Source organism: Hyla sarda, chromosome 12 (genome assembly GCF_029499605.1).
Source record: "Hyla sarda isolate aHylSar1 chromosome 12, aHylSar1.hap1, whole genome shotgun sequence".
In the NCBI taxonomy this organism is placed as follows: domain Eukaryota; kingdom Metazoa; phylum Chordata; class Amphibia; order Anura; family Hylidae; genus Hyla; species Hyla sarda.
In genome coordinates, this window is record NC_079200.1 from 39,772,385 (window position 1) to 39,905,221 (window position 132,837).

Here is a 132,837-nt window from a genome sequence, read left to right on the forward strand (position 1 = left end):
TCTTATTTTTGAAGAGGACCTTGGTTATTTTTAAAAATGCATTTTACTGGTATGTATAGATTCCTCAGGGGCTGCTGATCACATACCTTTTTGTGTGTGTCTATTACCGTACTCCACTATGCAATGAGTCTGTCTATGGGGAGAACCAAAATGTTTACAGTTAAAGGGATTATCCACCATAAGGTGATTTTAGTATGTACCTGGCAGACAGTAATGGACAGGCTTAGGAAGGATCTGCGCTTGTCTTGGGGCTAAATGGCTATGCTGTGAGATTACCATAAAACAGTGGCTAGCTTTCTGTGAACTTGTATTTCCTGTTTTCAGTTTTCTTGTTTGCCTACAAATCCCATAATACCAGCTTCCTCTTTCCCACACATCAGCCACCCCACCCATTGAAACATAAATGAGCTGCAGACCTGTGGTCTTCAATCAGGGTGCCTCCAGCTATTGCATTACTTGCAGATTGCTCTCTCCACCCATTGAAGCAGACCGGCTCCCTGTCATCAGCTGACTAGTGAATCAGGTCTCGACCGCATTGCAAGCTGGGAAAAATCCGAGACAGCAGTCATTTTGTATGCTGTTAAAAATAAATATTGGGGTGAAAATCACATAAGAATTGTGAGAAAACCATCACATACAGGTAAAGATGCTATATTATGATCTACACTAACTTAACAGTCCCTGTAGCATAGTCAAATAAAAAAAAAAATCCTGGAATACCCCTTTAAAAGTGCTCAGCGCTCAGATAACCATTTCTGTCCCTTTATTTCTGTGATCACTGGGGGTTCTCGGCTCCCGCAACCCACCAACCAAAACTTCTTACATGTGACTGTGATGTGTTAATTTTTTATGACATGATATTTACACTTAACCTACTGCTGGGAGCAGCACGCAGCAACATAACAGGAGGTACCCTTTTATAGACAATAAATCGAATACATAAAAGTAAGAGTCATGGGCAGGGTATGTTTGTATTGCAATATACATAGTGATATTAAATAGAGATTCACAACTGATGACACTAAACCAGTCAGAATCCTTTCTTCTATGACAAATGGCTTCTCCTGACCATTAGCTCAGAAAATAGGATGTCACCTCTTGCATGGTAATGATTTACACTGCACTGAAATTATGCGGTATATATTACTGCAGATGATATCAGATCACATTACTTTAGTCTGTCATAGGTTCAAAAATTGAAAAAACTTACTTACCTTTCAAGGATCACTGTAACCTTTCAGAATCAGGACAAAGTTTTCATAGGAAGTTACTGAAAACAAACATAAAAGCAATGCTGTGGCTCACCGCAGAACTACAACACCCAGGATCCTGACAGCCACAGGCTGTATTTATCCTTTAATTTTGTATTGCCATTTGTCTCATCTCCAGCAGGATCCATCCGCCTACAGCATTGTGGACCACTTGCAATGCAACGGCTGCCGAAATTCTCAGCTGTCAAACTGTTGTATATTCTGACACTGTTATGCAACAGCTGCATTAGAAGTCAATGGAGCTTACAAGCTAAGCCAACAATTGCTTTGTAAAAAGGTAGGGGGCAGGTGTAGAGACAATGGTAAAGAAAAGTAAAATTTAAATTTAGACCTACTGTATGCCTGGTGGATAGTTTTTTTTTCCATTTGCCTGTAAAATACAAAAATAAGACTTTATTGATGTTCTGCCATAAAGTTCTTGTATAGTGGCCATTGAGGGGAGCAAGTTGTACATGAAGTATGGTAGACCTTATTGTGTCAGATAACCAGAACCCAAAGAAATGATAACATAGCACTCCACTTGCGGTGAAAATAGTAGTAAATTTTATTCTTGCAATCCAAAAATATATAGGTGACGTTTCGGTCAAAAATGACCTTCCTCAGACCGGATTGCTGCGGAGGAGAGATGAAGTTAAGGAAGAACGGTATCCAATGACCGTGTAGCAGGTGAGTAGGTATGGCGACAGTAGTTGCATGCGCCATACCTACTCACCTGCTACACGGTCATTGGATACCGTTCTTCCTTAAAGGAGTAGTCCAGTGGTGATTCAGTGGTTTACAACTTATCCCCTATCTTAAGGATAGGGGATAAGTTGCAGATCGCGGGGGGTCCGACCCCTGGGGCCTCCCGCGATCTCCTGTACGGAGCCCCGACAGCCCGCGGGAAGGGGGCGTGTCGACCTCCGCACGAAGCGGCGGCCGACACGCCCCCTCAATACAACTCTATGGCAGAGCCGAAGCGCTGCCTTCGGCAATCTCCGGCTCTGCCATTGAGATGTATTGAGGGGGCGTGTCGGCCGCCGCCTCGTGCGGGGGTCGACACCCGCTATCTCGGCGGAGAGCCGGGGCCCCGTACAGAGAGATCGCAGGGGGCCCCAGAGGTCGGACCCCCCGCGATCTCAAACTTATCCCCTATCCTTAGGATAGGGGATAAGTTTTTCACCACTGGACTACCCCTTTAACTTCATCTCTCCTCCGCAGCAATCAGGTCTGAGGAAGGTCATTTTTGACCGAAACGTCACCTATATATTTTTGGATTGCAAGAATAAAATTTACTACTATTTTCACCGCAAGTGGAGTGCTATGTTATCATTTCTTTGAATACTACATGGGTTGGGACCCTAATTGTGCACCCACGCCCTCACAGAGAGTGCCGTATCTTCTAACAAGATAATTAGAACCCTTCATTTATAGAAGGGTTCCCCAGATCTGAGGCTCTCCAGCTGTTACAGAAATACAACTCTCCGCCAGGGTATGATGGGAATATATTTGCAACAGCTGGAGAGTCATAGTTTGGAAAACACTGACTTATTCCATCCTTCATGTTGGATTTTGGAAAGGCAATGTAAAAGCCCCATTGGTTTTTAGCTGTTCTGCTCCACTCGTCATTATGTCCATTAACAATAATGCATTTCCAAACGTATATATCTGAAAACAATTTCCATTTTCTTGGAATCACTTTTCGCAGTAGTATCTGCAGAACATATATTAAATGTGGAGGTGGTTTTTTTCTATAGCTGTGGTAATTGACAAGCCTGACATTATACAGGAGATTGAATGTAGCAATAAATTCTTCTTCTGCCGATTACCTATACTTGTGCTGATATTTTTGTCATTCAACCACGTCACTTGCGTAGCTGGCATTGTGGGTTCTCAGATATATCAGCTTCTGATGGTTCGTTACTGTATAAATGAATAATAATTGCACAGGAAATCACATATACAGAATATCAAGCGAAAAGAGGGTAGCGTAGCGGAGCACTCACCAGGTCAGTAAAAGGCTTCATTATTGATCATATCGACCAGTCGGGATACATGCAGGGGACTATGGAAAAGACACGGGGTTACACAAGACGGCGACGGACCGTTTACGCGCCGAAGCGATTCGTCAGGCCGATACGGCCTGACGAAGCGCTTCGGCGCGTAAACGGTCCAGCGCCGTCTTGTGTATCCCCACGTCTTTTCCTCCTTCCCTGCATGTATCCCGACTGGTCGATATGATCAATAAAGAAGCCTTTTACTGACCTGGTGAGTGCTCCGCTATCCTCTTTTCGCTTGATATCATTTGTTGTTGTTGCTTGGCGTGGTAGCACTGAAGAGGTTGAATATACTAGTTTCCATGGACTGTGTGGATCAGGTGTCCATCCATTTGGGTTCCATGCAACGTAAGGGAAGGTGCTAAGACCAGTCCTCCATGTGTATGCGAATATACAGAATGCTTTGGCCGATCCACAGCTTTCTTTCAGTAGACAGAGGCCGGGAACAGTGCAGGTGAAGGCCGGGGGGGGGGGGGGGGGGGGTTACGGACGGGCACAGCACAGATGAAGGCCGGTGCCCCTATCCAAAAGATAGGGGATAAGATCTCAGATCTCCGCCACTGGGGACCCCTGGGATCTCGGCTGCAGCACCCACCTGTTGCAGCTTCCGGAAACACTGGAGGCTTCGGCTCCCGACCACGGTTACGTGAGATCGTGACGTCACGACTCCCCCCCGTGTGACGTCACGCCCCGCCCCTCAATGCAAGTCAATGGGAGGGGGCGTGACAGCCGTGAGTGCCCCTTTAATAGCTCTACCCTTCAACCCGTACACATACAGTTGTTCTCAAAAGTTTGCATAATCTAGCAGAAATTTAGAAATTTTGGCATTAGTTTAGATAATATGACAGAGCATAGAAAACAAATAAAACATTTTTTATTTAAGCATAGCGATTATATAAGGCCATTTATTATCACATAATTGTTTGGCATGTTTTTAAATTATAATGATAAGAGAAATCACCCAAATAACCCTGATCAAAAGTTTACGTACCCTTGAATGTTTAGCCTTGTTACAGACACACAACGTGACACAGAGGATAAAATGGCAATGAAAGGTTAATTTCCTACACCTGTGGCTTTTTAAAGTGCAAGTAGTGTCTGTGAATAAATAGTTAATGTGTTTGTTAGCTGTCACATGGATGCACTGAGCAGGCTAGATACTGAGCAATGAGGAGCAGAAAAGACCTGCGTAACAAGGTAATGGAACTTTATAAAAACGGAGGAAGATAAAAAAAAATATATCCAAAGAATTGATAATGCCAGTCAGTACTGTAATCACTAATTAAGAAGTGGAAAATTCGGGCATCTCTTGCTACCAAATCCAAAGTCAGGAAGACCAAAAAAGAAGAATTCTTCAGGATACACAAAAAAACTCATAAGCTGCCCTAGAAAAAGATAATGCGGTTGTTTTAAGTAGCACTATACAACAATACTTGAACAAAAATTTGCTGCATGGTTGAGTTGCCAAAAAGAGGCCTTTACTGCACCATTTCCACATAACAGCCGATTTCAATATGTTCTACCCACCTTGACACACTTTACTGCTTCTGACACCCTGTTATTTGGAGTGACTAGGCCAAAATTTAGATTTATTAAGCATGTGGAGTGGCAATCACAGTCTTCTGACCTTAACCCCCTTAACGATCAAGGACGTAAATTTACATCCTGGTGCTGCGGTACTTAGCGCACCAGGATGTATATTTACATCCTGTACATGACCGCGAGCATCGGAGTGATGCTCGGATCATGCTTGGCTGGTCCCGGCTGCTGATCGCAACCAGAGACCCACCGGTAATGGCTGACATCCGCGATCACGCGGATGTCAGCCATTAACCCCTCAGATGCCATGATCAATACAGATTATGGCATCTGCGGGAGTGCGGTCAGAAATATGGATGATCGGATCGCCCACAACATTGCCACGGCGATCCAATCATCCAGAATGGCGCACAGATGTCCCCTCACCTGTCTCCACCACCTTCCACGGGTCTTCTGCTCTGGTTTGAGAGTGAGCAGACCAGAGCAGAAGATGACCGATAACACTTATCAGTGCTATGCCCTATTTATAGCACTGAACAGTATTAGCAATCAAATGATTGCTACAAAAAGTCCCCTATGGGGAATATTAAAGTGTAAAAATAAAAGTAAAAAAAAGTTTTAAAAAAAGTGAAAAATCCCCTCCCCCAATAAAAATGTAAAATGTCCTTTTTTTCCCCATTTTACCCCCATAAAGTGTAAAAAAAATTCTTGATACACATATTTGGTATCGCCGCATGCGTAAATGTTTGAACTATTAAAATATAATGTTATTGATCCCGTACAATGAACAACATAAATAAAGGTCGTGAAAATAGGAATAGGTCGTCAAAATAGGAGGATTTTAAACATCCTAATTTGCTTAAAAAGATTTAAATTTTTTTTAAGCGCAACAATAATAGAAAAGTATGTAATCATGGGTATCATTTTAATCGTATTGACCAAAAAAATAAAGAACACATGTCATTTTCACCGTAAATTGTACGGCGTGAATACGAAAACTTTCAAAATTTGCAAAATTTTGGTTTTCTTTTTAATTTTCCCACACAAATAGTCTTTTTTTGGTTGCGCCATACATTTTATGGTAAAATGAAAGACGTAATTATGCTGGTCTGTGGATGAAAATATAAAAGAGTTATGATTTTTAAAGTACAAGGAGGAAAAAACGAAAATGCAAAAATAAAATTGGCCTGGTCCTTGAGGTCAAAAGGGGTTTGGTCCTTAAGGGTTTAATGTAATCAACACAACCAAAATCTTTGCAGAAACATAGAAGGTGTCGGCAAATAAGAACCATTCAGCCCATCTAGTCTGCCAAATTTTCTGAATACTATGAATAGTCCCTGGCCCTATCTTATATGGAGAATAGCCTTTTGCCTATCACATGCATTCTTAAACTCCTCATTAGTGATGTCGCGAACATAACATTTTTGGTTCGCGAACGGCGAACGCGAACTTCCGCAAATGTTCGCGAATCGGCGAACCGGGCGAACCGCCATTGACTTCAATGGGCAGGCGAATTTTAAAACCCACAGGGACTCTTTCTGGCCACAATAGTGATTTAAAAGTTGTTTCAAGGGGACTAATACCTGGACTGTGGCGAGCTGGAGGGGGATCCATGGCAAAACTCCCATGGAAAATTACATAGTTGATGCAGAGTCTGGTTTTAATCCATAAAGGGCATAAATCACCTATTATTCCTAAATTCTTTGGAATAATGTGCTTTAGCCCCCTTTAGGCAGCACATAGAGCCCCCTTTAGGCATCACATAGTTAGATCCCCCCTTTAGGCAGCACATAGATTCCCCCATATTAGGCAGCACATAGTTAGAGCCCCCCTTTAGGCAGCACATAGGTAGAGCCTCCCTTTAGACAGCACATAGAGCCCCCTTTAGGCAGCACATAGTTAGATTCCCCCTTTAGGCAGCACATAGATTAACCCATGTTAGGCAGCACATAGTTAGAGCCCCCCTTTAGGCAGCACATAGAGCCCCCCTTTAGGCAGCACATAGTTAGAGACTCCCTTTAGGCAGCACATAGAGCCCCCTTTAGGCAGCACATATTTAGATCCCCCTTTAGGCAGCACATAGATTCCCCCATATTAGGCAGCACATAGTTAGAGCCCCCCTTTAGGCAGCACATAGGTAGAGCCTCCCTTTAGACAGCACATAGAGCCCCCTTTAGGCAGCACATAGTTAGATTCCCCCTTTAGGCAGCACATAGATTCCCCCATGTTAGGCAGCACATAGTTAGAGCCCCCCTTTAGGCAGCACATAGAGCCCCCCTTTAGGCAGCACATAGTTAGAGCCTCCCTTTAGGCAGCACATAGAGCCCCCTTTAGGCAGCACATATTTAGATCCCCCCTTTAGGCAGCACATAGATTCCCCCATATTAGGCAGCACATAGTTAGAGCCTCCCTTTAGGCAGCACTGGTTTTATTTCACAGCCAAAAAAGGTATTTTTTATTTTATTTGAACAACTGTCACACCAAATGTGATTTGCACTAGTATGACAATGAAACAACAACCTACAAGTGTGGAGAACCACATGACAAAATTGTGAATATACCCCAATTAGAAATAACTTGTAACAAGTTTAATCATGTATAAAAATAATTTTATTATAATATATATGTTTAAAAAAATACATATATATATATATAGAAACCACAGAATCAATTCATAAAAAGGTAATATCAGAATAAAAATACATATATATAAAAAAGAATAAAATGTAAGGTGGATACTGGGGTGAGAAAGCCTGTATGCCAATAGAAAAAATGAAGGATAAAAATAAATATAAATATAAAAAATGCTTAGAGAGTCACAGTGCTGATAGTAAGCTGCAATTCATACATATAAATAAGTTAATATACACAGGGTTTGCATGCACAAGGCAAAGGAAGAGGGAAGGGGCTTCTTTCCTTGTGTATACCCTGCACAACGCCCCTCACCTTCCCTCTTCCTTTGCCTGGTGCATGCAAACCCCGTGTATATTAACTTATTTATATGTATGAATTGCAGCTTACTATCAGCACTGTGACTCTCTAAGCATTTTTTATATTTATATTTATTTTTATCCTTCATTTTTTCTATTGGCATACAGGCTTTCTCACCCCAGTATCCACCTTAAATTTTATTCTTTTTTATATACCGTATATACTCGAGTATAAGCCGACCCGAGTATAAGCCGAGACCCCTAATTTCAACCCAAAATCCCAGGAAAAGTTATTGACTCGAGTATAAGCCTAGGGTGGGAAATACATCATCCCCACCCTGTCATCATCCAGACCCGTCATTAACATCCTCATCATCATCACCACCTGTCATCATCCAGACCCTCATCATCACCTGTCATCATCCCCTTGTCCTCACCCCACGCATCCCCCCTTCATCATCCCCTTGTCATCATCCCCACCCCCCTTCATCATCCCCTTGTCATCATCCCCACCCCCCTTCATCATCCCCTTGTCATCATCCCCACCCCCCTTCATCATCCCCTTGTCATCATCCCCACCCCCCTTCATCATCCCCTTGTAATCATCCCACACCCCCCCTTCATCATCCTCTTCTCATCATCCGCCCTCAGTGGTCTTCAACCTGCGGACCTCCAGAGGTTTCAAAACTACAACTCCCAGCAAGCCCGGGCAGCCATCGGCTGGGAGTTGTAGTTTTCAAACCTCCGGAGGTCCGCAGGTTGAAGACCACTGCGGCCTTCAACATCATCCAGCCCCCTCTCACCCCCCTTTAGTTCTGTACAGTACTCACCTCCGCTCGGCGCTGGTCCGGTGCTGCAGGACTGTCAGGTGGGGAGGTCGTCCGGTGGGATAGTGGTTCCGGGCTGCTATCTTCACAGGGGGCGCCTCTTCTCCGCGCTTCCGGCCCGGAATAGAAGCGTTGCCTTGACAATGACGCAGAAGTACGTTGGCAATGAACGTACCTCTGCGTCGTTGTCAAGGCAACGTGACTATTCTGGGGCCGGGCCCGAAGCGCTTAGAAGAGGCCTCCCCGGTGAAGATAGCAGCCCGGAACCACTACCCCACCGGACCACCTCCTCTCCGGACAGTCCTGCAGCACCAGACCAGCGCCGAGCGGAGGTGAGTACTGTACAGAACTAAAGGGGGGTGAGAGGGGGCTGGATGATGTCGAAGGCCACAGTGGTCTTCAACCTGCGGACCTCCGGAGGTTTCAAAACTACAACTCACAGCAAGCCCGGATAGCCGATGGCTGCCCGGGCTTGCTGGGAGTTGTAGTTTTGAAACCTCTGGAGGTCCGCAGGTTGAAGACCACTGCGGGTGGAGAGTTCACTCGAGTATAAGCCGAGGGGGGTGTTTTCAAAAAAAAACTCGGCTTATACTCGAGTATATACGGTATATGTATTTTTATTCTGATATCACCTTTTTATAAATTGATTCTGTGGTTTCTACATATATATATATATATATATATATATATATATATATATACATGTATTTTTTTTAAACATATATTATAATAAAATTATTTTTATACATGATTAAACTTGTTACAAATTATTTCTAATTGGGGTATATTCACAATTTTGTAGTGTGGTTCTCCACACTTGTAGGTTGTTGTTTCAGTCGCTCTTTCAGTGAATAATTAAACCCCCCCCCCCCCCCTTACTTATGAATTATTCTATTTGAGCCCTTGAGGAAAGTTTTTTCGGTTACATAGTGTGACAATGAGCAAAAAAGATTGCCAGCAGAGTTCCCCTTTTAAGCAGAGGTCCCCAACCAGGGTGCCTCCAGCAGTTGCAAGACACTGACTGAACTTATAGCCCTTTTAATATTGTAGTTAGTTGCTTGAAGGAAATTAAGTTTTACACCGGAGTACCCCTTTTAACCAGCGGTTCCCTTCCAACCAGGGTGCCTCCAGCTGTTGCAAGACACCCGGACTGATATTTGAGCCCTAAAAAGGGCTTTTTTGGGTGCTGTCCTTAAAGCAGATGTTAGACTAGTGCTTTAGGAGTAAAGTGGACCCTGAATACACCACCTAGCAGCAACCTAGCTATCGCTTTCCCTATTACAGCAGGAGCAGCTTCTCTGTCCCTCCACTTCCTAAGCCTGCAGCATGCCGAATGAAGGTAAAATGGCGTCCGTGCAGGAGGTAGGAGGGTCTGGAAGCTGACTCTGACTCACAGGGTCAAAGTTTACCGCAATGTTAAAGTATAGGGGGCGAATCGAACTTCACATATGTTCGCCCGGCGATGCGAACGCGAACATGCTAAGTTCGCTGGGAACTGTTCGCCGGCGAACAATTTGCCACATCTCTACTCCTCATTGTATTTGCAGCGACCATTTCTGCAGAAAGGCTATTCCATGCATACACTACTCTCTCAGTAAAGTAATACCTTCTGATATTACTGCAGAAACCTTTTCTCCTCTAATTTGAAACTATGTCCTTTTGCAGTAGTTTTTCTTTTTCTTTTTTATTTATAGGAAAACTGATAGGCTTCTGCATATTCATAATTCTTTACTCTCACATCACAATAACCTTTAAGTAATACATTAATGGTCTGGGTTTAGCTTAGCCACTCTTTATTAAAAGAGATCATTGTGACCCCCAACCCGCATAACATCCAGATGACCTTGAGAAAAGGGTCTTCTTCTTGAGACAGTCCCTGAAGAGGGACAGTTTTTTATGAAGGGATGCCAATACATGAAATTAATAAGTGTATCTCACAAGATGAAATGTGAACACTCCAAAACTTGGCAAATAAGAAGAGACAGCGATTAAGGCTAGTCCCAGAAGAAAACAATAAAAGGGGGAAATGTGCAAACTCTTACCGGAAATGAAGATGATGACATAAACGCAAAACAGCTACTTTTCCCAGGTTGGAAATAAGTAAAACATCACACGCCGGAGCATTACAGACATGCATATTTCATAGAGATGTTACATAATAGTGGAATTTAAAACATGATGAATTAAACCCCATATCTTTTGAACCCCATACAAGACTCCCTCTGATTAGAATTTCAGACACATATCTCATCCATGTATTATTAATATTTTCAATGGTTAGGAGAAAATGCTGACGACTTAAAGATTTTGTTGGAAATCCAATGCTAGTGCACTTTTACTATCTCCATTGCAAAGCAGTAAGGAATAGGTTCTGTGATTGGCCAGACAAGTAAGAGATAGTAATTGTGTAGAAAAGAGCACGCTTGCACTCACCGTCCTTGTAGTAGGTAGATTCATGGATCCTCTGTGTGGCAAGGAGACATTAGATTCGAGCGCTCAGAGGCTAACAGCTGTTTTCGCACGCAGCCGTGTGCTTCTTCCGCCCTCACTGTGCTCATCCAACATATCCAGTATGTAGCTATCGTTATCTGAGTAACATGAAAAAAAGAATAAAAGTGTTATTTAGTAATATATATAGAATAATGAAAAAATATTTAAAAGATAAAAAGACAATATCAAGCTGGGTCTGTAAGGACAGGAGCGTTATAAAAAAAGGCATAAGGTCAATCCTATCGTTGAGACCTGCTGGGCCCAGTGCATCCACCTGTAGGATCCAGCGCGCCTCCCGTTCTAACAGGAGACTGTGCCGATCACCACTAGGGGGAACTCTAACTCTCTCCAAACCACAGAACTTCATAATTCCTGTGTTACCTCCATGTTCTTTTCGAATGTAAAACGGCAGAAATTACAGTGACCACATTTTTTATTTCCTTTTGGAAAATCCTTAGTTAACCAGTTCTCTTTTTGGTTTCTTTTGTTAAATAACCTTTTCTTATTATTCATGAAGTCCTTAATTGTTTTATTCCTCCTATAAGTAACTATAGGCTTTCGATCTGCTACTTCTTTTAATTCGGGATCCTGCTCAATCATATACCAGTGTGTTCTGATGGCTGAATTCACACAAGCATTCATTTGCGTATTTTTAAACGAGAAGATAAACTTTTTTTTTTATTCTGCTTTTTCTTGGACCCTTTTAATAAGTGGAATCTTGATATTTTATCAACTTTACAGTTATCATATGCAATGTCTATCACAGGCGAAGGATAACCTCTTTGTTTTAAATGTTCAGCTCGAATTAAATACTGTTCATTGCTACTTTTGTTCATTTTTAGGCGGATAAACTGACTAAGAGGAATTCCATTACGAACATGTAAGGGATGTGAACTCGAGTAATGTAATAGCGAATTTTTTCGCTATAGGTTTTCTATATCCCTGGATCTCTGTATTATTTTCTTCTTTCTTCGGCCACAAATTTTAAGTCAAGGAACTCTAATTCTTTGTTACTGTACACATAGGTAAAAACCATGTTCACATTATTTTCTCTTAAGGTAATCAACGAAAAGGGCGAAGTCCTGCTGTAATCCTTCCCAGACGACCAACACGTCGTCTACATAACGATGATATGTTTTAATTCTGCTCACAAAGGGATTCTTGATAGAATAAATACATTATTTTTCCATAATCACTAGGAATAGGTTCGCGTAAGTGCACGACATAGGAGTACCCATTGCACAGCCTGATTTTTGCCAGTACCATTGGTCTTCAAAGCAAAAGAAGTTATTGTTAAGAATTTACAATAGAAAAAAGTACTCCTGCACTCACCACATGGGTAGCGAATTTCCAGCTCCTCTTAACGGTTCTCCGTCAGCTCGGCAGACATGTGTGGCGTGGGGCGCTCAGAGGCGACTGTCGGCGGTTTCACGCACAATGATGATGCGCTTATTCTGGCCGGAAGAAGCGCATCATCATTGTGCGCGAAACCGCCGGCAGTCGCCACACATGTCTGCCGAGCTGACGGGGAAACACTAAGAGGAGCTGGACATTCGCTACCCATGTGGTGAGTGCAGGAGTACTTTTTTCTATTGATATTGCATACCTTGATTCTATAAATCGTTTATCCTAGCACCGCTGAGGGACCCACTTCTTTACCTGCAGACCCACAGATGGTATCCTTTGTCCGTCGTAAATGGTAGCTGTACATACACTGAATCTTTTGTGAAGTTATTTACATTGTTAATTAACATTATAGCTTCACAGATGAAGTCGATACAGTCCGGGGACTTAATCGGTGGAGAAGAGTAGAGTTCTGATCGCCTGTACAGACTCTCTATGTCGATGGAGGCAAGTGAAAAAGAACTTTGCCATAAAAAAATCTTCAAGTAGATTAACCACATCTCCTGTATCCTTAACATAGGACGGCATGATTTTTAATAAAGGATGAAGCATCCAATCTATATACCTGGACAGGTGCACAGTCACAGAGTCAACCACCGCCACAATAGGTGGCCAGGGGGGTGAGTCTGCGACTTGTGCACCTTGGGGAGCAGGTACCACTTAGGTTTAGCGGGATTAGTTGGCAGAAGATGTTCCTTTTTCAACGTTCTTTCTAAGAAAGGTACAGAGTTGTGACAGCACCTTACTAGTGGGGTTTTTCTAGATTTTTACATATACTGTGGCATCATTAAGTTGCCGTTCTGCTTCCATTTTATATTGGGAGGTGTGCCAGACAACTATGCTGCCTCCTTTATCTGCACGGCTGACGAGAAGATTTTCTACGGTAACAAAGAATTAGAATTCCTTGACTTAAAATTAGTGGCCGAAGAAAAGAGATCCAGGGCTATAGAAAACCTATAGCGAAGAATTCGCTATTACATTACTCGAGTTCATTCTAAATGTTCGTAATGGAATTCCTCTTAGTCAGTTTATCCGCCTAAAAAGGAACAACAGTAGCAATGAACAGTATTTAATTCAAGCTGAAGATCTAAAAGAACATTTAAAACAAAGAGGTTATCCCTCGCCTGTGATAGACACTGCATATGATAACTGTAAAGTTGATAAAATATCAAGATTCGACTTATAAAAAGGGTCCAAGAAAAAGCAGAATAAATTTGAAAAAAAAGTTTAACTTCTCGTTTAAAAATACGCAAATGAATGCTTGTGTGAATTCAGCCATCAGAAAACAGTGGTATAGGATTGAGCAGGATCCCGAATTAAAAGAAGTAGCAGATCGAAAGCCTATAGTTACTTATAGGAGGAATAAAACAATTAAGGACTTCATGAATATTAAGAAAAGGTTATTTAACAAAAGAAACCAAAAAGAGAACTGGTTAACTGAGGGTTTTCCGAAAGGAAATAAAAAATGTGGTCACTGTAATTTCTGCCGTTTTAATGTGAACGAGAGCACGAAATCCATGAACTTATCACATGCAAGTCTACTTACATTGTGTACTACATCATATGCCCCTGCCAAAGATATTACATCGGAAAAACGAAAAGTCAATTAGCAGTCCGGTTCAGGGAACATGTGTATTCAGTAAAAACAGGCATCGGTGCAGTAAGACTTAACGATCACATTCGAAAAGAACATGGAGGTAACACAGATATTATGAAGTTCTGTGGCTTGGAGAGAGTTAGAGTTCCCCCTAGTGGTGATCGGCACAGTCTAATGTTAGAACGGGAGGCTCGCTGGATCCTACAGGTGGATGCACAGGGCCCAGCAGTTCTCAATGATAGAATTGACCTTATGCCTTTTTATAACTCTCCTGTCCTTACAGACCCAGCTTGATATTGTCTTTTTATCTTTTTTTTTATTTATTATTTTTTCATTATTCCATATATATTACTAAATACAAATTTTCTTCCATTTTTTTCACGTTCCCCAGATGACGATAGCTCCATACTGGATATATTGGATGAGCGCAGTGACGCAAGTGAGGCCGGAAGAAGCACACGTCTGTGTGCGAAAACGGCTGTTAGCCTCTGAGCGCTCGCATCTAATGTCTCCTTGCCACACAGAGGATCCATGAATCTACCTACTACAAGGACGGTGAGTGCGAGGGTGCTCTTTTCTATATATTGGATTCTAGCCTGGTCTCTTTTACCACTTAGCACCCCGTCAGTATTATATTTTCAGCTACGGCCACTGGAGATTACTGGGAAGGTTCAGCTGTTATAGGTTTGCTTTTTAGTGACTGTGCCCTCTGGTTTTCTCCCCTTTTTTTGTGTATAAGTAATTGTGTGTTTACTACTGTCAAAACCTAGGGGTTTACGCTCTTAAGAGGACTAATGCCCACAAGCTAAGGACCCCTATGTATAATATTACTTTGTTAATATACTTTAAACAATAGACATATATTTTTTGTACTGCTGGCAAACAACCCAGATCTGGTTTTAACCCCTGAAATAAAGAGAATGAAAAATAGCTGTACACCATGTGGATTCTCAGGGGTTAAATGACAGCAGTGAGAGCACCTTGTCACCACTCTTAAAGGAGTACTCTGGTGGAAATTTTTTTTTTTTAATCAATTGGTACCAAAAAGTTATGCAGATTTGTAAATTACTTCTATTTAAAATATAAATCCTTCCAGTACCTATCAGCTGCTGTTTGCTCTAGAGGAAGTTATGTAGTTCTTTTCTGTCTGACCACAGTGCTCTCTACTGACACCTCTGTCCATGTCAGGAACTGTACAGAGCAGGAACAAATCCCCACAGCAAACCTCATGTATTGCATAACAACCAGCAAGAGGTCGGTACACTCCCAGCTTCAAAAGTATATAAAAAAAATAGCACTCTAAAAATGTATAAAAGTACAGTGTGGGGGGGGGGGGGGGGTGCCTAATTTTGATACTTTACAATACACCAATATAGTGCTCAAGTGAAAAATATCCCAGAATAACCAAAACTAGTTATAAAACTGACCGGGTTACTGTTATCAATTGGTGATCAAGCTATTTCACTGCATGATATAACCCATAGTAACCAGTGGAACCACTTCTACAACATACATTTGTCATAAGGGCAATAGCAACCAATTATACCACGTGTATATTAGAGATACGGTTATTGCATTATATCACCACTAGCAACCAAATCTCAATGCCCCTCATTCATCAAGTTATATCTCAATTGCTCTCAACGCGTTTCTACCACAATCACATGGCGTCCTCAGGAGAGACCACTTGGCTAATCAAAATGGATGTATAGCATAGAAATGTATCACTCAAGGTAATGAATAGATATATGAATAGATAATATGGGTAAGTATATTTGAGCACCCCACAGAATCAATGCCTGTAAAACAGGGTAGGAATCGTTGCTCCAGGCATCCTAAAAAGAAAAGACAAAAAATAGCTACTATGGGGGAGATTTATCAAAACGTGTGCAAAGGAAAAGTGTCCCAGTTGCCCATAGCAACCAATCAGATCGCTTCTTTCATTTTGCTGAGGCCTTGTTAATAATGAAAGAAGCGATCTGATTGGTTGCTATGGGCAACTGGGCATCTTTTCCTCTGGACAGGTTTTGATAAATCTCCCCCTATAAGTCTACGGCTTCTTATAATGTAATTATACAGTGCTGTGGACTAAGTTAATGCTCACTCACAGGTCCCCCGTGCATCCAGTAGTGTCCTAAAGAAAAACATATAAACAGACCTGTGAGTTACTTTGCAAATGTCCGTATACCTGCAAACAAGTCCTCCGCTATGCGGTACTTACGATTCCTTTGCCCGGTCAGGATCTCACGGATGGAGCATCATATCTGGTTGCCGAGCCGTTGGGTCATAGTGCTATGCCCCTACTGTGATGTCTCAGTCAGGCTGGACTAAGTGTATGACACTACCGCACGTATCGGCCGGTATATAGTCTCAAACACTTATAGGGAATATTTGCATATATAGGTTTAGTTATCAGGTGAATACTGATGCGGTTACATACATAGTTTGAATTCTTCCTATTGCCTATTTATAGCAGTAAGTATTTCAGTGACACTACATGCTAGATAAAAAATATATAAAATATATACTCCAATCAGACTCCTCCCTAAAAAAATGTGGTAACCTAAAAATGGACAGATGCTATCCCACGTGCACTTTTGAACTCAGATGGGCACTGGGTCCGTGGATGTAGGAGGGATGTCAACATCTATCCGTTATTAGTATCTCACTATTCATATGATAGATAATTAAAGGGAGAGGGGGGATGTAAGTTTTAGAAATGAAGGAAGGGACAATTGCAGCAGAGGCATCAAAACATCGGACACATGATAATATTAGTGGCACCCTCCCAGGGCATAAACTAATAATAGATTAGAGGGGTAGGGGTTGGCATGGGCCTAGGGAACCTATCACCAACCTATTATTCCTGAGAAACCCTAACACCTGAAAAGGGTGGTCCCGCTCTCATACCTCCTACTTGCCTAACAGTCCCTTTTCTAGCCAGTGATACTTACTCAAGACTAGCTACAGTCTCCACTGTCTGCCTTACATCACCATCACCATTGTAAAAGGGGGAGTGCTACTATATATTAAAAAGTCCACTGAGCGTGTCACACATGCACACTCTCTAGGGGAGACTGTGTCTAACCTATGGATCCATCGGCATTCTTTTTGTAGCAATAGCCGGTCGATATCCCCTCCCCTAGGAGAGGGCCAGATTTTGTCTATACCCATAAACTTCAAATTGCTGATATTTTCTCAATGGATTTCGTTCATGTGTTGTGTCAATGGTTTGTCCCGGCTGTGTCTTATGTCCCCCAAATGCTCTAAGACCCGGATTTTTAAGGGTGTTTTAGTTTTCCCAATGTACTTCAAGGAACATGAACAGGTGGCTAGATAGATTACACACTGCGTTGTACAGTTAATAAATTGAAGTAGAATATAATCTTCACCAGTAGTGTTTTAAAAGGTTTTTGATTTAATAACAATAGGGCCGGCTTTGGAGTGACCGCAGGGGTGGCATCCAGGGTTTCTCCGGGCTCTCTCCAACCAGGTTTCTCCTTCCACCTTAGAGGGGCGCAAGTGACTCTGCGTAAGGATATCCACTAGATTTTGTCCCCTTCTAAACGTCAATAGAGGAATCTCAGAGATTTTTTATCGAAAATCAGGATCCGTTTGGAGTATAGCCCAATGTTTACGTAGGATCTCACGCATGGCTGTTGAGACATGATCGTAAGTAGCTACTATTCGTATAACATTAGTTTCTTGGGTTCTTGGTTTTGGTATAAGAAGTGATTCCCTGGGTCTAGAAAGGGCATACTTATAAGCAGAAGATAATACATGTGATGGATACCCTCTTTCCTCAAACCGCGTACACATGTCCCTTGCCTCTGCCACAAAGTCCCCCCTCTCCGAACAGTTTCTCCTGAGGCGGATATATTGTCCACGCAGGATACTATTTTTCAGGGGCCCCGAATGGCAACTATCCCACCTCAAGAGACTGTTCGTTGCGGTGGTTTTCCTATGGATGGTAGTTCGTAGAGTACCATCTTGGTTTTTATGTATGTTAATGTCTAAAAATGGTAGACAACACTCCTGAATTTCAAAGGTAAAATAAAGTCCCAAATAATTTTCATTCAGGGATTTATTAAAGTCCGTAAATTGCCCAGACGATCCCTGCCATAATATCATGATGTCATCATAAACCTTGCCCAAATAAAGGCACATTCACTGAACTGTTCCCTTGGGCGTGGGTTAGCCTGCCGTCCGTGAGATCCTGACCGGGCAAAGGAATCGTAAGTACCGCATAGCGGAGGACTTGTTTGCAGGTAACCGGACATTTGGAAAGTAACTCACAGGTCCGTTTATATGTGTTTTCTTTAGGTCACCACTGGATGCACTGGGGACCTGTGAGTGAGCACTAACTTAGTCCACAGCACTGTACAATTACACTATAAGAAGCTTTTTGGTAGGTATTTTTGTCTTTTGTTTTTAGGATACCTGAAGCAACGATTCCTGCCCTGTTTTACAGGTATTGATTCTGTGTGGTGCTCAAATATACTTACCCATATTATCTATTCATTACCTTGAGTGATACATTTCTATGCAATACATGCATTTTGATTACCAAAGTGGTCTCTCCTGAGGACGCCATGTGATTGTGGTAGAAACGCGTTGAGAGCAATTGAGATATAACTTGATGAATGAGGGGCATTGAGATTTGGTTGCTAATGGTGATATAATGCAATAACCGTATCTCTAATATACATGTGGCATACGTGGTATAATTGGTTGCTATTGCCCTTATGACAAATGTATGTTGTGGAAGTGGTTCCACTGGTTACTATGGGTGATATCATGCAGTGAAATAGCTTGATCACCAATTGATAACAGTAACCCGATCAGTTTTATAACTAGTTTTGGTTATTTTGGGATATTTTTCACTGCACTATATTGGTGTATTTTAAAATTAAACGCTAATATCAAAATTAAATGCTAGGTTTTAGGCACCTCCCCACTGTACTTTATCTGTAATTTTTTGGAGTACTATTTTTTGATGGACAGAGGTATCAGCAGAGAACACTGTGGTCAGACAGAAAAGAACTATAAAACTTCCTCTGCAGTATACAGCAGCTGATAAGTACTGGAAGGATAAAGATTTTTATATTGAAGTAAATTACAAATCACACACACGCATACAGCTAAAAGCTTTCTCTCGGTGTGAGCTACAGGACCTGTGGCCTACACTGAGAGGACACCTGTGACCTCAGCCCCCATGCAGTGCAGGCACCAGGTAGGAGTGAGATCGGCAGGTTCTGGAAGCTCCTCCTCGTTCAGCTGGAGAGCTTGAGCAGGACGTCGCCATCTTGGACCGCGACCCGCTCCGGAATAAATCAGGTATTGACTGGGACAAACGCTGGGATAATTGCTTTTTCCTCTTCTGTTGTGAGCGGGACATATTCCCCCAGGGGCGGGAGAGGTCTCCGGTGCGAAGGAGCCAAGAATTGGCACTAAGAGAGGCTAAAAGGCTGCGGCCAGCATGGAGCTCACATCAAAGGAGTCCTCCTTTGTTATTTTTAATAGGGGACTTACTATTCTACCCACTTTTACCTTGCAGGACACCAAGGGGGTCATTATTACAGTTTGGGGTCTAAAGATGAGGAGATTGTATATAGGTGGGGAGGGCACTGGAAAAATGGGGAGTCTACGATATTTGTCCTGAAGAGAAGAGTTTTGGCTGGAGGAAAGCGTCATGAGTGTTCTGAGCAGGATGGTAAAGAAAAGGAGGGAAATTGGAGGGCTGCTGAGATCTAAAAGTGATAATTTTTGGTGCCAAACTCTTGCCTGGTGGCTCTGCCTTAAAGGGGTACTCTACCCCTAGCATCTTATCCCCTATCCAAAGGATAGGGGTTAAGATGTCAGATCGTGGGGGTCCTGCCGCTGAGGACACCGGGATCTCCGCTGCAGCGCCCCGCTATCATTACTGCACCGAGCAAACTCGCTCTGTGCGTAATGACTGGCGATACAGGGGCCAGAGCATCGTGACATCATTACCCTGTATTGCCAGTCTGACATTTTATCCCCTATCCTTTGGATTATCTGACATTTAGCAAAAATTCCCATCCTGCTGGGAATACATTTTTTTTAAAACCTATACTTACCTAACCCTGTTCCCCCACAGTTTCCGTTCAGCTTTGACTGATCCCCCGATCTTTTCTCTTCTTTCTGCTTCCAAGAGAACTGCTCAGAGCAGGACCAATCACTGGCCACGGCTGTGCCCTATCTAATCCAATAATTGACTGAGCCAGCAAGTCCAGCACTCATCTTGGAAGCGGAAGCGAAAGAAGAGAGAAGATCATGGACCAGACAAAGCCAAACTAGAGCTCCATGGGATCACAGCTAATGGAGCAGGATATGAATTTTTTGCAAAACTTTGAAATACCCTTTTTAAGGGAAACTGTCATCTCTATGTCATATACACAGTTGCAAAGATAGGCTGATAGATAATAGATATATCTTTGTCTTATCTGATAGCTGTTTGAAAGGTTATAATATCATACTTTATTTATAAGCTCAAGAGTCATAGATGCTGTGCTGAGCTTCACCTCCCTCTATCCCCTGCAAGATTGATATAATCTTCTAATTCAAAAGAAGACAAGTGATGGCATGTCCTGGGTGTCAAAATGTCTCTGCTTTGTTATCTGCCTCAAGTTGCAGCATTTATGAAAGAAGAAAATCTTTTTCAACAGTTTATCGGTCCCAATACAATTAGAAAAGCTGCAAAAGATTCTATACAGTATAGGGGATAAGTAGCTGATCTCGGGGAGGGTCCATTTCCAATAGTCCCCGTCTCTGAGTGAGGAGCATGTGCGGTAGACGGCACCCGATCCATTGATTTCAATGGGAGTTCCGAAGAGACCCGAGTCCAGCACTCGGCAATCATCGCTGCTCCCATAGAGATGAATGGAGCCCGTGCCGTCAAGTGGTAGACAGCACACACTCCTCACAGAGTGAAACAGGGTCCTGTCCCGGAGATCACAGGAGGTCCCAGCGATCTCCGGGACAGGAATATCGCTGGGACCCCCTGATTGCAAGAAAAAAGGTGACCTTCCGAAACACAAACTTCATTTCGGCTTCCAGTAAAGGCTTTAAAAAAAATTTCACCATCGCATTACCAGAGAAACAGCCTTGTACAGCAGAAATAATGGAAAATTCCAGAATGTAGTTCAAGGACAAAACATCTACTTCTTAGGCTAGGTTCACACTACGGAATTTCCGCCTGCAATTCCACTTTGAAATTGCATGCAGAAATTCCGCTTGCTAAAAAGTGTAGTGTAGTGAATGGGTTTCCGTTCACAAATTCACACTTTGGAATTTGTGAAGCGGAATTTGTGAATGGAAAATCCGCTTGGAAATTTCCGCCTGAAGAATGGTGTTGCTCGTTCTTCAGGCAGAAATACTCGCGGAACACATTGCAGTCTATTGGAGACTGCATTGTCCGCACGGTCCTGATTCAGTCGGCGCTGGCCGCACTCAGAATCTCCGGGTGGAAATTTTCTGCCTGGAGTTTCCGCAGTGTGAACCTAGCCTTAGAGGTTAAACCAATCCTGGAACTTCATAATGATGCAGTCTTACACCTTGGTGGTTTATGGTTTGCAAGATGCTAGTAAGACCTCAGTGAGTTTATCCGATAAGCCTAGACTTTTCAGATTTTCCTATTCAGTTTCCATGCTGTGAGGTTAAGCCTGTCTGGAGTCGGATGGACCAGGTTATTCTGAAGAAGGATGTTTGGGCATAGCAGAATCTTCCAACAATACAAGTGGATGCCATGCCCTCTTGGGTAAGAAATGCAGAATGGTTATTTCTGTATCTTGGTTTTTCATCTTGATCTTCTAGAAGATTCTCAAAATAAGTGGAAAAAAAAGGAAAGATGTAAATCAGTCTCTTCCATGCAGTAGTTTCGGTATCAGTATGTGCTGGCCAACTTATCCTTGTTTGTGTTGTACATATGGGGGAGTGGCTGCCTCCATGTTGGCTCTTGCATCCCACCCACCTCTATTAGGTGCTGTATAAGGTGCTGGATGTCTCAGATCTTGCAAGCCTGTTAAAGGAGTACTCCGGCGCGCACTTTTTTCTGAACTTCTTACTTCCTGTTAGCCCGGCACGTCACACAGAGCTTCAGCCTATCACCGGCCACAGCTATGTCCCGCCTCTGCCGGTGATAGGCTGAAGCTCCGTGTGACGTGCCGGGCTAACAGGAAGTAAGAAGAATACAGTCTGGGGACCGAACACCTGTACCGGAGTGTACCGGAGCTCCGGGGGCTCGTTGGCAGGTAAGAGAAAGTGTGTTTTCTTTTATTTTGCAGCCCGGACGGGATAAAAGGAAAAAAGTGCGCACCGGAGTACTCCTTTAAACTGATTACACAGAGGCATATTCACAGTGTAGGGTCAGTCCCAATGAGGTCACCTTATCGTGGTGGGATGGTCCAAATTATTTGGCCGCCAAATTGTGAGCTAAGTACCTCATTTAGCATTTTTTGCATTGTAGCAATACAGCATTTCATGTTTTATCTGTATCTTTGTGCTAGCAGTGTGCTGCTGTATTCTCCTGTTTATGTTCCTCCACAATATAGAGAGACCGTCCAGGAAATCTGGATGAGCTTGCTTGAATATAAGGCAGAAGTGTTCCACTTGTCTGTTATGACTAGTTGCCACTACATACAACCTTAGGTACTTGAACTTCTCTGTCACTAGATGGAATATGTCCAGATGCAGACTCCACTCTGGGAGGTTCACCTAATTTCTGCTGAACCAATCTGCTTTGTTGTTCACTAGATCTCTGAAGTGGACTGCTCGAAGATCTAGGATATGCTTTCATGCCCAGACATGAGCAAGTGACATTCTTCTGACAGGTGAACCAACCTGGTACCTCCCTGTTTGTTGATTAGTGTTGAGCGGCATAGGCCATATTCGAATTCGCGAATATTCGCGAATATATGGACGAATATTCGTCATATTCGCGAATATTGGCATATTCGTAATGTTCTCGTTTTATTTTCGCATACGTGAATATTCGCGTGTGCGAAAATTTGCACATACAAAAATTAACATAAGCTAAAATTCGCATATGCGAATATGCGAAAATTATCATATGCAAATTTTCGCATATGCGAAAATATGCACACCAGTCTCACACAGTAGTATTAGAGCCTTCTTACACCACATAAGCTGGAAGCAGAGAGGGATGATCACTGTGATGTGTACTGTGAAAAAAAAAAAAAAAAAAAAGAATATTCGTAATTACGAATATATAGCGCTATATTCGCGAATATTCGCGAATATGCGATATTCGCGAATAAAATTCGAATTGCGAATATTCGCGAGCAACACTATTGTTGATGTATAATACTGTTGGGAGATTGTCCAACTGGACCAGTATCTTGTGTGTTGGACTAGTCAGCTGAAGTGCAACACAGGCAGGGAACTGCTCTCAATTATTTTTTCCGGGACGAGAGATAAGTGTTAGAACTCAACCTAAGTTGGACACATCATTGGTCAGTAGGATTTGCGGTTGCCAAGCAAGATCTTTCCCTTGTTGTAAAGTACTAGGGATCAGCCACCACCATTCCATTTTCGTCAACAACAATAGGTGCATGGTCTTGGACAGACCCCCAAGGACAATGATTCCAAGAATAGAGAATATCAGCATGAAGGGGCCTGATGTGCACTCTGGCCCACAGCACCACATCGAGAAAGGAGTTCATGAGGCTCAGAACAGACATAGCTGATCTGATGAAGACTGACCGACAACCCGGGATGGTGCAGATTTCTCGGATTGTGATGATTCTCTCATCTAACAGATTTTATTATTTGTTATTTATTATATACTGGTGTGGTGCTGTGCGGTGTCCGTTGCTGCCGTGGCGCCGTGTCTGCGGGGGGGGGGGGGGGTGCGGCCCATGGACTGGTTTGAGTGGCATTGGGGCCGCTCTGCCGGTGGGTCGTTCCCCCCCCCTGTGGGCATTGGCGTTGCGGCGGTGGTGGTCGCCGCCCGGTGCTGCGCCATTTTATGCTAGGGACGTTAGGGACCCACTCTGGATAGGTGGCCTTGACGTGGCGAGTGGGCTTGTACTTTTTGATCAAAAATGTATACTAACAACCTGTTAGTTTTTGATATTATGCTGAGAAGCAATCAGATCATTATACAAGATTGTAGATGTGCACCATGTCTGTTTTTCTACCCGAATTCACACTGTGATTTCTATCCCCTCCTTTTTCTTTGTTTTAACATGTGCTGCACTCTTCCCCACCCCCTCAGCCCAACCCTATATAAGCAGTAGTTAGCTGCACATGGGCCATTTCTTTCCTAGCTGCCTCTCAGTCTGACTGTGAGAGTATGGTAAGTGAGCTATTACATCCCTGTTCACACTGGTGTGGTGCTGTGCGGTGTCCGTTGCTGCCGTGGCGCCGTGTCTGCGGGGGGGTGCGGCCCATGGACTGGTTTGAGTGGCATTGGGGTGCTCTGCCGGTGGGTCGTTCCCCCCCCTGTGGGCATTGGCGTCGCGGCGGTGGTGGTCGCTGCGCCATTTTATGCTAGGGACGTTAGGGACCCACTCTGGATAGGTGGCCTTGACGTGGCGAGTGGGCTTGTACTTTTTGATCAAAAATGTATACTAGCAACCTGTTAGTTTTTTATATTATGCTGAGAAGCAATCAGATCATTATACAAGATTGTAGATGTGCACCATGTCTGTTTTTCTACCCGAATTCAGATTTTATTATTTGCTGAGACTCTATGGTGAACCCAAGAAACAAGTACTGTGTTGATTTTGGGTGATTTATAATGAACCTGTGACTTCCTAGCACTGTGAAAGTTAAGGTTATATGCTATAGAAGGATCTGTCTGGATGCTACTTTGATCGGGCAGTCGTCTAAGTAAAGCATAAAGAAGATGCCCTGGGTTCTGAAATGGCCGCCAGGGTTACCAGGACTTTTGTAAATACACATGGTGCAGAGGAAAGCCCAAGATTAGACAGGTGAACAAAGGTGCCAGAAAGTTAAACAGATTTGTAAATTACTTTTATCTAAAAATCTTAATCCTATCAGTACTTATCAGCCACTGTATACTACAAAGGAAATTGTGTAGTTGTTTTCTGTCTGACCACAGTGCTCTCTGCTGACACCTCTGTCAATTTAAACAACTGTCCAGGGCAGGAGAGGTTTGCTATGGGGATTTTCTCCTGCTCTGGACAGTTCCTGAAATGGGCAGAGGTGTCAGCGAGCACTGTAGTCAGACAGAAAATAAATTAAAGAAAAGAGCTTCCTCTGTAGTATACAGCAGCTGATAAGTACTGGAAGAATTAAGATTTAAAATTGAAGTAATTTGGAATCCTGTTTAACTTTCTGGCACAAGTTGATGTAAAAAAAAATTTTTTCCACTTGAGTACCCCATTGAGGACCCACTAGTAATGCACAAAATGATGTGCGCCGAGCCGCCAATCACCTCCAGAGAATTTCTCCCAAAGGAGCACACCGAAGGGTAAACTCATCAGACAAGAGAGGAGCATACTGGAAGGTGAGCAAGCTCATCAGCCAGGAAAAAACATTCCTGTTTCTTTAGGGGTTGTTAAGGAGAGGCCTATTAAGTATGCAATTAATTATGTAATTAATTCTGCAGATTAATTAGGCAGTGTCTTGTTTTGTCCTAGTAGGAAAAGTGGATCAGATAATCCTTGTGTGTGCGGCTAAGGGGCAAAATGGAAGATTGAGTTTTCTGATGTCTATTTAGCCCATGTCCGTGCTTGTTCTCAACAGTGATCAGAATCTAATTTCCTCAGAAACACAATGCGGCCCATTAACCTTTTGCAGGGCTTGAAAAATTTGTTACATAAAAACAAAAATTAGAAGTCAATTTTCATTTTAATCTACAGGACAATTTTTGAGAAGTGATTGTTTAAACATGTTTTGTTCACTATTTTCCAAGTTATATTTTGCACAGCTAGTACAACGCTAACTCTAACCCACTCATCCCAAGTATTAAAAATAAAAACCTTAGACCAGAGCTAGTTACTAGTTAGAGACATCATATCTACACTATGGGCATGCAGGGGTTAACTGTAGTTAAATATACTATAATATAGTTAATAAAAAAAAACAATAAATTTAATTGCAACATAAAAAAGGACAACATTGTGTGAAGGCTTACAGGTATGTTTTTGTTAGTGGTACAATTTTATGGGTATGATATTTTGATAACTTTTTATTGCATTTTTACAGAGGAGAGATTAACAAAAAAAAAAGTGCTCTTCTTTCTTTTTTTTTTTTTTTTTTAAAGGTTTCAGAAGTTGTAGCCAGGCCAGGAAAACAGAGGCCATGTTCAGAGGCTGCCATCGGCACCCCGTGATCTTGTCATGGGGTGAAGATAAAGGACGGAGAGGGCGTCCCTCCCTCTGTCACCCTTCTAGATGCTGTGATCGCACTAACCACAACATCTGAAGGGTCAACTGTCAGGATCAGAAGGCTGTTCCACTCCTGACAGTTCCCATGGATGGCTATGTATGACAGCTGGCCCCAGCCATGGATCGGTAGGGCTCCTGAGTCAGTGCTATCGTCCTGCTGCACCAGTTACGTTGGTTGTAATGAGTCACTTGAAATTACAATGAAACAGGTTTGCAGGAAAGGGCTAACAAAATCCAAGATGTCAAGAAGAAATTCTCAATCACAATGGGGACCTGGCGACTGGGATTTGTCTAGAAATATTTATTTAAATTTTTTTTTTTAAATGTTGGAGAAACCCCACAAAAACACAAGTAAGGAAAAAAGGTATATACCTAAAAATAGTACACTGCATAATTATTCAACATGAATGTAAAAGAGGAATGGTTTATTTATTTAGAATTTTATGATCACAAAAAGTTATTTTAAACCGCAAAGACATTAACATCACAATGAAGTGAAAGATCATCCATTATTGCCCCTCGGTTAAACTGTCCTCATCATCAGAAGGTGGTCGGTTCCTTCTAAAGAATCCAAGCTACAAAAATCCGAGAAGTAGATTAGATTCCATAACTCCATTTTTAGAACAGGTGTTATTGAAACTAAACACAGTATATAACGGAAGCCATTTTTCCTACTCACCTTCCACATGACAAATATAAAGATTGCAAGGATGAGTAGTCCCCCAAGGACTCCAAGGATTATCCACCATAAGGGAATTTCTTTCTGTCCATCAGGAGTTACCCATTGGACCACCAGGTCAGCCTACAAGCAGAAATGTAGATCAAAGACAGGACAGACTTTGCAGAGGACAAGAGATAATTTTTTAGTTAACATGAGCAGATCCCAGGACCTTTTTTAATATGTCATGTGGTTATTAGTACATTGTTACTTCTTCATTTATAAGCTTACATTTTTATAGCACTACAAGTATGACTTAAAGGAAATCTGTCACCAGTGTCATCTGCACTAACCAGAAGGTACCGACAAGTAGTGCAGGTGACACTGATGACAACGGTACTTGTCCCGTTCCGTGGCAGGGATCTCTGGTAATCTTGTCCGTTAGCTCCAGTCCTAGCACCCAGCTTGGGGCACGGGTGGAGCTTAGTGACGTCACCGTTTCTGCGAGACACAGCAGATAGCAGGAGCGGCTTGAGGCATGGGCGGAGCTTAGTGATGTCACCGCTGCTGCTCCCTGCAGGGTCATGCTGCTTGTGGCCCAAGCCGGGTGCCGGGACTAGATTACCGAAGATCCCTGCCATGGAACGGGACAAGGTAAGTACTGTTGTCATCAGTGTCACCTGCACTACCTGTTGGTACCGACAGGTTAGTGCCGGTGACACGGGTGACAGATTTCCTTTAAAGCTTATAGACCATTGGCCATATACTGTATCGGTACCCATCTAATGTCATGTGCAACCATTTATGGTCTTATACAACACAACGAAGCGTACACCCGATAGTAAATATATTTCTGTGTAACCTGTAGGTCCCAAATGTATCTTTAAAGGGGTATTTCAGGATTCAGTTGGTAAGATGGTCTTGCAGCTGTTTGTCTACTAGTCATACGTCACACAATTGACTAACACTTATTTAGGCCCCACCACACTGCCAACTTATATCATCAATGTGTTACATCTATTCAACTTTGCCAACCTGGAAATACAATGATTCCAATTCACATTTCATTTTTTTTCTGGTCCCACTAGAGAAACTAGCCCAGGACAGTGGAGCATGTATGGTCCCCAAGCTATATACAAACCAAAAGTCAAAAAACTTACAGATGTATCATTGAATATGTAGGCCGTAGGCTTGATTCTGTAAGGAACATCTGTCACCTCAAAGTAACCATTGGAACGCAACATGAACTTCTGCTGTGGTCTCTGTACAATAGGAAAGGACAAGATTTAGGACAGGAGATAATGTTCTAGATGTTAAGGATGCTTTTCTAGGTATCACTGGTACTACGATCCACCCTATACAAGTATTAGAAGTATCACCAGCCAGTCATAGGCTGCATTGCTATTCATGACCAGTGATGAACGGCATTACCCATATTCGAATTAGCGATATTTCGTGAATATATAGATGAATATTCGTCCCATATTCATGAATTTCGCGTATTCGTTATATTCGCATATTCGAGGAAGAAAACAGTGAGGGGGTGGGCAACTTTACTATTGGTTGCTAGGGATGTTGTTGATAACCTCTGACAAGTGTATTTGCATAATTTTAGTTGGCCCACAAGTGAAAAGAAGCAATATGCGAATATTTGAAAATTTGAATATGCGCATATATGGAAAAAAGTGAATATTCGTAATTTCAAATATATAGAGAATATATTCGCAATATTCGCGAATTTGCGATATTTGCCACAAAAATTTGAAATGCGAAAATTCGCGCCCAACACTATTCATGACATCGAAGTCTATAGAGAGAGAGGAGAGGTCTACAATCTGGAGGTCTTTCATTATAATTGATCTGGGGATAGAGTTTGAAAGATTTTTTTTCTTACTATATGAGACAACTAGAAACTGCCCCAAAGCAGTATTTTTTACTTGTTCTGGATGAACTCTGCATTACAGTAGGTTCTTGTAGATGTACTTCAGTGGTGTACCTATAATAGAGGCATAGTACACCACTGCTATGGTTCGCAGGGAACAGAGGGGCCAAGTCAGAGAATTTGGGACCGATGCCCCGGATCCCTGGCGAGTGTGGCTTTTAGCTGGGTATGAGTTTTAAAAACGCACACACAACTGAATGTATGTTGTGCCGACAACAGGGCAGAGCCAGCAACTCCATCTTGTCACTATAAGGAGCTTAAGGGAAACTTTGGAAAGGGGTATTTTTTTATGGGCCTACTACTATATCGTGGCAGCATGGGGTCCTTATAATATATGAGGCTTAACTCCTATATAGGACAGTCTGGGGGCCTAACCACTATATGGGAGCACAGGGGCATAACTATTATATGGGGGCACTGAGGGAGCCTAGGTACTATATGGGGTCACAAAATGGGCACTATTACTGAGTTAAGGATTAGGCTAGACAATTAGACAATGAGCTGTACTACTGTAGCCCCTGTTTTATGGCCAGTGTGCACCACACATGACTAATGGCCGCTGCTGATGGGAACAATTTCGATTTTTGCTATGGGGCCCCATAAATTCTATTTACACCCCTGCTTATGTTTATTTTTTCATACTTTTTCATACAGAACACAGAACTACTGAACAATTGCACTATATTATAGAAGTAAACCAAAGTTATTTATATATTCCCTACCTTGAGGAAGCTGGAGACCCACAGAACAGAGTCAAGTTTCAGCGTCGCTCTGTGCCCTTTTTCCATGTTCTTAATGACACATGTTATCTCCCAACAAGTCGAATTAGCACAATTCTTTATTAAAAAGAAATAAATAAAAGCTCCTGAATAGTTTACATTTTACAGTTTCATAAAATAAATATTATGCTTTCAATAACAAAAATTTCCTGGAATAAAACTTTTTTTTTTTTTGTAGTGGGAGCGCTTTTAAAATAAAATAAAAACAAGACATACTTTGCCCCGACCCCCAAAGTTTTTTTTCGTTTTTTTGTATACGGATGACATTTTGCTTGTGCAGGAAATGCCAACTTAGCCAATTACAAACCAGACGCAGAGAGCAGCGATGTGCAGTGGGGACCAGGGAATGTTGGAACAGCAACTGTGAGGGATCAGGCAGGTGAGTAACGCCTTTTTTATTTTTAAAGTGCACCCTCAACACTTAAAAATATAATGTCTGGAAAACCCATCTAAGCAGTATTACTAAATATTTTTCTGTATCAATTCCTCACTATGTTAAGATCTCTGCTTGCTGTCATTTATTGAGATTATTCATTGTTCACTTTCAGGGGATAAAAGTATGTCCTTTTTCATGTAATGATCACACAAGTTCTTCACAGTTTACCTGTTAGACCTTTTATTGAATAACAGCAGAGATCTTAAAAACCATTAGGATTTAATACAGAAAATATATTGAAAGATTGAATTACTGTTCATTATACAAACAAGGACCTTTATTTCATTATATCTAATGCCTCTTTAATATTTTATACCTACTGAGTAGACCTGAGTTAAGTCATTTATTCATCTAATGCAGAGACAACAAATGTTTGGTGACAACTATTAATGATTTCCATTACAATGTCCCCAAGGGTTGTCACTAAACTTTCCACAGACTTTGAGGTCACTTTCGGCCAGCACTGTTACGTCTTATTACAACCTTTCTGATACTTCTCTTTAGCGCTGCCTGTCTACAGGGTTATTCCAATGTTACAGCTGGGGCTGACATATCAAATATCCAATCTATGCAGCTGCACTTAAACCGTGAAGATAAGGGGGCTCATCGCTACCCTAAAAGTTACTACAAGGTGCAGTACCTTCTGTTTATGATAATCCATTTAAGGGACTAATAAGTTTCATGACAGTTACTGGTGGATTGTGAAAAAGATATGATATAAACCAACATAATAGCTCTCTATCATGAGCTACTGAAGAACCAGGGGCCTATATACTATTTTCTCACAGGGATTGTCGGCTGTCTTAGTTTGACTCCTGCATTGTGGTATTTTTGCTGCAGTTTTGAAAGAAAATGCATCATGACCCCAATGTGTAAATAAACCCCAAAAGTTTGGCAGGACTAGGGCAAAGCTAGGGGGAGGCCATCATGACAGGGTTTGACAGGACTGGGACCTAAAGGGTTAATGAAAGTTGGATGAAGAAGTGAGGGCTAGGGTCATGGAAGGGACAAGAGAGGGTTGAGTAGGGAACTAGTGGCCGGAAGGAGGTGATTGGTTAGGGGGATGAAGGGGGGCTAGGGAACAGAAGGGAGGGGGAGTAAATGGTGGTGGCAATTAGGGGGATATATAAGGCAGTGAGGGTCAGGGCAACCCCTTTTTGTTGTTTCCTGCTAAATTTAAATTAATCCCCCACCCTCCTGCCCTTGTGTTTGTCCTTTCTGGGGTGGCTGTCTCTTTTTTTGGGGAGCCAGGAATGGGGGGGGGGGGGGGGGTTGTCAGCCATGGGGTCATTCTTTCTTTTGTTGCAGCAGTTGGGAGGGGCAGGGGGTCCTCAAAGTCAATAGTAATAAGAGGTGGCTTAAAAGGTGGATGGAGGGAACCAGGTCAGTTCTGGGCAAAACCTTGGCAGCTGGCAATTCCAGGGAATTGAAGAAGAGATGGGAAGCTTAGGACTCAGGGGGTCCCAGCAGGTTATTAGTTTCCTGCCTCCGAGCCAGTGGGATTGGCTGGAGGTAAAGAGCCTGCCCGTGATTGGAGTGGGGGGACCGGTAGTAGAGTGGCTACGCTTCGAGGACCACCTTTTTCTGGGTCAATTTTGGGCAGGACATTGTGTGATTCGAGGTTAGGTTGGGGTTTGTTATTTCCATGTCATTTTACATATTGTTAATTTATAATAAAGTGGCTGCTGTGGCCAATTCCTTCCATTCCAGGTGTCTGTCGTTATTATGGGTAAGAAGGACTTGGCATACCCCTTTTATGTCAAACATCACTGAACTGTAGTTCTAACATTTTACTCATGAACCAGGAGGACCAGGATAAATCTATCAAATGTCTATATCTGTCTCTATCGATCACGAGAATGGGGGCCCGAGTACCCCTGTTTAAATTAAACAGCAGTCGAGTATGCACACGGTTGCTTTATTCAAACTCTTTGGGACCTCCGAAGAAAACCTAATGCTGTATTCAACTATCTATTCAACTATTTGGCAATGGAGTGGCAGTGCACTTACCTAACCACTGCCCAGATCAAACGGCAGCATAAAGAGGTCTTAACAAAAAACAATACCTAGTGTTATATTAAAATGATAAACCTCTGTACTCACTAGAAGAAGGGGTAGTTTAGAATGGAGAATGTCTTCTGTGGGGGTTTGGCTTCCATTTTCTGTCCTCATATCATCATCATAATCTCCTCGCAATTCTCTCCTATTCATTCTATGACTATCTGCCTTGCTGAGAGGGGCCACAGTTGGCTTCATAAGCTAATAAAAAATAAAAAAAATGTTAAAAATAATATTTATTATCAACATGCTATTTTGCTTCAGAAGAAGTTAGTGAATTTACTGAAGCAGCAGCGAACTGGACAGATAATATAGTTACAGATGCAGGGCAGGAGAGAGGCCGCCCCTTTACAAATCCCTACTGTAAGAAAAGACAGCAAAATCCAGGAGCGGAAAAGACAGGCTATCCTTTGGGAAAGAAATGTAAAGCTTAGACACTTGGCATGAGATAAGATGGAGCGGATCCACTGACCTGTAGAGTGTTTATGGGTGACCTCTGAGAACAATTCATGTTGTCATCTATCATCAGATTGAATGGGTACAGGAAAAGTTCCCCTTCATAGTATTCAGGGCTCTGAATGACTAACTGAACATGGACAGTGCCAGGTCCACCGTTATGGAGCTATGAAAGAACACAAACTTAATATTAGTCAAGATTAGACAAGATATCTTGAAACCAAGTGTTCTATAAGGGGGCATGGATGATTTGGGAGTAGATGTCATATTATGTTTGTAGTGTACGGGAACAGGATACGGCCGTGGTATACCACGGTTTTAGGTCCGGTATATGGGGCAAAAATAAGCTGACCGGAGTCAGCGTTTGACTCTGGTCGGCTCATTGAAATAAATGGGGTTCGGGCTGGATGCGGCTGGGATATGGGAGCGGCCGTTTTTTGCTCACCCCTGCTATATCCTGTTCCCGTACACTACAAACGTAGTGTAAACACAGGGTCCCTCATTGAAACCCCAATCTATAAGCCAGAACAGAGGAAACACAGAGACGCCAGAGGTACTTAGCTCATCCATATATAATATGTACATTAATTTTAATGGTTACTATGTAATGCAACATTTTCCCTGCAGTGGAAATATCTAGCCAAACATGGCTTTGCCAGATTAGGTGAACTGCCAAAAGTTGGACAAGGGAAAGCAAGCACATATAGGTAGGATAAGCTGAGATGAGCAGGACATGAAAAGTTGCAGAACTGTCACTTGCAGCAGCCCAGATGGAGCACAAATGGTACAAGTGAGGAAAGCCTGTGGGTTGGCTGATGCTTAACAGCCCCTGAGGAGGCCACAACCAATAAAAGAACACATAGGGACCTGGCTATGTTGATCCTTCCACCTTAAAAATGTGATACACATTCCTGCTGCTTTTTAGTATTGTGTATTATTGGTAAATGGCGGTTGCACTTGATTGGGTCCAGAACGTAGAGCACCTTATCACCATTTAGAACTTAAGGTAGCAGGCAGAATCCCAGTATTGTAAAAGGTTTAGTTCTCTATGTTCATTAATAAAGCTTATGCTTTTTAATAATTTTTTTATGACTGGTTTTCTGTGTGTATCTTTCTAATTTAGTTTTATACATTTTGTTGATTGTGGATAAGAGGCGTGTACTCCTCACACCAGTAATGGTTGGTTTCTTATTGGTCACAATGGCATGAGGGTTTCCAGAGAGACCCCTTACATTTCATAGACTGGCACGGCGACGGAGCATTCCACTAAAGACGATGGTACCAATGTTTCCCAGAGGCACATTCTGTGTAGTGTTTGGGCTGGTGGCATTTTGGGGTGCTTTTGAAGGTCAGGTGCAAGGATGAGGTGAGACATGATGATAGCTAAAACAAACTTACAACTCCTTACGCCATCAGGTTCATCCAAAAGGTACATGCAGTTTTTGAACAAATAGAAAGACTTTTGGCTGGTAACCTACAATGTTGGTGTATCCATGGTGCCAGAAGCTGGTCCTCTTTATTATAGCTCCTGATGATGTTGCTTTTCCCTTTTGTCCTTGTCTCAGGAGCAGATGGTAACAGGTTCTGGTAGAGCTCAGAGGTGGCAAATCTTCACTTGTCTCCCCAATAACATTTAGTCTAACAGATTGTATTTTGTAAACTCCTCCACTACTCTCCAGCCCACTCTCAGAATAGGACTAATTAGGGGAACGCCTTGGACAGGAATTCTTAGGGTTCATTTACACTGCCGATGTTCAGCCGGCGTAATTTCACCGGTTGAATGCCTGCTTGCAGCAGGTCCTGCCATAGTCATTTGCAGAGGAAGCATGCCGACATACACCTTCTTATGTTCATTTTTAAGGTGGGCGTCCATTTTGCCAGCAAAATTCCACTACAGCATTTCTACAGTGTGCACAGAGCGACGTCTAAAGGTACGTTTAACTGCTCCCTGGTGGTCCAGTGGGGTACCACTTCTGAGGTAGCCAGAGGGCTTACATCTGTTCCTGTGTATTGTGTCGGCTGCTGCGTTGTGAATGATAAAGCCTGGCAAGGCTTTATCAATCGAGCGCAGAACACACAGATCGATGTGGTTCTATGGAACCACATTGATCTGTATCAGGAATCAAATGATTCCTCCTAAATGTCCCCTAAGGGGACTAAAAGTGTAAAAAAAAAAAGTTTTAAAAAGTTTAAAACACACACATTAACCCCCTTTTCCCAAATTCCATATAAAAAATATATAAACATAATAAAAATAAACATATGTGGTATCGTCGCGTGTGTAAATGTAAACTTTGTATAACCTAAAAAAAATGTATAAAAAGTGATCAAAAAGTCAGATCAAAACAATCTTGTTACTGATAAAAACTTCAGAGCAAAAAATGAGCCCTCATACAACCCCGTATACGGAAAAATAAAAAAGTTATAGGGGTCAGAAGAGGACAATTTTAAACATACTAATTTTGGTGCATGTAGTAATAATTTTTTTAAGTAGTTAAATATAGAAAACCTATATAAATTGGGTATCCTTGTAACCGTATGGACCTATAGAATAAATATATGGTGTCATTTTTACCGGAAAGTGCACTGCGTAGAATCTGAAGCCCCGGAAAGTTACAAAATGGGATTTTTTTTTCCAATTTTGCCCCACAAATATTTTTTTTTCTGGGTTCGCCATAAATTCTGTGGTGAAATGATTGATGTCATTACAAAGTACAATTGGTGACGCAAAAAATAAGCCCTAATATGAGTCTGTAGGTGCAAAATTGAAAGCGTTATGATTTTTTAGAAGGTGATCAAGAAAAAATGAAAGTGCAAAAACGGAAAAGCCTGTGGTCCTTAAGGGGTTATTGTGTGGTTGTTTGAACAACAATCAAGAGAAGTTGCTATAGTCACACAATAGTACAGCAACTTTTCACATTGTCTTCTACATACAGTAAGTCACAAAAACTATATATATATATTTATATATATACACACACACACACACAGTCATGGCCGTAAATTTTGGCACCCCTGAATTTTTTTATGAAAATGAAGTATTTCTCACAGAAAAGGATTGCAGTAACACATGTTTTGCTATACACATGTTTATTCCCTTTGTGTGTATTGGAACTAAACCAAAAAAGGGAGGAAAGAAAGCAAATTGAACATAATGTCACCAAACTCCAAAAATGGGCTGGACAAAATTATTGCCACCCTTTCAAAATTGTGGAAAAATATGATTGTTTCAAGCATGTGATGCTCCTTTAAACTCACCTGGGGCAAGTAACAGGTGTGGGCAATATAAAAATCACATCTGAAAGCAGAGAAAAAGGAGAGGAGTTCACTTAGTCTTTACTTTGTGTGTCTGTGTGTCCCACACTAAGCATGGACAACAGAAAGAGAAAAAGAGAACTGTCTGAGGACTTGAGAACCAAAATTGTGGAAAAATATCAACAATCTCAAGGTTACAAGTCCATCTCCAGATATCTAGATTTGGCCTTCTCCACAGTGTGGAACATTATCTATAAGTTTGCAACCCATGGCACTGTAGCTAATCTCCCTTATGAAAGATGTCAATGAAGAATAGTCCGGATGGTGGATAAGCAGCCCCAAACTAGTTCCAAAGATATTCAAGCTGTCCTGCAGGCTCAGGGAGCATCACTATCAGCTCGAACTTTCCGTCAACATTTAAATGAAATGAAACGCTATGGCAGGAGACCCAAAAGGATCCCACTGCTGCCAAAATGAACTTGAGTAAGCCAAAATCCCTCTGGGAAAACATCTTGTGGACAGATGGGACCAAGATAGAGCTTTTTGGTAAAGCACATCATTCTACTGTTTACCAAAAACGGAATGAGACCTACAAAGAAAAGAACACAGGGGGACATTTATCATTAAAAGTGTACCCTACTCTTTTTTTACCGATCTTTTTCCTTCTAACTTTTTGCTTAGCAGCGTGTAATTTATCATCTGTGTCTACCATAGATAATAAATTCCCCGCTGCTGTGCACGTTTGTTTGTTTTGCGCAGGGTAGAGAGGTTTTGTACGTGTGCTTTTGGTATGCGTAGTTTTGCGCCTAGAAATCGGGGTTAGCGCAATATTTTGCGACTTATTACAAATGTCGCATATGATAAATAAGGGTGCAGTGCATGTCTAAATCAGAAAACAGTGTACTGCCAGACAAAACACTATGAAACTTCAAAAAGTCGCATATAAGTCGCTAAATTTACATAACTGTGACATTCAAGCGCCAAAGATAGATGGAAAAAAACGTCTATATTGAATGATAAATGTCCCCCAAAGTAACTACAGTGAAATATGGTGGAGGTTCAATGATGTTTTGGGCTTGTTTTGCTGCCTCTGGCACTGGGTGCCTTAAATGTGAAGGCATCATGAAATCTGAGGATTACCAACGGATTTTGGGTCGCACTGTACAGCCCAGTGTCAGAAAGCTTGAGATCTTGGGTCTTCAAGCAGGACAATGACCCCAAACATACATACACAGAAATGGATGGCAACAAAGCGCCGGAGAGTTCTGAAGTGGCAGCAATGAGTCCAGATCTAAATCCCATTGAACACCTGTGGAGAGATCTTAAAATTGCTGTTGGGAAAAGGCGCCTTCCAATAAGAGAGACCTGGAGCAGTTTTCAAAGGAAGAGTGGTCCAACATTCCGGCTGAGAGGTGTAAGAAGCTCATTGATGGTTATAGGAAGTGACTGATTTCATTTATTTTTTCCAAAGGGTGTGTAACCAAATATTAAGTTATGGGTGCCAATAATTTTGTCCAGCACATTTTTGGAGTTTGGTGTGACATAATGTCAAATTTGCTTTTTTTCCTCCCCTTTTTGGTTCAGTTCCAATACACACAAAGGGAATAAACATGTGTATAGCAAAGCATGTGTTACTGCAATCCTTTACTGTGAGAAATACTTTATTCTCTTGAAAAATTTCAGGGGTGCCAAAATTTACAGCCATGACTATAACTGTGTGTGTGTATATATATATATATATATATATATATTATGTAGGGATCTGGCTAAACATGTAAATTCACTTCTAAATAACAGGAAGAGGTTTACCTCATAAATTTGAGTCACCATTTCTCCTCTATCACTGGGGTTCTTTGAATCCTCATTTAATTCCCAGTTGGGTAAAGGAAGAATAACTTCTGCCGGGTGAATACTCCTATTTCATGGAAGGAATAAAACCCCATCAATCAATGCATAATGGGTAATTATGAACCCTAGTCAGGGAGGCCCTCTTGCACATTAGATGGTCGATGGGTTTAGCCAACTTTTTACTAATGTGTATTGGTAATTTAAGGCTAAGCTACAATGTCATAGTGGCACAATCTCCAGTAGAGCCATTCTTCTTATCCAATGCACGGTCATGTTTTGTATTAAAGGGAAACTGACAACAGGGTCGCGCGCACTAATCTGAATATACAAGTAGATCAAGCGGGTGACCCTGTTTCTAATGCTTCATTCTGGGTGAAAACTGGTGCAGCCGTCCAGGAGATATTGGACTTGTTGCTAATGTGGTATTTTCTCCTAAGTGCACTGGAAACAGCTTCTGCTGTATGAGCAACACATTCTCTCGCCCACTCGGCCAATAGCCACACCCTTTCTGTTGATAAATCCGCCTCCTCCATAAATATTTATCCCTCTTCCTCAGTAGGTCTGTAAAGGGGCCGAAGTTAGCGGCCAAAAGGGGTTGGGTTATGGCTGGAGTTGGCAGGAAAAAGCTTTGCTCATACAGCAGCAGCCACCTCTAGTACAGTTAAGAAGAAAATACCATACGAGCAACAAGATTAATATTTCCTGAATGGCTGCACAGATCTTCACCGGTACAAAGCGCCAACTAACTGTATATTCAGGTTAGTGTGGTCAAAATTGCTGCTAGCTTCACCTTTAAATACATTAGATATTTATTTTTTAACCAAATATTCATTTCGTATCCATAAGTTTATCAGCTACTGTATTTTTTATGAGATCACTTATCCGCATTGGATTTAGTCTATACTGACCTGGCTCTTATCAGTAGGCATATCCAACTATAAAAAAAAATTCTTATAAAACATACTCACCCTCGGAGATCGAGTGACATTTTCACTATGATGTCCATGTGCACCCAAACCATTGGGCTACTTGAGTTCTGACTGTTTCGGCTGCAAAAAAATATATATATACATTTTCATGACTAAATGCAATTGTTTGGCACAATGTTATCGTTTAACTGCATCCTTTACTTTAAAGTGAGGCGCACTAAGCTGCCATGCCAGACACTGCCAATGGGTGTGTTGCTTTCCCTTGGGAAAAAGGCAGCCATTTTTTTTCCTATTCTAATGCAGACCTTTAACTTCTCATGTACATCCTTAATAAAGAAGCAGAACTTTTGCTAACAAAATAGCTAATTCTGGCTTACCTTGAAGAAGGTTAAAAACATTAGGAATAAAAATATGCAAAGACTTAAGCCTGAGAACTGAAACAACTTTATAATATATCATGCAAGAAAACCTATCCCCTATTTAAAGGAGAGGGGATAAGTTTTAGATTGTGGTTGGTTCGACCGCAAACTCCTGCACAGGGCCCTGGCTCTCCATGGGAAGGGAGTTTGTGTTTACCCCCTTTATGTATCTCTATGGAAGAGCCATAAGGCTATCTTATAGAGATATGTGTGTGGTGCCACAGGTGGTATCTGGTTGAGAAGCAAAATTTGTGACGCCAGGACTATGTTAACCTACATGTTCCAAGGTTGAGACAGTTCTCCTGGGTCAGGGGTGGGGACAATGATGACCACAATGCAAGGTTATGGAAAACTATCTTTACTGAGGCAGAGATGTTGTTACAGTCTTCACAGTACAGGCTTATGCAGAAGGAAGTGCAGAGTGAGCCTAGGAAACCTGTCAACCTGCTGGGACTTGTAGTTGCTGAAACTGCAGACTTGAGATTATTGACAGCCCATGCCTAATTAGACACTTAAGACTGACTGACAACTATTTTCCCCCTAGAGCGTTGCTTACCGCCAGGCTTGAACTTCACCTGAGCGATGGGGTTTTCCTGAGATTTGCGTGGCTGTAGATTTAAAGGTTTTCCTTTTCTTTAGGCCTCCTCAAACTTCTTCACACTACACCTCAGCTCACAACTGAACTTGAGCTGGACAAAGACGCCTCTCTCCTCATATGCTTGGAGAAGGATAAAAAAACACAGGGGGTGCTCCCTGATGCGGGGTATCTGCTGGTGTGTGCCCTTCACCACACCACAGTGAGATACCCACCTTGTATAGCCGTGGAATGGTTGGTGCGGCGATAAGCACGGGCTGGGTCAATGGTGTTAGTTGGCTGCTGCGCTCCTACTGGCATCGGGCCCCAATAATACACTATGTCTGTATTTTTCTAGCACTGTAAGTGGACCTGAGTTGTCCCCGTTATACCAATAAAAGCATTTTATTGTCCTGTGCTGCTCGAGTCCCTGCTTCATGTTCTTGTTGTGCAGCGCCTCCGCCAAACCGGCTTTTTCCGCCTTATCTGTCTACCTCTCTCCTCTTAACAACTCCTGACAAGACTTAGACCAAGACGAGACTGAGCAGTTACCCCCCCTCCTCACACTACATAAAAAACCGACTCCCATTGGGGCGTCAGGGTCCCCTCTTAAAAAGTAACACTCTTAAAAAGACAGTAACATAATTAATTATAACTTAGCACAGGATTACACTTAAGTATAACAGACTACACTATGGAGCAGTGGGCATAGAACAGAGACACATAGGATGCCTAAGGCAAGCTTTATCACACAAGACAACATTTTGTACTGGGAAACCACACCTGGAGGGGGCGCATCGGCCGCCGCTTCAGCGGCATTTAGGTCTGGAGAATACATATGCATTTATATGGAGGGTTTAAAGCACTATAAGGAAGAAGCCTAAGCCTCACCTCTTTATCTGCATAGGGATAGAGATGTTGCTCCCACTCTCTTCCAGATTACTGATGGTCAGCTGTAGGGCAGCAGGTATCTACAGTATGGGGAGGGAGCAGAAAAGTTAGAACCATTTAAAAAAAACAATGTTGATTATGTAAATCAGGGGTCTCTCCAGGATTTTGATGCATACATTCACACACATATACATTCCATTATACACATACAGACAGGCTAGTATATGTCTAAAACTCAATGTGTGTGTGTGTGTGTGTGTGTATGTATGTGTGTGTATGTATGTGTGTGTATGTGTGTATGTATGTATGTGTGTATGTATGTATGTGTGTATGTATGTATGTGTGTATGTATGTATGTGTGTATGTATGTGTGTATGTATGTATGTGTGTATGTATGTATGTGTGTATGTGTGTATGTATGTGTGTATGTATGTGTGTATGTATGTGTGTGTATGTATGTGTGTATGTATGTATGTGTGTATGTATGTATGTGTGTATGTATGTATGTATGTATGTATGTATGTATGTATGTGTGTATGTTCCAGCATCACGTCCAAACCGCTAAATATATTAACATGAAACTTGGCACACATGTTACTTATATGTCAACAACAAACATAGGATAGGTGATTTAACCCTTACCCACCCCCATTTGCGAGAGTCAGGGTTTTTATTTAAAGTCCCATACAAGTCTATGGGAAATATATGTTACTGCATAACCTCCAAACAGCTGGAGATATTTCGATAATACTCGGTCACATGTTACTTATATAAAGCTTCCTCCTTTGCTGCTTTTCCTCCCCCACAAGGATAAGGTAGGGAAAACCGGGCAGCACCAGGTACTCCACTAGTTTAATATAAAATCACAGTTTAGATCTGTCCGTCCTGGTCATGTAATGAGAAAGGCAAAATACGGCACTCTCGCTTTGTACGGTGCTCAAGTAGGATCCCACTTCTTAAAAGAAATGTATAGAAAAACTAGGCACTCAATTGTTGGGTGATAACTTAAAGGGTAGCTCCCACCATCCTCTTTTTTTTTTTTTCTGTCCCTGCCTTTTGCCCATCTATCCCTAACCCCCTCCCTGCCTTTATTTATTTTTTTTATTATCTTAAAAATGGCATTTTGTCTGCCTGGTAGTGTGCTCACTACCAGGCAGACTTCCCCAGCAGGCACCACGTCACTGATGCCTGCTGGGGGCCGAGTTCCGCCCATAGTTCTCCTGACAGGGTGCCTCCAGCTGTTTCACCACTACAACTCCCAGCATGCCCTGACATCTATTTGCTGTCAGGGCATGCTGGGAGTTGTAGTGGGGAAACAACTGGAGGCACCCTGTGTTGGAAGACACCCAGCCCCCGACCAATATCGCCCCCCTCCCCCTCACCTGTGCCGGACCATGAGCGGGGGTCCGTAGCAAGCAACAAGTGTATGCCCGGCTTCCTGTCATGCCCGTACACTCTGGAAACTGTCTCTATGTTTCTGGAGGATTGAAAGTCCTCCAGAACCATAGAGAGAGTTACCAGAGTGTAGGAGCATGACAGGAAGCCGGGCATACACTTGTTGCTCAGTGTGTGATGGGCCCTCCTGTAAATGGCGCCCCCCTCTCTTTATAACGCGCTCCCGGTAATGACAGGACACAGCAGTGAGGAGGCGGCGTATCCCCACTGGAGCCGTGGCTGTAAGCAGAGGTAAGAGCCATGTGCCTCCCTGCTGCAGGGAGAATATGCAGCAGGGAGGCGGCCAGTGTGAGAGTCCAGGGAGCCAATGCGCAGCCCTGGATTTCACTGTGCTCGCTCTCGCCTGTTTGATTGACAGGCGGGAGCGAGCACCGCAGTGACTGGAATTTCGACTCATTTGCCAGGCTCAAATGAGACGAAATTCTGTAGTGACGTCACTGCCGAATGCATTCGGCCACTAGGAGGGCGACCCCTAGTGGCCGAATTTAAAAGTGATTTTAAACTGGTTTAAAATCACTTTTTTTAATTAAACTATATTAGAGATATGTTGTAGTACTTAAGTACTACAACATATCAATTTTTTTATTTCATGACAGTGCCCATTTAAATATTTGTTTTGCAATCCACAATATTAATGCTGACGTTTCGGTCCTACAAGGACCTTCCTCAGTCTCTGCGGAGACTGGGGGAGAAACCTGCCCTAAGCCGGGGAAGAATGAGCTGTGATAGAGCGAACTGCGTCGCTGTAATGGAAATGGAGATGACCAGTTAGTTACAAGACAGAGCTCTGATAACTTTACTCTAACCTTTACACATCAGAAAACATTTGATAGAACTCACCTCTGCCCCTTGTTTCATGGGATTCCCCAGCTCACAAATAACAAGTTCAGTCCCATTTGTTTTTCTAGGACCACAAATAATTTTTTCCTAGAAACACAAAAAAAACTATGTTTTATTAAGTTTTCCATAATTCACCTTCAGATCCTGGCTCAAGTTTCTGTAATTCGTACACAACGTACCTTAGCTTTACTTAAGACCTGTATGTAGTGTGCCCCGGAAGGAAGCCAGATGTAGAGTTCAGCTTCATAGGCCCCTTCTCCTTGGTTTCTGGTATGGAATTCAATTTGTGCAAGATTATCCACCCCGATTACCAGAGGTTTTTCATCCCTTGGAAGAGACATAGAAAGCAATAAGACAAATATATTGACTCCCAGTAAAGTGAATGTGCTCAATCTGATGGATTCACCTCAACTCATGTCACATCATTTCAGGTTCTGGATGCTATATCATGGTTTTAAAGCATTTGAACCCATTTCAATCCCAAACACGTTACTTGTAGCTTAAAGGGGTATTCCGGGCAAAAACATGGAGGGTAAGATGTCTGATCGCGGGGGGGGGGGGCTGCTGAGACCCCCCGCGATCTCGCTGCAGCACCCGCATTCTATGCGATTGCTGAATCTCCAGTTCCGGAAACCTACAGGTTTCTTGGACTGTGGATGTGACGTCACGCCACGCCCCCTCCATTCATGTCTAAGGGAGGGGGCGTGACGGCCGTCACGCCCCCTCCCATAGACATGAATGGAGGGGGCATGGCGTGACGTCACGTCCCCAGTCCCGGAAACCCCCCTCCCATAGACATGAATGGAGGGGGCATGGCGTGACGTCACGTCCCCAGTCCCGGAAACCCCCCTCCCATAGACATGAATGGAGGGGGCATGGCGTAACGTCACGTCCCCAGTCCCGGAAACCACCCTCACATAGACTTGATTGGAGGGGGCATGGCGTGTTGTCACGTCCCCAGTCCCGGAAACCCCCCTCCCATAGACATGAATGGAGGGGGCATGGCGTGACGTCACGTCCCCAGTCCCGGAAACCCCCCTCCCATAGACATGAATGGAGGGGGCATGGCGTGAGGTCACGTACCCAGTCCCAGAAACCCTGAGGTTTCCGAAACTGAAGATTCAGCACCCGCATAGAATGCGGGTGCTGCAGGGAGATCACGGTGGGGTCTCAGCAGCGGGCCCCCCGCGATCAGTCATCTTATCCCCTATCCTTTCGATAGGGGATAAAATGTTTTTGCCCGGAATACCCTTTTAAGTTTCAAATATGAATGAATCTAGCCCTGCAACCAAAGCACAGCCCTGCCTGTCCCAAAACAACCATATTTACTTCTATACTCAAAGCCCTATTCTACATTAGACATGTGTTGTCTGATTCAGCCATTAGGAAGGAAGGTACCACCATCTAATGTGTATATTGCAGCCTCCTGACAGAGAGGCCGGGCAGCAGACTTCATATGAAGACACAGCAGAGTTGAGTGTTCAGATATATGGTGGGATCAAGAAACATAGTTGTTGGCTAATTGTCGATTTAGGGGACAGCTATCTTAAAATAGGTCTTCCCCTATCCGTACATGGATTGGGGTGAATTAGCCTAAAACAGACATATACACCAGACAGAATCAAGACTTAAAGGGGTACTCCCGTGGAAAACTTTTTTTTTTAATCAACTAGTGCCAGAAAGCTAAACAGATTTGTAAATGACTTCTATTAAAAAATCTTAATCCTTCCAGTACTTTTTAGGGTCTTTATACTACAGAGGAATGGTTTTCTTTTTGGGACACAGAGCTCTCTGCTGACATCATGACCACAGTGCTCTCTGCTGACATCTATGTCCATTTTAGGAACTGTCAAGAGCAGCATTTGTTCGCTATGGGGATTTTCTCCTACTCCGGACAGTACCTAAAATGGACAGACATGTCAGCAGAGAGCTGTGGATTATCTCCACACATGTGAAATTGCCTTTACGATACAAAAAATCTACAAGTTAGTTCCAAAGAACCAGTAAAGAAATAGAAATGGGGCTTCTAAGAACTGACCAGCTTGCTATCAGACGAAGGTCAGGTATGCAGATGTTGTCATCACCACAGTCCAAAAGGATATGAATCTAGAATACAAAGGGTAAGAGTTATAAGAAGTTGTAAAATTATAAAAGTAAAAAATCATATTTCAGCCAGAGTAGGAGGACAGATGAGGAGACTACAGACTATTGGGCAAAAAGTCTGAAGCGGATCGTATTAAAGGGGTTATCCAGGAAAAAAACTTTTTTTTATACATCAACTGGCTCCAGAAAGTTAAACAGATTTGTAAATTACTTCTATTAAAAAATCTTAATCCTTTCAGTACTTATGAGCTGCTGAAGTTGAGTTGTTCTTTTCTGTCTAAGTGCTCTCTGATGACACGTGTCTCGGGAACCGCCCAGTTTAGAAGAGGTTTGCTATGGGGATTTGCTTCTAAACTGGGCGGTTCCAGTTTAGATTTTTTAATAGAAGTAATTTACAAATCTGTTTAATTTTCTGAAGCCAGTTGATATATATATAAAAAAAAAAAGTTTTTTCCTGGATAACCCCTTTAAGACTGATTTAGCATTAATTGGTGTTTAAGGAGTACCTCTCACCAAACTAAACTTTTAATATATTGTTCCTTTTGTAATTATGAGACACTTTGCTATTTACTTGCTGTTAAAATTCTCAACTTTTTAATGTTTTTTAATGTGATTAAAAAAACGGCCACTAGGTGTCTCTGTTCTGTTCCCTGCGCAAATCAAACAGTTAGTTTAGTCTCCTCCCGGCCTAGCAGGAGACCAAACTCAGGAAGGGGTATGGCGAGGCACAGCTCTCACAGGCTTTGGGGATGTCACGCCTGCTGGGGAACGCCCACTTTCTCCTGCCGGGAGCCCACACAATGTGAGCAAGGGGAAAAGTATGATACAGAGCTTTTTAAATCTTGGAACATTTTTTAAGGGCAAGAGGGGTGTTAGTAGTTAGGGAATATAATCTGAGTTAGTTTAGAAAATATGATTTGATAACAGGTACTTAAAAGAAGAAACAAGCATATCTAGATCAAGCAATAACAGTTAATTGTGAGATGTATGCAAATAAACACACTACATTAAAGGGGTACTCCACTGGAAAGCATTTTTTTTTATATCAACTGGTGCCAGAACGTTAAACAGATTTTTTAATTAAATGTAAAAAAAATCTTAATCCTTCCAGTACTTATCAGCTGCTATATGCTCCACAGGAATGTATTTTCTTTCTGAATTTCTTTATTGTCGGACCACAGGGCTCACTGCTGACACCTCTGTCCATTTTAGGAACTGGATAGGTTTACTGTGGGGATTTGCTTGTACTCTGGACAGTTCCTGACATGGGCAAAGCTGTCAGCAGAGAGCACTGTGGTAAGACTGAAAAGAAATTCAAAAAGAAAATAAATTTCCTCTGTAGTATACAGCAGCTGATAAGTCCTAGAAGGATTAACATTTTTAAATAGAAGTAATTTTCAAATATGTTTAACTTTCTGACACCAGTTGATTTAAAAAAATATTTCCAGTGGAGTACCCCTTTTAAAATCACATAAAAATGAAAGCAACATACTGTATAGTTCAAAGAGATTACTCCACCGCAGAGCAGACTAAATAGTGGGGGCTCATATATACTAAATATAGTGCATAAGGGCTTACAGGATTATTGATAAGATTCAAAGTTATGAGAGTGATACAATTAAAACCCTTAGCTGAAAGCGTAAAGAATACAGGCTGAGGTAGGTGCTGGTTATAAAACATGTGCAAATTGTAAACACGTAATAGTAAACACTTATGCAGCAAAACACAGTAATGAAAATTAATATTAAAGCAGTTATACCTAGTGTTAAACGTAACGCCAGAAGCCACCCGAGGTTTTGCCCTCTAAGGCTTCATCCGGGGTGGTGGTGGCTCCTGGCGTTACCTTTACCACTTTGTATTACTGCTTTACTATTAATTTTGGCTACATAAGATACGCTTGTTTCATCTTTTGTTGATGTAACGTGCTTAGGATCATTTACTTTTGAGGCTTTTGTATATATTTATGTTTTTGCCATGGTTTGTACTTGCTGAAGTGATAATGGCTCTGTGCTTTACATGTGGGTATGAGGTCTTGGGGTCAACAGTGAAAAAGTCATCATGCTGTGGCAGGGCATACATAAGAGACTTGAAGGGGTACTCCCGTGGAAAACTTTTTTTTTTTTTTATCAACTGGTGGCAGAAATGTAAACAGATTTGTAAATTACTTGTATTAAAAAATCTTAATCCTTTCAGTACTTATTAGCTGCTGAATACTACAGAGGAAATGGTTTTTGGAAACACAGAGCTCTCTGCTGACATCATGACCACAGTGCTCTCTGCTGACATCTCTGTCCATTTTAGGAACTGTCCAGAGTAGGAGAAAATCCCCATAGCGAACACATGCTGCTCTAGAGAGTTCCTTAAATGGACAGAGATGTCAGCAGAGAGCACTGTGGTCATGATGTCAGCAGAGAGCTCTGTGTTCCAAAAAGAAATGAATTTCCTTAGTAGTATTCAGCAGCTAATAAGTACTGGAAAGATTAAGATTTTTTAATAGAAGTAATTTACAAATCTGTTTAACTTTCTGGCACCAGTTGATTAAAAAAAAAAAGTATTCCACAGGAGAACCCCTTTAAAGGGGTACTCTGCCCACAGACATCTTATCCCCAAAGGATAGGAGATAAGATGTCTGATCGCGGGGGTCTTGCAATCTCCATGCAGCACCTGTGCCGCGCCAGGCATCCTAAACAGTATGTTTAGAACACTGGGTTTGGGCGGCCGGAGACATGACATCACCCCATGCCCCCTCGTGATGCCACGCCCCTTCCATTCATTCATGTGTTTAGAATTCCAGGTACAGCACGGGTGCTGCACGGAGATCCATTGGATGGGGGATAAGATGTCTGTGAGCGGAGTACCTCTTTAAGATAGCCTTACATTAGGACTTGCTGTAGTGTCATTCTTAGCGATAGAATGTCACTTTTGTTTGTCTTGCTTGCAAACAAAATCAAAATCAATAGTCAAGGTATTCCCTAATTTACAGGCAATCTGAGTTTTACCTATCATTTATAGTCTAGAATGGTGTGATGTGTAGGTAAGAATCATAAAGCACTGCTTAGATCGTGTCATCTCCATATCTTACCTGCTCTTGAAGAAAGGAGTTTCCTTGTATTACTGGAGATAAGACACCTGCGGGGGGCACGGCCAAAGTTATGTTGACGCTAACAACTATAGGACTGAGTTTATCCTTAAACTCTGATTCATCCTGAAAGAATCAATGATAGGTACATTACAGTAGCCACTAATCTATTGTGATGTCCCGGTAAGGGATATGCATCCCACAGTCCTATCAGCTTGAGTCCCTGTACATTCCCAGGGCTCACCTGCAGTGTACCCCATAATGTAATTAGTTGTACATTGAATGTAAAGGACCTTGGAAATGGTCACATGGTTGTTAGTCACATGATAATGGTTGTCACATGTTAAAGTCCCATGTTTTGTTACCCAGAGAGCACTAGGTGACCAGATGACCCGCAGCTAGCCTATGGGCTCCTTGCTCAGCCCCCCTTTATAAGAGGGAGAGGTACTACAATCGCTCTCTTCCACCACACTTTCTGCTGAGGTCAAGTCCAGACGTCTCAGAGCCAGTGTCCAGGCCATCTGGAGGCCTCAAGCCTAAATTACAGCCACAAGCCAGTAAGTCAAGTCATCTCTGTCTGCTGTCACTATCTTCAGTAAAGTCAATTATAGTCAGCGTGGCTGTCCTAAAATCTGTCAAAGTCACTGCAAGTCCCAGCAAGCTGCGAGGTCCCCTGTGTTACTGGTCACCTCTCTGGGATCCTGGCCTAGCTGTAAAGACTGTACCATCTGTCTACCTCAGTAAAACTACCATTAACCCTAACCTGGCCTTGGACTCTTATTTGCCCTGCCTAACTAGGACCTCTACCGTTCGGGAGGTTCTCGGTAAAACTACGCCCTGGCATCACTAAATTTAGGGGTCAACACCATCTGCCCCTGGGCTACAACATCTGCCCCATACACCTCACATCGTACCCCCGTGGCACACCACACTATCTACCTTCTTATCATCAGATGCCCCTTATACATACCTTCAGGTAGGCTGTGACATTACTGCACACAGATGCCCCATTATTTGGCACTTTGATAGATACTGTTTTGCTAGGTGTTGTAGCATCAATGAAGAAGGTTCTACGAAGAATTCTGTTCTTTTGGCTGTCCAACTGAATGTCAGCTAAAAGATCTAAAAGTATGGGAAAAAAAATTCAAAAGGGAGTGATTTACAGAACACTAGTTATAGAATACATACTAATGACATAGAAGCAGCTGCCATGGGGTCCATTAAGAAAAGGGCAGCCCAGTTGTGGCTGTCGTACTCCACCCATTGCGTCAGCTATCCATTTTTGCCATCAACATGGGGCCCATGGAGGCAGGAAAGCAAGATGACCCCAATGACCACGCTGCACTTTTGTCCTTCAAGGGAAAGGATAATCTACAGATGCATGGTAATTGCATAGGCCAATGTTCCCCAACCTGTGGCCCTCTGGCTGAAGACTGTTAGGTCATGAGGGAAGTTGTAGTTTTGCAACAGCTGGAGAGCCACAGCCATAGGGAACAATTGTGTGCTGGCGGCTCACGTTTATCCTATTTGTGACTCCTTGGTTGTGTGGGGACATGGGAATGCAAGATATACCAGTCAAATCGTGACGCCAGGGCACCATTAGCCTATACAAGGTCCGAGGTGGAGACCGCTTCTCCTTGGCCAGGCATGGGGCAATAAACACACTGACGCCGGGTTACGGATAACTGTCTTTTACGGAGACAGGTGTAGATGATACAACACAACAGCAGCGTGGGATGCAGTGTAACCCTTGGGAGCCCTGTTGCCTTGCTGGGACTTATGGGACTTATACCGCCAGGGTATGACTCACCAACTCCAGTACAGGGAACACATGCAGAATGGCGGGGCTGATTTGATAAGAGATTTTCTTCAGGCTTCCATCAGAATCACCTCACAATTCTTCCAGCTCCTTTCCACACTGTAGTTCACATGGAGCTCTGCACACAGCAGCTCTAAGCTGAGCTTAGACTCATTCATTCAGAGTGAGTAAACACTGAACTGGGGCAACTCCTCCCCCCCCCCCCCCCCCCCACACACTATATATATATATAGGACAATTTGGGGGTTCGTATTGAGTAACATGGGTCACCTGGTACACATATAATACAAGAGTACAGTAAATACAGCAAAGTGCATAAACACAGTAAACAATAGAACAGTGGGCCCATCACAGGAGCAGCAGGCATGCCCAAAGAGATCCACAGTCCACAGGACAGCTTTTGGTGTTGGGATACCACACTGGCATAGGCAGACAATTATTTAGCATTTTTTTTTTTTTTACAATTTAACAAATAAAAAGAAAATACTCTTACTTAGCATGCTTTGCTGGATTTTTCCAGAGGTTTTTGCAGAGGCTTGGATGCAGATGATCACATCAAAGCTGGAAAAATGGAAATAAATAGTGGTAATTTTCATGAATTAGCCCTTTCTCTGTCATGGACCATACATGTACTGATGGTATAGCGTTGGTAATGTAACTGCAGAAGTAAGAAAAATATTTGTGCTTTTTAGCTATTATAGACTGCAAGAAACACAAAGGTGTCATCAATGCAGACAGCATATGAACAAGGAATGGGTAATTCACTCATATTTTTCAGATATATTTTAGATAGAATGTATTATCAGATCTCTCATTCAACTTTAAAGCATACCTACCGTATATACTCGAGTATAAGCCAAATTTAATCAGTGAATTCCTCTAACAGCCCCAGTCAACCCTGTGAAATGCCTTCTCAGCATCTGTGCTAAAGAGGACAAGCAGCAATTTTTTCTGTTGAGTGAAGTATAAAAGGTTAAAGGAAAACTGCCTGCCAGACTCAGTTATAGTGTGAACAGGAGTCCAACGAGGGGGTAACCCGCTTAAATATGTCTAGTAGGTCCTGAGATATGTTCCCCAGAAGAACCTCTGCTAAATTTAGTGAATCATACAAAGGAGGCGGGGCTTTGTCCACTTAATTTACATATTCATTGTCTGTGACTCCACACAGACAATGAATATGTAAATTGGGCAAGTGAAGGCCCCACCCACTGTGCGCAATTCACTGAGGATCTCCTGGGGGACAGATCTCAGGATTTACTGGGCACATTTAAGTAAGTGCCCCTCGTTGGACTCCTGTTCACTCACACTGTGTATTGGGTGTAGTGTGGGTGAACAGGCTGACAGTTTTCCTTCAAAGAGTTTGGCAGTATTGTCTCTGTTTTTTACAACGCCCACATGATCTGGGGATATCAAACCAGGAAGAACCGTAATGATCCTAATCACTATAGCAAAGAATTTTAAATTGTACCTGTCATTAGCAAAAACTTTTTATATAATGATGATAATACGATTATATGTATATTTGTAATATACATTTTATTTAAAAAAAAATTTGGGCAACAAATGCTGTCCCTGCAGCTATTGCATTTGTGTCTATGTGAGGAGACCAAATACAGTAAGTAAGGACAGGACAAGCAGGGATCTGTGCAGGCTCCTGGCTTGTGGATCTTCCTGATGTGCGAGTCCGGAGAGTGTTATAGAGCCTCACTGCACAGGGCCTTCTTGTCCTTACTGTACAGAGCCCTGCTTGTCCTTAGTGTACAGAGCCCTGCTTGTCCTCAGTGTACAGAGCCCTGCTTGTCCTCAGTGTACAGTGCCCTGCTTGTCCTCAGTGTACAGAGCCCTGCTTGTCCTCAGTGCACAGAGCCCTGCTTGTCCTCACTGCACAGAGCGCTGCTTGTCCTCACTGCACAGAGCCCTGCTTGTCCTGAATGGACAGAGCCCTGCTTGTCCTGAGTGCACAGAGCCCTGCTTGTCCTCAGTGTACAGAGCCCCGCTTGTCCTCAGTGTACAGAGCCCTGCTTGTCCTCAGTGTACAGAGCCCTGCTTGTCCTCAGTGTACAGAGCCCTGCTTGTCCTCAGTGTACAGAGCCCTGCTTGTCCTCAGTGTACAGAGCCCTGCTTGTCCTCAGTGTACAGAGCCCTGCTTGTCCTCAGTGCCCAGAGCCCTGCTTGTCCTCAGTGCCCAGAGCCCTGCTTGTCCTCAGTGCACAGAGCCCTGCTTGTCCTCAGTGCACAGAGCCCTGCTTGTCCTCAGTGCACAGAGCCCTGCTTGTCCTCAGTGCACAGAGCCCTGCTTGTCCACCCTCACTTCCTGCATTTGGTCTCTTTGCAGAGACACACAGCACATAGCTGCAGGGACAAAAATATACACATTTTTTAACCAATGTATATTACAAATATGTTATTTTCTACATTATATTAAAAGTTTTTGCTAATGACAGGTACACTTTAAGTCTACATTTAGGAGTGAAATGGGTCTATGGTTAGCACAGATAGCATGGTCCTTCCCCACCTTAAGGATAACTGTTACATATGCACTAGATATAACTTTAGACATGGGGCTGCCTTTTAGGGTCACATACCTTTTTACTCTCTTTCAATAGTTCAACAGTGGTTGTAACACCTACTAATATTGTATAAAATACAATACCATATCTCATTTACCATATGATATTTTGATATTTTTCCATCCACATAGAGGGCTTGTTGTTTTTTTTTTTTTGCAGGTCCAATTGTTTTTTTTTTTTTTGTTTTTTTTTGAGGGGGGGGGGGGGGTTGGGTCCTCTTTACGCAGTGCACTTTACAGTACAACTTATCTATATTCTGTGTGTCAGTACTATTACAACGATACCTATATTTACATTGACTGTGTTGGTCCTTGACTGTGGGCGCCAGCTGCCCAAGTGGCCGCACCCTACGTGTAGTGTCTACGTAATCACACCCTACAAATACCAATGGTTTCCGCCACGTACCAGCTGACTCTCCTGGAAGCAAGTGTACAACTCTTCACATCAGGGTTCAAGATACCTGGCACAAAGGAGACGGAGGCATGTAGGGCAACCACAGGCTGGGCTCTATAAAAGAGGGTATGAAATCCTTACAATGGAGAAAAAAACGACACAAACAAAAAATAAAAATAAATCATTGTAGATACAGTGTATTATACAGTATTTGCCTATTGACTGCCAACTAAAAAAAAACACTCTACAGTGTCTTTTTTATGCTGTGTGAAACCACCTTTAGAGCTCTATCACATGGGGTGATAATCAGCTGAACAGATCAACATTTCCCTGTGTAATAAAACCAGCAATCAACTTGGGAACGAGCAAACATTGTTCTCGCTGATGTCAGTCATTGACTTAGAGTTTCGACTGCGGATATCAGCCGTCACTCATGTTCTATGAAGCAAGCACAGCTCCTGCTTTATAGACAGATCGCACTGCATGACGTAAATGTACATCATGGCGCGTTCAGGTGCAGATCACCATGACGTACGTTTACATCATGGAGCCATGTGATTGGATACCATGGCCCCCATTTACTATTGCAAACCTGACATGTTTTGTCGAGTTGTGCACCAGAAATTCTGTCTGTGCCAGAATTGAAAAAAAACTGACTAACTCTCCATTTTACTGAGAAAACCTGAAAAGGGGGCGTGGCTGTCTGGGAAAGGGGGCGTGGTCACTAAAACGGGCGTGTTCCTAAAATTTTCACAAAAACCCAACATATTTACTAAGGTTCCACAGAAAAATGTGGTAGATTTGAGCTGAGGAAAACCCGACAGATCAGAGCATGTGTAAAAAAGCAAAATGTAGGGAAAAGTGCTAAATGTAGGGAAACCTTAATAAATACGCGAGTTAAAACTCAGAAAGAAACCTACACTACACTCTTAGTAAATCTGGGCCCTTGTGTTTTAATTAATTGAGCAGGTGTAACTAATAAAGTGGCCAGTGAGTGTATGGTTAAAGGGGTACTCCGGTGCTTAGACATCTTATCCCCTATCCAAAGGATAATTTCATAATTTCATATTTTCATTTATTGCACTAAAGCTGTATAGCTTTTCATGTTTTATCTATATACTCATGTTTTATCTATATAATCATGTTTTATCTATATCTTTGTGCTAGCAGTGTGCTGCTGTATTCTCCTGTTGCTGTAATAGTAGAAAATACACTGCGAGGTATTGCTCACTGGTGTCAACCACAGTGTCTATTAGCACTTTTCTGCTATCTAGGGACAAGGTAAATGACAAAATAGAAGGTGCATGAAGTAAAGGACCAGACAAAATGCTTTTAATATAGTGTATTGTATTTAACCTATAAAAAAGTTATTTTAAATAGATTTTTTCCCCCTATCACTTCCACTAAACCTTTTCTTATTGCAATAGATGTAATATTACCGTATATATAACTGGATATTCATAGGAAAGGGGACAATGTCTTTGGTAGTTTGGTCCTCTATAACATATACCAGTGTTTCCCAACCAGGGTGCCTCCAGCTGTTGCAAAACTACATCTCCCAGCATGCCCGGACAGCCTTCGGCTGTCCGAGCATGCTGGGAGTTGTAGTTTTGCAACAGCTGGAGGCACCCTGGTTGGAAAACACTGACATATGCAGTAGTGTTCACCAAAGATGGCCCTTATTATTGTATTTGAAGGTATGTGTAAATGTTCTCACCTGTATAAATACACCGTGTCTGCTCCGAATGCACCGACAATCAAATCTACACAAGACACAAGTCAGAATACATGACCGAGAATGAGATGCAATGGATTCCATAAGACTTTGGATTTGGTTCTTACCTGGATACCCATTATCATCAAAATCTTTTCCTCCTCTGAGTGTAAAGCCAAATTTGGAAGGTGTCGATAAAGGGTTCTCCAGGGTCTGCGATGGTTGTGCTGACAGCCCAGACTTTTCTCCTTTATATATATACACACAGCCGCCTCCAGATTTTCCTCCAAATGGCGAGCCAACAGCCACATCTAGGATGAGAGAACCCAGCCATAGCATGTGACTGACCCAAAACAGAAAAACTTTTGATATATTATAGATTAATGTATGCAGAATAACTTTCCAATAGCATGTTATTAAAAAAAATAGGCTTCTTTCTATTAAATTTTCCACTTTGAAAAAATGACCACTAGGGGTCTCCCTACCAGTCCTAGCCCACAAGCATTTTTTTTTTTTTTTTTTTTTTTTATAAATTTCAGACTCATGCTGGAGTCCTAAATCTCAGACTGCAGCCAGGACACAAACAAGCTCAGCACTGCTCCCTGCCTGTCTGCTTAATGCACAGCAGGGCATACTCCTGACTTTGCCTTACTGCATGCCCTCATTCATTTTACTATGTGAGCTCCGATCTTTCTTCTCTCTGCACATGCAGTTGTAAACAGAGAGGAGAAGATTCAGAGCTGCAGGCTGCTGTGTTCACAGCCTCTATGCTGGGCCACGCCCCCTTCCTCTCTCACACTAGGATGGCTGAATGAGCAGCCAAGAAGACAATAAATCAGGTAGAAAGAGGGGGCTTTGAATGAAAAGAAACACTGATAGTGTCAGTGAGAGTCAAGGACAGATGGGGGGGGGGTGGATTAGGGAGAGTTTAGATCATGATAGGTACTCTTAAAAGTGAATAGAAAGAAGTTGTAATACCACACACAGCCTGAGGACAGGTATGGTGCTGTTTTTGAACAAGAAGAAGTTTGCTCTGTTTCTCTGTTTCTGGAAAATCCCTTTAAGGGTTTTGTCTTGTTCTTACCATTGTATCCATCCTGATCCAGGTCTCCCAATGGAGCAATTGATGCACCAAATTGTCCATAAACATGGTTGCCACTAAGGATCTGATAATCTTTGCCAAACATTTTTGTCACCCTTTGCATGTACACGTAAACTTGCCCAACCTCTTTCAACTTTCCACCAGTGCGGCGCTCTAAGAAAACAGGAGCACCAACCAGGAGATCATCAAACCTGCAGGGAAAATGTGTGTCATATAGAGAGAAACTGTGACATCATCTGGACATGGAAGTTTATCTCAAATTTGGTGCTTATAGCTCCTATGCAGACCTGTCTGTCTCTGGGGAAACATACTAAAAGCACACTTTGTGTAGTGAGATGCTTAACCCCTTAAGGACCAGGCCCATTTTGGCCTTAAGGACCAGACCAATTTTATTTTTACGTTTTCATTTTTTCCTCCTCGCCTTCTAAAAATCATAACTCTTTTATATTTCCATCCACAGACCCATATAAGGGCTTGTTTCTTTGTGTCACCAATTGTAATTTGTAATTACATCACTCATTTTACCATAAAATGTACGGCGCAAAAGAAAATTGAAAAGAAAAGCCCAATTTAGCAAATTTTGGATGGTTTTGTTTTCATGCTGTACACTTTCCTGTAAAAATGACATGTTTTCTTTATTCTGTGGGTCGATACGATTAAAATGATACCCATGTTATTTGCTTTTCTATAATTGTACTGCTTAAAAAACCATTTTAACAAAATTTGTATTTTTAAAATTGCCCTATTTTGACCACCTATAACTTTCAAATTTTTCCGTATATGGGGCGGTATGAGGGCTCATTTTTTGCGCCATGATCTGTAGTTTTTATCAGTACCACTTTTGCCTAGGTTTTACTTTTTATACATTTTTTAGTTAATTTTTTTTTAATAAAATGTGACAAAAAGCAGCAATTTTGGACGCCGTTCACCATACGGGATAATTAACAATATATTTTAATAGTTCAGACTTTTATGCACGCGGCGATACCAAATATGTGTATTATTTATTATTTTTACACTTTTTTGGGGGTAAAATGGGAAAAACTGATGTTTTACCTTTTTATTGGGGATGGGGATTTTTCAAATTTTTATACTTTTTTTATTTTACATTTTTAAAGGGGACCTCCGGCTGCCATGCTGGATGATCGGATCCCAGCGACAGCGCTGCGGGCGATCCGATCATCCATTTAAAGTACCGCACAGACGCAGATGCCGTGATCTGTATTGATCACGGCATCTGAGGGGTTAATGGCGGACATCCACACGATCGCGGATGTCCGCCATTACCAGTGGGTCCCTGGCACCATGGCACCATGACGTTCATTTACGTACATTGTCCTTAAGGGTTTAAAGGGGCACTGTCCGATCCAAAAATGTTTTATATGTTGTTAAAGACCTTTTGTAATATGTCTGTTTACATTTTTTTGAATATTTAATTAAGAAAACAGCTCCTGAAAATCCCACCACTAGAGGTCACTAACCAGTCCTGCAGCAGCATCAGTTTGTCCATGAGTCATGGACAAAAGATAACTCATGGACAAGACTGCATGAACAGGCAGTCACCTCCCACCACCACAGGGAAGGAACACGCCCCCTTCCACCACACACCAATCACCTCCCACCACCACAGGGAAGGGACACGCCCCCTTCCACCACACACCATTTACCTCCCACCACCACAGGGAAGGGACACGCCCCCTTCCACCACACACCAATCACCTCCCACCACCACAGGGAAGGGACACGCCCCCTTCCACCACACACCAATCACCTCCCACCACCACAGGGAAGGGACACGCCCCCTTCCACCACACACCATTTACCTCCCACCACCACAGGGAAGGGACACACCCCCTTCCACCACACACCAATCACCTCCTACCACCACAGGGAAGGGACACGCCCCCTTCCACCACACACCAATCACCTCCCACCACCACAGGGAAGGGACACGCCCCCTTCCACCACACACCAATCACCTCCCACCACCACAGGGAAGGGACACGCCCCCTTCCCATGAGAGAATTTCACTGTGAGCTAATGAAAAGAAGGATTTTTTTTTAAATATAGATGATAGAGGCATATTTGTATCTATTTGTAGTCAAAAACCATGGAGACAAATAGGACACACAATAAAGCAGAACATTTTTTAACAGGTTATTTTTTTAAATAATTTCGTAGTCAAATAATTTTCAATAGTTTCCTACATTGTTCTGGGAAAACCTCAGTGACAACCATCGATGATAACAGACTTTGTTAGCTTTTCTAGATTTCGTAAATTGTTCTGTTATGCAAAGTCAGACCTTATCAGGGCCTCCACAGTTTGCTTAGGCTGGGTTCACACCACGTTTTGTTAAATACGGTTCCCGTATACGGCTGGGAGGAGGGGTGGGCGGGGCTTAATCGTGGCACCCGCACTCAGCCGTATTCGGGAACCGTATTTAATGTATGTCTATGAGCCGACCGGAATGAACCGCAGCCTCCGGTCGGCTTCGTTTTCGGCCTATGCGGTTTCCCAACCACAGGCAAAAACGCAGTCGACCACGTTTTTGCCTGCGGTCGGGAAACCGCATACGGCCGAAAACGAAGCCGACCGGAGGCTACGGTTCACTCCGGTCGGCTCATAGACATACATTAAATACGGTTCCCGAATACGGCTGAGTGCGGATGCCGCGATTAAGCCCCGCCCACCCCTCCTCCCAGCCATATACGGGAACGGTATTTAACAAAACGTGGTGTGAACCCAGCCTTACAGCTGTAAAAATGCCCAGTGGCAGTCCTTGTCTGAACTGTGCAGGCAGCCATACTGGGTATGATACAACTTTTCCTGCAAAAATGTATTTAAAGAAATTGATTGCAGACACTACCTATTCATTGACAATCGCTCTTTAAAGCCATACAGTTCTTATGTGGCATTACCTTAGGTCAACCACTAGATGGCTCTAAATCCTCTAGTTTTAAAGAAAAACTGGGGCTATTTACTCACCCATCTTTGTCAATATCAGTCACAGCTACTGCATAGCCAAAATATGCCGCGACCTGTAAAGGAAGAAATCACATGTAGCTCTACTATACTAACACATGACCAGCCTGTCATTACACATTGTATACAAGGACTCATAGGATTACACCGCATGCTTCTCACAGTGGTCCCCTATACAGATCTATCTTACTGGACTCTGATTGCAAAATCCCATGTTAAAAAGCTGATGGCTATGAGCTATGGAGATGGCTATGTTCTTCTGTCATTTCTTTTTGTTATTTTCTTGTGCATTACTGAGTGTTTCTTAGATCTTAGCAGTTCTTCTACATTAGACAGGAATATTGCACCATATACACCCAGGGGTGTGGAAATTTTATTAAAAAAACTACTTGTCCACGGGACTAAAATGGAGCAAAATCTACTTGTCCCTCATGACGATCCACTTGTCCGGGCCAATTTTCGCTTTTATGCTCTCATTTTTTCCTCCTCGCCCTATAATAGCCATAACTACCTACTATAATGACACCTTTTAATTTTTCAATAACATATTCTCTGAACCAAAAAAAATATATATATACATTTAGGGAAATGAAATTGAAATAGTAAAAGATAATTTTGCAGATTTGGTGGTTTTTCTTTTCTGCGCCATTTACCTTGTGGCTGAGGTAACATGTTAGTTTTATACTTTAGGCGCCTGATTACAGCAATACCAGATTTGTATCGTTTACGTCATGTTTTACTAATTCTGGACTTTTTCAAAAAATTTTAATTGCCATTTTTTAACCCCTGTAGCTTTATTTTTTTTCTGCATACCAGGCTGTATGAGGGATCATTTTTTGCGCCATAATCTGCTTTTTGTATCGGTACCATTTTAGTATTGATCTGACTTTTTAACCGCTTTTTTAAAAAAATTTCTGGGATATTATAAAAATTGCTAATCTGTGGTTTGGTATTTTTTTTACATTTACCGTACGGGATACATAATGTTATATTTTAATAAGTTGTACAATTACGCACGAAGTGATACCAAATATGTTTATTTTTATTATGTTTGCATGTTTTTATATAGAAAAAGGGGGTGATTTGAACTTTTAACATGGAAGGGGTTAATGCAGCGGTCTTCAAACTGTGGCCCTCCAGATGTTGCAAAACTACAACTCCCGGCATGCCCGGACAGCCGGGCTAAGGGCCGGACAAATTCATCTGCCCGGCGCCCAGAACTGCTTGTCCCGGGCGTCGGGCGATAGGAATTCCACATCCCTGTACACCATATAGAGTCAGCTTTTTTGTATAGCACAGCTGTAGAGTATATTAAAGGGGTACTCCCACCCTATAGGGGGATAAGATGTCTGACCGCAGGGATCCCGCCGCTGGGGACCCCCACAATGTTGCATGCGGCACCCACCTGTTTCTTGTCCGGAAGCGCTGGAGGGTCTCGGTCGCGACCACTGGAACGGAAGTCCGTGACGTCAGGACTCCGCCCCCGTGTGACGTCACGCCCCGTCCCCTCAATGCAAGTCTATGGGAGGGGGCGAGACGGCCGACAAGAAACAGGTGGGTGCTGCATGCAACATTGCTGGGGTCCCCAGCGGCGGGACCCCTGTGGTCAGACATCTTATACCCTATCCTTTGGATAGGGGATAAGATGTCTAGGGTGGGAGTACCCCTTTAAGTTTCTTTGCATGCCTAAATCACTTTCAATATCCTTTATTTAACTTACTTGCATCATTTGGCTGCAGACTTTCCCTGTCATTTCCTGTATTCCTCTGTATACAGCTTATTCATTGTCCAAATAATGCTCCCTTGGCAACTGAATCCGTAGCCACTACTATCTTGGGGCCCGCCGGGTGAATTTGAATATTTATGGTCACTGGTTACATAAGCTCTCAGTAGGCGCAAGCGCTCACGTGGCCAGCGTCAATGAATATTCAAATTTACCCTACGGGCCCGCCTCCTGTGCGCAATTTACCGAAGATAGAAGCGGACCTTTGGAGGGACCGTGTGCCGGACTGAAGGTGTGTATTTAACTCACTGACCCCGCATCTATAACCTGGTGTATTGGGTTTAGTGTGGGTGAACAGGATGACCGTTTTCCTTTAAAAACCTTGATATGTTTTTAATGTGATTGAAAAAAACAGCCACTAGGTGGCTCTGTTCTGTTCCCTGCCACAAGTCAAACAGTTAGTTTGGTCTCCTCCCAGCCAGGCAGGAGACCAAACTCAGAAAGAGCGTGCAATGCATGGCGTGGCACAGCTAGGTACACTGATGTTATACACAGGTTTTGATGGTGTGGTTGCACTAAATTTAAAAAATGCTGCAGGGCATGTGATAAATTTGGGGCTAGTACACATTTTAGGGAAATTTCACTTCAGAACACCACTTCGTATGACTCTTTCTCTGCAACTTTTCTAAGACTTTTTTCACCCATGCGACATTTAAATGCTGTCTACAGCCAGTTCGGTAGCCAGGTCTGGGCTGGTGTATGTTTGTAGTGTAATTGAGGGTTATCCAACAAATCTGCAACTTTTTTTTTTTAAGTTGGACTTCATAAATACCTTACCACTGACAAGTGAAAAGCAGAAGAGTGTACAAAACTTATTTTTATCAAAATCACTTTAGCAAAAAATTTGTAGTGTAGAAAGCTTGATAAATTTCCACCTAGATGCTTACCGTATATACTCGAGTATAAGCCGTGTTTTTCAGCACGATTGAACTCTCCGCCTGTCAATCCCTTCATCAGTGGTCTTCAACTTGCGGACTTCCAGATGTTGCAAAACTACAACTCCCAGCAAGCCTGGACAGCCAACGGCTGTCCGGGCATGCTGGGTGTTGTAGTTTTGAAACTCCTGGAGGTCCACAGGTTGAAGACCATTGCGGCCTTCGTCATCATCCAGCCCCCCCCCCCTTTTTGTTTTGCACTCACCTCTCCTCGGCGGGAAGTTAGGGTGAGCTGGTCTGGGCCATCTATGCTGCAGGGACCGTCCGGTGGGGATGGTTAGTCGTTCCGGGCTGTCCATTTTCACCGGGGGGGGCCTCTTCTCCGCGCTTCGGGCCCGGCCCCGGAGTAGTGACGTTGCCTTGACAACGACGCACAGGGACGTTCATGCGCAACATCCCTGTGCGTCGTCGTCAAGGCAACGTCACTAGTCCGTGCCTGAAGCGCGGAGAAGAGGCCCCCCCTGGTGAAAATGGACAGCCCGGAACGACTAACCATCCCCACCGGACGGTCCCTGCAGCATAGATGGCCCGGAACAGCTCACCCTAACTTCCCGCCGAGGGGAGGAGAGTACAAAACAAAAGGGGGGGGGGGGGCTGGATGATGACGAAGGTCGCAGTGGTCTTCAACTTGCGGACCTCCAGAGGTTTCAAAACTACAACACCCAGCATGCCCAGACAGCCGATGACTGTCCGGGCATGCTGGGAGTTGTAGTTTTGCAACATCTGGAGGTCCGCAGGTTGAAGACCACTGATGATGTATTTCCCACCCTAGGCTTATAGTCGAGTCATTAACTTTTCCTGGGTTTTTGGGGTAAAATTAGGGGCCTCGGCTTATATTTGGGTCGGCTTAAACTCGAGTATATACGGTACTACAAGGCAGCATGTGCAGGAAGAAAACTATGCATAAAGCATAGTCCCCTGAGAAGTGGCCAAATAAACCCTCAGTTTCTAGCTTTAGGGGGAAATGAATATCAGCAAAATATCCAAAGCTATGGGGGTATTTATCAATTCTTGTTGTGGAAAACTATATGTGTGTATTGTTTTTTGTTTTGTTTTTGTGCAGTGTTTTTGGGCTATAGTTATCATTTTGGCACATGGCCTTTGGTCAAGTCTTACTTAAGTTTGCAACCTTTGCATAAGTCGCATATAGTTAATTCGTTATTCAAAATAGAAGACTTTGGATTTTGAATCTATTTTGTTTGTTGCATAAAAAAAGAAAAAAAGAAAAAAGTGACAGCGCAAGTGTGACAAAAGTAGGCAAAAAAATCTATCCAAACAGCTTGATAAATTTCCGCCCTATAGGTGTAAGTTAAACATATTTCAGTTCAATTTGTTCAGCTCACATGGGGGATTATTTTAATTAATTATTTTATTTTACTTTGGCCAACATTGTCGGAGGTAAGCTTTAATAAATAAAAAGAAAAAAGAAAAAAAGAAAGGTAAAAGCTTTTTTGGAGCCTCAGTAGACTGTCCCTCTTACAACAGGCATTGGGGAGAAATACACCAAGAACAACATTTCAGTTACATACATTTTTGCCACAATTTACATCAACTTCAATGTAAATTATGGTAAATTTGGTGGCCTCGTCCCCATGAAACCCCGTCAAAAAAAGTGATGAGGGAAGTAAATAATTGGCAGTTTTTATGCAAATGTGTCTTGCACAAAATTTGAGACTGGTACAAAAAAAACCTTGATGATTGTGTTAATAATATTTTCCCCAAAGTGCCACTACTTCATTCAAAAATAGGCCATTTCTAAAGATCCTGCTGCCCCCAAACCCCCTCCTCCCCAGAAAACGTTCTTATCTATATTAGGCTGCACTGGATAGAAGTTAGAAAAACAATCACACACCTGAGTCCCTTTGATGACCTGAAATAGACGTGAATTGGAATATATATGAACCTATAATAGAAGTAAATCATTATTTCCTCAGGAAAGTAAAGTGCTGGTAAGCAATAAGTATGTATGTATGGTTTTATAACTACAGAGGTCATAATGGGAAAAAGTTAAATTCTAATTCACTACATACAAGATTACATATATATAAAGGAAATGTTTTCCCCAGTTTTCCAAATCCATTTTTTTTTCTGGAAAAATTTTAAAAAAATAAACAAAATGGAGTAAGGCAAAATGGAGTAAGCCGCAGTTTTAAGTTCGGCAATAAAACTGATTTGGTGCAAAAATGAGCTGACCGGAGTCACAATCTGACTCCAGTTGTCAGATTGTGACTCCGGTCAGCTCATTTTTGCACCAAATCAGTTCGGCGGCGCAGGTTCGGCGGGATACCACAGCAGCCAGTTTTGCAGTTTCCCTGCCGGACCGTACGGCAGCTATATGAAGAAATCGTGGTGTGAATGCACCTTCACCTGAAGACAAGCAAATCCTAGAAAACCATTCAAATACTGAGAAGGTCATTTTTAATGCAATATGCCTTTCTGTCTCTAGGGGTGCTGCAAGGAAAATGTTTTAGTTTAGACTGGTTGTGGCTGGGCTCCATCGTGTTGGTATTACAGTAGTTGATGTTTCTGTCCTCTCAGATCGGCCCTAATTGACATTTATCGGATTCCTATTAGTGTTCTCCCCTATCACAGATAATGTTCTCCCCATCACAGATAATGTTCTCCCCTATCACAGATAATGTTCTCCCCTATCACAGATAATGTTCTCCCCTATCACAGATAATGTTCTCCCCATCACAGATAATGTTCTCCCCGTCAAAGATAATGTTCTCCCCTATCACAGATAATGTTCTCTCCCCCTAGGGATAATCTTCTCCCCATCACAGATCATGTTCTCTCGCTCATCACAGATCATGTTCTCCTCATCACAGATAATGTTCTCCTCATCACAGATAATGTTCTCCCCTCACAGATAATGTTTGCCAAGTAAATTAGTTTTAGTTTCCTCCACTCAGTAAAATGGTGAGACCAACATTCAGCATTAAAAAAGTTTTACATTAATAAAACTACTCCCAATTTAAATTTTTTCCAGAAAAAAATTATTATTATAATTTTTTTTTAAAGGCTTCTAATTTTCTGGAAATGTTACATCTCTAGTCAAAGCTAACAGTGAATGAATACCAGATGTTGTTTACTACTAGAGAATATTTTTTTATTTAGATTTCCCACTTTGCTTTAAGTAACCAAAAAGTAAGCCTGTAATAAATCAATAGTAAGGACACATGTGGGGTAAAATGTGACACTGCTTGGAAAGTAGGAGAGGTCTTTCGATTACAGTCCAATGAAACCATCTATTACACAGTGAAAAACAAGTCAGCATGTACACCAACTGAGTGGCACTCAACACTACCATTCATGACCAATCACAATCTCATAGGCACATCTATGGTAAGAAGACTTCCAAAGAAAAATGAATGTCGGCACTCACCAATTCTTCCGTATTTCTTCATTGTTTCATATACTCACATATACATAGGACAGGGCGACATGTATGGGGGGGGGGTACCACAAGGCGACAGCACTGTTTCGCTCACTGAAGAGCTTCAAGTGAGGCCAGTTGAAGCTCTTCAGTGAGCGAAACAGTGCTGTTGCCTTGTGGTACCCCCCCCCCCCCCATACATGTCGTCCTGTCCTATGTATATGTGAGTATATGAAATAAAGAAGAAATACGGTAGAATTGGTGAGTGCCGACATTCATTTTTCTTTGGAAATCTATTTATCAAGTTGAACTTACTGTCAGAGCACCAGGTCACATTCCATTACATTGAAGGCTGCTAGTCACACGTTGGCGGAATACGGGTCCAGGTGGGACGCAGTGCCGGACTATTATCTGTTTCTGCTGGACATCTATAGTAAGGTTGTGGTTGTGTTCTCTGGGTACAAGAGGGCATGCTAGTTTTTTTTAATATCCCCTCAGCATAATGGGGATGTGCTAATGAATGGGTCCCTGGCGTTAGGTTTAAAGCTTACTCTCTATATCCCAGTTTTGGCACTGACTTCCAGCAGTCCCAGAATTAAAATACAGTAGGTTTCTCAACTAGCAAGCATATATAGATTTCCAAATCTGCAGCTTATCTGCTGCACAATGTGACATGCTGCAGAATTCAAATCCGCATCGCAGATTCATCTCCAAACGGACTCTCTGCGGATTTCTTAAGGGCCTTTTACACAGGCAGATTATCAGGTGAAGGAGCGTGTCTAGGAATGCTTGTTCACAATAACTGGCCTGTGTGGAATGCTTGATTGTTGTCTTTTGTGCGACCAATAAAATTATTATTAGTCACACATTATCTTGTGCACAGTGATCCCTCAACTTACAATGGCCTCAACATACAATAGTTTCAACATACAATGGTCTTTTCTGGACCATCCTAAGTTGAAAACAGACTCGACATACAATGCTACAGACAGTCCAGATCTGTGAAAAGTGTCACTGGCCGGAAGAACCGACCAATCAGAATGGTCAATTTACTGGTAAAACCCCTGTATTATTGAAGTGTATGCACTGACTGGTGTCTGGTTGCGCCCCCTACAGTACAGGGAGGTATTACATGTTCTGTACTCTTTACTTGTATTACTGAAGTGGATGCACTGACTGGCATCTGGTAGCGCCCCCTACAGTACAGGGAGGTATTACATGTTCTGTACACTTTACCTGTTCCAGGGTTAGCTGCTCCTTTGGACACCAGGTGAGGGCGGCTCCATGTTACTTTTTTAGGACATTGCGTGTACTGTACAGTACCCTGAAGAAGCTCCTCTCCTCTACATAGACCAGTGTTTCCCAAGCAGGGTGCCCCCAACTGTTGCAAAACTACAACTCCCAGCATGCCCGGACAGCCTTTGGCTGTCCGGGCATGCTGGGAGTTGTAGTTTTGCAACAGCTGGAGGCTCTCTGCTTGGGAAACACTGACCTAGACAGTGATTTACAGCTCCCAGCAGATCTTTATTACTTTTATATGTGCGGATTTGCTTTATCTATATTAGTTATCTACTTATTTTTCTTTAATCCCCACTTTTTCCTATTTTTGGATGACATTTTGTTGCCTTTAGAACCGATTACCAGGTTTCCATAGAGTTCTGGTCTCAACATACAATGGTTTCAACATACAATGGTCGTCCTGGAACCGATTAATATTGTAACTTGAGGGACCACTGTACACAGAAGATGTGCGGCCAAAAATAATGCATTTAAAAGGTCTGGAAGAGCGATAAAGCAAACTATATATTTCATAGACTTTGCTTCTACTATAATATACGGTACTGTGGATTTTCTGCGTATCCACCTCACATGAATATACTCTTACAGGGTTTCATATGCATCACTAGGAAATAATACAAAAATGTTAGTGTAGTGTGATAGTGACTGTAGTTTTAAGTTTTACCTACCGCTCCAACATCAAGATAGTTTGGGACTCCAATGATCAGGTCTACAAAATACAAAAAACATATTGTTAAGATTAACAGCCAAACAATTTTTTGCAGCTAGACTGAATGGGGTCTAGTTTCATTACTAGACCATGGACAAACATAGTGCTGTTTTTGGAAAATAAACAGACCCTTTTTCATGCATTCCTGCAAATAATATAAACTTGCATCTCATAGATGGTTTCCAGCTTATCAAAACGTTGTTCAGTCACATTACAAAATGGCTCCCACCAGTCATAAATAAGTCCATACAACACATAGCTTCAATACAATACCTGGATTATCATCATATGTAAATTCACCGTAAGTAACTGAGAACCCTGCAAATAGAAAATGAAAGAAAAAATAGTGAATGATCTGCCTCGCTAGAAGCAAGGATAGGCAAAGCAGCTCTCTCAGCACCTTTGTCAAGTGGTTTTCCAGTTTTCTCGTAGAGAAGTTTTTATAAAACGTATCCTCTATTCACAGGATAGCAAATAATTGTCTGATTGCAAGGCGGGGGTGGGCTATGGGGCCGACCACTGTGACGGGTGGTCCGTCACTCCTGTTCACCACAAGCTATCTACAAAGGTGGGGACCAGAGCACTTAGAGGAGAAGACATGACTGATGAGTTCAGCAGGGAGAAATCGGGCCCCGTACAGGAGACTGCCAGGGGTCCCAGCAGTCGTACCCCCCTCCCCATGATCAGGCACTGATCCCCTATTCTGTGGAGAGTGGATACGTTTTATAAAACCGGTGTACCCCTTTAAGCTAAGTGCATGACATACATTCCAGTCAGTTTCCGAAATTCCTAATTGGAGTGAAACACTAACTTTAAAGGAGATCTGCAGCGGTATATAACTTATCCCCTATCCTGCAGATAAGAGATAAGTGTTTGATCACAGGGGTCCAATCGCTGGTACCCACTTGCGTTCTTCCATACAGGGACCCAGCACTGACATTTCTCTGCATGGCTAGTGTTTGTGTTGTCGACCTCACTGAGGTCGTCAGACACGTCCCCTCTAGTCAGCTCTACTGGAGAGGCCTCTCCCATAGAGATACATGGAGGGGGCATGTCTGATGCGGCGTCATACTGCGGCCGACATGCCTCCTACACAGAGAGAGCCGGAGCCCCATACCGGAGATCGTGGTGGGTCCCAGCGGTCAGACCCCCCATGATCAAACACTTATCCCTTATCTGCAGGATAGGGATAAGTTATATACCGCTGCAGATCTCCTTTAAAGGAAAACCATTTGGAAATGTGGTGCGAGAGCTGCTTTACATACCTTTCCTTCCCACACATCTTAATGACACTCTCCTTCAGGAGAAACATTACCCCTTTGATCGTTGGATGTATACACACCAGATCAAATGCTTAACTTGATGTTTTTGGGCCCTATTGTAAAATCTTTACCAGTTCTCCATTCCTCCAGCTAAGACACAGATTGCTACATATTTTGTTCCATTTATGTCTTCAAAAAGTGTCATGACTGAGCTGGGGTAGTCATCCAACATTGCATTATTTTTAAACAGCAATACCTTCCTCTGGATCAACATTACAGGTCAATCTTTTTTTAGCCTTACAAACTATGTTGCTAGATTAAAAAGTGTGAGAACCTGACATGTATTACCATATAATTTGCTATTCGCGGTCTGGAAAAGCTTGGTGAGAACGAATGTGCATGCTATAATGTCATCTGTCATTTGTAAATTCAAAATGGCTGAATGGGATTTAAATATATAGAGGAAAATAAGATAGTGCGTCATTCCTCGAGGTAACTAAGATAGTAGTTTCCTTGGAGAAAGTATTAATACATGTACAAAAATTTTATTTCTACCAATTAGACGCAAAGATGAAGTGTAAAATGTAACTTTTACTAAATATCAATTAAAATATACAAAGATGAACATACGACCACAACTGGTGCAAAACTACAAAAGTGCAAAAAATAGCCTCAGCAGTTAATTACTAGTCAAATATACACTTGTTACGGTAGATTGAAAATCATGTTAACAATAGGTTCCAAAGTTCCTAGAAGGTAGAAATAGTTAAAAGAATCACTTAGGCAAAACTACACACAGGGATTCTCTTTAGTACTCTACTACCTTGGTCACGGGCCTCCCTCTCATGCCCTCAATAAGGTATAAGACCGTACATATATTTTGCCTTAAAGCATTCTGTTATGTCTTGTACTTAATTATTGTTGATAAATAATACGATGCAACAGCATTGAGATATGTCTTTTTACTGGTTATCCAAAATGGAGACTGAACTAGAAACAAATGAGATTTTTACACATGAGACAAACAAGACAAAAAATAACTGACATTCTTATACTTTAGAACCTCTCAGCTACAGAGCCATCTAGTGGCACCAGACATTCGTAACAGACTGCACTTTTTTATTCTACTTCAGTTGGGAACCAAAACTGTGTAGAAATGTATATATACCTTGATATGCGTCAGCTGAAACTGTAAACTCAGGTGATGTATACAGCTTATGAAAATATCGTTGAATGCCAGTGGGAGCGTTCTGTATAGAGGTCAGCGGCACAGTCATGAATAGTCCTAGATTGGGCAAAGAAGAAATTAGTTACTGTAAACAGTATAAGGGTACATTTACACTTTTTGCTATTGTTTTTCATTGACTTCAGTGAGTATCAAAATCTGCTGCGGAAAATCCACAGCAAAATCCACATGTGTGAAATATGACATTGAATGACATTGTACAAGTTTGAGATTTAACCAGAAGCAACTTTCTTTGAACTGGCAAAGCACAGTAGAGCTACATTGTGCCTTATTTGTGCTGTTTATTTGTTTTCCATGAGTCCCTCCTGACGGAACCATGATTGGAAGATGCTACCCTCACCTCTGTAGCAGGGCTGTTGCAAGGATTTTTGCCACGCTAGGCAAAAGCTAATTTTGCCACCCCCTCAACTCCGCCCATTGGCTCCACCCTTTGACACGCCCCATCTTACTACTGGGGTGACACACTGTAACAAACCTCCTCCTCATGTAATCACATTACTACTGGGGTGTCACACATTGTAACAAAGCACTCCTCATGTAATCACCTACTACTGGGGTGACACACTGTAACAAACCCCCTCCTTACACGACAGCGGTTCCGGCTGGGCGGATGCTTCGGATGAACGGCGGGTGCTTCAAATGCTGGCTAATTACTAACTTTCTTGCAGTGGGTAGAGTGGCGCCCCCATCAAGATGGCGCTTTAGGCGGCTGCCTATTTTGCATATATGCAGAACCGGCCCTGCTCTGTAGGGGTACTCCACTGGCCAGCGTTTGGAAGTAAATGTTTTTGAGCTGTGGGGGTCGGCCACACCCCTCGTGACATCACAGCCATGCCCCCTCAAAGCAAGTCTATGGGAGTAACGCCCCCTTCCATAAACTTGCATTGAGGGGGTGTGACCATGATGTCACGAGGGGTGTCGCCGACCCCCGATGCGTGAAAACAGCGTTCGGAACATTTACTTCCAAACGCTGGCCAGTGGAATACTCCTTTAAAGGCAAATGAATTACACCCAACAACATTTAACCACGGATGGGATACAAGGTGGTGCCATCATGTAGGACTTGTGGAAAATGATTGAACAGTAAGAATAATTAATCAAGGTTCAGGTTTTCCAGAAACATACTGCTTTTCCTTGACCCTAAACCAACAAACTTTGTTTAACCCTCCTTCTTAATATTCATGGTGGTACAGATAGCTTTAAGAAGACAATCGGTATTCCCAAAGCTAAAATAGTACTTGCCATTTTTCCCATCCTCAGAGTCTGCCCTTTTTCCCTCCCCACTCTATATATTAGAGGGCACCTACTCCAGGGAACAAGACTCAGAGTCCGAGGATGATATAACATTAACTCTCTGCTTTTTAGGAAAGGGGGGGAGGTTGGCAGAAACAGAGGGCTCACCCAAATTCCATTTGCTATTGGGGAATTACCTTATACTGTACAATAAATCTCATTTCACCCACTAGAGATGCTCTATCCTCCATATGGACCCCAGCTATACATAGGGAATACAAGTTGTTTTCATAAATAGCTTAAAGAACAGAAGTACACTTGATACATTTTTAGGCTTCTTTATAGGGTCACCCCTTGTCTTCTGAGAAGTCTCCTTTTCACCCTAGAAACCAAAACAGAGAAGAGCCCCAAGAAAAAAAGCTTAGCAAACATTTGCATGATAGTAGGCTTATAGCCCTACCCACAGAACTGGGCTTGGTTGCAGGTTCTGCAGCGTCAGGACAAGCACTTATTGGCCCCGTTCACACTACAGAATTCTCGCGGTCGAATTCCGCCGCCGAAAATGCTTCGGCGCTAGGGCCTCGGGGCACTGAGCCGTCACAATTGATGGCTATGCAGTGCTCGCGGAATCCGCACAAAGAATGAACATGTTCTTTCTTTGCGCGGAACACTTTTAGAGGCGGAAATGTCCGCCGCTGAAATTCCGCAGTGTGAATGGGTCTCGCGGAGACCTGTTCACACTAATGTTAAAGTTCACACCGCGGAATTGCGCCCGCGGAATTCCGCCCGGAAATTCTGCTGAAATTCCGTAGTGTGAACGGGCCATTGAGGAATCCATGGTCTCACGCTATTCCTTTAGGAAATTATGCCTGTTCAGCAAAAGCAGCCTCTTTTTAAATTTGGCGCCAAAATGCAGTAGGGCCCGTCTCAGACACACCAATGGGCCTAATCTTCCAATCTCACATGCCATGTGTTGCAAATCCTGGAACAGATCTGGAAGCCCAGGAGGATTCTTCTTCCAGCAGCATGGGAAGGGTGGAACTTTTTTCCACTTCCATGGTACCATAGCGGCTAGGTTACTCCACCAGGAGTGCTGGCAGCAACCCTGACTCTACAGGAAGGAGAGTCGCCGTAGCCCCCGATCGTTAGGCCCCGTTCACACTATAAAATTCTCAGTTTTTAAACATCCATATGAAGTTCCATCTGGAAATCAGCTGAAAACGGCAGTTACAAAATCCTATACGGCCATTAGAAAATCCCATTATAGTATATGGGATTTTTCTAATAGCCGTTTGAATTTGTTATAGCCCGTTATTAATAGCGGCCATTATTTTGTGACAGAAGATAGTAACGGGAGAAATAGTTCATGAACGGCCGTACAGGATTTTTAGACGGAACTTCGTACGGATTTTTTAAAACTGAGAATTTTGTAGTGTGAAAGAAGCCTTACAGGGACGGGCAGGTCACATCAACAACTCTGTCCACCATAGCACCTCCTTGCCCAATCCGTGTAGAGACAGGAAACACTGAGGGGTGGCCAAGGAGGAGCTGCTTTTAAACAAAAACTGTCAGCCTGTTCACCCACACTAAACCCAATCCATTGGGTTATAGTGGGGGTGAACCGGAGTCCAACAAGGGGTCATTTACTTAAATATGTCCAGTAGGTCCTGAGATATGTCCTCCAAAAGATCCTCTGCTAAATTCAGTGAACACTAGAAAATCAGCAGTGTTTCTGTCCAAAAACCGAATCATGTGGATTTGGATTTGTTGAAGATTTGGGTGCAGAATATGCAATTTAAATACCTGCAGTTTTGGATTTTGCTGATTATGGATTTGGACTACCCAATTATAGGCAATGGGGAAAATCTGTAATAAAATCGATTTTCCAAACATTGGTTCTGCTGATTTGTTTGGCAGCATGTTCGCTCCGGAGGCTGATGATAGCGGGTGCTGCATGAAAGATTTCGGGGGTCCCCAGTGGCAAGACCCCCACGATCAGGCATCTTATCCCCTATCCTTTGGATAGGGGATAAGATGTCTTAGGGCCGGAGTACCCCTTTAACAAACACAATGTAACTCCAAGTCAATGACACTTCTGTGAAATCACACTGTCCACTCAGGAAGCAACACTGATTGACAATCAATTTCACATGCTGTTGTGCAAATGGAACAGACAACAGGTGGAAATTATATGCAATTAGCAAGACACCCCCAATAAAGGAGTGGTTCTGCAGGTGGTGACCACAGACCACTTCTCAGTTCCTATGCTTCCTGGCTGATGTTTTGGTCACTTTTGAACGCTGGCGGTGCTTTCACTCTAGTGGTAGCATGAGGCGGAGTCTACAACCCATTGATTTCCATTGATCATTTTTGTGTGATTTTGTTGTCAGCACATTCAACTATGTAAAGACTAAAGTATTTCATACGCTCATATGATTAGTTCATTCATTCAGATCTAGGATGTGTTATCTTAGTGCTGCCTTTATGTTTTTTGAACAGTGTAGATAACGCAAGTCTTTACATATAAAAGTAAGAAAGATCTGCTGGGAGCTGTAAATCACTGTCTATGTAGAGGACAGGAGCTTCTTCAGGGTCCTATACAGTACACACAGTATCCCAAAAAAGTAAAATGGAGCTGCCCCCACCTGGAGCAGCTATCCCTGGCACAGGTAAAGAGTAGTACAGAACATGTAGTACCTCCCTGTACTGTAGGGGGCGCTACCAGACAGCCAGTCAGTGCATGCACTTTGGAATACAGGGGTTTTACCAGTGAAATGCCCATTCTGCTTGGTCGGTTCTTTCAGCCATTGCCAGTTTTCGCAGATCTGGACTGTCTGTAGCATTGTATGTTGAGTCTGGTTTCAAGTTACAATGGGCCAGAAAAGACCATTGTATGTTGAAAATATTGTATGTTGAGGCCATTGTAAGTTGAGGGATCACTATATATATATATATATATATATATATATATATATATATATATTTGTGGTCAGGACTTTGAACCGTGCATGGGCTTACCTGTTAACTCCTGCCAAGGCCACCTGCAAGAAACTAGATTTACCAAGACCTAACACAAAACTCTACTTATAACATAGAACAGCGGTTGAGGTGTGCCTGAAAATCGCGTCGAGGGTCCGCCTATAGAGGGCAAAAATACACCACCAGTTAGGGTAATTAAGTATCATTTATTTATAATGCCAAAAATTGAAATGCCTCTGCCATTTCCCTTGAGGGATCTGGGACATAAGTGGTATATGCATCAGAACGCCACCTCCCCAACTTCTGGATGACATGTACAGGCACCTTGTGCCTGGAGGCCGCCGATGCTGCTCCTATGCGGAATGAGTGACCTGAGAACTCTCTGGGGTTGTGTCCTAAATTGCCAAGCAGCGTGCGGACATGCAATGTGAAAAGAGAAGTGGTAAGAGCACCCCCACCGAAACAGTGGTGGCAACAGTGGCGACTCCGGAGGCTTATCATGGAGGAACTCAACCAGTTGTGCCAACACCGCCACCGGGCACCAGTTGTTGCCTGAAGGAAAATACTTAACCACCGCCCCCCACCTGCAAGTTTTTGTGTCGGACAGTGAAACTTCGAACCAAGAACCCTGCCACCTTAAATGAGCCTTCTGTGGATGTGTCGCTCCCCGCCTGACACATGAAAATTCACCCGGCCGGAGGAAGCCATAGAAGGCTAGATAACTGGCAGATTTGATTATCAGACTGCGCTCGAAGCCAAACGGGTTATTGGCTAATGCGTCAGACATGGCTCGGAACAGGTCGCCGCTGATCGGTTTCCTGAGAGGTGGCGCTGTGGCGCTACGAGCCACCACCCCTCTGAGCGCAGCCTTGACAGCCTGAGATGATAGGATAGATAGCCTGTCTGGGTGGGATAAAGAAATGAAATGCTGAATGCCCGAAAGGTAAGATTTAACAGTGCTATGAGACAGGTGCAGAGAAGAGTGGCAGAAACCGATGAAAGATAGAATGATAGTGGTGTCGTAAGAAAAGGGGATGCTATGTTGCGACAGATATGACCTAAAGGTGTCGTGTGCTGCATGATAGGCTTTTCTGGTATTGGGGGCTAAGGCGTCCGACATTAACTCCCGGGCCACCTGTGTGTAATAATTCAGTCCAAGATTAATTGTGCCAGGCAAGGGGGTTGTGTTCCTACTGCGTCTGCTTGCGGAGCCACCTGTGAAAAGAGATGAAAATTAGCCCTGGACAGAGCATCTGCGGCCGTGTTGTCTACCCCCGGTATGTGTCTGGCTACAAAATTGAAGTTGTGTTGTAAGGACACCCAGACTAGCCTGCGCATGAATGACATGACAGTAGCATGCCTGGAACTGCCCTTGTTGACTATGGCAACTGTCGCCTGATTGTCACACTGAAACTCCACTGTCTGCCCTGACCACTTGTCGCCCCATGTCACTGCAGCTGCTACAATGGGGAAAACCTCAAAAAGTGCCAAAGTGCTGCTGAAGCCTGCCAGAGCCAATACCTGCTTGGACCATTGGCCCGCCATCCACCTGCCGCCCCACACTGCACCATAACCGGTGGAAGATGACGCATCGGTGCAGATCTTGGGGGACAACTCGGAGGCTGGCGGGACAAACATAGCCGTCCCATTCTATTGTGCCATGAACCTATCCCACATGTTCAGGTCAGCCAGGGCTTGGCAATCTAACCAAACCCTACTGTGTTGATGAGGGACACCATGCAGCAAAGACAATATTCTGGATACGAACGCTCTGCCCTGCGGAATTGCTCGCATAGCAAATGCCAGCATTCCCAGCAAGCTCTGCAACTCGCCCTTGGTCGTGACCTGGGAGACCGTGTACTTGTGGATAGTGTCTCTGATACGGTTGAGTTTGTCAGTGGGCAAGCTGACTTGCATTGCGACTGAATCTAGGATTACTCCCAGAAAGGTGAGACACTTAGTTGGACCGACCGTTTTCTTGGGAGACACTGGCACCCCAATATCAGTGAACAGTTTCAGCAATCTGACCAACTGGTCCGGCTCTTCCCTCGGGCGACTGAGCAGAAGAAAGTCATCCAAATAATGGATGACCTGGCTGCATCCAGAGACATTTAACCAGCAGCCAGTGCAATGCCTGGGCCAGTTGGTCAAACAGCCACGGGCTGCTCTTGCATCCGAAAGTCAACTTGGAAGCAAAATAATATGCCCCCTGCCATTTGAGCCCAAACCATTGCCACTGGTCCCTGTGCAATGGTAGCAACTTGAAGGCATCAGTGATATCCGCCTTCGCCATTCAAGTCCCTGGGCCGAGCGCCAAGATGACCTGAATAGCCTGGTCTATGGAAGAATAATGCATGCTAAACTCCTCGGATGGAATGAGAGAGTTGATACTGGGGACAAGTGACCCATGAGGAGCCGACAAGTCAAATATCAGTCTCTTTTACCCATTGAACTTGCCTGTTACCACCCCTACCGGACTGACCCTCCAAGACCTGAATGGAGAAACTAACAAGGGGCCAATCATATAACCTTTCATTAGCTCAGCATTTATTAATTCAGTGACAACAGCGGGATCGTTTACGGCAGACAGCAGATTGTCGCATTCAAATGTGGCCTGCGGCAGTGTGACCATGCCGGCGTGGAAGCCTCTATCAAAACTATTGATCAACCACTGGAGCCAATCTGGGTCCGGGTGATCCGCGAGCAGAGCGGCCAGGACTGGGGTACGTACCCCGCCTAGTCATGCTGGCCCTTTCTGCCTACATGCAGAGCCCGGATGTGCCCTGAAGCAGTAGAAGCAGACGTGTAATAACCTGCAATTGCTGAAGTTGCACGAAGACATGTTATAGTTGTTACAAATTTGTGAGCCTCCGAGATAGTGTACTGGACGGCCCAACTTATCCACGGAAGGTGCGGACCTGCTGAAACTGTCCGTGGAAGTGGACAGTCTGGTGGCGCCCTGCTCGCCCTGTTGAGCCAGCCCTACACACCACGCCGTAGTATGCGTGATTGATTGAGAGGCGGCACATGCGGGGAATTTGAGATTTGCGAAGTGGCTGCAGAACATCTGTGAATCTTCGATGCTCCTGTCCGTGAGGTACCCATCTTGGCTGAAGGCCGCCGCTGCCATGGCTGAGAAACTTCTATGATAATCGTAGAAATGGGTACCACCGTATTTGTATGCGTATTCAGTAACCCTCAGCAAATACAGGTCGAGCTCCTCTCTGCGCTCCGGCCTCGCTGAGCATATCACCTCCCTGTATTTGCTGAAGGCAATCACAAACTCGTGAATATTTAGCTTCCGTTTCAGCCTGGTGTCCTTACTCTTAAGGACAACAGATAAGTCAGCGCACGCTACCGTTCTAGTGTCCTCAACGTCGAAGGCAGATAGCAACAGGGCCGCCAAATTGATGTCCTTCCCTTCCAGTATGTCCTTTCTCAGGGCCGCTGGGACAAAATGGACTGGTGACACCCTTGATGGCCCAGAGTGCCTACCTGGGTTGCCTACCGGAACAGGGGCAGACATCTGTGTAGGCGTTGGCGCCTGCATTGCTGCTGGAGCTGGGGGCCCCTGAATGCCCCTTCTCTCCAGAGAATCCAGCCTGCCCAACATGGAAGTCACCATTGCATGCAGTTCAGAGAGGGTGGACTGGCCCGAGGTCCCCTCCTGACTGTCGCCAGCCCCCTGATCCGCCATGAGGAGTTTGTACAACTCTGCTTTTCGGGCGGTTGCTGGAAATGGAATTGCCCTCTTGCGCAACTCCTCCATCAACTTGGGGATCGTCCAAGCCCTGTAAGCTGCAGAGGAGGGCGTCCCTCGCACGGAGCTTCTAGCTGGTGTATCAGGGATGGACATCGGGTCCTCTATGTCTGACACGTGAGACATGACCTGTCCGGGCCGTAACGGGTGCTGGGGAAAAAAACGGTAATCGTGAGTCACCAGATATGAGAAACGTGTACCCCCCTTGCTGAGTACTGGCTGACCTTACCACCACTGTAACACAACAGTAAGACACCTGAAACGAACAGCAAATCGACTGTAACCCTGCAAACAACCGAATACATACTTAATGTTAGCTTACAGCTGCAGACTGCCCGTGCAATGTGGCCGAACCCAAGAGTGCTGACCGTAGCGCCAGTGCGACCCAGAGTACCACCTGAATAGTTTGAAACGAGGCCTGACCGTGTGTCTGACCGAGAACGTGTGCATGACGCGTATAGTCATGAATAATTAAACCGTGAACACCTCCTGACTGCGAGTCAAGATTACAGTGTGCACCGTTTCTAACTAACTAGCGATGGCTCTGAAGACGTGTCAGCAACCACCGCAGGCAAGTGGTCACCCTTGAAGAAGAGTCAAGATCGCAGTGACCACTACCCGTGTAAACGAAATGCTCTGTATGCGTGACAGTAGCAATGACGCCTTGAACCCTATCTGACATGTCGAGTCAGATATACAGTGATTCAGGGCCTATGTGTAACAGCAGCAGTGCGTAACATTAACTAATGTAACAGGAGTATTAAGCATTTAACTGAAATGACGTGAACTAGCGTCTGCTAGCGAAAGTGATGACCACCGTGAAACGTGAATAAATAACATGAACAACCGCCGTACGGTTGGTACTGACCGTAGCCAAGTTTGCAATGACCAGGAACGTAACGACCACCTAACTGGATACAGCCCACCTAATCTGCAAGAGAAACTAACAGTGTTCTAACCATATGGTTTACGCGCCACCTACCACCTCTGACCCATACATGCTGGCACCCCCTAGCCCCCCCCCCCCTATGCCTGAAACTACCCTAACCCCACTAATTACTTGGCTACCCCAAGCCTCTGACCCGGTACCCCGATATGCATGACCACCCCGCCCCCCCTAAACCGAAGCCACAGTAATATGGATTATAGTATTAACTTACAAGCTGCCCCTTGTCTGCGACAGTGCATGTGTCAGGAACTGTGGCCTGACACCGGTGCACCATGAGCCAGCCCCTTATTACTGCATGGTACCAATACACTCTGTAAGCCTAACACATTTCCTCACACACATTTTTTTTTTTTTCCAGCGCCACCTGCTGGCCATCCGTGGAGCTATACCGCCGGCTTACTGGCATGCGTGTGACTCCGCCCGTTCAGAACCCCGTGTTACACGTGAGACGCCGGCACAGGGAGACCCACGTGGGTCGCGTCTCCCCGCGCCTGCCATGCCGCCAGCTGCCGCTGGATCCAGAGGCCATGTTCACTGCGGCCAGCCCGGGCACGCGCTGCACCGACGGACCGCCGCCTACATAACACGCTGGGTGCCGGAGCCTGCCCGCCAAACGAGGGGAGCAATAGCAACAGATCAGGGCCCCAGTAAAAGAAACCTGCCGGTCACCCGGAACTTACCTGCACCACCACACACCTGACCCAGCGTACGCAACGAAAAAACCCCCGCAATTTCGCCAACCCAGCATACACCCAGAGGGAGGGGCCGATGGATGTTAAATAGCCAAAGCCCCTCCCACAAATTCAGCCTGATAGGCTTCCCACATATATATATATGCTCCAAAGCCACCATATAAGCTCCAAAGCCACCATACTGGATATGTTCCCTGTAAACCACCCTGCCTGATATGCATGGCTCCTGTGGCCCCTTTTGTCTTCTCTGGCTGCTTTTGTATTCTTTGCCATCCTTACCTCCCCTTGCCTACATCTTCCAGCTTGCTCTGCAAGCCAGCTCCCTCTCTAAGAGCAGCCCCCATCCTCCTGCTCTGAGTAGCAGAGAGAGGTTCAGTATCTGATTGGCTATGGCTGCATACACCTCCCAGTCCTCAGCACTAAAGGGAGCATGACTCATCAGTGCAGGGCAGAAACCACATGGTCAGTGTCTCTCACGAGGGCAGGGGGCTGCTTTCAGAGAGGGATTTAGACAGAGACAGGCTGGAGTGGATGGCTGGATCATATAATTCCCTCACTTCATGTAAGTGACAACCAAAGAGGGGAAACAGCTCTAAATAGCTAATTACTTATATCTAGACATTTAAATAGGTTTATGAGAGGGAAAGGATGGGCTAGTTCCCCAGAGTACCCCTTTAAGGTAGAACTTGCTATCAGGTCACCCCACAGGAGACGTAAACACAGAAGACTATGCAAAGCAAAGACTTACCATCAAAAAAGAAGCCAGTTGGCGCTCCTGCTAACAGCAGTCCATCCTGCAAAAGAGAAAGCAGGATCCTAATGGTGAATAATAGTCTAAAACTGCTCTCTATTTGTAACAAAAATTCAGTGATATCTACTTCCACCTATTATGATCCTCATGATCAGCTTCTATGTCAGACTAGTAATTTCAAGAACTGTGTAATGTAAAACAGCACCACACCTGTCCTAAGGTTGTGTGTGGTATTACATTACAACTTGGCTCTCCATTTAATTGAGCTGAGCTGCAATACTACGCCCAATCTGCAGACAAATGCGATGCTCTGTTTTTCTATTGCTGGATAATCCCTTTAAGTTCCCTTAGGTGGCACTGTAGAGCAAAATTTTATTAATTATATCTGCAGGGAATAAAAATTTAAAAAAACTGCACAATTTTGCCATTGTTTTTGTGTGTGTGTGTGTTTTAACCTCTTGGGGGCAAAGGGTGTACCTGTACGCCCTTGTCCCGCTCTTCTATGATGCGCACTCAGGAGCTGAGCGCGGGTCATAGCGGGGGAGCCCGATAGTGATGCCTGGCATTAACCCCTTAGGCGCTGCAATCAAAGTTGTTAGCGGCATCTAAAATGTTAAAATGCCCGTCCCGGCTGCTCAGCGGTGCTAATCGGGACCACCCCGGTGAAACTGCGGTGTCCCGATCAGTTGAGAGGATGGCGGAAGGCATAGCATTGAACAGTATATGCAATCTGAAGATGGCATGTAATAGTCCCCTATGGGTAAAAAAAAAAAAGTTAATAAGTGATTTAACCCCTTCCCTACTAAAAGTTTGAAACATCCCCCTTTCCCACAAAAAATACGTAAACAAAAATAAACATAGGTGGTATCACCGAGTGCAGAAATGTCCAAGCTTTAAAAAGTTAAGTTACTTTAACCACATGGTCAATGGCATATTACGTAAATAAATAGCAAATTCCAGAATTGCGTATTTTTGGGTGACTTTATATACCCTAAACATTTTTTTATTAAAAGTGGTCAAAAGTCCCATCAAAACAAAAATGGTATTGATAAAAACTACAGATCATGGCGCAAAAAATTTGCCCTCACACATCCCCGTATACAGATAAATAAAAAGTTATAGGGGCCAGATGAGGACATTTCTAAACATGCAAATTTTCATACAAAAAGTTTTAATTTTTTTAAAGAAGTAAAACAAAATCAAACCTATTTGAGTTAAATTTTTACCGAAGAGAGCACTGCGTAGAGTTGAGAGCCCCCCAAATTTACAAAATGGCGTTTTGTTTTGTTTTTCATTTTTGCCCCACAAAAATTTTTTTTTATTGAAATTATTGATTTCCTTACAAAGTTAAATTGGTGGCGCAAAAAACAAGCCCTCATATGGGTGTGTAGGTGTAAAACTGAAAGTGTTATGATTTTTAGAAGGGTAGGAGGAAAAAACAAAAGTGCAAAAAAAATGGCCTGGTCCTCAAGGGGTTAAACTTACAACATTTACCTTGTGTTAAAAATAACAATACAACTTTATTGTTTGGGTCAGTATGATTACATGATATAAGTATATGGTTTTTTTATTGGAAAATTGGAGCATTTCCAAGGCATGCTCTGTGACCTGTGCAGAGATCATAGTACAGGGAGAGGGAGGCCAATCTGTGAGCTTTAGCTATTGTGTTATCTATATACTGGCGTCACTATTTTCTGTAATCCTGTTTGTGATAAGGAGGAGACTGCTGAGAAGTGATCTGTACAGAACAGGAAGCCTCAGCTTAGTTTTAAGCTCTGATGTCAGAATAAAAACTGCAAGATTTTAGGATTTTTTTTAAAGGAAAACTGTTCGATATTTTCTCCCGCACTATCCACAGGTACTGATGGATAGTGCAGGAGACGCTGATTAAAACGAGCCCTACCTTACCCGGATCCACCCGGCCGTTCGCCCGCAATTGTACTTTTATTCTATGTGTATATCTTGCTGTAACTGGCACGGGCGGGGCTTTTGCAGCTAACTGGCACTGACGTTATCCCCCCTCCCTCCAGTTAGGAGCGGTGAAGAGAGGGAGAGCTGGAGGGAGGGGGTGAATATTCATCAGTGACATCAGTGCCAGTTAGCTGCAGAAGCCCCGCCCGTGCCAGTTACAGCAAGATATACACATAGAATAAAATGTCCAAGCAGTGAACAAAGTGTTCAGCTCACCCTCAGCGGCCCCAAGCGCACGGACTGTGCAAGGCAAGCACCACTTCAAAGGAGAAAGGAGGAATGTCCAGCGCAGATGGTCGTGCAAAGATGAATGTTCTTTATTGAATAAAAGCCATGACAGGAGCAAAGTTACGCGTTTCAGGCGCATTAGCACCCTTAGTCGTACATAAAATAAAACCACAAATGTCTGTATATTTATAGGGGAAATGACGTGGCTCACAGGGAAGGCAGCAGGTGAGATTAATCAAACAGCCGCCCTCCCCGAGCCCGTAACTTAACCCTTTACAATAATAGTAGAGATATACAAACTTAAAATCTTGATATAGAACAAAGAAAATGTGCAATAACATACATACAAATCTCAAGGTGAATGTATAAATTATACAAGTAGAAAAAATATATATTAAATTCACCAAAATAGAACATAGGTGATTGCACAAAAACCGCGTATGTCACAATCGGTCTGTCTGAATATGTATCAAGCGGAAATAGACATGTACCAAACAGATACATATTGACAGAACACCAGGATAAAGAAAAAATGTATATTAAATGTTAGGTGAGTGGTTACCAACATATCTATATATCATTTAAGTTTAAAATTTATGCATTTAAGTTGGAAACCACAGGCCCAACATACCGTATTTTTCACCGTGTAAGACGCACTTTTTCTTCCCCAAAACTGGGGGGAAAAAGTCGGTGCGTCTTATACGGTGAATACACCCCTATCGCGGCGGTCCCTGCGGCCATCAACGGCCGGGACCCGCGGCTAATACAGGACATCACCGATCGCGGTGATGCCCTGTATTAACCCTTCAGACGCGGTGATCAAAGCTGACCGCCGCGTCTGAAGGGAAAGTGACACTAACCCGGCTGTTCAGCGATTTCACCGCGGCGGTCCCGAACAGCCCGACAGAATAGCCGGGTTAGTGCTTACAGGACACCGGGGGGGAACCTTACCTGCCTCCTCGGTGTCTTCTCCGTTCAGGGATCCCCTGTATGGCCAGCGCTTTCTTTCCCCGTCATCACGTCGCGTACGTGCGTCGGCGTGCGTAACGACGTGATGGCGGCGACGGAGAGTGAGGATACCCGGCCGGCAGCAGAGACGTTCCGGAGCGACGGGGACACGGCGACAACGATGGAGCGACATCCAGGGCAGCGGTGACGGGTCCGGAGCGGCGGGGACACGTGAGTATTACCTCCTCCTGCAGTGGTCTTCAATCTGCGGACCTCCAGATGTTGCAAAACTACAACTCCCAGCATGCCCGGACAGCCAACGGCTGTCCGGGCATGCTGGAAGTTGTAGTTTTGCAACATCTGGAGGTCCGCAGGTTGAAGACCACTATTGGGTTCAAAATCTTTATTTTTTTAGATTTTATACGCCGGTGCGTCCTATAGGACGCAAAATACGGTATAAAGAAAGTCACTCTTACACAAGTCTCACAAATATAAAAATATATTTAAAAAAAAGAGAATTACTCAGTATATTAAATGTGAAACTTGTAAAAAAAAATGACGTGTGTTAATAATGTAAGATGACATCCTGTCGTTTATTAAGACCTTGAGGTGTTCTGGTTGCAAGTTTGATAATCCAGTACACCTCTCAGTTGAGTAATTTCTGCTTGTGATCACCACCACGTATGGGCAAAAAAACATTTTCAATTGCAGATAAGCGAATGGACGAGAAATCTCCACCATGGTGTTGAGCACAGTCAAGAGATACTGCAGATACGTTCCTGGAGTTGAAATGGGGAATGTCAGATAGATGTTTCCTAATGCGTGTTTTGAGACTATTAGTCGTGCATCCCACATACTGTAATTTACAAGTCGTACACGACAGGAGATACACCACATATTTAGTATTACAATTGATGTATTGTTTAATATTATAGGTGGCTCCTGTCGCGTACGACGTGACAACAGATGTGGGAGACAGAATGTTATAACAGATACAACGTGTGTGTCCATACTTATATGTCCCCACAGTTTTTAACCAAGTAGAAGATGATGTATTGTGGGAAGAAAACAAAGAAGGTGAAAGGGTCTGACCAAGAGTGGGAGCACGCTTAGCTACACATCGAAAACCTGCACTCATTGTAGGTTGTAGTTGAGGATCAGACGTAATAAGTGGTATGTATTTTTTCAAGATGTTGCATATTTGGGAATATTGAGCACTGTACTGAGTAGAAAAAAGTTATAGTATTGGAGCTGGCTTTAGTAGACTGTTTGACTTTAAGTAAATCATCTCTGGTCTTAGATATAGCAATTCTTTTAGCGCGGTCTAATGACCACTGGGGGTACCCTCTGTGATGTAAGCGACGGGACAATTTCTCCATCTCCATAGAAAAATCTTGAACAGTAGTACAATTGCGTCTAGCTCTAATAGCCTCCCCCATGGGGAGATTATTGACCACATGTGAGGGATGACACGAGCGTGCATGTAAAGTAGAATTTGCATGTAATTTGCATGTAAATTAGAAATAATGTATGGCTTAAAGACATTAGATGATGAAAACAAGTAGAGATGTTCCCAATATGACATGTAGATATTTGCTATGGAGGGGGAGAAGTGCGCACCCATACATGCCCCGGTGGTCTGCAGGAAGAACTGATCATCAAACATAAAAAAATTGTGAGTAAGTAAATAATCGTAAACCATGATCATATATTCCTGCAGACCATCGGGGTATTGGGAATACACAGATAAAAACCATGCCAATGCTGTTTTAGCACGGCTATGGGGGATAACAGAATAAAGTGAAGTAACGTCTGCGGTAATCCACGAAAACTGTTCGGACCACTCCAAATTCTCAACAGCTGATAAAAGATGTTTGGTATCTTGAATAAAGCCAGGAATTGTTTGAATGAGTTACGGGCTCGGGGAGGGCGGCTGTTTGATTAATCTCACCTTCTGCCTTCCCTGTGAGCCACGTAATTTCCCCTATAAATATACAGACATTTGTGGTTTCATTTTATGTACGACTAAGGGTGCTAACGCACCTGAAACGCGTTACTTTGCTCCTGTCATGGCTTTTATTCAATAAAGAACATTCATCTTTGCACGACCATCTGCGCTGGACATTCCTCCTTTCTACATAGAATAAAAGTACAATTGCGGGCGAACAGCCGGGCGGATCTGGGTAAGGTAGGGCTCGTTTTAATCAGCGTCTCCCGCACTATCCATCAGTACTGTGGATAGTGCGGGAGAAAATTTCTGACACTTTTCATTTAATAATATAGATAATATTGTAGTGTTGTCTCAGCAGCCACCCCGCTCGTCATTCTCCCCCAGAGAAAATACATCATCCTTTGCTGTCTCAGGATGCCTGGCTGGATCTGGTCTGAGTTTAAGCCCCGCCCCCTAAATGATGTCCTAAAAAATCCAAGACCTCACATTGTTTTGTCGATGTTGCTGTGTGGTGGATTGTATTGTTATTCTCTGTGTTGGTTTTCATTTATAATTTTTGGGTACATATGACTTTTTTTAATTACATTTTTGGGGGTAGATGGATAACAAAAAAATTCAAAAGAAAAGTTTTTTTCTTCTGTGATTTAACATGCAGATTCAATAATGAGATAATTTATTGTTCATGAAGGGTTAATATAAATTATGTATGTTTTGTTAACTATTAGTCCCACAAGGGGACTTGGATTGTATAATTGCCTAAATAATAGATTGCTCTACCTCTGTATTATGCCTGCCAGCATAACGCAGGGTCCAGCACAGCACAAGCCCCTTGGCTGATGTTGAAGTCTATTGGCCCCCAATGCAAAGAAAAAGGGAAACCCCTCACCATCCCTAAAATCGATAATATGCTGCAGTTGATAGTGACTGCAGCAGCTAAGGCATTCATAAGCCTGATAATCAAATCAATTGTCTTGCTTATTGTATGTTCATAAATCCAAACTGCACATCAGTGGTGAATCTGCCAATCACATTTCATAATAGCGCTTGTGCATGGAACTCTGCTCAGCGTGGTACGGTTGTCTCAGCATCTATACCATCCAGCGTGGCCTGCGTCTTCACCTCTAGAGCTGAAAATTGCACGGGCTTACAATTTTAGACCTACGCTTTAAGCTCCCATTGATTTCAATGGGAACTGAAAGCAACTGCACAAAAGTAACATGTCCCTTCTTATTACATGGAAAACAATGCCAAGGTTTTTGAAAAACATTGTTTTCTTTTTACACATTTCCAGATTAAAGAAGATGTCCCGCCAAAAGTGATAAAAAAAACAACTTGACTAAACATAAGCTCACTATGACTCCACAAGGCATCCCAGCTGATTTGTTTCAAAATCAGACCTCCATAGCCCCCATAAACAGGCTTTGAAAATCCTGCTTAATCAGCAACATACTCCACACCCTGGGCTTGTTTCCTGTGTGAGCTGCATGGAGGGGCTGCTGTGAGAGTGTGCAGGGAGGGGTGTGTGTGTTGCCCTCTGGCCAATCAGGGACACTCAAACACAGCACACTGAAGCTGTCAGCTCTCTGAGCAGGGGAGAAGGGAGTGTGTAGTGTCGTCTACGGTAGACGCTAGTCATCAGTGTCATAAGATCTACTGGATTTCCTGCCTGGAGAGAAACTAGGTATGTGCTCAGCCAAGATTACACTTCACATTGTGAAGCTATTTAAAGGTAATTTTATTTGGCTGGAGTTCTCCTTTAAATCATAAAGGAGATTTTTTTTTTTTAAACAAAAAAGCGCATGGTTTTTGAGATGGAAATCTCTGTGGTTTCTGTTTCAAAAGTCACATCGGTTTTACTTGTGCAAACATTCCCAAAGGCAGGAACAAACCAAGAAGGAAATGGAAATGGTGCGATCATTAGGATGAGAACAGGCAGTGCAGTGATAGGAAGGGATTAATATACTTATAGTTCAACTTATCTGCACTGGAAAAATGTAACATCATTGTTATGTCTAGGGCAGCGCATAAGAGGGGGTGGAGCATGATACAGGGATTCACAAAACAAGAGGTAATCTGTTTCATACCCCACCTCTCAGGTCCTGTATTAGGCATAACACAGTATCAGAAATACAGTCATGGCGGTAAATGTTGGCAACCCTGAATTTTTTCAACAAAATGAAGTATTTCTCAAAGAAAAGGATTGCAGTAACACGTTTTGATATACACACGTTTATTCCCTTTGTATGTATTGGAACTAAACCAAAAAAGGGAGGAAAAAAGGCAAATTTGACATAATGTCACACCAAACTGGACAAAATTATTGGCACCCTTTCAAAATTGTGGATAAATAAGATTGTTTGAAGCATGTGATGCTCCTTTAAACTCACCTGGGGCAAGTAACAGGTGTGGGCAATATAAAAATCACACCTGAAAGCAGATAAAAAGGAGAGAAGTTCACTTAGACTTTGCATTGTGTGTCTGTGCGTGTCACACTAAGCATGGACAATAGAAAGAGGAGAAGAGAACAAAAATTGTGGAAAAATATCAACAATCTCAAGGTTACAAGTCCATCTCCAGAGATCTAGATTTGCCTTTGTCCACAGTGCGCAACATTATCAAGAAGTTTGCAACCCATAGCATTGTAGCTAATCTACCTGGGCATGGACAGAAGAGCAAAATTGATGAAAGGTGTCCAGTCGAGATAGTCCAGATGGTGGATAAGCAGCCCCAAACAAGTTCCAAAGGTATTCAAGCTGTCCTGCAGGCTCAGGGAGCATCAGTATCAGCGTGAACTATCCGTCGACATTTAAATGAAATAAAACGCTATGGAGGAGACCAAGGAGGACCCCACTGATGACACAGAGACATAAAAAAGCAAGACTACCCTTTGCCAAAATGGACTTGAGTAAGCCAAAATCCTTCTGGGAAAATGTCTTGTGGACAGATGAGACCAAGATAGAGCTTTTTGGTAAAGCACATCATTCTACTGTTTACCGAAAACAGAATAAAGCCTACAAAGAAAAGAACACAGTACCTACAGTGAAAAATGATGGAGGTTCAATGATGTTTTAGGGTTGTTTTGCTGACTCTGGCACCAGGTGCCTTGAATGTGTACAAGGCATCATGAAATCTGAGGATTACCAACGGATTTTGGGTCGCACTGTACAGCCCAGTGTCAGAAAGCTGGGTTTGCGTCCAAGATCTTGGGTCTCCCAGCAGGACAATGACCCCAAACATACGTCAAAAAGTACCCAGAAATGGATGGCAACAAAGCGCTGGAGAGTTCTGAAGTGGCAGCAATGAGTCCAGATCTAAATCCCATTGAACACCTGTGGAGAGATCTTAAAATTGCTGTTGGGAAAAGGCGCCTTCCAATAAGAGAAACCTGGAGCAGTTTGTAAAGGAAGAGTGGTCCAACATTCCGGCTGAGAGGTGTAAGAAGCCTATTGATGGTTATAGGAAGCGACTGATTTCAGTTATTTTTTCCAAAGGGTGTGCAACCAAATATTAAGTTAAGGGTCCCAATAATTTAGTCCAGCCCATTTTTGGACTTTGGTGTGACATTATGTCCAATTTGCTTTTTTTCCTCCCTTTTTTGGTTTAGTTCCAATACACACAAAGGGAATAAACATGTGTATAGCAGAAAATGTGTTACTGCAATCCTTTTCTGTGAGAAATACTTAATTTTCTTGAAAAACTTCAGGGGTGCCAACATTTACTGCCATGACCGTATGTATATATATATATATATATATATATATATATATATATATATATATATACATACACACACATTTAGAGTTTTTTTTTTTCCTGTAATAATAGATCTTCACAATAAATTGGAGCTCAGCTGTGATATAATAAATCTAGAACTATAACTTACCTTGCTTATTTCTGCACTGAATCCAAGCTCACAATCACGTTTATCGTTTCCTGTGTAGTGACAAAACAATGTATATATATATATATATATATAGATATATGTATACACTAAGAGTGTAATTTCCATTCAATTGTTCTTGTATTATTTAGCTTAATGCTTATGCAGTTCCCACCAATAGTCTGCAGGTGGCACCGTGAACCAACAATATATCAATCATACGTAGTGACGGCATTTAGAGGTGACCCATTAACTGAGAAGGAAAATCTAAGTCATAAATGTTCCATTTCAATATATGAGTCACTTATAAAAAAAAAAAAAAACTATTTGCAATATTCCACAGTCAAAATCCATGTTGCAGATGTTAAGCAATACTATATTTGTGCCTGCATTGAAGGTTTTGTATGCACTGTTTAGTCTGGCAACATGGTAGATAACATGACGGACCCATTACAGTCAATGGGGTCTGTCAGACTCAATCAGAGTGTAGCATCCAGCAGAAACCATTATTTCCATTGTTCTGCTCTTATGACTGAGCAGAACAATAGGGGGAAAACCACAGTAGTGTAAACCCAGGCGAATTTGGAAAATATTACTTTCTTTAATTGTATTTTATACAATGCATTATGGGAGTAAAGATGTCAGTAACAAGTTGCATATCTGACAACAGATTAATAAATCATATTCAATAGTAGAGGAAAGCAGGGAAGAGCTCTCCTATTAGAGCACTATCACTTTAAAGCCAGTGAGGAGGATTGATATGCCGTACAGCACAGGAATCCAGAACAGAACAGGACAGAACAGCACAGGAATCCAGAACAGAAGTGACACCTGCGGGGTGCAGGTAAAGCATCAATACATAATACAATAGAAAAGCGATAGCATGCACTCCCCGCTGGGATAGTGTCCAGGCGTCTGGAGGTCAAGGGTCACGGGACAGCATGTCAGGATCCGCCGGAGCGCTCAGAGGTTACACCTGCCATTTCACGCGACAGTGCATGTTTCTTCCGGCCTCTTCGACTTTGTCATCACGCTGCATCCTTTATGTCATGTGACTGCAAAGGTGACCATAGCAACATATTAACAATGATGCTCGGCTATTGCACAGGAATTCTAACACTAAGTAAAACTAAACAACAAAGTGTGATTAAAAACAATGGCCCACATTTATCATTGTCTTTAGACTGTTTTTAGTGTCTAAAAAGGGGCAAAAAAAAGGAGCAAACAGGGTTTTTTGCACCTTTTTTGCGCCTTTTTGTTTACACATTTCTGCTGATTTTGAGTTGCAATCCACTGATTTTGGCAACACACATGATATGGAGGGGATTTATCAACTGGGCCTTTTTGTGAAAAGGAACAAAAAAGGCGCAAAGCCACTGAAAAGTCTCTAAAAATACAACAGCCCAGGCTTGGTGTAGCTTTTTGGTGTGACCTGCACAAAATTTATCAAATGCTCTTTGACCATTTAATACATTTGGTTCTCGTACACATTATCAGCACACACAAAAAAAAGGTGTAAAAAATGCTTCACTTACACCTACAATGATAAATGTGGGCCAATAAGAGTAAAGTGTAGTGGCATAGTCTGACTATACTAGGCTGTATGAAATCGAGTAAATAAACTGGGCAGTCAGATCTTACTCAAAAACTGTACACAATTGGCGCTTGGTCTTACTGATATAAAACATGTTGCATGGGCATACAATATAATAAATTACAAATTATAAAGTGCTCATGCATGTAATTAACTGGGCGATATTGTGTGAAATGCCTCCTAATCTACAGAAATCTGCACAGGTATTGAATTGGCAGTACTTACAACTTTCAGCCAATTGCTAGTCTCCATATTGTCTCCTCTTTTTTTCTTTATTTTGATGTAATCAGAGACCGTCTTGTTTTTTCTATAGGTAACTACTGGTTGCTTCCCAGCTACTTCTTTTAGGTCGTTGTCATTCTCAAGAATATACCGGTGTCACCTCACTGCATTATTAATTTGAGAGTTCATTTGAGTGTCGGTAAAAGAAAACCCAAATCTTTTGTCCAGAGCCTTTTTCCGGGTATTATGTAGCATATTACTTTGTTTCATGGTTTTGACCTTTTCATAGGCTGTATTGATAATGGATATTGGGTATCCTCTTTCTAGGAGCCTAACTTTCAGTTCTCCTACTTGCCGCTCAAAGCTTATGGGATCACTGTTGATCCTTTTTAGCCTAATAAATTGGCTGAAGGGAGATACCCCTATTCACATGCATAGGGTGTGAACTATTATAATGTAAGATGGAATTTCTTGCAATGTCCTTCCTGTATCCTTCATCACCACCCCCTCTGGTGTGGCTATAATTTTCATGTCCAGGAACTCTATTTGAGATCCGCCAAACACACTGGTAAATTTCATGTTCATATTGTTAACTGTATTTAAGTGTTGAACAAATTCCTGTAATGATTCCTCTGACCCCTCCGAGACCATCAAGATGTCATCTATGTACCTCTTAAAGGCTTTAATGTGTCTCGTAAATGGATTCCTTGTCGAGAATATATATATTTTTCTCAAACACGGCTAAAAATTAATTAGCATATGTGAACGAAATGGGCGTGCCCATTGTAGTGCCGGTTTTCTGCTTGAACCACTGTTACCAGTATTGAAAGGTGTTGTGGGAGAGAATAAAGGGGGTGGCTTCTGTAATTAAATCGATATAATCTGCAGATTTCTCTGTGTGCTAAAAGAAGGGACGGATAGCCTGTACACCCGCATCGTGAGGGATGTGGGTGTACAGGCTCTCGATGTCTACCGATACTAATCGGTATGTGACCTGCCAGAAAAAAATTATCAAAAAAACTTAAGATGTCATTAGAATCTTTCATGTAAGATGGGATCTCTTGAACTAAGGGGCGGAGCGCCAGGTCTAAATACTTTCACAGATACTCTGTTACGGACCCGATCACAGCCACAATAGGGTGGTCAGGGGGGATCGGTCCGCGACTTATGTACCTTAGGTACAAAGTCTGTTTTTTAGGATAAACTGGTATCAACTTTTCTGCATTGTGATGGTCTAAAACTCCTTTTTCTGTATATCGTCTCAAGAATGATCTTAAAGCATTAAGAATTCTTAATGTCGGGTCTGTGGCTAGACGTTCATACACATCCTCGTCAGAGAGTTGTCTGTCTGCTTCTCTTTTATATTGTTCTGTAAGCATCAGCACTATTGCCCCTCCTTTGTCTGCTCTAAGATTTTCTTGCATTGCCATCCAGTCTAAGGCTTGTTTCTCTTTCAATGTCAAATTGACATCTTTCTCAGGGTAAATAAGACATTTGACATCCCTTAACACTGCTTTAGCAAATAGGTCTAGGGGGGTTCCAGGGTTCACTGGAGGATTGAATGTAGACTGCTTACCTCCTACGAATCTATCTACTGTCAATTCTGTCTTAATAGTGAATGAAGCTTCAGCTGCTAGTTCATCTAGATCTCTAACACACTGGTTTTCCAGCTTGTTGAATCCTTCTATCTTACTGAAGCCTAAAGGGCCAATACTACAAGGGGATTCCCTCTCTGGGCATGTAGTATGCAAAGATGTTTTACTATTATTCTTATACATCTTAATTTTTCTCACTGCTTTAAATAAATCCACCTCAAATTGAGTGTAGTTGAAATTTTCATGGAGCCCATAATTAAGGCCTTTGGAAAGGGTCATGGTGACATAAGATGGAACAGTTATTCCTAAAATATTATCTACATTGTCAGGTGCTCTCATTGGTGCCAGAACACCGACTTCCTTTTGTGCTGAAATCTGTTTTTGTTTCCTCCTCTTACGTTTCCTCTTTTTGTTTCCTCCTCTTATGTTTTCATAAGAAAAAGAGGAGTCCAGATTACTGGACAACAGACTCAGATAGGAGTGCCTTGGACGAGGCTTCTAAAGATGCCCCCAGTGATCAGCACCAGAGAGAGAGAAGAGAAGGAGTAAGACCCGATGGGAGAAATGTAAGAGGAGGAAACCAAAACAGATTTCAGCACATGAGAGAACCTGACAATGTAATTAATATTTCAGGAATAACTGTTCCATCTGATGTCACTATGACCCTTTCCAAAGGCCTTAATTATGGGCTCCATGAAAATTTCAACTACACTCAATTTGAGGTGGATTTATTTAAAGCAGTGAGAAAAATCAACCTGTATAAGATGTATAAGAATAATAATAAAAAATCTTTGCATACTACATGCCCTGAGAGTGAATCCCCTTGTAGTATTGGCCCTTTAGGCTTTAGTACAGTAGAAGGATTCAACGAGCTGGAAAACCAGTGTGTTAAAGATCTAGATGAACTTGCAGCTGAAGCTCCGTTCACTACTGAGACAAAACCAACAGTAGATAGATTCGTAGGAGGTAAGCAGTATACATTCAATTCTCCAGTGACCCCTGGAACCCCCTAGACCTATTTGCTAAAGCAGTGTTAAGGGATGTCAAATGTCTTATTTACCCTGAGAAAGATGTCAATTTGACATTGAAAAAGAAACAAGCCTTAGACTGGCTGGCAATGCAAGAAAATCTTATAGTTACAAGAGCAGACAAAGGAGGGGCAATAGTGCTGATGCTTACAGAACAATATAAAAGAGAAGCAGACAGACAACTCTCGGACAAGGATGTGTATGAACGTCTAGCCACAGACCCAAAATTAAGAATTCTTAATGCTTTAAGATCATTCTTGAGACGATATACAGAAAAAGGAGTTTTAGACCATCACACTGTAGAAAAGTTGCTGCCAGTTTATCCTAAAAAACAGACTTTGTACCTCCTACTGAAGGTACATAAGTCGCGGACCGATCCCCCCTGGCCTCCCTATTGTGGCTGTGATCGGGTCCGTAACAGAGTATTTAGACTGGGGACTCAGCCCCTTAGTTCAAGAGATCCCATCTTACTTTAAAGGGGTATTCCAGGCCAAAACCTATTTTTTATATATCAACTGACTCTGGAAAGTTAAACAGATTTGTAAATTACTTCGATTAAAAAATCTTAATCCTTGCAATAGTTATTAGCTTCTGAAGTTGAGTTGTTTTTTCTGTCTAACTGCTTTCTGATGACTCACGTCCCGGGAGCTGTGCAGTTCCTATGAGGATATTCTCCCATCATGCACAGCTCCCGGGACGTGACATCATCATTGAGCAGTTAGACAGAAAACTTCAGAAGCTAATAACTATTGAAAGGATTTAAGATTTTTTTAATAGAAGTAATTTACAAATCTGTTTAACTTTCCGGAGCCAGTTGATATATAAAAAAAAGTTTTTGCCTGGAATACCCCTTTAAAGATTCTAATCACGTCTTAAGTTTTTTTGATAATTTTTTCTGGCAGGTCACATACCGATTAGTATCGGTAGACGTCGAGAGCCTGTACACCCACATCCCTCACAATGCGGGTGTACAGGCTATACGTCACTTCCTTAAGCACAAAGAAATCTGCAGATTTTAATGATTTCATTACAGAAGCCACCCATTTTATTCTCTCCCACAACACCTTCAATATGGGTAACAGTGGTTCAAGCAGAAAACCGGCATGGCAATGGGCACGCCCATTTCATACACATATGCTAATTTATTTTTAGCCGTGTTTGAAAGAAAATATATATTCTCGACCCGGAATCCTTTTGCGAGAGACATTAAAGCCTTTAAGAGGTACGTAGATAACATCTTGAGGGTCTCGGAGGGGTCAGAGGAATCATTCCAGGAATTTGTTCAACACTTAAATACAGTTAACAATATGAATATGAAATTTACCAGTGTGTTCGGCGGATCTCAAATAGAGTTCCTGGACAAGAAAATTATAGCCACACCGGAGGGGGTGGTGACAGAAGGATACAGGAAGGACATTGCAAGAAATTCCATCTTACATATAATAATTCACACCCTATGCATGTGAAAAGGGGTATCTCCCTTCAGCCAATTTATTAGGCTAAAAGGATCAACATTGATCCCATAAGCTACGAGCGGCAAGTAGGAGAACTGAAAGTTAGGGGAAAGAGGATACCCAATATCCATTATCAATACAGTCTATGAAAAGGTCAAAACCATGAAACGGAGTGATATGCTACATAATACCTGGAAAAAGGCTCTGGACAAAAGATTTGGGTTTTCTTTTAACCAACTCTCAAATTAATAATGCAGTGAGGTGACACCGGTATATTCTTGAGAATGACAACAACCTAAAAGAGTTAGCTGGGAAGCAACCAGTAGTTACCTATAGAAAAAAACAAGATGGTCTCTGATTACATCAGAATAAAGAAAAAAAGAGGAGACAATATGGAGACTAGCAATTGGCTGAATTGCTGCCAATTCAATACCTGTGCAGATCTCTGTAGATTAGGAGGCATTTCACACAATATAGCCCAGTTAATTACATGCACGAGCACTTTTGTAAGTTATTATATTGTATGCCCATGCAACATGTTTTACATCAGTAAGACCAAGCGCCAATTGTGTACACGGTCTCTATGCCTTAAGGACAGGGAAGGGTATCCCGAGATTAGCTGAACATCTAGCTACATGTCACGCTAATGATGCTAGTGTCCTCAGATTCGGAGGCTTTGAACATGTGACACATCTATATGCATGGATTTTAAAGTGTAATGCCCAGGGTCCCACTGGTTTCAACGAAATCATTGACTTGTCTCAGTTTTTGAGTAACATATGACTGCCCAGTTTATTTACTTGATTTCATACAGCCTCGTATAGTCTGACTATGCCACTATGCTTTACACTTATTGTTTGTAATTACACTTCGTAGTTCAGTTTTACTCACTATTAGTATTCCTGTGCAATAGCCGAGTGTCATTGTTGATATGTTGCTATGGTCCCCTTTGCAGTCACAAAATATAAAAGATGCAGCGCGATGACGTAGTCGGAGAGGCCGGAAGAAGCGCGCACTGTCACGTTAAACGACCAGCGTAACCTCTGAGCACTTCGGCGGATCCTGACATGCTGTCCCGTGAACCTGGACACTATCCCAGCGGTGAGTGCATGCTATCGCATTTCTATTGTATTATCTACAGTAAGAAATCAGCTTCCTAAGGTAACCAACAGAGTTATGAAAGCCAATATAAATATGAAGAAAGAGATATAAAATAACAGAAATACTTTTTAAGCTTGTAAATTTTTTCTTACGATTTGAATTAGTTTGTATTGCAACACATATCTAAGAAAAGTAAGGCTATTAAAATATGTTAAAACGCAACTGTCATGAGGTTTAGGGCATATAACCTAACCACAGTGTGTGTATGGTGTGTAAAATATGTCTCCAAACTTACTTTTATCCCTCTTATTACGCCTTTTATTAGCTCAAAAAACACTTTTATATACTGCCACTAATACCCGGTGTGATTGACACACAGGTCCCAGCACATGCGCCCATTATCTTTCATATGTAGGCGCCGACAACATTTCTTTACAGAGCGCGAGTGCTCACGGACAGTGCCCTTCCTTCTTCTCTTACTTCTCCCTGTGAGGGAGACGCCCTGGGCGCTTCTGCATTCCCTAGAGGCAGAGAGCACTCACTCTCTGCCCCCAGTATTGCCCGGGCACACGAAGGCATCAGACAGAGCACTCACATATGAAAGATAAGGGGCGCATGCGCTGGGACCAGTGTGTCAATCACACAGCGGTCCCAGCGCTGGTGTACAGGGGATAGGCGTGGCGGCCGCGGGGAATAGCGAACCCCTGGCCTATCCGACTGTCAGTGGCTGCTAATAAAAGTGTTTTTTGAGCTAATAAAATCCGTAATAAGAGGGATAAAAGTAAGGCTGGGGACATATTTTACACACCATACACACTGTGGTTAGGTTATATGCCCCAAATCTCATGACTGTTGCGCTTTAAGCATATACAATATATACTTGTGTGTTATAAGCGGTACATTAGCCGTACGATAATTCCTTAGGGCGTAGGTATACTCTACAGTAAGCTCTCGACATGGAGCAAATTCATAGCTGTTCTTCAGATCCGTAGTCAAGTAACAAGCTCCAGTGGGAGTTTTCCCAGATTGATTGAATCTATCGCCTCTAAGTTGGAATGTAAAATGTTGCAAAGGGGCGCAAGCCTAAAAGGAGAAAGTGAGAGAACATGTTGCATGACAAATAATTTACATACATTCATTAGCACACGCACACACATTAAGCTAGATTTTAAATAAATGTTTCACCAATTTTTCCCCAATGGTTTTAGAATTATATATATTTTTTTCCATTCTAATGGGCGCAGCCATCTTGCTTAAGTTGCTTTTAACAGCATTTAGTTATGTGCTTTACAGCAAGCCCCATGAACATAAACACAATAGTCTGGAGCAGACCCTAATCAATAGAAATTAAGCATTTCCTAGGCATGCTCTGTAGCTTGCGCAGAGGTCATTGTAGAGGGAGGGGGAGGCTAAGCTGTGAGCCTCAGCTATTGTTTTCTCTATACACTGGTGTCACCTTTTACTGTTATTCTGTTTGTGAAATGGAGGAGACTGCTTAGAAGTGATCTGTACAAAACAAGAAGCCTCAGCTTAGTTTAGGGCTTAGAGGTCCAAATAACCTCTATTTTTGAACATAGAAATTATATTTTTTTATTATTTTCTAATTTATATAATAATGTGGTGTTTTCTCAGCGGCTGCCTCGCTCCTTCTTCCCCCCTAAGAGACAACGCATTATGCTCTGCTGTCTCAAGGAGGCTTGGCTGTATCTGAACTCAAGCCCCACCTTGAGTGTTGAGATCACCACTGACCAACCCCCACCGCCTACCATGCGGAGCATTTCCATTGGCAGAGGAGCAGACAGGAATTTAATACAGCATGTCCTACAGACTGTTCTGCTGTGTTATGAAATGTTCTGCAGAAGCTCTGGGCAGGGTACTGGCAGGATTGCTATCAGAAGAGAGTAGGCAGAATGGGAAGACTGTGATGAACAGCTATGGGAAAGAAAAAGCATTCTGGGTACTGTAGTACTGAGCAACTGCTCAACCAGGATGTACAGTCATAATCTGGGAAAATAAACTACAGAGCAACACATCAACACAGTGCATCAAGTGCCCGATAATCCAAACCCATATCATCACTTACCTCTTCCCCCTAGCCTGTGATTGATGGCCTCTAAGCTGTCCTTTCAGTTCCCCACCTCTGATTAATTTCACCCATGAGCTGACTATATGTTTCCTGGTAATTCACATTGAAGGAGATTTATCATTCTTTTCAAATGTATGACTTTTATACGACAAATTTTTTTAACTTACTTTTGCTTACATGCGACCTATTTATGAAATAGTCGTACGACCTTGATAAATAAATCACACGTAAGCAAAACCCGAGAAACCCGCTTAAAAAAGCATTTTTTTAAAGCAGAAAAGTTTTCCCTTATGTTAATATAGCCAAAGTTCTTTATCTACCCTTTATTACCAGTAGCATTGCTAGAGAGTGACAGGAAGGGGGAGGGGGGGGGGATACCGCATTGGGTGACACCCTGACTGGCCTGCCTGGCACTAAATAACTGCACTCCAACTATCCCGCAACAACCCATCCACCCTCCTCAGAAATTAAAAAAAATATTAAAAACATACTATCCGTACTCATTTTGTGACATTGGTGGGCGGAGTCTTGCATCGCTGCGCTGAGGCCGGAGTTTACGTCAGGAAGACAGCGCAGCACCAACAGGCACATAAAATGCATGTATAGAAAAGTCGCAGGTTCGCAAGTACGTGCAACTTTTTTACGCAAAAAAAAATCTACTACGGAGCTTGATAAATCTCCTTCATTATGTTTTCCTATTCTTTTACATTAACAAATTGAAGGAGATCATCAGAGGCATATTGGTAGGATATGCCATGTGTTTCTGGGGTGCCAGATTTGGACTCGGTAAAGCTCGGTAAAGCAAAGCAATCCCTTTAGATATGTAGCCTAAAAACACAAAGCAAAGGCGCTCCCTGTGGAGGATCACACGTGCTAATGTCGGACAAGAACGGGAATACAGGTGGTCTCTTACCCGCTCCGGTTGTGTACCAGCATACACAACAATGGTTAGCGCGTGTTTGAAAGGAGATTTGGATTATCCGTCTGCAGCCTTCCCATAGAAACTTGTATAATACGGTGAACTTCGTAGCTAATAGGGACTTGTGTGGTGCTGACAGGAACAAAGAGGCTTCAGGTCGGCAGGTTCAGGTAAAAAAGCTTTATTCGGCCAAGATGCAACGCGTTTCACTGCGCAAGCGCAGTGAAACGCGTTGCATCTTGGCCGAATAAAGCTTTTTTACCTGAACCTGCCGACCTGGAGCCTCTTTGTTCCGGTCAGCGCCACACAAGTCCCTATTACCTCCGAAGTTCACCGTATTATACTTTAGATATGTAGGAAATGTAGTCAGACAGCGTTCCTGGTTGGTAGCAGAGTGCTACCTGACAAGATTGGAGGTGGTTCCAGTGATTTGTCATCATTCGTTAAAGTGGGAAAACATTTAAAGGAGTTGTTCAGAATATGAAAAGGATTTACTTGCAACCGCTTTTGGTGTATCTGTGACAAAAGCAACAAATATGATCATAAATTCTGAGTGCGCTGCAGTGAATTCACCAGTAATGCCATAGTCAGACTGTATTGTGCTCTTTGGAACATAAATCCAGCATCAGATACTGAGCATGTCCAGGTCAGTGGATAAACTCTCATATTAGAATAATCCAGGCATAACCTTACATTTAATGCTAGTCTATTTATATCTATAATATAATGTATAGCATTAACTCATACCAGAATGTTAGTTTTCCAGGTTCTTACTGTTGCGCCAAACCACTGGTCAGACTTAAAAACCTGTACTACATTATTCTTAGAGTCATTTATGTCACCTATGAAATAGATAAAACATGGTTAGCTGGAGAATAAACATATAAAATTATAGAGCACTGATATAGCAAACGGATTAAAGGGGTACTCCGGTGAAAAACTTTATTATTATTATTTTTTTTTAATCAACTGGTGCCAGAAAGTTAAACAGATTTGTAAATTACAGATTTGTAATCCTTCCTGTACTTATTAGCTGTTGAATACTACAGTGGAAATTCTTTTCTGTTTGAAACACAGAGCTCTCTGCTGACATCATGATCACAGTGCTCTCTGCTGACATCTCTGTCCATTTTAGGAACTGTACAGAACAGCATATGTTTGCCATGGGGATTTCCTTTTACTCTGGACAGTTCCTAAAATGGACAGAGATGTCAGCAGAGAGCACTGTGCTCATGATGTCAGCAGACAGCTCTGTGTTTCAAACAGAAAAGAATTTCCACTGTAGTATTCAGCAGCTAATAAGTACAGGAAGGATTAAGATTTTTTAATAGAAGTAATTTACAAATCTGTTTAACTTTCTGACACCAGTTGATTTAAAAAAAAAAAAAAAAAAAAAGTTTTTCACCGGAGTACCCCTTTAAGTCTACATGCATATGGTTGGATTAGGCGTGGTTCATACATGGAGTTTTTGTTGGAAAAAAGCCTCAATTTTTTTCCTTTATATTTCCAATTCCTTTTGAATCCAATTCTGGCTTTGGATACAACAAAAAAAGAAAAACCTGGATGAAAAAAGTCCACAAACACTTTCAACAACGTGTAAAACCTTTATAGCTCCATATAACCTTTGAGTTGTATGGAATAGTAATAAAGCCCCCATAGACTTTAAATCACCAAAGAAAAAGAAATTGTGGCATGTTCCATACAACAGAGTTCGGCTAGGGCTACACGGCATCACCAAGTCGAATACAAGTCACAGAGCCATATACAATTTTGCCTGCAATTTGCCTATGACTTGGTGTTATTTTAAAGCAGGGGTCTCAAACTTCAGGCCCATGGGCAATTTGCGGCCCGCAGAACAAAATTTTGCGGCCAGCACCAGGGATCTGGAAATTGTATCGCCCGACGCCCGGGACATGCAGTTCCGGGCGCCGGGCAGGTGATTTCTTCCGGCAATTAGCCCTGCTTCAGGCAAGCAGGGCTAAATTCCGGAAGACTTCACACACTTCGGCAAACACTGCTACATGGGACCCAGTGGACATATGACGGGGCAACCAGTCTTGCCCCATCACTAAACTGCTACTTGCATCTGCCTGCAGGGACTTCCTGGTGGAGGTGAGTGACGTCATCGCAATCGCCGGGCAGGGACGCCAACATCCTGCACAGCGCGTGCAATGACGTCACTTATAGCGTGCACCTCCGCCAGGAAGTCCCCGCAGGCAGATGCAAGTAGTGCAGTCTGTGTTATGGCTACCTAATGTGGGGAATCTGTGCTATGGCTACCTAATGTGGGGAATCTGTGCTAAAGCTACCTAATGTGGGGAAACTGTGCTAAGGCTACCTAATGTGGGGAAACTGTGCTAAGGCTACCTAATGTGGGGAATCTGTGCTATGGCTACCTAATGTGGGGAATCTGTGCTATGGCTACCTAATGTGGGGAAACTGTGCTAAGGTTACCTAATGTGGGGAAACTGTGCTAAGGTTACCTAATGTGGGGAAACTGTGCTAAGGTTACCTAATGTGGGGAATCTGTGCTACGGCTACCTAATGTGGGGAAACGATGCTACCTAATGTGGGGAAACTGCTACCTTCCTAATGTGGGGAAACTGCTGCCTACCTAATGTCCCCCCCGTCCCCCCCCAGCAGTAGCACCCCCATCATCTGTCAGATCATGCTATTACCACATGGGGGTAGGGGAAATGGGGGAGGGGTGTTGCTGGTGGATGATGGGGGTTCTACTGCTGGTGGCGGTGTTGCTGGTGGATGATGAAGGGCGCATGATGGGGGCATTATATGTGAGGTGCACACAATGGGGGCATTATATGTCAGGGGCACATGATGGGGGCATTATATGTGAGGGGCACATGATGGGGCATTATATGTGAGGGGCACATGATGCGGCCATTATATGTGAGGGGCACATGATGGGGGCATTATATGTGAGGGACACATGATGGGGGAATTATATGTGAGGGGCGCATGTGGCCCAGCCTAACCCAGCCGCTACCTCCAGTAGCCCCCAGATAATTTGAGTTTGAGACCCCTGATTTAAAGCAATCCAGCATCAAGTCAAGCATTTTGAAGTGTATTGTAGCAACACCATATACAGGAAGAGCAACATTTTGATATGTAAAGCAAGTGTGGGACTTTGTCAAGTCTAGAAACCCACACTTGCATCACAGGTCGAAACACTGGCAGTTCAACTATTTTGCTAAACTTCAAGCTCAACTGTCATGAAATTGTCCCCCATAAAATATTCCTAGAGTGACACAGCTGTTTACAATGACAATTTAGGCATAGCTTTTAAAGGGATTATCTACCATAAGGTGATTTTAGTACATACCTGGCAGATAGTAATGGACATGCTTAGGAAGGATCTGCCCTTGTCTTGGGGATAAATGGCTATATTGTGAGATTACCATAACACTGAGGATAGCTTTTGCGAACTTGTATTTGCTGTTTGACTTTTCTTTTTTTTGACTACAAATCCCACAATTCCATTTTCCTCCCTCCCACACATCAGCCATCCCACCCATTGAAACAAAAGACCTGTGGTTTTCAATCAGGGTGCCTACAGCTGTTGCATTAGTTGCAGATTGATCTCTCTCCCACCAAGCGATCGCTCCACCCATTGAAGCAGACAGGCTCCCTGTCATCAGCTGACCAGTGAGTCAGGTCTCGGCCGCATTGCAAGCTGGGAAAAATCTGAGACAACAGTAATTTTGTATGCTGTTAAAAATAAATATTGGGGTGAAAATCACAGAAGAATTGTGAGAAAACCGTCACACACAGGTACAGGCACTATTTTATGAACTACACTAACTTTACAGCCCCTGTAGCATAGTCAAATAAAAAAAAATCCTGGAATACCCCTTTAATCAGTAGCCAGCAACAGTCGGATAGGCGTAGCTATGCCCTGTGGCCCCACACCTATCCCCTATATGTCAGCACTGGGACCGCTGTGTGATTGACATACAGGTCCCAGTGCATCCACATCTGATCATTCTTACATGCAGGCGGCGAGTTTTCAGAGCGAGCGCTCACTCCCGATGGCCCCAGTGTAATTGGGTAATGCTGGAGGCAGAGGGTGAGCAAGCTCTCCGCCTCTAGTTATCACAGCGCTTCACACTGGTCTTTTATTCTAAAGTTGTGTGTGTGCAGAAGGAGCTCTGAAAACTTGCCACCCGCACGTAGGAATGATCGGGTGGGCATGCGCTGGTGCCTGTGTGTCAATCACACAGCAGTCCCAGTGGTGACATACAGGGGATAGGCATTGTGTCTGTGGGGCATAGTCACGTTTTGTCTGACTGTTGCTGACTACTGAATAAAGCATTTTTTAGCCTGATCAATGCTGCAAAAAAGCCGCAAAAGCTATGCCTCAATTGTCATTGTAAACAGCTGTGTCACTCTGGGAATAGTTTATGGGGACAATTTCATGACATTTGCGCTTTCAAGATACATTGGCTGGATGCTGGATTGCTTTACAATCAAGTATTTAAGAAGTACCTAAGTCTGTCTGGTTTTGTGCGTGCGTTGATTATTTTTGGAAGTGGTGTGGTCTTACATATGGATTATGGGAGACATTTATCAATGTTGGTGTAAGGTAGTAAAGATTTTACCCCTGTTTGGACAGTTGCTCAAAATGTACCAAAAAGGTACTCCGGACTTGATAAACTTTGTGCAATTCTAGAAACCAGTAGGCTGCAGAGATTTGTTTAAGCTTGGTGCTCTAGTATAGATACTTTTGTGTGTCCTATTAGGTGGTATAGGTTTGCGCAAAAAAAAAACACTTCTTAATTTAATTTGCGCAAATAATAAATACATCTCCACTATAAAAAGTGGGGTACGGTGCACCAAATAATGTTCTACCGAAAATTGCACAAACAAATTGCTCAGAAAAAATGCCATTGCGCAAAACTTGCAGGGACATTTAGAACACTGAAATGGTGTAAAGCATGTCAAGTGTAGTAACACAACCGCATTCACAATCATTAGTTGCAAAGTTACTCTTGCAGCCAAAGTCGCCACCTAGCACTAGCCTTATCCTCCTATAGAACCACCTTGGACATGCAGGGCCTATTGTACAAGGTGCTACTGTGTGCATAAGGCTCATAGTTTAACACAACAGTCTGAAAGGTGCTTTTAAATTGAGGTTCGAATTTTGTTGTCATTGGGTGTTCTGGATCTATGAGGGAATGGATATTAAAAGGCTTCCAAATAGCAATGATGCAGTTAAAGTGTGAAACAACAGGATTGGACAGAATGAAATGTGGACCATCCCAATTACCATTTAATGTTGACAGATCCCATTAAAAATCAAAGCTTTCATAGGAATATCTCACAACATAGTCCAATAGGTCCCTCCTCCATATTAGGAACACACAATGCTAAGTGCGATACTAAGTGCTGATGATGGCTGCTGTCAGAACTAGAGCTAGGAGCGGTAAGTGCCTATACAGTGATCCATCAACTTACAATGGTCTCAACATACAATAGTTTCAACAAACACTGCTCAAAAAAATAAAGGGAACACTTAAACAACACAATGTAACTCCAAGTCAATGACACTTCTGTGAAATCACACTGTCCACTCAGGAAGAACACTGATTGACAATCAATTTCACATGCTGTTGTGCAAATGGAACAGACAACTGGTGGAAATTATAGGCAATTAGCAAGTAACCCCCCAATAAAGGAGTGGTTCTGCAGGTGGTGACCACAGACCACTTCTCAGTTCCTATGCTTCCAGGATGATGTTTTGGTCACTTTTGCTGCAGTGCTTTCACTCTAGTGGTAGCATGAGACGGAGTCTACAACCCACACAAGTGGCTCAGGTAGTGCAGCTCATCCAGGATGGCACATCAATGCGAGCTGTGGCAAGAAGGTTTGCTGTGTCTGTCAGCGTAGTGTCCAGAGCATGGAGGCGCTACCAGGAGACAGGCCAGTACATCAGGAGACGTGGAAGAGGCCAAAGGAGGGTAACAACCCAGCAGCAGGACCGCTATCTCCGCCTTTGTGCAAGGAGGAGCAGGAGGAGCACTGCCAGAGCCCTGCAAAATGACCTCCAGCAGGCCACAAATGTGCATGGGTCCACTCAAATGGTCAGAAACAGAATCCATGAGGGTGGTATGAGGGCCCGACATCCACAAGTGGGGGTTGTGCTTACAGCCCAACACTGTGCAGGGCGCTTGGTATTTGCCAGAGAACACCAAGATTGGCAAATTCACCAATGGCGCCCTGTGCTCTTCACAAATGAAAGCAGGTTCACACTGAGCACATGTGACAGACATGACAGAACATTCTGCTGCCTGCAACATCCTCCAGCATGACCGGTTTGGCGGTGGGTCAGTAATGGTATGGAGTAGCCTGACTGCCATGAGGTACCGAGATGAGATCCTGAGACCCCTTGTGAGACCATATGCTGGTGCGGTTGGCCCTGGGTTCCTCCTAATACAAGACAATGCTAGACCTCATGTGGATGGAGTGTGTCAGCAGTTCCTGCAAGAGGAAGGCATTGATGCTATGGACTGGCCGCCCGTTCTCCAGACCTGAATCCGATTGAGCACATCTGGGACATCATGTCTTGCTCCATCCACCAACACCACGTTGCACCACAGACTGTCCAGGAGTTGGCGGATGCTTTATTCCAGGTCTGGGAGGACATCCCTCAGGAGACCATCCACCACCTCATCAGGATCATGCCCAGGCATTGTAGGGAGGTCATACAGGCACGTGGAGGCCACACACACTACTGAGCCTCATTGTGACTTGTTTTAAGGACATTACATAAAGTTTGATCAGCCTGTAGTGTGGTTTTCCACTTTGATTCTGAGTGTGACTCCATATCCAGACCTCCATGGGTTGATAAATTTGATTTCCATTGATAATTTTTGTGTGATTTTGTTGTCAGCACATTCAACTAAGTAAAGACGAAAGTATTTCATACTATTAGTTCATTCATTCAGATCTAGAATGTGTTATCTTAGTGTTCCCTTTATTTTTATTTTTTGAGCAGTGTAAAATGGTATTTTCTGGCTCATTGTAACTTGAAACCAGACTCAACATACAATGCTCTGGACAGTCCAGATCTGCGAAACATAGCAGTGGCTGGAAGATCTGACCAATCAGAATGGGCATTCACTGGTAAAACACCTGTATTACTGAAGTGCATGTACTGACTGGTGTCTGGTAGCGCCCCCTACAGTACAGGGAGGTATTACATGTTCTGTACTACTCTTTACCTGTGCCACGGTTAGCTGCTCCTTTGGACACCAGGTGAGGGCAGCACCATTTTACTTTTTTAGGACACTGTGTACTGTACAGGACCCTGAAGAAGCTCCTGTCCTCTACATAGACAGTGATTTACAGCTCCCAGCAGATCTTTCTTACTTTTATATGTAAGGACTTGCTATATCTATGTTAGTTATCTACTTATTTTTCTTTAATCCTCACTTTTTCCTATTTTTGAATGACATTTTGGTGGCTTTAGAACCAATGACCAGGTTTCCATAGAGTTATGGTCTCAACATACAGTGGTTGTCCTGGAGCCGATTAATATTGTAACTTGAGGGACCACTGTAATCTTTACTATTTTGTCTGATCTAGAGTCTAAATTTCATCTCTGGTCTGGGGCCAAACACTCGTTTGCCAATTTCACACAGATGTACAGTAAATGGCCAGATACCAATTAACATTCATATTATGTTTGACAAAGCCAGAGGAATACCATGTTACTTCAGAGCCCTGCTGCAAATTGTGTGTCAGACACCCTACTCCAACAATCACATCACCTCTGCTACTAATCCTTGTGTAGTAGAGGGTCTGTAGCCAAAAAACAAGAAGGGCCCCTTCCCTACTTTCACCCTTGTCTCCCTCACGTTGCAGATTATAATATACATTACCACCTGCATAATATCACTGCACCTGTTCGGTCAAATGGTATGATAGAGCAACCATTGCTTCCAAACTGCCATGGGCACAGGAAGACGCCACCACCACTAGTGACCCCGGGCTGAGAAGTGTTCAGTTTTGGAGCGCCAACAACAATGCTGAACCTAAAAAGGGACAAAAAGGTTTCCAAAAGTTACATTTGGAAAGTAGTCTTAATACTACACATGTATAAAAATAACAGACTGAATAACTTTGATTAACCCGTATTGGTGTATTCACTCGAAAAGTATCCTGAGCATATTTCATGCGCTGTTTTAGTTTAGTCATTTCGTTTACATCGAAAGTTACAGCATAAAAACTGCAGCCTTAACTCCTGGGCATCAAATATGCTCAGAATACTGTGTCAATACACCCTTAGGGTAGGGTAACACGAACCACATCCGCAGCATTTTTCAAGCTGCAGATGCGCTGACGGCCTGTTGCCGCTGGGTAGCTCTGTGTGTTTGCTCATATCAGTGATTCTGCCTCTAAGGGCAGATACACAGAAATACCCAGTCCCTCCTTAAGGCTTGAACTCCACTGATGTTTTTTTTTGCAAAAACGCCATTAAAAACACCAATTTTCCCGCACTGCGTTTTTTCAGTGAAAAAAATGCCACGGCCAGATGTTAGCTGCAAGTCAATAGTAAACTGCAAAATACCAGATTCACTTGGCGTTTTTTTAATCCTTTTGTCGTCTTTCAGCAATTTCGGGCTCAGAGGCTGGATTTTCAAAACGCCCAACAGAACCTAGTTTGACGTTTTTTGCCCTGAAATCGTGCCGTTTTCCTCACATAGAAGTCTATGGGAGAGCTAAAACGCCAAGAAAAACACCATGTTGGTTTTAAATTTTGCGTTTTTGCAGGAGGTTTTTATTCTTTTTTGGAGTTTTGGCGATCCAAAAAAATGACAGAGATACCTTTTTTATTAAAATTTCGTAGGGTACCCTAAAAAAATAATAAAAATGATATAGTAGTGATGGAAAAAATTGTATCTAACGAAATTTATCTTTTTTATTACGAAATGTTTATTAATTTTTAAACAGGGATCAATTTATGTGTGCGGGTAAAGCACTAAAAATGTAGCTGACAATAATAAAAATGTATTGTGTGTGTGTTTTTCACTTTTTGTTTTACATTTTTTAGGTTGTACTACTACTCCCAGCATGGAACACACTGCTCCATGATGGGAGTAGTAGTACCTGTACTAATAGACAGATCGCCTGTTGTGATCCTCCTGTATTATGTATAGATGCGGCCGGCCGCTCTTCTATGGTCCCCTGCACTGACGTATATATACACATATTCATTTCCCGCAGAGAGCTGTGATTGGCCAGATGGTTCCTGCCTATCACAGCTCTAGGAATATGTGTATATATACGGCAGTGCAGGGGACCCTAGAAGAGCGGCCGCTACATCGATACATTATACAGGAGGATCGCAGCGAGTGTCAGTAGTGCTACCCGCTGTGATCTTTCATTAATTACAAGTACTACTTGTAATACTTACTTACACCGTTGGACAGTGTAGGTTAACCCTTTGGGCGGTATACACGATATACAGCTATCTATAGAAAGCTGTATATAGTGTATACAGAAGACTAAGTCCGCTTACTTCCCTCGAGTCCAAGGCAGGTCCATGTAGCTCCGCCCCCTAGTGACATCATCAGGAGCTACAGAAGGGAACCAGGCTAGTAAATCTGAAGCTCTGTTCACATTGTCCGTTTTGTATAATGTGAACAGACCCTTCTGGCAGTGTCTACCCAGACAGGGAGACTCCAGCTGTTGCTAAACTACAACTCCCAGCATGCCCAGACAGCCAAAGGCTGTCTGGGCATGCTGGGAGTTGTAGTTTTGCACCAATTGGTGGCTCCCTGTTTGGGTAGACATTGCATCATGGGTGCTCTCCCCAGTGGACAGCGCCAAAAATGTCATAACCAATTTTTTGTGTTTTTTTTCCTTCTCGTTTCAGATTCGTGTACGCAGCGGATTACGGCGGATTCGATGGATTACAGCGGATTAATTTTTTTTTCTTTTACTAAAATGGTTAACGAGGGCTGTGGGGGAGTGTTTTTTAAAATAAAATAATTTTTCCAATGTGTTTTTTTTTTATTGAATTTTCAGGCTTTGTAGTGGAAGCTGATCTTTTTGACGGAATCCATTACTAAGCCAGGGCTTAGTGCTAGCCCCAAAAACAGCTAGCACTAACCCCCAATTATTATCCCGGTACCCACCGCCACAGGGGTGCCGGGAAGAGCCGGTACCAACAGGCCCGGAGCGCCAAAAATGGCGCTCCTGGGCCTAGGCGGTAACAGGCTGGCGTTATTTAGGCTGGGGAGGGCCAGTAACAATGGTCCTCGCCCACCCTGGTAACGTCAGGCTGTTGCTGTTTGGTTGGTATTGTGCCGAGAATGAAAATACGGGGAACCCTATATGCTTTTTTTTTTTATTTAAATAAATAGATAATTATAAAAACGCATAGGTTTCCCCGTATTTTCATTCTCAGCACAATACCAACCAAACAGCAACAGCCTGACGTTACCAGGGTGGGCGAGGACCATTGTTACTGGCCCTCCCCAGCGTAAATAACGCCAGCCTGTTACCGCCTAGGCCCAGGAGTGCCATTTTTGACGCTCCGGGCCTGTTGGTAGCGGCTCTTCCCGGCACCCATGTGGCGGTGGGTACCGGGGTAATAATTGGGGGCTAGCACTAAGCCCTGGCTTAGTAATGGATTCCGTCAAAAAGACTGGCTTCCACTACTAAGCCTGAAAGTTCAATTAAAAAAAAACACAACACATTGGAAAAATTATTTTATTTAAAAAAAAAAAACACTCCCCCAGAGCCCTCGTTAACCATTTCATTAAAAGAAAATAAATTAATCCACCGTAATCCATCTAATCCGCAGTAATCCATTGAATCCGCCGTAATCCTCTGCATACACGAATCTGAAACGAGAAGAAAAAAACACAAAAAATTGGTTATGACATTTTTGGTGCTGTCTGCTGGGGAGAGCACCCATGATGCAATGTCTACCCAAACAGGGAGCCACCAATTGGTGCAAAACTACAACTCCCAGCATGCCCAGACAGCCTTTGGCTGTCTGGGCTGGGAGTTGTAGTTTAGCAACAGCTGGAGTCTCCCTGTCTGGGTAGACACTGCCAGAAGGGTCTGTTCACATTATACAAAACGGACAATGTGAACAGAGCTTCAGATTTACTAGCCTGGTTCCCTTCTGTAGCTCCATCCCCTAATTACGTCATCACTAGGGGCGGAGCTACACGGACCTGCCAGGAACTTGAGGGAAGTAAGCGGACTTTGTCTTCTGTATACACTATATACAGCTATCTATAGATACACTGTATACTGCCCAAACGGCTATAGGAGCAGGGAGTCCTGTCAGTCTGGTGACAGGATTCTTGGCTCCTGTATAGTATACATGGGTACACTATGCACCCCTGTATACTATACTGCCGGGGAGATGAGTAGTCATGCTGTACATCCCTCCTCATCTCCTTACACTCTGTGGACCGGGCGCTCAGAATCCGACCCACAGAGTGGTACCTGAAGACAGTGAGAAAACTGCCACACGGGACAAAACTGGCTATTTCCACACACCAGGGAAAACACCAGGAAAACTGCCAACATGCAAGGAAAATTTGTGGCAGTTTTCCTGGCAGTTTTTCCTGGCGTTTTTGCTGGTGGGAAAAAATCTCAGTAGAGTCCTAGCCTAAAGCTCGCTCTTGTGACTGCTGTCGACGCATCCGCAGTGTGAAATACGCTGTGAATGCGCTTCTTGTGACCCTACCCTTATGAGGTTTTTAGACAAAAAAATGGCAGCATGCCAGGGATGTACAATAATAAAATACACTATGCTCTTCTTGCCAAGTCTAACACCGGCACTCCGTTTCATTTAGGTACCTCTGTTTAGTTACCCTTATAATGCCCTCTACTGGCTCTCCTGATATCTTTCTGAAGACACTGCAGCTAAATCGATAACATTTTTTCTTTACACTATTATATAACTATATGACTGTACATTACTGGCGGCATATAAAAAATCCACAGGCATACATGTTAGATATATACATAAAGTAATAAGGTGACTAGACATCCCTGAAGAACTTTATAAAGCTCAGGGCAGCCACAAGATAATTTCATAGGAAGCAGATTATTAGCGAGCGGGAGGAAATCTACACAAATACCAGGATGACATACAAACTCATGTCCTGAATGTAAGTAATGTAATACCGTTATATACCGCGGAACCGCCAAAAGTTACAAAAATACCGTGATACACACATTTGGTCATACCGCCGAGCCCTAGTCTTAAGTATGCCAACCAAGAGGTGGGATAAAATAAAATAAAAAAAATGCCTCTTACGATGAATGAAATGTAACATGCATAAACCATTGTGATGAACTTGGAACAACTAATTTGATTTTAAGCTGCCTTTATTTAAGACAATATTAACAACTCTGTGTTGTTGCAAAAGCAGGATCTGAAAATGACACCAAGCTTTTCTTTGGTGTACTTCAAATCTATCTGCCATACCTTGTTCTTCAGGCTTTGGGCTAGGATAGGAATAACACAACATTTAACTTTAGCCTTTCTAACCTCTGACAGAGTCAGACCACTTTTCATAAAATAGTACAAATTATAAACTGGCTTTCTAAAGATTTTATCAATAATGGTACTCATCACTGCTGAGAGAAGCAGAATCCTCTGAGCACCAATAGTAAGTTTAAGTAAAGCAGCAGAGATCCTTCTCCAAATATTCTGGCACATCCACATGACTTCTCTAACATTACTAATCCCTAAGATTACTTTATCAAACATTAAGAAACAGGGAAACATTGGGAAAAACACATCTCTCACACAGAAGTTGGATTCCACCACAGAGGAAAGGTGTCCATCCAGGTCCAAAATATTTTAAAGTCTACCTACCCCTTGTCTTTAGGTTCATAGATGTCAATGGAAAATCCAAAGTAACTGCCTTTGGGTCCAGAGAAATTTTTTGGATTCTGGGTCTCCAGATTTAAAGCACACGTATGCAAGAAGAGAAGAGGCAGTAGGCGCAACAACATCTTGGCAATACCACATCAATCTGCAAAAAACAAAAGTCTACTATCGACTTAAATCTGACAATCATCATCGTGTTCTGACCTACAATATTAAAAGACACATACTTATATCAGTGTTAGAGTACTCCAACATCCACGCTCCACTCTGTACCTACCTCCAGCCCTCTACTCATCTACCGACATCTGTCACATGCGTTTGCTGGTAAATTAAACTTCTGTATTATGCGTCTTATCTTGCTGTCAAGCTTTCATGTTTCACCACTACTTCCTGCACCAGGAAGATCACACCCTGTTTGTCCACAACTTGTAGACCTTTGAATTGTAGCCACTATTTCTTAGTAACTCCAAACATGGTCTGGACATGTAGGTCATGTTTGGATTCCATGGTGGAGAGCTTTTTCCATGGAAAGTAGAAGAAGGGAAAAAAGAAAAGAAAAAACGGGGTGCTCTCTAGTGTGGTATTGTTATATACAAGAAGTAGGGTAGGAAAGGGGGAGACCCACCACCTCACCTAATGTGTCGTACCGACCTGCTGAATTGATGCAACAGTGCTAGTCCAACACTAGTGGAGGTTATGGGTGGAGGTCGGAGAATGCAGTATGCAGCTCTATCTCCCCTATCCGTATCCTCTGGAATACGGATTAATGGAAGGAGAATTGATAGATAAAAATGGGGAATTGTGTAGAGCGCTTCTGCTGGCAGGGAACGGACTCAAGACGCCACGGTTAACACAAGACAATTTATTGATATTTTTTCGAACAACGCGTTTCAGAGCTCACATGTGCCTTCATCAGGTCCCCAAACATATACTGAAATAATGATAATGATGAAATGAGTTATCATAAATGTCAGAATTAGTACGAGTTAAAATATTTTAAAAAATAAAAAATATATATGTAATAAATGATACGTAATAATATCATGTGAAATGTTAAAAAGGACTTTTGCATGATCTATAAAACATAGGCAGAGGGTGTGGTGGGGACCAAGGCATCACACAACTATCACGAGTCTATTCATATTCAGAAGTGTAGCTCATGATAGACTGATGCTGGTGGGCATCAAAATAATCAAAGTGCATAGGCAAAGTCTTTATATTAATAAAGGCATAGGGACAAAAGCAATGGGGCAGATGGAAGGTACACATAAAAGGAAGTTCACATTGGTTATTAGCAGATGTCCACAAAAAGATGCTGGCAGTATCTAAAAACTAAAAGTTATCTGTAAGGCTAGGTTCAGACTAAGGAATTTCCGCCTGCAATTCCTATTTAAAATTGCAGGTGGAAATTCTGCTTGCTAAAATGTATAGTATAGTGAATGGGTTTCCGTTCACAAATTCGCACTTCGGAATTTGTGAATGGAAAATCCGATTGGAAATTTCAGCCTGAAGAAAGGCGTTGCTTTCTTCAGGCGGAAATCCGTGCGGAACCCATTGCAGTCTATTGGACACGGCAGTGTCCGCGCGGTCCTAGCGCCGACTGATTCAGTCAGCGCTGGCCGCACTCGGAATCTCCAGGCACAAATTTTCTGCCCGGAGATTCCGTAGTCTGAACCTAGCCTAAGAGTTGAGAGTTGGGCCTGTTCCATGGAAAGGGATCCCCACCAGAGAAAATGCATTTACCAACTTTTTGTGTCCCACTAGGTTAATTGACCTTGGGCCTTTTAAGAGATTGTCCATTTCTCTTACAATTGAAAATTAGTTTGGTACATAAAATTCTGCCTATTACATACTGGTGAAACAATGGGAGTATACAGTCTCCTATGAAAAGATTCGTGCTGAAATTCCTCAGTGTGAACAGATCCTAATATGTTTTCAATGGATCCTTAACAAAAGTAAGGACTATACACAGCAGAGATTCCCCTATAAATATATAAAAACATTAAAAGGAGCAAGGTTTTTAAGTGGTTAATTTACGTTTCTTCTTGGATCAGAATCTGCTCATCACAAAACCAACATGAAACATGTATTCTATGTTTAAACACTCTCCCCTTTTTATAGTTTTCCCAGGATTCTAGGTCTAGGTTCCAATTTTTTGGCCTTAGAGTGATCATTGTTTTAAGAGAATGGGATTTTGAATTTGTCTCAGGAAAAAGGCCAGTGTATAAGTGTAAACTCAATGCATTGCCCTGGACCTGGTATTTTCCATTCTGGTCATGCCTTATTCCTTCCATAACCACAGAAGCATTCTTCCTGTAGTTGGAACAGGAAAGATCCGTCTTTATCACTTGGGGCCAGTGCTCTATGTAACAAGCTGGGCAATAGATTACTAAGGTTAATAATAGCTTTGTATACAAAGTAGCCAGCGATAGGGAACGCACGCTAGATAGGAAAACCTGACAGTTAAAGCTAATATATAGACAACATTCTATTTTGGAGATGTAGGGCTTGACTATAGTGGAGCTAGTCATCGCTCTTACACATAATGTATATTCTGGATATATATTTTGTACTACATTATCTCCATTTAAAGTATATTTTCACAAGGGTAAGTCAATTTGAAATACAGTTGCCTATGACTTCTTTTATGACTCTACATATGGCAAAATAACCCATGGGGATTGACTTTTCTTTAGACACAAGAGGCCCTAACTGTAAGAACAAAAGGAGAGTTTATACGTAACAATCTACGGGTCCAAGTATAGGTGGGATGTAGCTCAATTTTTTCCTAACCTGTGGCTTCTACAACCCCCCTTCATGCCCTGAGAGTAGCTTTGGTAGCTCAGCAAAAGCTAGAGAGCCATAGGTTTGGGAATACTACATTGTGTTATAAAGCCCACAAGGTAGAGAAACCTGTTTGTGTCCAAGGCAAATAAATCTGCAGCTCCCATCCCAGTGACCTCAAAAGATCCACCAATGCAGGGGCAACAGTTGCACTCTGGGCTTTTTCTTCGTGTCCTGGCCTTGCCTAAATTTTCTACATTTTTGAACTGTCTGTAATAGGGTGCAACAAATGCAAGAAGTCAGGACCGGACTGGGGATAAGAACCAGCCCTGGAAAATATTGTATACCAGCCCTACAGCACTGTGCAAGCCAATGGCCGCCAAGCAGAGGCGCATCACTTTACATGGATATATCTTACCAATATACCAAACTACCAATTAGTTTGGTAGTTTGTCCCCATATTAGCTAAGCAGGAACATAGTAGATAGTCCCTCACACTAGGTGTAGGCAGCAGAGTTCCCCCACATATGGTGTAGGCACAAGAGTTCCCCCACATTAGCTGTAGGCCACATCAGCGTTCCCCCACATTAGTTGAAGGCTGCAGAGTCCTCCCACAGTAGGTGTAGGCTGCAGAGTTCCCCCGAATTAGGTGTAGGCTGCAGAGTCCTCCCACAATAGGTTTAGGCATCAGAAGGCTCCCACATTAGGTGTAGGCTGCAGAATTTCCCTACAGTGGGTGTAAGCAGCAGAGTCCCCCCACAGTAGGTGTAGGCAGCAGAGTCCCCCCACAGTAGGTGTAGGCAGCAGAGACCCTCCACAGTAGGTGTAGGCAGCAGAGTTCCCCCACAGTGGCGTAGCTATAGAGGTCACAGGGGTCGCAATCGCGACCGGGTCCCTTAGCTTGGGGGGCCCGCAGGGCCCCCCATGTCACTACACTGTGCAGCTGCAGCAACAGGTCCATCACTCGGGCCCGAGACCGTCGCTGCCAGCAATCTTTATTTTTTTTTTTTCAATTACCTGAGCGCCGGCCCTTTAATGGTGATGAGGAGACTGGGGATGGGGTGCAGGGTGGGCCTGGGTGGTGGTGTATGAGGTGATGAGGAGACTGAGGATGGGGTACGGGGGGGGGGGGGCTGGGTGGTGGTGTATGAGGTGATGAGGAGACTGAGGATGGGGTGCAGGGTGGGCCTGGGTGGTGGTGTATGAGGTGATGAGGAGACTGAGGATGGGGTACGGGGGGGCTGGGTGGTGGTGTATCAGGTAATGAGGAGACTGAGGATGGGGTACGGGGGGGGCTGGGTGGTGGTGTATGAGGTGATGAGGAGACTGAGGATGGGGTACGGGGGGGGGGGCTGGGTGGTGGTGCATGAGGTGATGAGGAGACTGAGGATGGGGTGCAGGGTGGGCCTGGGTGGTGGTGTATGAGGTGATGAGGAGACTGAGGATGGGGTACGGGGGGGCTGGGTGGTGGTGTATGAGGTAATGAGGAGACTGAGGATGGGGTACGGGGGGGGCTGGGTGGTGGTGTATGAGGTGATGAGGAGACTGAGGATGGGGTACGGGGGGGCTGGGTGGTGGTGTATGAGGTGATGAGGAGACTGAGCATGGGGTACGGGGGGCTGGGTGGTGGTGTATGAGGTGATGAGGAGACTGAGGATGGGGTACAGGGGGGCTGGGTGGTGGTATATGAGGAGACTGATGATGGGGTGGTGGTGTATGAGGAGACTGAGGATGGGGTACGGGGGAGGCTGGGTGGTGGTGTATGAGGTGATGATGAGACTGAGGATGGGGGTGGGCTGGGTGGTGGTGTATGAGGAGACTGAGGATGGGGTATGGGGGGGCTGGGTGGTGGTGTATGAAGTGATGAGGAGACTGAGGATGGGGTACTGGGGTGGGCTGGGTGGTGGTGTATGAGGAGACTGAGGATGGTGTATGGGGGTGGGCTGGGTGGTGGTGTATGAGGAGACTGAGGATGGGGTATGGGGGGGCTGGGTGGTGGTGTATGAGGTGATGAGGAGACTGAGAATGGGGTACGGGGTGGGCTGGGTGGTGGTGTATGAGGTGATGAGGAGACTGAGGATGGGGTACGGGGGGGGCTGGGTGGTGGTGTATGAGGTGATGTGGAGACTGAGGATGGGGTACGGGGGGGCTGGGTGGCGGTGTATGAGGTGATGAGAAGGAGACTGAGGATGGGGTATGGGGGGGAATGGGTGGTGGTGTATGAGGTGATGAGAAGGAGACTGAGGATGGTGTGCCAGGGGGGTCTTGGGATGCGGTGTATGCGGTAATGACTTAGGTTAAGACTTAGGGGGCTGAAAAGCCTGGAGGAGGACAGTGCAAGGGTGGGATTCAGCTGGACTAAGAAGAAACACTGTGTGACAGTATTATTATGGGAACAGTGGGTGGCAGTATTATATTCAGGGGGTACAGTGTGTAGCAATAATATATTTAGAGGGTACAGTGGGTGGCAGTATTATATTCAGGGGGTACAGTGGTTGGTAGTATTATATTCAGGGGACCCAGTATTTGGCAGGGTTATAATGATTAATGTCTTTATATAGAGGATGAGGATCTGCTGACAAGCTGAGGAATCAATGATGTCCGGGAGTCAGACTCTGCAGAGAAGATGAAGCTGGAAGAAGACCTGGTGCCCGGACAAGAATGGGAGGATCTCCAGACACGATGGGAGTTGTAGCTTTATAACAGCTGGAGAGCCACTTGAACCAAGGTGATTGGTGGGGGTCTAAGCAGTCCGACCCCCACCATAAAAATGGGCTGCTTATTTTAAAATGCCTGGGCTTATTTTTGGCCCCAGTATGGCCCTGCCTGTCATTCATTATTATATTTCTGCGGTCGAGGCTGGGTAAGGAGTTCCTCAGGGATTGGGGAAGCGGCTCGTCGAGGGGTAGGGGGGCCCAGGACAATTTTTCGCATTGGGGCCCTGTGATTTCCAGCTATGCCCCTGTTCCCCCACATTAGGTTTAGGCATCAGAAGTCTCCCACATTAGGTGTAGGCTGCAGAATTTCCCTACAGTGGGTGTAGGCAGCAGAGTCCCCCCACATTAGGTGTAGGAGTCCCCCTCCCCAGGATGGAAAAAAAATGTGCTCACCTGATATTCCACGCAGCAATCAGAGATCTCCTCCGGAGCGCATCTTCCATCCTCCACAGTGCAGGCACCGATAAGTGATGTCATTAGCGTCTGCACTGTGTGGGGTCGGAGGTCACGACTCCTCTCTGTGTTGGCCACAGATGTGGCTCACACAGAGAGGAGGCTGTATCTGCCTGGAGATCCGGGATGCGTGTCCTGGATCTTCAGTAGTAGCAGTGGCGATGGGCCCTCTACCCGGCTGGGCCATGTCCGAACAGACCAGCCAATCATTCCGCCCCTGGTGCATATAAGGTCCTGATACCAGTGTCAGGACCTTGTATGCTGGAGTGAGGCAGGCAGCAGCCGGCAGCCTACTGGGAATTTTCCAGTTATCCCAGTAGGCCAGTCAGGCCCTGCAGGAAGTACAAAAATCTATCGTTCGTGCAGCCCTGGCTTCTGATACAGAGTCATAGAAAGCTCAGAAAACAAGCGCCAATCTAGAAGATCGTTGCTCATATCTGGCAGTAGTCAGGCAGTGTAATACAACCTGTAATGATAAGTGCATCTGTGTGTGCATACACTTCCCATCAGGACCCTCCCTGCAGTGCATTCAGATTTGTTTAGTAGATTAGAGCTCTGTTGGGTAGATGTCCAGTTTACCACAGATGGCTCTATGAGGGGGTCCAAACCAATGAAGACAAAGCCTTTATTCAAGCAAGGGGGTCCAATATATGTAGAGGAAGGTGCCGGGGAGGTGATGAAAGGCATGGGCTAAGCAGGAAAGGGTGGGAGAAAGCTTAAGATCTTAGGAGTTCTGTGCAGGGACACAAGGCGGTGTTTACATTTAATTTGTTGTGCATGTAGGTGTGTTGACTCGCGGTGTATAGCGGAACCATGGGGTGTAGCAGTGTAGGTGGTGGGGCCAGATGGTATTAACCCCTGGGGCGAGATGTTGTTACCCCTAGTGTTTGTGACGCCAGACTGTGGTTGTATGGTGTAGGGCACCGCCGACAACCAACCCAGAAACGGAATATATTAAATGAGAGTCCAAAGCAGGTTTTGATGCAACTGGAACTTTACTGAAGAAGGCAGTATAACATTTCTTACAGATAGCCAACTTCCACAGAGGTGACCAGACAGAGGGAACCTCTCAGGCATGCTTGGCCTAGTAGTGATGATAATGATGATGCAGGCCACTGTGCTACTGTTATGACTTTGGTAGGGACAGTAGAGACTTGACTTGTAGACATAGATGAGACTTACAGATTAGATGTGGCTGAAGACTTGTAGGCTTTGGCCTATTTGTACTGGACTGAACTTGTACAGGACTGGTGCTTGCTTTACTGTCCAGGAATCAAGAGAGCAGGAACTAAAGAGACCTAATGTGGAGACTACAGCCCTTTATATATCAGGGGGATGGACTAAAACCCATTGGTAGCTGGTTGCCTGTGGTTACCTGTGCCTCTGGGACTCTGGGTATCAGGTGATCACATATCACATGACCTTAAAAAGGTCCTATACAGTTTAACCCCTTAAGGACTCAGGGTTTTTCCGTTTTTGCACTTTCGTTTTTTCCTCCTTACCTTTTAAAAATCATAACCCTTTCAATTTTCCACCTAAAAATCCATATTATAGCTTATTTTTTGCGTCACCAATTCTACTTTGCAGTGACATCAGTCATTTTACCCAAAAATTCACGACGAAACGGAAAAAAAAAATAATTGTGCGACAAAATCGTAGAAAAAAACGCACTTTTATAACTTTTGGGGGCTTCCGTTTCTACGCAGTGCATATTTCGGTAAAAATGACCCCTTATCATTATTCTGTAGGTCCATACAGTTAAAATGATACCCTACTTATATAGGTTTGATTTTGTCGTACTTCTGGAAAAAATCATAACTACATGCAGGAAAATTTATACATTTAAAAATTTCATCTTCTGACCCCTATAATTTTTTTATTTTTCCACATACAGGGCGGTATGAGGGTTCATTTTTTGCGCCGTGATCTGAAGTTTTTATCGGTACGATTTTTGTTTTGATCGGACTTTTTAATCACTTTTTATTCATTTTTTAATGGTATAAAAAGTGACCAAAATACGCTTTTTTGGATTTTGGAATTTTTTAGCGCGTATGCCATTGACTGTGCGGTTTAATTAACAATATATTTTTATAGTTCGGACATTTACGCACGCGGCAATACCACATATGTTTATTTTTATTTACACTGTTTTATTTTTTTTATGGGAAAAGGGGGGTGATTCAAACTTTTATTAGGCAAGGGGTTAAATGACCTTTATGAACACTTTTTTTTTTTGCAGTGTTATAGGTCCCTATGGGACCTATAACACTGCACACACTGATCTCCTATGCTGATCACTGGCATGTATTAACACGCCTGTGATCAGCGTTATCGGCGCTTGACTGCTCCTGCCTGGATCTCAGGCACGGAGCAGTCATTCGCCGATCGGACACAGAGGAGGCAGGTAAGGGCCCTCCTGGTGTCCTGTCAGCTGTTCGGGACTCCGCGATTTCACCGCGGCGGTCCCAAACAACCCGACTGACTAGCCGGGATACTTTCACTTTCGCTTTAGAAGCGGCGGTCAGCTTTGACCGCCGCGATCGGCGATGTGTGGTATTAGCCGCGGGTCCCGGCCGTTGATGAGCACCGGGACTGACGCGATGTGATGCAGGGTCGCAGTGCAAACCCGCTTCATATCGCGGGAGCCGGCGCAGGACGTAAATATACGTCCTGCGTCGTTAAAGGGTTAAACATCCTAATAACCTTTGCACATACCGTATATACTCGAGTATAAGCCGACCCGAGTATAAGCCGAGACCCCTAATTTCAACCCAAAATCCCAGGAAAAGTTATTGACTCGAGTATAAGCCTAGGGTGGGAAATACCTCATCCCCCCCTGTCATCATCCAGACCCGTCATTAACATCCTCATCATCCCCTTGTCATCATCCCACACATCCCCCCTTCATCATCCCCTTGTCATCATCCCACACATCCCCTTATCCCACACATCCCCCCTTCATCATCCCCTTGTCATCATCCCACACATCCCCCCTTCATCATCCCCTTGTCATCATCCCACACATCCCCTTATCATCCCACACATCCCCCCTTCATCATCCCCTTGTAATCATCCCACACCCCCCCCTTCATCATCCCCACCCCCCTTCATCATCCCCACACCCCCCCCCCCCCCTTCATCATCCTCTTCTCATCATTCGCCCTCAGTGGTCTTCAACCTGCGGACCTCCAGAGGTTTCAAAACTACAACTCCCAGCAAGCCCGGGCAGCCATCGGCTGTCCGGGCTTGCTGGGAGTTGTAGTTTTGAAACCTCCGGAGGTCCGCAGGTTGAAGACCACTGCGGCCTTCAACCTGCGGACCTCCAGAGGTTTCAAAACTACAACTCCCAGCAAGCCCGGGCAGCCATCGGCTGTCCGGGCTTGCTGGGAGTTGTAGTTTTGAAACCTCCGGAGGTCCGCAGGTTGAAGACCACTGCGGCCTTCAACATGCGGACCTCCAGAGGTTTCAAAACTACAACTCCCAGCAAGCCCGGGCAGCCATCGGCTGTCCGGGCTTGCTGGGAGTTGTAGTTTTGAAACCTCCGGAGGTCCGCAGGTTGAAGACCACTGCGGCCTTCAACATCATCCAGCCCCCTCTCACCCCCTTTAGTTCTGAGTACTCACCTCCGCTCGGCGCTGGTCCGGTCCTGCAGGGCTGTCCGGTGAGGAGGTGGTCCGGTGAGGAGGTGGTCCGGTGAGGAGGTGGTCCGGGCTGCTATCTTCACCGGGGGCGCCTCTTCTCCGCGCTTCCGGCCCGGAATAGAGCCGTTGCCTTAACAACGACGTATCTGCGTCGTTGTCAAGGCAACGTGACTATTCTGAGGCCGGGCCCGAAGCGCTTAGAAGAGGCCTCCCCGGTGAAGATAGCAGCCCGGACCACCTCCTCACCGGACCACCTCCTCACCGGACAGCCCTGCAGGACCGGACCAGCGCCGAGCGGAGGTGAGTACTCAGAACTAAAGGGGGTGAGAGGGGGCTGGATGATGTTGAAGGCCGCAGTGGTCTTCAACCTGCGGACCTCCGGAGGTTTCAAAACTACAACTCCCAGCAAGCCCGGACAGCCGATGGCTGCCCGGGCTTGCTGGGAGTTGTAGTTTTGAAACCTCTGGAGGTCCGCAGGTTGAAGACCACTGCGGGTGGGGGAGTTCACTCGAGTATAAGCCGAGGGGGGTGTTTTCAGCACGAAAAATCGTGCTGAAAAACTCGGCCTATACTCGAGTATATACGGTAGTTTATATCCACTGTACAATACTTGCAATAAACATACAGAATTAATGTACAATGGGAATCATAAAAATGACGTAGGGGGTTCCTGCAGGAGAGCCTTGTGGACTTGAGGGACTCTACCTGAGGGGACTTTAGGAACTGCACAGAACCATGTTAAGTACCGGGACACGACAAACCCCCTTACTTAATATAAGTCGCCCTCGACATCTGTCCCCTTAGGGAGAGGAGCGAAATGGCAACTGGGCCGTATGCAGTCCTGAAGTATTACATACAATGTCCAATTCCAGGCTGATGAAACGAATATGGAAACTGATGAACTGGTGATAAGAGTCTCTGTATATAATGTCCATACATGCTCTGTAAATCTGATGAACATGATAACTCTAGACTTGCTTGAGATAAGGATTCATTTTCTTATGAATTTCTATGACTATAACGACATGACTTATATTTATGGCATAACTTTTTTTTTTGTAGATATTACTATGGACTATGCACAACTAGTGACTATGCATATAACAGAGATAGCTGACTATACATTTCTGACAGACTAGAACCTTTTTTGGAAACTGGACTATATCTGACATTCTATTATGACTATAACAGCACACTTTATGAGTACTGCGACATTTGATTAGTACTATGATATATCTGACTATGACTGACATTTGACTGACTATTAGACTTGGTATGCATGGTGACGGCAATGTTTATACATACACTGACATTATACCACTGTTTATTTTTGCTGTTAGACACTGGTTGCAGATTGGGTTGCTGGAGACTTTCTGCCCAATGCCTTGGCTACTAGGGTATATCCTCATTACACACTCACCCCTAGAACACTTTACTCTAGATAACATTTGACATTCTGTTACCTTACTTTTGTACGTGCATTTGGTTAGCTACAGGAATACCTTCTGGCCAGTAAAGTATCCTGGGCACGCAATAACAAGAAGAAATGATATTAGTTACATGACATTTTGGTGACTAACAGTGGTGTGGACTGATATCAGAATGCTACAGTCCCTAATGTATATTTGACTGAAGTTTGTGACTGATGTACATGACTTTTGTGATTTAGGTCAGTCTAAATATCTGGCTGTGTGAGGTGTTAATGTGAAGGTGGTTTTCTCGTCTCTCCCAGTGGGGCTGGGACAACACCCATATGGTATCACTAGAACACCTTTAAACCATCCTGTACACATGTAAAGTAAACCATTTACACTTTATTACATTTTATTAGGCATAACTTTTAATATATGAGGGTTAAGTACAGCTAATATAATAAATGGTCTGGTCATTTTAGGTCCACTTGTTATTCTTGAGTGCAAAAGAGTGCACAAAATACATTACTTTACCCATATGTTCATTAAAGTTCATGTATTGCTCAGTAGGCCCAATACACTATGGAGTCTCTGGTTAGAATCACGGCCATAGCCGGGCACAATACTTACAAAAACGTTGCAGGATAAACTGGCTTGACGAAAGTCTGTCAGGTACTCTTCTTGAAGTTGCTCTATCTGTAGTAAACCTGTAACAATAAGAATGTACCTGACACATTATGGGTGTCAGGTCCGAGCATTCCTAGATGAACAGTTTCCTGGAAAGTGGATTGGTCATCGTGTGCCAGTTGAATGGCCCCCAAGGTCTCCCGATCTGACCCCCTTAGACTTTTATCTTTGGGGTCAGTTGAAGGCAATTGTCTATGCTGTGAAGATACGAGATGTGCAGCACCTGAAAATACGGGTACTGGAAGCCTGTGCTAGCATTTCTCCTGCGGTGTATATAGTAGTATATAGCAGTGTATACGGATACTGGAAGCCTGTGCTAGCATTTCTCCTGCCGTGTATATAGTAGTATATAGCAGTGTATACAGATACTGGAAGCCTGTACTAGCATTTCTCCTGCGGTGTTGCTATCAGTGTGTGAAAAGTGGAAGAAGAGGGTTGCATTGACAATCCAACACAATGGGCAGCACATTGAACACATTTTATAAGTGGTCAGAAACTTTTAAATAACAAATGAAAGAATAAAGTTACGTTAAAACCAGGCACATCATTGTTTTTCTTGTGAAATTCTTCCTATTGAAAAAACAAAAGTTGGGTTCAAAATGGCTGACTTCAAAATGGCCGCCATGGTCACCACCCATCTTGAAAAGTTTCCCCCCTCACATATACTAATGTGCCACAAACAGGAAGTTAATATCACCAACCATTCCCATTTTATTAAGGTGTCTCCATATAAATGGCCCACCCTGTAGAATAGATCCTGTAAAAAATGGCAGTTCATTCTTAAAATAATGTCTGCATGGATAAGCAGTATTAACAATGGCAGTGAAACATGTGTGTCTTTCAATGCTTCGCAGCGCATATGATGCAGTCCTGTGAATATAGAAACCGCTACACAGTACCGCTCACCATTGTACATTGGTACGAGACCTCCCTGGTTCTTGCTTTATATGTCCCCACTCATTAAAAAGTGGGGACATATAAATACCACTCAGAGTCTAGTTCCCCCATGTAATTTTAATATTATATTTGTATATGTGTTCACCTAATAAGTATTTTAAGAGTTCTGAAATAAAAGTTAAATTTTATATTTAGGGGGGATCCAGAGTATTGGGAACTAGTCCCATCTGGGCTTATGCTCAGATGGGAATTTGTGATTAACTTGCTACAAGAGCGGCTGCTAGCAGAATGACCACGAGCAGACCTTTAGATGTCAGAGCGGGGGTTTCTCGCTGGGTCCGTAATATTGATGGTAATGGTGGAGCGGTGCGTGGTAGTAAGTCGGCTGGCTGGCACAGGTGGAAATGTGCAGTTGAATTCCACATTATGGACCTAGCAAGAAACCCCCGCTCTGACATCTAAAGGTCTGCTCGCGGTCATTTTGCTAGCAGCCAGTCTGCTAGGGAGGACTCGTACAAACGTACAAGGGTGAGCAGTACTGTGTACCAGTTTCACAAGACTGCATCATATTGTGGTGAGGGTGTGAGGAGGTTATGGTTATGGATTCTATATCTATATCAACTCAGTAGGGACTCATAGGGTTATAGGTTGAACTTGATGAACACCTTGTGTTTGTGATGCCAGGGTGTGGTTTATCCTCTACACCACCCAAAGGAATACCACTGGATCCTGGGCTAGGCACGGGGCAAATAATAACTCTAACACCAAGTTACAGAACAATGGCAGCTTTACTGATTCAGACAGGTGTAACAGTCTATACAGCTTGGCTAGGCCCAAGGAGGTGACCAGTGACTTGAGAGACCATATGGCTTGCTGGAACTTATGGTGGACTGACTGAAGACAGACTTGACTTGGACTGATTTGCCTGAGACTGACTATGACAGACTTTACCACTTTTGTAGCTTACCAGGCTTTGACTTGGACCTGGGGGGGTAGTAGACTTGTGGATCCGCGGTAGACTTTAGGCCTCTTTAGGACACAAGACACTCTCTCACAGGACTTAACCTCACTGCAACTCAGCACTAAAAACAATGAGGAAGCTCCACCCAGGGCTTATAAGGGGAGACTAGGAGGGGTCCCATAGGTCACCCTGTAGGTCACATGGTCATTGGTACCTTGCCTGGTCACAATGACATGACAACATTACTTAAAGGCATAACACATTTTATGTACAATACACTATATTACAGGCATAGAAGTAAATACACAAGGCACATGTGCAGGGGACACTGGATGGAGTCTGCCGGACTGGCAGCAGCTAGGGTACAGGGGTGCAACTCCTGTATTGGGCAACCACAAACACCCCCTCTTAACAACAGCCGTCCTCGGCGCCCAGTCCTGGAGAGCCGACGACAGAAAGTGGCCACTGGGGCCTGGAGAAACATAACAGTTCCTGGGGCATTTACGAATGTCCTTTCTCAAGGCTGACACAAATAACTGGGAAAAAGTCTATGTGGCATTGATGATAATGTCCATACATGATCCATTTTTGATAAGGGTATTTGAAAACTGGGATTATGACACATGTGGAATTTTTAAGTCTTGCAACTGCATACTTGAACACATATTTAATCTGGATTGGGCTGCCGGAGGCTTTCTACCCAAATGCCTTAGCTGCTGGGGCCCTTCGGCTATAGCTACTTCTCCCCAGAACATTATATAAACAGATATACACTCTCTGATAAGATATAATAATATATGACAGTATTACCTACAGACATGGTAGCTCTGTCACTGTACATGTTTATCTAGGTTTCCAGGAGAACTCACTGGCCAGTAGAGCACCCTGTACAGGATGGACAGGAAAATGGTTAGACATAAGACATTACTGACTATTATGGACTGGGTAGTAACATTGGTTAGCTACAGTCCTAACTAGACATGACATTTGACTAGTTTAGATACACACAATGCTATGTACAACATAGACTTAGCTATACATGAACTAGCATTATCATTATTCATGCTATACTGACTATTATACAAAGGTACTCTCACTCTCTGTACCTGGCTGGTAACTGTCCCTGTGTTGACCTGAGCAGCACCACCTCTGGAGAATCAGGAACCCTCGGAGCTTCTGAAGCTTCAGCTGGCTCTTCTTCAACAAACTCAGGAGCAGGATTGGTTCAGAACTCGCTGGACTCCGGATCGCTGGCATTTGTACTGGAGACATTGAAGATATCGGAGACATTGTTTGTACTCTGGAGACAGGCGTATACATAGGGAAATCCAATGGACGGTGGATCCATTCGCCAGAAACATACTACCTAGCCGGTCTGACATCTAGAGGAGGCAGTGCTGGGAGCACTGGTAAATCTTCCTTAAGGGTACGTTCACACGTACGCAGATTTGATGCGTAGGATTTGATTTGCAGGATTTCCTGCTGCAAATTTCAATGTAAACTAAATGACTGAGCACAGCTTCTAATTAGCAGTTACAAATTCTGCACATCAAATCTGCGCAGGATCCTGTATGTGTGAACGTACCCTAAGACAGATCTTAATGCGATTTCGGTGGACGACTTGTGGCTCATACCAAGACTTCTGAACTTCGTACACATCGGACTTGGGACAGGGTATAGCCGTCACCGTATAGGATTCTGTCTCCCAGATGGAAACTAATTTGTTATTCCTCGAAAATTTCCGTTGCCAGACTTTATCACCCACCTGGAATGGTTTGGCGGAGGCATGGCGGTTGTAGTCTTCTTGTTGTCTTTGTTGGGCCTCGCCCGTTTTCTTACTGACCATCTCCTTGACCTCTTGAATCCTTCTCTGATGGTCAGAAAACCACTCCAGGGACGCTTGTGGAGAATTGTTGATCGGGGCCTGTAACCCAAATGTTCGGTCTTTCGGCAGTTGCCCATGTTGTCCCATCATCAAGAAGAAGGGAGCGTATCCGGTGGAGCAGTGCACTGTATTGTTGTAAATTTCCAACAACTCAGGTAGTAAGCGGGTCTGCTGCTCGCAGCATATGGATGAAGACTTGGTTGATACGTTCACAGTGCCCGTTCCAATGAGGGTGATAGGCGGTGGTCCGGAGCTTCTTGCAGTCATGGAATTGACATAGTTCTTGGAAGAGTTGGGCCTCGAAGGCCGTTCCATGGTCAGTTTGTGCAGTGACAAATATTGCACGCATGAAGAAAAGAGATGAGTACTGGATAGCCACTCTCATAGACCCCCCCCCCCCCTCCTGAGAAGGAGGCTAAATTGGATTTTAAAAGGGAGAAGCTACACAGCCAGCTTGCCACGGCTTTCCAGTACCAAACAAATGCCAAACAGGGGTCCACTCTCCAGTCTCCGCTAAGTCAAATCTCCACTTCCTTAGCCAGCACTACCCCTTCAAGAGGCAGGAGCAGCAGTGGCATAAAATTTGGAGTACATGATGACAAAGTTTTTACATAATGTATTCCACCCTGACATGAATCCTCAAAGGGATTATAAACCATTTCCTGAGCAACCAGGTTGATGCATACCTAAGCTTTGCCGTTTCTCTCACAGACACCATGATCCCCGACCCCATGGACTTCTGGGTCATCAGAAGAGATCATTGGCAAGAACTTGTCCAGTTTACCATAGGTGTTCAGTCTTGTCCACCACCCTTCAGTGTAGCATCAGAGAGAGTGTTCAACATGGCAGGTGTTGTCGTCTCCCCTATGCAAACAAGATTATCAGGAAAAACTCAATGTGGAAAAAGTTATGTTTGTTAAAATGTTTGTTAACCCCTTAAGGACCAAGGACGTACAGGTACGTCCTTGGTCCTGCTCCCATGATATAACGCGGGGCTATACGGTAACCCCGCATGATATCACGGCGGGCCTGGCGTCATAGTGAAGCCGGGAACAGCCGCTAATAGCGCGCAGTGCCGATCGAGGCGCCGCACGCTATTAACCCTTTAGCCGCGCGCTCAGAGCTGAGCCGCGCGGCTAAAAGTGAAAGTAAAAGCTGCCGGTTAACTCAGTGGGCTGTTCGGGATAGCCGCGGCGAAATCGCGGCATCCCGAACAGCTTACAGGACAGCAGGAGGGCCCTTACCTGCCTCCTTGCTGTCCGATCGCCGAATGACTGCTCAGTGCCTGAGATCCAGGCATGAGCAGTCAAGCGGCAGAATCATCGATCACTGGTTTCCTATGAGAAACCAGTGATCAATGATGAAGATCAGTGTGTGCAGTGTTATAGGTCCCTATGGGAGCTATAACACTGCAAAAAAAAAAGTGAATGAATATCATTTAACCCCTCCCCTATTAAAAAAAAACACAGTGTAAATAAAAATAAAAATATATAGTATCACCGCGTGCGGAAATGTCCGAATTATAAAAATATATCGTTAATTAAACCGCTCGGTCAATGGCGTACGCGCAAAAAAATTCCAAAGTCCAAAATAGTGCATTTTTGGTCACTTTATATATAATTTAAAAATGAATAAAAAGCGATCAATAAGTTCTATCAATGCAAAAATGGTACCGTTAAAAACTTCAGATCACGGCACAAAAACTTAGCCCTCATACCGCCCCATGCACGGAAAAATAAAGTTATAGGGGTCAGAAGATGACAATTTAAAACGTATTAATTTTCCTGCATGTAGTTATCATTTTTTCCAGAAGTACGACAAAATCAAACCCATATAAGTAGGGTATCATTTTAATCGTATGGACCTACAGAATAAAGATAAGATGTCATTTTTACCGAAAAATGTACTACGTAGAAACGGAAGCACCCAAAAGTTACAAAACGGCATTTTTTTTCAATTTTGTCGCACAATTATTTTTTTTTTCCGTTCCACCGTAGATTTTTGGGCAAAATGACTGAAATCATTACAAAGTAGAATTGGTGGCGCAAAAAATAAGCAATCATATGGATTTTTAGGTGCAAAATTTAAAGAGTTTTGATTTTTTAAAGGCAAGGAGCAAAAAAAAAAAAAAATGCAAAAACGGAAAAAACCCCGGTGCATTGCCGTGGAATGAGATTTGCCATAGAATGAGATGGTCCGCCTCCATCACATCCTATTGGCTCTCTGTTGTCACGTAACATATTTAAACTTCACGCATCGATGCGCACAGTAGTCTCAGTTTGGCTATCACAGGGAGAGGATCTCCTCACCCTGTGATAGCTGAAGCTGCACGGAGCTCACATGGGCTCTGTGGCCCGACAGAAGTTCACACATGTATGCAGCTCATACGGCTGCCTCATTTACTGTTGATCCACAGCGCTATCGGGATCCCGATGCCCGATGGCGCTGTCATCCGTGTGCGTCCCCGCGAGCGCCCCACGCCCGCAGCTCTACTCCCCGTCCCCCGCAGCTGTACTCCCCGTCCTCCGTCCCCCGCAGCTGTACTCCCCATCCCCCGCAGCTGTACTCCCCGTCCCGTTAACGCTCAGGGAGCGGGGAACAGAAAGTAGAGCATCGGGCGCAGGTTAAGTTATTCGCGTAGTGCTGCGCATGCGCAGTACTACTTTACCTGCACCCGATGCTCTACTTTCTGTTCCCCGCTCCCTGAGCGTTAACGGGACGGGGAGTAGAGCTGCGGGCGTGGGGCGCTCGCGGGGACGCACACTGATGACAGCACCATCAGGCGTAGGAATCCCCATAGCGCTGTGGATCGCTCCCTGAGCGTTCACAGGGGACGGGGAGTAGAGATGCGGGGGACGGGGAGTACAGCTGCGGGGGACGGGGAGTAGAGCGAGTAGAGCTGCGGGGGACAGGGAGTAGAGATGCGGGGGACGGGGAGTAGAGCGAGTACAGCTGCGGGGGACGGGGAGTAGAGCTGCGGGGGACGGGGAGTAGAGCTGCGGGGGACGGGGAGTAGAGCTGCGGGGGACGGGGAGTAGAGCTGCGGGGGACGGGGAGTACAGCTGCGGGGGACGGGGAGTACAGCTGCGGGGGACGGGGAGTAGAGATGCGGGGGAGGGGGAGTACAGCTGCGGGGGACGGGGAGTAGAGCTGCGGGCGTGGGGCGCTCGCGGGGACGCACACTGATGACAGCGCCATCGGGCATCAGGATCCCGATAGCGCTGTGGATCAACAGTACATGTAATAATAAAGTAAGTGTATATGAGGCAGCCGTATGAGCTGCGTACATGTGTGAACTTCTGTCGGGCCACAGAGCCTATGTGAGCTCCGTGCAGCTTCAGCTATCACAGGGTGAGGAGATCCTCTCCCTGTGATAGCCAAACTGAGACTACTGTGCGCATCGATGCGTGAAGTTTAAATATGTCACGTGACATCAGAGAGCCAATAGGATGTGATGGAGGCGGACCATCTCATTCTATGGCAAATCTCATTCCACGGCAATGCACCGGTCCTTAAGGGGTTAAAACCAGGCATGAATTAGTGAGGAATTTTAATCTCCTGTGCCAGATTAGACAGTATTACCACCAACCATGCTGTCTGCTGGTAACTACACCTCCCACTAGTCCACCACTGCCTGCTGCCCACAACAACTCCCACCAGACCAACACTTCCTGTTGTCCTTTGGCTACAATTAACACCAGTCTACCATTACCTTTGCTGCCGCTACTACCAGCCAGGCACTATCCATGATCACCAAAAAAGGGATAATTTTTTCAGCATACAAAAGCTACTACATCACTATTTTGGGACACCAATCATGTTGTAACTTCTAAAAGGGAGAACTTTAGGAATGCTTGGAAAAATCCATTGCATCTTCACTTGCCAGAGTCAAAGCCTGTACCTAATAAGAATTTACAGAAGCCATTTCTTCTTCACTATCTACAAGTTTTTCACAATTTAAGATACTGTCAACAATCCTGTTGCAACTCCCAAAAAGGTAGAATTTTTGATACGCCATTGCGTCTTCTAATACATCTGTGTGCATCTATCGAAAAAGGGACACTTTATGCAGCTTTAAGTGTTAAAAGCATACAAAATAGTTCAGTGTGTTTTTAAACAAGCATGGTGCCGTAACTTTGATATTAACTTTGCCTTAAAACTGTGTGAATACATTCCTATAAGACCCTAGCAGTGTTAAACAGGGCTTTAGAGCCATAAGGCAGTGTAATTCACGTTTTGAGCGTTATTTCACTGCCGGTTTGAAGAGAACCTGTTCACGTTCTAGGAAAGGAGATTTCTAGATTTCACTCTAAGCAGGTGTGAAGTATACTGTGAATGCTCAGGAGTAATTCCATTAAATTTGGCCACTTGTAAGTTAAGTCGGGGATTATGTCTATGAACACTGAGAAAGCTGAATCAGACAAAATGGACCCTGGAAAAAAAATTGTACAGCAAATGAACAACAAAAAAACAATACACATATTGGCATGTACAATATACAGTGTCTTTTTTACATATACATTTTTACATCAATATGAAAGTTCAATATGAAAGTTCAGAAAATACCTAGGTAATCCAGTTCTATATCACCCAGCATACTTCCAAATTTGAAATAAGTATCTGAATTATGCAGAAAGGTGGTTAACTTGGTTATGTTGACCATAAATCATTGGTAGATCTATTTCAATCTAATGCCTAAGGTCAGTGTAAATTAACTATTTTAAGAAGGGTGGTTTGTATGAATGTAAAAATGATGTTTGTATGAATGTTCTTGCATTATTATTACTTTGAGTATACATGCCAATATTCAAGTGACAAAATACCTGTTGCTCTCATCATTTATGTTGGCATTAAATTTGGCATTTGACATTATCATTGTCAAGTTTAAATGGGCACTGTCAAATACAAAAACTGTTGATATGTTGTAAAGCATGTATAACCAATAGGTTTTGCAATTGCTTTCATTAGAAAATTTTCAGTATTTCATACTGAAAAAGCCAGTCAAACTACTGACCCCCTGCCTGGACACATACTAGTCCTGCTGTGTCCATGCGTCATCACCTATGTCATGGACACACTTCCTTGATTGACAGCTATGAGCGCAGGGCTCAGAGCTGGTGGAAAAATCCTCCCACTGTCAGCTTGTGTCCCGCTACTGTCAGTGAGGACAAGCTGGGAGTTGTAGTTTTGCTAATGTTAGGGGAGATGTGAGCAGACAGCATACTGAGGGAGGGGGCGGAGACCTGCACAGTGAGGCCACACCCCCTCCCTTTGAGAGGAATTCAGACTAGTGAGCTAAATTAAAAGTGTAATAAAAAAAATAAATAAAAGGTGCTAGACACATAAATATGAGATGTACATGGTCAGGATTAGGTACTGAGTGATACATAAAAAATAATGTTTTTTGTTGGATCTGACGGGTACTCTTTAGGATGTGTTCCTGACAATGTAAAGCAGCTTGTATGAAAAATTAATAACTTAAAGCCCCCATGATCATTAAAACATGAAAATAAAAGGTAACAAGTGCAGATGGACTTACCATATTGTTGATTGGCGCTCGTTATGGGCAGTAAATATTCCTATCTTAAAGGGTTCTAGGGAAATGGGATAATTGTATTGAGAGGAGTGTTGACTTGGAATACACTCTTCTCCACTGTAAAAGTGAATTTTAGCAGTGGCTTTCAATGCATGCTGGAATCTGTAGTTTCAAAACAGCTGGAGACTCACAGGCTGAAGAGTGATGATTACATTGTGTAGTGAAATATATA

General features: G+C 43.4%; 1 protein-coding gene across 4 annotated transcripts; it reads right to left on the reverse strand.

The window, feature by feature from the left end:
* Positions 1 to 26,725: 26,725 nt before the first annotated feature.
* Positions 26,726 to 111,932, reverse strand: ITGA2B (integrin subunit alpha 2b). Of its 4 annotated transcripts, none has more exons than XM_056548853.1 (31): positions 111,910 to 111,932; positions 111,618 to 111,777; positions 106,670 to 106,800; positions 99,497 to 99,591; positions 96,656 to 96,827; positions 88,754 to 88,803; positions 79,770 to 79,815; positions 69,331 to 69,447; positions 67,174 to 67,218; positions 66,860 to 66,900; positions 63,366 to 63,416; positions 58,799 to 58,851; positions 55,795 to 56,003; positions 54,839 to 55,021; positions 54,714 to 54,759; positions 53,009 to 53,110; positions 50,527 to 50,594; positions 49,185 to 49,336; positions 48,218 to 48,340; positions 45,071 to 45,138; positions 43,212 to 43,359; positions 43,033 to 43,119; positions 40,738 to 40,817; positions 38,893 to 38,973; positions 37,886 to 37,991; positions 32,838 to 32,987; positions 32,411 to 32,566; positions 29,815 to 29,928; positions 28,311 to 28,412; positions 27,172 to 27,294; positions 26,726 to 27,067 (listed from the first exon to the last, which is right to left on the reverse strand). In XM_056548853.1, the coding sequence occupies exons 2-31, from the start codon at positions 111,755 to 111,757 to the stop codon at positions 27,002 to 27,004; spliced, it is 3,105 nt and encodes a 1,034-aa protein (XP_056404828.1). In that variant the 5' UTR covers positions 111,758 to 111,777; positions 111,910 to 111,932; the 3' UTR covers positions 26,726 to 27,001. The 4 variants fall into 4 exon arrangements, with proteins under 4 accessions (XP_056404828.1, XP_056404825.1, XP_056404826.1 ...); XM_056548850.1 differs by lacking the exon at positions 111,910 to 111,932 and adding an exon at positions 111,860 to 111,903; XM_056548851.1 differs by lacking the exon at positions 111,910 to 111,932 and having other exon boundaries at positions 111,618 to 111,792.
* Positions 111,933 to 132,837: the final 20,905 nt, after the last annotated feature.

What these genes read in the sequence shown, in the direction of transcription:
- ITGA2B (XM_056548853.1), bottom strand. Translation starts at nt 111,757, where the DNA reads ATGTTGTTGCGCCTACTGCCTCTTCTCTTCTTGCATACGTGTGCTTTA. An exon ending in CTACGCCCTAAGGAATTATC is followed by an intron (nt 88,804 to 96,655) that starts GTACGGCTAATG and finishes GTCACTACACAG; the next exon opens with GAAACGATAAACGTGATTGT. An exon ending in AGGTCTTAAGTAAAGCTAAG is followed by an intron (nt 43,120 to 43,211) that starts GTACGTTGTGTA and finishes TTGTGTTTCTAG; the next exon opens with GAAAAAATTATTTGTGGTCC.